The sequence below is a fragment of the Echiichthys vipera genome (assembly GCF_963691815.1).
Source record: "Echiichthys vipera genome assembly, chromosome: X".
NCBI lineage: Eukaryota > Metazoa > Chordata > Actinopteri > Perciformes > Trachinidae > Echiichthys > Echiichthys vipera.
In genome coordinates, this window is record NC_139825.1 from 42,662,433 (window position 1) to 42,774,586 (window position 112,154).

Here is a 112,154-nt window from a genome sequence, read left to right on the forward strand (position 1 = left end):
TCTCCTTTTGAATCGTTGTTTTTGTCTCCCTCTGTCGGTGTTTTTCTGTATGTGCTTTCTTTCTGTTTCTGGTGTTGAGTTTGTTTTCCTGGCAGGTGATCCTAGTTAGCATTGATCACCTGCCACTCTGTATATCAACCCGGTCCTGAGCCTCACTCAGTGCCGGATCATACCCTCTACATACCCTGATGTCTCCCTGTGTACCTGTTCCTCTTGTGTCCATTCATCGTGTGAGTTTGTATCTAGTTCTTCGTGTTTTTCCTTTGTGTTTTTCCACCTTTTTGTAAATAAGTTTTATTAAATGTATTAATACCGTCTCCTGAGTTCCGTGTCTGCATTTGGGTCCCCTCCTCCGTGTATTCTCCGTCGTCAATCATGACAAAAGTTTCTTCTTTATACATTCATTAAGTAAAGAAATCATTAACATGCATCCCACACTAGAGGAGATTTAGAAAATCGACATGAATGTATGTAGAATTTGGTCATGAGTACTATATTGTAAATGTAGTAGAGATATAAAGAAATTCAGTCTTTTTATTTTTCTAAACTGAATATTTTTTGGAGAAAGAAAATCTACATGTATGGATTTTTATATCAGCAAGCAGTGGCGTGCACGGGGAGTGGGGCTTAAGTGCCGTCAAGGGTGACAAAATGTGTGTTAGGGCGCACTCACACTGTCCTTCCGCACCGGGCCAAAACAGGTTTTTCGAGTCAAGCCTAGTGCGTTTGACCAGTGTGAGTGCACCCGCTCCGCGCATAACTGTGGACAGCTGGCCGTCCACGGCCCGTCTGAGAGAGGTGGGCTTTTGTAGAGCGCGTTTGCACGTGTAAGAGCACGACGCCTAAGGCGGTTCTGATGTCATGTGAGTACAAACGGGCCAGGGGCGCGGGGGGAGAGGGAGGGGGGGACAAGTACCCTAAAGCCCGGGGCGCGGTGCGGAAGGACAGTGTGAGTGCGCCCTTAAAGTGCCCTCTTCAGTGGCAATGACCCGCTGTACTGTATGTGCCTTATTATTCCTTTTTGCCCCTGCCCTTCAAAAATGCTGTGCACGCCTCTGTCATGTAGGTATTTTCACAGGATTTAGACTGTGTCACAGGTATAAGTGGTTTCTACGGAACCCCTAAAAGGTCATATATTACATACATGTCATTTCCTCTGTTTTCCTGTGATAACGAGATAATTAATTTGAGATCTGCAGATTCAGTGTAGCAGTGTTAGAGGATCAGGAGACTATCGATCACCATCACATAACACTTCAATCAAGGCCTGACACAGCTTGAAACAGCTTTATGCCTTTTTATTACAGATCATGTTCATTAGTGTGCGAATCAGAGGCGGGAGTGAGCCTGATGTCCTCATTAACTACAGTTTTTTTGTTTTTTTAAACAGACTTTATTGTCAACAATATTATATTACAACATACATAAATACCAGCACAGGATGGAGTTTTACAATGTGCACATACATATACAGATTACAGTTTCAGACACAGACCCAGGGACTGTTTACTGAACTGGACTCTGAGCCACATGCATGTGAATGAATTAGGCCGACCACAAATTTCTCCCTTTTCCCTGATGCTCTGAATAAGTCATTAAATTGGTCGCTAGTCGCCTTTTAGAAATAAAGTTCCTAAGAAGGTCGCAAAAAGTAGCGAGACAGTGCCCGCCGGTGAGGGATTTGGAACGGGGAAGGGGCTCACAGCAGCACCCTCTGCTTGTTGAGGACACTAACTACAGAGTGAATCATGCATCAGAGTCCAAAACATCACAAAAGTCTCCAACAACACCAGAAACAGCCGACAGATTTCTCTCTAGGATGGAGGAGGATTTGGGAAGTCACCAGATTTGGCAAGAAACGCAGCTTTCCCGTCTCTTCTTCTCCGTGTTGGTGTATTTCTGTGGCAGTTACGACGCCACATCCAGGCCTGGCATGTGTACCTCAGCATTTTTAGCCAGTTACTGTTACAGTTACTGGTTTCATTTGGACGCAGATATTTCTTGAGCCGAGCACGTGTGGACGGAAAATGTTTTCAGAACGATGGAGAAGAAAATGTTGTTTTCGATCGTGTGGACTCGACCTTAAGCAAGTGTTTTGGCTCCCAGGGGACACTTTAGCACACGTTTTTTAACATTTGGGCCACAAGGTCATTATTTGAAGCTTTGGCCACGTAACATTGTATTTTTATATAACAGAAAATAAGGAAAAGCATAATACTGACTCTAGAAATGAATTGTATGTATGGAAAAACATGTTTCCTTTCAGACTAGAAGAAAGAAAACATCCAAAATACACATATATGTGTTTATTTTGCTACATTTTGCAAATTTAAACATACAATTTAAGCAAACTTGTAATATAAAAAAGTGTCTTAATGTAACTCATCAAATTGGTAATGTCGTTAACATTTGTTTTACCTTATTCACCTGTAGTGTCTCGCAAAACGTATGGACTATCACAATATATGACTTTACAGGTGTTTTTTTCAAACTGAGTTTTTTCTCTTGAACATAAATCTGTATTTTAGTAGCACACACCAATCTTTAAACGTTTTCTATACTCATACACTATCCTAAAAACCTTTGACTCATGACTGAGGTCAAGTGAGCCGTCATCTGTTTCTCTGAAGTCAGGCCAGCAGCACGTATATTTGTAGTGCGCCCTTATTGTGATAATTACGGTCGATTCATTGAACCTGCTCAGAGCGACTTCCGGTTTTCAGTTTTCAGAATAAAGTGTGACACAACCAGGTTCATATAGGCCAGGGGTCTGCAACCTTTCCTATCAAAAGAGCCATATTCCCCCTCTTCCAGCAGATAAAATTTGTCTGGAGCCGCAAAGCATTTTTGATGCCACAGCTTATAAAGGTTTGTATAAAGTTACTGTTACCTGTCCTAAAATTGTGGAAGTTCACTAATTATTCACCACATATCAAGCATACAGATAAGCCAGCATCATTCATTCATTCATTCATCTTCAACCTCTTATCCCTGTCGGGGTTGGAGCCGATCCCAGCTGACATCAGGCGTGAAGGAGGGTCCACCCTGGACAGGACGCCAGTCTATCACAGGACACATAGAGACGAACAGAGACAGACAACCATTCACACCTACGGGCAATTTAGAGTCATCAATGAACCGAACACCTGCACGTTTTTTGGACTGTGGGAGGAAACCGGAGAACCCGGAGAAAACCCACGCAGACACGGGGAGAACATGCAAACTCCACCCAGAGGGGCCCAGGCCAGGTTGCAAACCTGGAACCTTCTCGCTGTGAGGCGACAGTGCTACCACCACACCACCGTGTAGCCCTGAGCCATCATCATGTGAAAGCAAATTAAAATGTCCACGAAACACGGGGGGGGGTTATCCAGCAGCAGTGCGGGTCACCAACTCCAGATTAGCACCTGCTGGGAAAGGCGCTGGGCCGTAGACAAAGGATGTGACGCATATTTCAGTTTCACCTAATATTTTTTCAATATCACCTTGAACTCCAAAATAAAATATTTTCCCTTGTCCACTGTGCAAAGAAACACGTTATTTACACATTGTTTATATATATTTTTTGCCAAAGCTACAGGGAGCCACTGATAAGGGGCTGAAGAGCCGCATGCGGCCCTGGAGCCGTGGGTGGCAGACCCCTGATATACGGGATAAACACGGAAATAAGAATAATTGCCTAACTTTTCACTGTACACTATCAGAATCAGTACTCCCTGTGCAGTAAAGTATTACATTATCTTAAAAAACTAATTTCACTTCAGGTATATTCTAGATGACCTCAGGTATCTTTTTACAAACTTCCAGAACTTTCCACTGTGGATTCCTTTCATAAAACGCATTTAAATATGTTCTGTACACTAAAATATTATCTTAAAAAATTATTTAAATTTATTAATGTAATGTTTTACTGCACAGAAACACTGATTCTGATATTCCACAGTGAAAAGTTAGGCAATTAATCTTATTTCCGTGTTGTCTCATCTCATCTCATCTTCAGCCTCTTATCCAGGGTCGGGTCGTGGGGGCAGCAGCTTTAGCAGGGGACCCCAAACTTCCCTTTCCCGGGCCACATTAACCAGCTCTAACTGGGGGATCCTGAGGCGTTCCCAGGCCAGTGTGGAGATATCATCTCTCCACCTGGTCCTGGGTCTTCCCTGAGGCCTCCTCCCAGCTGGACGTGCCTGGTTATGTTACACTTTATTCTGAAAACTGAAAACCGGAAGTCACTCCGAGCAGGATTAATGAATCGACCGTAAACATCACAATACGGGCGCACTGCAAATATTGGTACGCCACACTCGACCGCAGTCACTCAAGTGTGTCAACAACATTAAACAAGATTTTTTTAACCTTTATCCAATGTTCCGATTTATATTCTGTAAAAGTTTGCAAATATATTTATTAGGGCTGGGACTTTAACGCGTTAATTATTAGTAAAATAAGTAAATTACAGAAAAAATGAGGCAACAATAAAAAACGCAATTTATTTTTGCACTGCACGAGTCCCCCCAGACTCGTAATACTGAAGCACGCAGTGTGGGGTCCCCTGTAAGAGCTGGGGTCCCCTGTTAGAGCTGCTGCACCCGTGAACCGATTCAGGTGTTGTGCCGTATTCAGCACCCCTGCCGTGAAATGCACCCCCTCGCATTATAGGTGATATTCTGGATCAGAAGGCTGTTGTTTCCACCTATAGGAGGAGCTTATATACAGGTAACCACATTAAAAGCACTTTTGAACCTATGAATTGCAAGAAAAGCTGGGATTATATTCAGGAAACACTAAGTCAAATACATTCAACTTGCTCAAATTATCCATTTAATTCATTTTGTAGTTATGGCTGCGGTATATTTATTTATAGAACAGACAAAAGGTGTTGTTTTGTGTTCGCTATTATCCAAGGTTGTGATATTTTAAACTCTTTAAAATAGTTTAAAGACTGTAAGTAACCAATGTTCTGACCCTTGTGGGTTACCTGTATATAAACTACTCCGTTAGGTGGAAACAACAGCCTTCTGGACCAGTATATCACCTATAATGCGAGGGGGTGCGTCTCAAGGCAGGGGTGCTGAGTACGACACAACACCTGGATCGGTTCACGGGTGCAGCAGCTCTAACAGGGGACCCCAGCTCTAACAGGGGACCCCACACTGCGTGCTTCAGTATTACGAGTTGGGGGGGGACTCGTGCAGTGAAGGTTCCGCAACAGGTGCAAAAATAAACTGCGTTTTTTTTTGTCGCGTAATTTTTTCTGTAATTAATAAATCATAATTAACGCGTTAAAGTCCCAGCCCTATTAAATATATTTGCATACATTTCCAGAAAGTGTGTGATTGAGATTTCGCCTCTGCAAGGCTTTATACTGCCCCACCCCCTCGAGACTGATTACCTGCACAGCCCCAGGTGGGTAAATCAACAGGACGCTTCCGCAGCTGCAAACCCACTTGGAGCTCAGTCACTCACGGGCTCAAAGAAACAATGCAGAACTCTTCGGACAGCAGAGGTAAGAAATGGTTTTAGTCCCGATATAATTATGTCCATGTGTGCCAGAGCAGGTGATGTGATTCTAAGTGGGACCTAACATTTTGCCTCCTAGATATGAAAAGCTTTGAGTGTCCATCTGCATCGGAGCTTGACAGGAGCTTTTTGGGCGGGCAGAGTTTGCTGTCTGCTTTGTCGCTGGAGCTGCCCTCACCAAGAATCAAGAGTGACACAATGGCTGATGGATCTGACAACATGCTGTCCTTTGCTTCTCTCTGCATGTCATTAGACCTAATGTCTCCCCCTCAGGTGTTTCCAATGAAAACTCGAGAGATCTCAAAGCATCACCTATCTCTACCTTTTCAAGTATTAACCTCCACTCCACTAATGTGTAAAGAACAAACCGAGGCAGCTTGTGGGGACAAGCCATACGGTGATTGCACTACCTCTCCAACTTCATGGGATGTTTCTAGGATTAAATCAGGAAAGAGTCCCCAACCCTGCATTGAATCCAGTGCTCTGGGGACGATGTGGACTCCAAAACAGTCTGCACAAGATTCACTAACTGACTGTTCTCCAGTAGGGATCCCTCGCAGTTAATGTTAAAGTGTTAAAACGATTGATGTGAAGGTAAGCTACTTATTATTTAATCATTTTTAATATTATCTCTGTATGCACTGGCAGAAACTATAAATCCATGTTCTAGCTCTCCATTTTCTTATGTATATATAATTTTTCTTTTACAGGATCCATGTGAAGATTCATGCAGATAGCTCTCTATGACGCATCTCGTGACAATGATTTTGAAATATTTGAATATCTAAATAAAAGTATCAATGAATTAATTTGCTCAAGAGTTTTATTTTTCACCAAAATGAAATACAAAATACATATAAAACACTGCCAAGAATATACAAATGTCATGTGAAAGTATGTTGAAAATGCAGAAATGAAAATCTAACATTTGAATTGAATCCACTCAGAACAGAGCGAATGGTGCCTCTGTGTCGGCATCGTGCTCCTGCAAGGGGGAAAGTTATTAGACTAGGCGTTCAATGCATAATGTTTCTTGCAAAAGTGTTTATGATTCTCACCTGATTTAGTTTCTTGAACTCTACAACCTGAAAGAAAATGTGTTCCAAGATGTGCTTGGCATCCCTCTGATCTTTATCCAACTTTGGAGTAACCCCCAGAATTTCACCACATTTGCGCACATAGAATTCAAGATCATCGTCTGTACCTGGAAACAAATGGATTTAGTTTAAATTAAATACCATTCAACAGCTCTTAACCTAACCAGCTAATCACTGTTGTAAAGTACTGAACTTACATTTATTGGTTAGCTGTGCGAGACGCACTTTCTCTGAGGAGAATGTTTCATCCAGATCGAACAGGTCCAGACTGGGAGGAGGCATCTCACTTAAGGCAGGTGGGAAAACCTAAAAGACACAGACGAGCACTCACAGCTGGGTTTAAACTGGTGGTGCCTAAAGCAAAGGGGACATATGCTCATTTTCAGGTTCATACTTGCATTTTGGGTTTCTAATAGAACATGTTTCATGTTCAAAAAACACTCACGCATGACTGCTGCACCTACAGTCTGCTGATTGGTCAGAATCACCCAATCTTCCACATATGTGCTGACTGTACCATCCATCGCAGCCAGGGAGTGACTGTAATGACCCTACGTACTGTATGTAATCACCAATTAAAGTGTAATTCGGCGAAATCTGGGAGAGTCGCTAACAGCTGGACGTGGCTAACACTGATTAGCTCCGCGTAGTACGATGAAGGCATTCAAACGTCTTTTTTAACCACTAATGCTGCTGAAAATAACAGCAAACCTCTGCAGCAGCATGAGAAGAGTCCCTACACACAAAACAAAGCACCAATGGGCTCCTTCCTCTGGGATTGACTTTGGTAATCCACTTGAATGGACTTAACTATGAGAGGAGCTGGTAAAGGGGCCAGTAGGTAAGTCTTTCAAAACACTCTGGGTTCACTAACTTTGTTGTTGGTGCTCTAGAAATAAATTGTGTGTATGGAAAAACATTGGCTGGGACAGAAATGCAGGACTGACACTTACAGCAGGTTGGAGCTGAGGCAGAGGCGTCTCAAACTGAGGTGTGATCAGCTGAAGTGGCTCGTCTTTGACATTAAGCTGCTTGTAAGCACTGCAGAAAACAGTTGAAAATGTTTCGGCTGTGACGAAATACAGAACAGTGATGCAGGGATAGCCTTCGCAGGTGTATTTTGCATTCTCACCTGATGACTTGGGGTAAAGTGTCAATTGACAAATTAAACAAAGACATGTCAAAGAGAGAGGTGAAGTCCCTGGGGTTTTCATCACCCTCTTGTAAGCACACTCTGAGCTGTTCTGACAAGCACCCTGTGTCTGGCAACATGGTGTAGTCTGTGATCTAGTGGATTAAAGAACAAGATGGATGTTAGCTTATTTAAAAGACAATATAGTTATGGAAGACTCCTGTCAAGTGTCCCTCCTCACCTCTGGGTCGTCTGCATCAATCTGATTCAGCTGAATGTTGTCAGCCATGAGCCACTGGAGCACAACATCCTGGAATCAAAAAGTACGACAGACACATTGTACAAATATTGACGCTTCACAAATTCCACAGTAGAGTTGAATACTCTACTACCCTTCTGATGTGTTATTGACAAAACAATCTTTACGCGTCAACTGGACTCACCAAGATTTTACTGTTCTCCTCTTTATCTATGTATTGGTCACTGAACATGTGGCAGGAACCCAACACTGCCAGTTTTCCAGCCTCCTTCATAAGACACAAGACATCTTCATATCAGATGTCATATACAGTGTAATATGGTCTGGGAACGAGTATGAAAACTACATTGTGCCTCTGACCTTTCCTTGATGGAAGGCCAGGACAGGCCGGTTGAGGGGGAAGCAGACAGAGCCAGTTGAAAGAACAGCCACAGCGGGCTTAATCACGTTCAGTGTGGCACCATATGGGTACACAAATGTGAGAGCCCTACACAAATAAAGACAGAAAAGCGTATGATCTCCAAAACACAGTACACAACAAGCAGTATGTAGAAGATAGATTATTAAAGTCAATCATTTACTGTGCATTGTTTCCAGCATTTTCATCTTCAGTGGCGCTTGTAACCATTTTTCCAGCAGCACGACTAATTTCTCTAAACAAGAAAACGGCAGAAAATTGTGACTCTGATGTGCATCAGGTTACAAACTCATCCATCTAAAAGTAGTCTGTGAGTTATTGTATTATGCAGTATAACGTGTGTGTTTGTGTGATAAAAATGTATGCTGTGACAACACACCTGTTCAATACACCATTGGACACAAGCGCCTCCTTAGGATGGATGTATTTGTAATACACATTCCTCACAACAGCGTCTGCAGCAGTGATGGATAGAAAGACACCAAAAAATTCAATAAACCTGTAACTTTATACCTATAACTGAAAAGATGATGTCAACTATTATGTCAACAAATCTAAATATGTACCACTGTTGACAATTATTCCAAATTCCTCCAGGAGAAAGTTGATATTGGTGTCATATTTTGTTTCCCCTCCTTCACCCAGCATGACCAGGACATTTCCTCCTCCGTCCAGGTAGTGCTTCAGTACCTCCAGCTGAAACCAAACGGGACAAAATTGTGAAAACAAGCGTGTGTGTGTGTGTGTGTGCAGAATTTTAAAGTAACACAGTAACTGGTCATTTTGAAGTGGCTGGTAAGCTTCCCATTTCTACCATATTTCACACCAAGAGCTACTATATGTAAATTAACTAGAGATGCACCGATCTGATACCTGGATCAGATATCGCCTCCGATATTGATTAATTAGCTTGGTCGGATATGAATGAGGCTGAATGAGGCTGATCCAGCATTTCAATCCAGTCATTTATTGTATTAATATCATTTAATACAGTTACATCTTTAGTTTCATATTAATCAATCAATCAATCAATCCTTTATGTGTTAGGGACAGTGCACATTAATGAACAACGATAACATATCACTGTAAAAGTGCCGGATTATAGCAAAGATGCTAATTTGCATCTGTAGTCCCTGCTAAAATAAATAGAACAAATACAAATACTACTAAATAAATAAATAAAATACAAATAGAAGAGACAAGACACACCGCACCATACATGACATACTCAGGAGGACACCAGACCCACACAGGATAAGACAATGAAATAAAACGTCATGTGCAATATGACACAGTCGAGTCAGTGGTCGCACTGTTGATTTGTTTTAAGCCCCTTTTTGAGTTGACCTTTAAAAGAGGAATATGTGGGGCGTTCCCTTATTGTGCAGGGAAGACTATTCCAGGTTTCCCCCCTACAACAGACAACACATTCTTCCCAAATGCAGTGCGCCTGTGGGGGATCTCACAGTCTCCTCTAACACAAGCCCTGGTGCTCATACATTACATTACATACATTACATTTTAAAAATATCCGTTTGCAGTGCACTTTACATGGAAGTGTTATTTATTTTTGCTACTATTGTACACTTCATTTGTGAATAAATAATATTAAGTACATTTAGATCCGTGGTCATCGGAGCGGTAACAGATATCGGCCGATAAGCTCAACCCAGGTATCGGTATCGGATTGGATCGGGGAAAAAATGGATCGGTGCATCTCTAAAATGAACCCAACATATTACTTTTCACTTGAAAATGCTAGTTTTGTTTCCTCTTTTGATACATCACCTCTGATGCTGTGAACTTCTCCCTTGGGCCTGCAGTTATCCACAGCTTGACACATCTCAGCCTATCCAAAGACAGCTCTTCCTTCATACTAGGGGAGAAAGGGTTTATTTTGAAAGGTAAACTGCTATGGGACATGTTGTAGTTAAAACCAGAGCAAGTAGCCATTGACAGCTGATATGATTGGTGTTACACTACAAAGCCCTTACCTTTGGATCTTCCATTGAGCTCTCAGTCTCTTCTGCATGGATTTGTATCCATTATTCGTAGTAAACAACTCTCTTTTCGAAACATTGAACACAACAGTGTTGTGCTGCTCCTTTTCCATTCTTCAGATGAACTCACCTAGAAACAGTAACGCCGTCCTTTCAACATCAGGGTTACCATCTTAGCTATCAAATAAGTGAGCCTGCCTGATTATCCACTGCCTATAAGTAACATGTACGTGACTACTTCGCCAGTATTATCTTGCCAACGTTGTTTTAACTGTTATCTGGTCACTGAAGCAACGTTCGTTGTAGCAAACAAAGCTAACATAGCTAGCTAAGTTAGTTATATGTTACGTTAGCCACGTAGTTAATAGCTGGACGTTATTACCTTACGTTAGCGTTGGGTGTGTGATACTAATGTGTTGTTTTTATATCCATTTGATAAAAGCGAAATGTGTCCCTAGGTTATCTTTAGGCTGGCGTTGCCAAAGTTACCTCTCAAGCGCTCCTAGCTGTGATGCACGATGGGAAGAAGGTGGTAACCAAGGGCGCTTACCCCATGACAACCGAGTAGAGCTCTGACATAACGTGACAGCAGAGGGCGACAGAGAGAGACAGGCGACAGAGAGAGACAGGCGACAGAGAGAGACAGGCGACAGAGAGAGACAGGCGACAGAGAGAGACAGGCGACAGAGAGAGAGACAGGCGACAGAGAGAGAAAGGCGACAGAGAGAGACAGGCGACAGAGAGAGAGACAGGCGACAGATAGAGAGACAGGCGAAAGATAGAGAGACAGGCGACAGAGAGAGAGAGAGACAGGCGACAGATAGAGAGACAGGCGACAGAGAGAGACAGGCGACAGAGAGACAGGCGACAGAGAAAAAAAGGCGACAGAGAGAGAGAGACAGGCGACAGAGAGAGACAGGCGACAGAGAGAGAGACAGGCGCCAGAGAGAGAGAGAGAGACAGAGAGAGAGAGAGAGACAGGCGACAGAGAGAGACAGGCGAAAGAGAGAGAGACAGGCGACAGAGAGAGAGCGAGACAGGCGACAGAGAGAGACAGGCGACAGAGAGAGACAGGCGACTGAGAGAGAGCGAGACAGGCGACAGAGAGAGACAGGCGACAGAGAGAGACAGGCGAAAGAGAGAGAGACAGGCGACAGAGAGAGAGACAGGCGAAAGAGAGAGAGAGACAGGCGACAGAGAAAGAAAGGCGACAGAGAGAGAGAGAGATAGAGAGACAGGCGACAGAGAGAGAGAGACAGGCGACAGAGAGAGACAGGCGATAGAGAGAGACAGGCGACAGAGAGAGAGACAGGCGACAGAGAGAGAGACAGGCGACAGAGAGAGACAGGCGACAGAGAGACAGGCGACAGAGAAAAAAAGGCGACAGAGAGAGAGACAGGCGACAGATAGAGACAGACGAAAGAGAGAGAGACAGGCGACAGAGAGAGACAGGCGAAAGAGAGAGATAGGCGACAGAGAGAGAGAGACAGGCGACAGAGAGAGACAGGCGACAGAGAGAGAGACAGGCGACAGAGAGAGAGACAGGCGACAGAGAGAGACAGGCGACAGAGAGAGAGACAGGCGACAGAGAGAGAGAGAGAGAGACAGGCGACAGAGAGAGACAGGCGACAGAGAGAGAGACAGGCGACAGAGAGAGACAGGCGACAGAGAGAGAGACAGGCGACAGAGAGAGAGAGAGAGAGAGACAGGCGAAAGAGAGAGAGAGACAAGCAAAAGAGAGAGAGAGAGACAGGCGACAGAGAGAGAGACAGGCGACAGAGAGAGAGAGAGAGAGACAGGCGACAGATAGAGAGAGAGGGACAGGCGAAAGAGAGAGAGAGACAAGCAAAAGAGAGAGAGAGAGAGAGGGCAACAGAGACAAACGGTCGTACTAAACATTTTGTTTTTCAAGTGAAATGGAAATTAAATAAATGTTTGACTGCATAGACACAGGTTCCACTGAGAATTGAACTCAGATCACTGGAGTCAAAGTCCAGGGTGCTAACCATTACACCATGGAACCACAGGTGGGTGTGTGTGTGTGTGTGTGTGTGTGTGTGTGTACTCTGGTCATGGTCCACACCGGGACTTGAACTAGCAACCCTCCGATTCTCAGCCCAGTCACCAATGGACTGAGCTTCACTCAACTTTTTTAATCACCTGTAAACCAGCCCCATAGACACCCTCCACTCAAAGCCCTCCAAACCCAAGAGCCGAGCCCAGAAAAGAGTCCCCTATGTCAGTCAATTCTGAGGCTAACTGCCCCCCCTCAGACAGCCTCACGTCAACACTGCTCAACAAACACGAGTCAGAGTAAAGCAAATTATATCACGATGTAAAGAATCTGGACCATTGGGAAGAAACAACTAAAAGCCAAAGTAGATTAAAAACTAAATCTTGACCTGCAAAGAAATTATGAATGATCAGAAAATCTGTGTCAGAGATAGAAAGCAGAGACAGATCCTGACCAAGTACAAGCTCAGACAGGCAACCAAAAGAAAACAGCACATGTGGGCACTGTTGGACAGGTGTGGTCGAGACAGAGATGCACTTTCTCCTACGATGTACAAAAAATATTATAGGAAATGTTTATTTTAACGAGCTCAGCTTCGTTATCCCAGAGTTCAAAGAGCTGAATGAGCTCTTAAAATTAAAAATATACTCCTCCGTGAAGGAGACGGAGCACGTTTAGCTGCCCAGTGTATATTAACATGCAACCTGAGAGACAGTGAGTGATTCACACACACACACACACACACACACACACACACACACACACAGACAGAGTGATAATGTACATCATGTATATAAGAACAATACAATACATCCTGAGTATTTGGACTTATTGTATTCTGTTTTGATGCTTTGCCATGGCAATATTATTTTTAACACACGCACACACACACACACACACACACACACACACACACACACACACACACACACACACACACACACACACACACACACACACACACACACACACACACACAAACACACACACACACACACTCACTCACTCCTTTTTTTATTCTATTTGATTTCATTTTAATTTTTTCATTATTTAGTTTGCGTTATTTATTAGACCTATGAAATGTATTGCTGTTTTGTTTTATTGAATCTTTATGCTTTGGTAACATGGTGTTTGTGACATTTATGCCAACAAAGTTGAATTGAATTGAAAAAAAGGGAATTGAATTGAGACAAGCGAGGCGACAGAGGCGAGTCGGTCTAGAGCAGGGGTGTCAAACTCCGGCCCGTGGGCCAAATCTGGCCCCCAAGATCATATCAAAGGTCTCTGAGATCTGGCCCGCAAGTCTAAAGCACATACACGTCTACTTTTTTGTTAACAAACATGAGCATCCATGCTACCAGTCTCTGCAGACACACTTAATCCACCCCTCCCCAAAAACGACCAAGAGAAAGATGGAGAACAGCATCTTTCAGCAGCGGTGGGAGGCAGATGATGTGTCTTTTTTTTTCTTTTTTAGTAAAGAAAGATGAAAACACCACAAAAACGAGAAGAAACGACTAAAAACAGACGCAAAACACCACATAAACGTGACAAAAAGACTAAAAATAGATGAAAACTCCCCAAAAACGACCCAAAGAAAGATGGAGGACAGGATCTTTCAGCAGATGATCTGTGTCTGAAGGTAAAGAGCTGTTTGTCACCGTGGCTGTAACCAAAGAATCAAACAGAAGAAACACCACGACAAGAACAAGGAGCTGCACTGGAAAGGTTCAACGTTACACATCTGGAGAGAAGGAACACTTGCACATGTGCAGTCTTTTTTTTTTTTTTTTTAGTAAATATTGAGTTTGGCTGCAACTTTGTCCAAGTTTTTAAATTTGGCCCACTGTGATTAGGAGTTTGACACCGCTGCCAAAGTCACAGGGTGTCCCTCAAACCAGCCTTCATCACCATGAGCAAATAGGCTTGTTTAAAGGTTGAATATGTAGTATGTTTATTAAAAGCTATATTTAAAAAATTAATGATAATTCACCCACGGGGCGTTTTGAGATGTACAGAATAAAAGCTTTTCCAGAAAAAAATATAGTGTAATTGAATTGAAATTGAATTAATTTTTTTTTTATTTTTGACGTATTTGACCATGACTTTTTGTCATGTTCTGTTTACACTGTGCCGGCAAATAAGGGCCGGCGTTGTGGGATGCCAGGGTTGCTGCTGCTATCACATCAAACGCGATAGACACGAATTGAGCGACAAATCTACATTGAAAATCAATGTAAATGGCGCAATGACAAGCCATTCAGGTAGAGGTGGTGCGAATGTAGCGTCTGGAGCCTCTGGGGCCTCTTGGGCGTCTGAAGCGATGCGAATAAAGTTGACATTTTTGAACTTTTCAAACAGCATCATGCCGCAACATCCAATCAGTGCTGAGATTGCAGTAAGCTTCATAGAAGTTCTCTGTGAGACATCCAGAGGCTCACCAAAGCCGCCATTGTTGCGGTCCTTGGGGGAAACCAGACTGTTCCTGTGAATATAATATAATGGATATAACAATGAACTGTGGGTGGCAGCGACGTGCCTTTAGGCATCTAGTCTGCTGGAAATCCAGAAGAAGAAGAAGAAAGCCGTCAGTGAAGAGTGAAGTGTATCCCGGTCTGATCTACAGGAGACCTGGCAGCACCTGTGCATCTACGGAGGTTAAATCACTGACGACCTGATCTCACTACAACCCAACGGCTCTTTTAACAGCCACACACTTCCTCTGAGAGCTCAGTTCTGTTCTTTTAAAAGCATTCAGACCCCTGAATGCCCCATTTAGCACAACAGCAGAGTCGGCTGAGCCAGGGGTTAGCTACAGTTAGCTAGCCGCCTCGGCTGCTACCTGCAATTGAAGCAATGATCCAAAATGTGACAAATGTGAGCAAGGGACGCCATACAAGCGACTGAAGTGATTGTTTTCACGTTTATCGCATTTGGTGCGAACGCAGCTTTAAGCTACAGAAACAAGGAAACATTTTGAGTTGAGAGCTAGCTAATCTGTTACACTCCACCCAAAGAAAGACTTCCAGGTGAAGACTGGTTAACGTTAAATACTGTGGTAAAATTAGTTGTCTAATAGAAATTAGTCGTTACCCTGTATGATTCATCACTTGACATGGCGCAGGACCTGGCAACCTGACTGCTGGAATAATTTTTTGTTGTTGCGACTACGATCTTTAAACACTAGATGGCGGTGTTCTGCTCATTCTCCATATTCAACCTTTAACTCATGGACATTGGGAGAATCCATGGAGGGAAATTAGACAACAGAATGTAAAGGACTGTAATTTAACTCTTTCATACCCATCTTTTATCTTATATATACGCTTATATGTACTAGCATTCACTTATACCCCCAGTGGTGGTCTTACGTTTTGAGACCAGGTGCTGTTGTAACACTTTTAGCAATTTTCCCAATAAATCGGAAACCGTTTACACTGGAACAGCCTGTTTGCTATATTAAAAACTTTAATGTGTCAACTACAGAAACAATGTATGAAAATGCTTTTAAGAAATATATTCAGGTTGCAAAATGCATCTAAAGTTCAGACTTGGCAAGTTCGACGCGAGAGTCCACACTTCGGAGAATGGGTGGACGCAGTACATGGAGCTGATCCCAGCTGACATCGGGCATGAGGCGGGTGACACCCTGGACAGGACGCCAGTCTATCTCAGGGCACATAGAAATGAAATGGAAATGGAAGTTTAGGCAAATGAAATAAACTGTTTGAAATGTGCTGAAATAAATGATTGACTGCATAGACACAGGTTCCACTGAGAATTGAACTCAGATCACTGGAGTCAAAGTCCAGGGTGCTAACCATTACACCATGGAACCACAGGTGTGTGTGTGTGTGTCTGTGTGTTTGTCTGTGTGTGTGTGTGTGTGTGTGTGTGTGTGTGTGTGTGTGTGTGTGTGTGTTTACACATGAAGAATCAAATTAGTCAGAGTTGTTTCATCTTCTTTAAGATCACCCAAGAGTTTTTCTAATTTCTGCATCTATGTGTTGTTTCCCATATGATGCTGGTTTTGGCCTCTGTCCACATTCAGCAGTAGCTTCTGTTAACACTCAATATCAGTGATGATTCACTGCAGCCAAATCTAAAGAAACGTGTGATTCAGACATTAAAAAAGGACGTGGAAACCGTCTTTTGTTCAAGTTATCTAACATCATAGCGCCCTAAAGTGCTCAATATTAAACCAATCAGTTTGAATAAGTTATATGGCTACATTTTGTAAAATTACATATAATGTTTTGTTTGATTATTACTCATCTCATTGTAAAATATTATTTCTTATTTCATTCATTCATCTTCAGCCTCTTGTCCCTGTCGGGGTCGCGGGGGGGCTGGAGCCGATCCCAGCTGACATCTGGCGCGAGGCGGGGTCCACCCTGGACAGGACGCCAGTCTATCACAGGACACATAGAGACAAACAGAGACAGACAACCATTCACACCTACGGGTGATTTAGAGTCATCAATGAACCGAACGCCTGCACGTCTTTGGACCGTGGGAGGAAACCGGAGAACCCGGAGAAAACCCACGCACACATGGGGACAACATGCAAACTCCACACAGAAGGGCCCCAGCCGAGGTGCGAACCTAGAACCTTCTAGCTGTGAGGGGACAGTGCTACACCACCGTGTCCCACCAACGCTATTTAGCCCAATTCAAAGCTACCATGTCTAATAGCTACCAAGTATAATAGGGTGTTCCACTGCTGGTTCTAACAAGCTAACGTTAAAATAAAGTGAATGAAGCTGATTCGGATCCTGCTGTTATTTGATACAGAAGTTTTGGCAACAGGTGAGTTTTCTGCGGGTTCTCCGGTTTCCTCCCACAGTCCAAAGACGTGCAGGTGTTCGGTTAATTGATGACTCTAAAATTGCACGTAGGTGTGAATGGTTGTCTGTCTCTGTTCGTCTCTATGTGTCCTACGATAGACTGGCGTCCTGTCCAGGGTGTACCCCGCCTCACGCCCGATGTCAGGGACAAGCGGTTGAAGATGAAGATGAATGAACATTTTAAAAGCTGGATTTTGTTGTGGGGATCCCCTACCCTTGTGGCCTAAATGTTGAAAAATGCCCCCTGGCAGCAAAAACGTGTGCTTAAGTGCCCCCTTCAGTGGCTAGGATATGTGCCCTTTTTTTCTTTTTGCCCCTGCCGTTCAAAAAGTCTGTGCACGCCACTGGTTCTGACCTGACATTATCTTACACACACGTGCAAGTGTTAAAACATGAGGTTCTCCCAAGAGTCCAATAAGCATATTGAGCACAAGCACTTCACTTTAAGTGACTAGCTACCGGTAATAATTAAGGTTTCGTTTCACCAGCTGTACCACATTAAGACTCCAGTGGGAAATTGTCATTAAGAAAGTCCCCATACCAATCCCAACATGAATCCAACGCTGCCTTTGAGGGCTGCAGGAAATATCACGTTTTAAATGTTGGCTCAGTGTTTCCTGCCAGAAACGACCACGACACTCCTTTAGCCCAAGCATTGTGCATGGCCTCTAGATTACTAGGCTATTGAGGATGGGAGCCGTTGGGTCTTTCTGTGGACAGAGCACTTTTAATTTAACTTTTCAAATTTCTCCTCACAAATCAATACAGTAAATTGACTTATATTATAGCCTATAGATGTTTGTCAGCATGTCAGCATCACTGTGATTGCAAGTGAGCTAATAAGTCAGAGGGATGTTTTAATAACAACATGTGGAAAGTAGGTTGCTTTTCTGCTTTCTGCTGCCTTTCAGTAAATTTGTATTGAATTAATGATTAAAGGTTGGATATGTAGAATCTTTATTCAAAGCTATATATATATATATATATATATATATATATATATATATATATATATATATATATAGGGGCGTTTAAGGGATACAGAATGAAAGTATTGCTTTTTCATGAAATAATATATTTAGTCAAAATTAATATATATATATATTTTTTTGACAGGTTTAACAAAGACTTTCTGTCATGTTCTGTTTACAGTTTCCATGGTAGCAGCCAATAGCGTTGGGCGTTGCAGGTTGCCAGGGTTGTCTGTTGTTTGGTGCAGCTACTGTAGGCTGGCACTGGTGAAATGGAGTTTACCAATCCTGCAGCTGCTTATTTTTCCCAGCAGCTGAGTCAGCGGAGACGGGCAAAAACCAGAGTCAGTATAGGCCGAACATTCACTCCATGGACTGAGATAAAGGAGTTCAACAGCATTAAAACGCACGCCCAAATGTCTACGTTTCTCCTTGATCGCTAAGCTAACTTTCATGTTGACTTAGCTGTAACGGCTAACGCTAACTGTCAGTCAAACTCCTCTAATACTTGTTTTTATGGTGCGATTTGCCGGAGGGCACGGGTACAAACAGGCTCAAACAGACTCTGGTGTCCTGTAGCTACTGGACCGGGTCTGACCAACCTGGCAACCTGAGTGCTGGAGTTATTTTTTGTTGTTGCGACTACAATCTTGAGACATTAGATGGCGTTGTTCTGCTCATTCTTTATATTCAACCTTTAAATATTTATATTTATTATTGCTTATAGTGCACTGTACCTGCTTGAAAATTGAACTAAATTATTTTTTCATAAACTGCTTCTCATGCCTTTGATATTCTTGTTTTTTATAGTTTAATTATTTAATTTGCTTGTTTTCATTTCTTCAGTATTTTATTTGAATGCCGTTTTATATATTTAATGTCATGTTTATATGTGTTTCTTTCTAACGTTTTAAATGTTTTATGCAAAGCTCTTTGAATTACATTGTTGTTAAAATGTGCTATACAAATAAATAATACGCTTTGACTCTTTAAATCAAAACAAACCTACAGTCGAGTTTAGATAATTAATTTAGGGGTTTACGAGCAGCACTTGAAGGAGACATGATGCTGCGCGTGTAATGGATTTCCCCAGCACTGCTGCTTATCGGGGACCAGGAGCTGCAGCTGCAGTAGTCCACCCACATTAAATCTGCTCCACCACTTGATGCCGGTGACCTTGGCTAACGGTGATAACGCATCCCAGTCTCATATTTTGCTTTTCCGTTCACCATGGCATCATCGGACGGGCTGGATGAGGATTGCGTGTTGCAGCGGGGAAGATCTCAGAGTGACCCGAGCAGCATCACCGAGGTTCGCTTGGGTGAAGCGCACAGAGCAGGTAGGAAGACAGGGGGCGGGGGTGCTCGTTAGTTTGTGCCTGTTTGCATGTGCTTTGGTAGGAAACACATTACGATGTCGGGGCTCGCCTGAAGCCGATCACATCCGCGGTGATCCCTCTGAATTTGTATGCAACAAACGTAGGTTGTGTTGTAAACGTGCGTCATTTAGCCCACTATCCCCCACACACATACTCACTGCTGTGCTTTGCTGTCCTGTGCTGTACTGCAGGCCTTGTAAATATGTGAAATTGCTCTGATAATGATGTCAATGAATCAGGGAAATTTGTGTCATGCAACATATGAGATGTTGTCCAACTGGTGGCATACCAGGTAAGTCCCTAACATGCATTGATATTCAGATTTGGTCTTTTTCAGATCCATATGTTCACTGGCAGAGGTCACCCATTGCCCAGTTTATTCTTTTCCATATGAACTGCAACCTGACACAAACATAATTGTTGTACATTACCTGGATTACATTTTATGCTCCGGTGGTTGTATTTATTAAATGTTTTTTTTGCAGCATCTAAAGATAGGATGTGCAACTTGCGATCACACATGGACTGCAGTATGCTGAGTTGAAGCTGATGAGAGTGCTGGTTGTGTATTTGGTTGTTTCCATGGTGATCCAAATGGCAGAAGGCAGCACTTGGCTCTCCGACTGTGAGCCAACATGGTGTTTGGCTGTTCCACTTACTGATCTTTTTTCCCCCCTCAATACACTTGGTGATGTACAGCAACCAGCCATTCAAAGGGAAAGGCCACTTTGTCTTTGAATCGTGTTTATTTGTGAGATGGGATTCACATTTCAAACGGGAATCACTGGGCGGGCATTCGCTGTTGCTCAACATCCACCAGGCAGCGGTCACAAGATATACTCTTTTGAAAGGTATTGAACAGTGGATCAATATGAAAGCGTGATGAATCACTCATTTTAACTTGCAGGCCCTTGATGTCGCTCTGCCAGCAGTCGTCACCCATGTACTGTGCATTCAACTGGTTAGTTGAGCGTCAGCAGAGGAAAGTGATGAGTTGAACAGAGAAGTTGATACCGTCGATGTTGTATCTGTTAAATAAGAGGCTCAGTTACAAAACCACAGTCTAATGTGTGTGTGTGTGTGTGTGTGTGTGTGTGTGTGTGGGGGGGGGGGGTTGCAGTATAACATGAGACATGACAACTGGCTTCATACTGTAGCACACATATAGAGCTACACTTTAATTTTCACTAGTGTTACTGTAAGAACATCAGAGCACTTCACGGGGCCAGCTATCTTTAGATATGAGTGCCACAGCAATACTGCAGGAAGGATCCTCAAGTTCTCCTGCCAACGGCGGATATTGTTGTGTTCATGCCCTCAGTTTTGAAGCCAGTGCTTGTCACGTTGTCGTGGTTGTTATGGTTACATAACAGCGTTGGTGTATGTGCAACTCCAAGGGGCAGGATTGTCCTGTGATATAAAGTTCCTTGCCTTTTTAAACTTAACGTAAAATTCACCAGATCCCCCTAAAGCACCACAGACGATTTCATCATAAAGCTGATGTTTCCTTTGCAGCGTCAGGCACACAGAGATCCGGCAATGCAGCAGTGAAAACCCGCCTGCCCTCCCCCACCCCTCCATCCCCTCTGCTTGGTGCTAACCCTTTCGTAGCCCTGGCACCCCTACTGCGGCTTTGATCCTGGCACTTGAGGAACCATCTCCAGTTCATGGGAGAAAAGGGGGAGTGACAGGTCTCTGATGGTGGTATTATCATAGCACCCAGCTGGGCAATGTCACAGTGAATCAGCTGCTCAATAGACTGGACTTAAGATACAAACGACGTCTTCTTCCATTTTGATGGCGATGATAATGATGTAGGAAGAAAATTAAGCATTTTGTCTGCAGCACAACAGAAACAGAACAATCAATTAAATTAAATTAAATTTTATTCAAAGAGCCAAATCATAACAAAAGTTATCTCAAGGCACTTTACATTTATAGTAGGTCACACTCTAGGACGCTGTCATAATTAACAGCAACAAGTCACATTATCTTTAATAATACTACTAATAATATTTATATACAGTATTTATTCAGGCAATCTTGTGCACACAGTGGCAATGAAAAGCTTCCTTTTATGAGGCAGGAACGCCGAACAGACCCAGCTCTACGGAGAAAGAAAGACAGACATACACAAAGACAGACAGACAGAAAGAAAGAAAGTCCCCAGGATGCAAGAAACCACAAAATGAATGTTAACTATAATAACTCTATGGTAATGTGAATATGACGAACAAGTTATGGCTTTTAATATACCAGAGTGATATGAATTGTCAAAACAACTGCAGTTAAGGAGATATAATATACATAATGAAAGTTATGATGATAAATAAGATCACATGATATGAGTTGTAAAATTAACAGCTGCGACAGAATAGCAATATGACTGATAATGTTTTATAGCTATTAATTATATAGGCTAGAAGCTGGGAGTATGACAGGAACACAGAGTATCCCTCGGCAGACTAGGCCTATGGCAGCATAACTAAAGGCTTGTAAGCCCTAACTTTAAGTTTTATTAAAGAGGAAAGTTTTAAGTTTACTCTTAAATATGGGGACAGTGTCTGCCTCCTGAATAACACTTGGGAGTTGGTTCCAGAGGAGAGGAGCTTGGTAGCTGAAGGATCTGCCTCCACTTCTACTTTTGGAGACTCTAGGAACGACGAGTAGCCCTGCATTCTCAGAGCGCAGCGATCTAGTTGGGTTATACGGTACTATGAGCTCTTTAAGATACGATGGAGCCTGACCACTAAGAGCTTTGTAGGTAAGGAGAAGTATTTTACAGGTAGCCAGTGCAAAGAGGCTAATACAGGAGAAATATGTTCTCTTCTATTTGTTTTAGTTCGTACATGAGCTGCAGCATTTTGGACCAACTGGAGACTCTTAACAGACTTATTGGAGCAGCCTGATAATAAGGAGTTGCAGTAGTCCAGCCTAGAAGTAACAAATGCATGGACTAGTTTTTCTGCATCTTTCTGAGACACAATGTTCCTAATTTTCAAACTATTACGCAGGTGAAAATATGCAGTCCTTGTTGTTAGTTTTATGTGGTAGTCGAAGACATCCTGATCAAAAATAACACCCAGATTCCTTACTGTGGTGCTGGAGGACAACACAACATCATCCAGAGTAACAATATCTTTAGATCACTCGTCGTGTGCTGTCACTTACTTAATGCTGTCAAATCAGACTCTCATGCTACTCATTTCGATGCCATATGAAGCACATTGAGGACTAACCTGAATGCATCTCTTGCAGAACTCACCGCCTGGTTGACAATGCCTTGCTTTACCAGAGACAGCAGACTGAGAAGAAAGCACTGTGCTGTGAATTTAAACCTCTTTATACGGACTTCTGTAGTTTCATTTGGAGCCTGCGATAAGCACGGCAGCCCCCTTGTTCGGCACATACAGGTTACATTACTAGCTCTATGTTAGAGATGATGCAGGACAGCAAGTGCACAAAACATTTTAGCCCAAAGCTGGAACTCAGGCTGCATTCAAATCTTGGCATATACAGTACCTGGCAAACCGGATATTCATTACTTTCAGCAGGAGAGAGACAGCATGGGTGCAATGTGACACTTGATGCGTCTTGAAACAGAACTTGGCAGGATGACTCAACAGTCTACAGTCTGCTGGCAATGAAGACAAGTGTGATTTTGAAAATGAAGCCAAATTGGTGTATTCACATTACCTTATCCGCCTGCTCAAATGTTTTATCAAGCAGCAACTACCTAATTTTACCAATTCATGGGTTTGGCTTTTGGTAAACCTGCAGTTGTAATCAATATCTAATAATATCTAATATTATCTTGCAATGAGATCACACCAGCGATGCCAAATCGGGGCATGAAGTTGGATTACCAGATCTGTGTGTCTGCAGCCAGATTTTGTCACAACCGTGCACGATGCACGTCATAAAACATTACAGGTGCGTAGTTAAGATCAAAATGAAAACAGGGTATGAAGATGGATGTGATGCAAACAAAGGCGCCAGAAGTTGGGAGGTAGGAATATTAATTGATAAGATTTTATTGATACCAGGAACATTCAGATGTGCTCATTATATACAACATGTTTATGATAACTACCCTCAGTAACAGACAAGCTGCTCAGTTGTGAAGCAGTGGCGCTCGTGTGCAGTGTCACATACATGACAGTCCTGAAATGCACATGTTGCGCAGAAAGCTGTTTCAGCATATTGCTGGGATTCCACCCTTACTTTAAATGATAGTTTTACGGACATTTCAAGCTGCAGCACTGTTGTCATCTTTATTCTTGTAATGAAGCCACGCTTTGGACCCTTTCTTCCCCTCTGCCATGAATTCTTGTTATTGCAAGTTTCCGGTAGTGTCGACGCGACACGAGTTTGATGTCATTGTTTTGCAATGTGCAAGGTGTCAAAAAAACATGGCGGCATTAAAAGGAATTTGATAAACTCAGAGGCATTCCCATTTCTATTCCAATTTGTTGTCGTCTTCTCGATTCCCATCCCTAGGTAGGAAGTGGGGGGGGGCTATTGGCGGCCCAGTTTGGTGTCGCAGCTGTGTGTTCCCTTTGCGATATGGTCTCTATTTAGGTTTGTTTCCAACCACAGTGAAAACACTCTGAAAACCCCACTATGCCCAGCACCAAACAGCAGACTAGCAACTTGCAGGCGAACTGTTTAGTAACAGGTTAGCTGTCGTAAATTTATGTCAGTGTTGTGTTTGCAACTTATTGCATTTCTACCAAGTGTCCAAACAAAATCAATTAATACAGTCTTAACAGCAAATTACGGTTATGATGATGATGATTTTAGCAATTACAGAAGTCCAATGCTGCAAGATTAGCAGTTAGACAATTAGACAGGTTGTAAGCAAACCCCTGAGTAAGTCAAGCTTATTTGGAGAAAACAAAGACAAAACAAAGGGGAATGGTAAAATCATTACCCAAACTTCCTGTTTTAACTTTCACCTACCATGCCTACAGTGGTTGTAGTTACAATGGCTATTCCACAATCTGTATAATCATCGACTGCTCTTTTTTTGTCCTGTCATCAGTGGCGTGCACAGACTTTTTGAAGGGTAGGGCCAAAAAGGAAAAAAAAGGACACATATAGCGTGTTGTTGCCATTGAAGACGGCACTTAAACGTGCATTTTGGCTTCCAAGAGGGCATTTTAGACATGTTTTAGTTCCTAGAGGGCACTTAAGCACGCATTTTGGCCTTCAAGAGGCACTTTAGGTCCCCCAGTTAACTTGGTGGGTAAGATGTTATTGTAATCAATAGAAATAATGGCCAAAACAACAAATAAAAAGTAAAACTCATTCGATGTAATTAACCAGGGGTTTCCTTTAAATTAAATAAAACATGCAAAATAACTAGTACATGTATTTTTTTTATTGCTCTATTTATATATTTAATCCCTGTGGATAGAAATGATCGATATGCCTGCAGGAGTCTCTTCTCTTGCTCCACTCGTGTCACTGTTGCTGCTGGTGCTGTGCTACTACTCTGACATGCTGATCTAACATGAAAGGCTTTCTCCCTGAACTCCTCCGTCCCCCAACCACTGCACAACCCCCTCCGCACCTCTCAGCTACTGATATGCCTCAGTTTAGTCCTCTCATTCAGGTCGAGGGGGCCTGATGAGGAGATTACCATCCCCTTTATTTGAATCAGGGTGCCTCATGTTTTATTAATCAGGAAGCCTATACATAAGCCAGTTTGTCTCATTCCATATTCAGAGCTGTGATTGAACAGAGAGAATAGCAAACCTGGCACCTGGCAGCTCACTCCTACATGCATGCTCAGCTCAGCATGGAACATGTGCTAAAAATCTCTTCACAGCCTCATGAGTCATATCACAGCAACTGCAGCTGGAGATAAGATGGGATGAAAGGTGTGCATAGCTGGTAATAGAAACAGAATAAAGCAATGACACTTACATTGTATACCAGGGGTGTCAAACAAACCGGCCAGCCAAAAGGTCCAATCCGACCCGCAGGCTGACTTTGTAAAGTGTAAAAAATCAAGTCAAGCAAGCAAACTAATCATGCTGTAGCTGCTGGTGTTCTTTTGCTGTCAGGGTGACTCTTATTCATGAGGATGGATGTCATCAACCAAGCATTTGTATCTAATCCTAACCTAAGGATTTTCATGCTAAGTCCTAATCGTCACCTTTGGGGGGTAAAATTGGTCATGTAACGCAGTTTTTGGTGCGGACTAGAAGGGATCCGGCGGCTTTTAGCGGTCGACTCACCAACTTGTGTCTGACTATCGTTCACCGCTTTACAAATTTCTGTGCATAGAAATAGAAAACGTGCATACGTTGTCTTGAGAGTTGCAGTCGCAGTGTCTTTCAAAGTCTTTCACAAACACTGTTATAAATATGCCATGAATGTATGACAGTAAGCATTTAATTGAAGTATTAATTAAGATGTTTTATTTGAGATTAAAAACGAGGACAATATGCTAGCCTTGAAACCAGTGCCGTGTCTGTTTGGATCAGGCCAATTGCTTGGCTCCTGGTACTAACAGTGTTGTCGGGGGGCATGCCCAGTCTGAGCATGTGACTGTTCAGAATAAGTACCTGCTCTGTGCGGCTTGCTCGGCCCACGAATACGCAGCTTGCAGTGTTCTCAAGAACCGCTAGTACAATCGACTTCACACTCAACACTGCACTCTCTTGGATTCTCAGCAATAGCCAAGTAGTAGCAAATAAACAGATTTGGACAGAATTCAAAATGGCAGAAATAGGATCTTGGAGGAAATTGGCCTGGTTTATATTGATACATTCATCTGAACCCATATAATCCAGGTTTCTGGGCAAACGTTACCGGCCAAATCGTAAAGTTCATTGTTAGAGCGCCGCCATCTGGCCAAATTGCACCAAATTCAACACAAAGGACATGATTGGGTCCTAAGCAACGCACCTGCCAATCGTGAAGTAGAAGGGATGAACGGTTATCAAGATATGTGAATTACACACACACACACACACACACACACACACACACACACACACACACACACACACACACACTCATACGGACAAACAGAAAACAGAAACAAAGACGCATGCACAGAGATTCCTCGCTTTATAGTTAGATAGATGCTAAGTTTAGCTCAGAATTACAGTGCTTACATGCTGATGCTAAGGAGATATACTGTTTACTGTGTTCATCTTGTCAGTGTGTTGGCACGCTAACATTTGCTTCAGCACATAAAAGTACACCTGAGGCTGGGTAACAGGTTATAACAGCTAATGGAAGTGACGTACTGTATGCCCTTCGGTTGGGCTCTCTTGATAATAGCAGGCCATGATGAGGCATTTTAAACACCTGCCTTGTGGGATAGGTCTAAAAATGCTGCTTAGTTGGATCAAGTGCAGTTGAAAGTGAATCAGTAGGTGAAACTGCCACAAGAGGGCTCTACTTGGCAGATAGATAGATGTTGCATAAATGAGGTAAGCTCTCACTGTCACAACGAGTCCAGCACTGCAGTCACCAGACCTCGCACACAGAATATGATCAAACGTTCTGTCCAAGGTTGTGGGAATGGACAGACACTTACTCAGTATTACTCAGCACTATTTTTTAATCTTTGAGATGAGTTGGAACTAGACTCAAGTGAGATGTACTTTTAATAAATAGTAATAGTAATTATGTCAGATCAACCCTGTTGACTGTGAGACAGGGATGGACACTGAGGGCGCACTCACACTGTCGTTCTGTCCCGGGCCAAAACCGGTTTTTCAGCTAAAGCCTAGTACCTTAAAGCAGTGTGAGTGTACCCGTTCCGCGCATAACAGCCGACAGCGGGCCGCCCACAGCCCGCTTGAAAGAGGTGGGCTTTAGCGGAGCCGTTTGCACATGTACGAGCGCAAGCGTGCGCACGTGTACGAGCATGAGCCCTATGGCAGTAGCGTTATGTCCGCCTGTTCGGACATGTAAATAGAAGGACAGACCATGCACGGACATTTAACAACAACAACAATGGCGGTGAAAGGTTCACGTTGGTGTGATGGGGAGGTGGAGTGTTTACTGCAGATTTGGTCGATGAAAAGATTCAAAAACAGTCGACTAGACGCACAAAAACTCCGAGGTCTGTGGACAGATTTGCCACACACACGCGATCAATGCGTGTGACGTGTTACGGCGTGATGGCGTATGGATAGCAAGAAGCATTGGCCGGCCCTGGCAGTGTGAGTACAAACGGGGCTGGGGCGCGGGGGGAGAGGGAGGGGGGACAAGTACCCTAAAGCACGGGGCGCGGTGCGGAAGGACAGTGTGAGTGCGCCCTAAGACTTTCAAATAATTTGAAATTTCAATCAGAGGAGGTGGAAATAGAAAACTCTGCATAGAAAACCAAACTTTGCCTAACTTCATGCCCCTCTGTCTGTGGGTATTTTTAGAGCTCATACAACTCCTCAGTTTTATTGGATCTCATGACATCTAATTTCAAAAGTGGATTATCTTAAAGCACTCATGAAAGACGTAGCATGTTATAGCAGCATGATAATGATTCATGTGTGGAGAAGTGATGTGACTGTAGGACCAGAACTACAGATGAAACTGTGTCTTTGTTGGGACGGTAATAGATGAGTTTTACCCTTGAGTCTTTGGTGCAGCATTGATTCTTTTTGTATTAGCTGGCCAAGACTCAGTGGTACCATGGCTTAATCAAAAGCAACTCGTTTTTTTGTGCCAACTCATCTCTAATGCCGTTATGCACTATACTGAAATGTCCCTGGGGCCCACTGACATGGACATTAACACCACTATCTACAGGCTCTTGGGGCGCACTCACACTGTCCATCCGTACTGTGCCCAAGCACGTTTCATGGGTAAAGTCTAGTTCGTTTGACCAGTGTGAGTGTGAGTTTGACCGTCCACGGCCCGTGACCGTTTGGGAGAGGTGGGCTTTTGTAAAGCACGTTTGCATGTACGAGCACGAGCGTGCGCACGTGTACGAGCACGAGCAGGAGGCCTACGGCGGTTCTGACGTCATTTCATGTGCCCCTGTTCGGACATAGAAAAAAGAAGGACGGACCATGAGCGTGCATTTAAAACAATGGCGGCGAAGGGTTCACGTTGGTGTGATGCGGAGGTGGAGTGTTTACTGCAGATTTGGTCGATGAAAAGATTCAAAAACAGTCGACAAGACGCACAAAAACTCTGAGGTCTACGGAAAGATTTGTAAACAAAGTGACGCATCGCGATGACGTCGATCAATACGTGTGACGTGTTACTTCGTGATGACGTACAGGCAGCAAGAAGCATTCACAGAGGCCCAGGTAGTGTGAGTACAAACGGGCCGGGCCCGCGGGGGAGAGGGTGGGGGGCAAGTACCCTAAAGCCCGGGGCACGGTACGGATGGACAGTGTGAGTGCGCCCTTATACTGTAAGATATATAAAGCTCCTAAGCACCGCCATCTTTGATTGGGTCATTGCCTCTTTCCAAAGCCTTGGCTGTGTGGCGTCTTCTTGTGAACGCGGGAGGACTAACTGGACTCGCGTTCCTGAGTTGATGCCTGAGCGCCAAGCATGAAAAACACAAATAACAATAGAAAAAACATCGAACACAACGCACAAAAAGTGTGAGAAGAAGGGTTGTGTTTCTGCCGGAGCCTTGAACTGGGCCATTACCGAGACGGGAACTAAGCTGCTGAATGTGTTTCACTACGGCTCTTTTAAGCCACGCACCCTCCTGCTCCTGCCCATAACTCGATTTTGGTAGAGTGCAAAATTATGAACACCTACATTTTTTTAGTAGAGGGTCTGAAGATAATTATGAGCCTTTCGATTGGTATCTAAAAAAAATTTGGTAGAGATCTTCTCAGGACAGGACCGCCACTTAAACAGACTGCATTGGCCACTACGCCCATGGGAGCATTCAACGAGAGCGCCTGTCCTGGGGACCTGCTCAAACGCCCAGTAAATATTCCCTCATGGGCCGCATCCGCACGCTTTGTGTGGTTACGTCAGAGCTGCTTTGCTGGTTACAGGGTAGGGTCAAAATCCATACCGTAGTGCAAATTCCTACCGGTGTACTCTCTTGACCATGTATACTGTACACCACTAGTCTCAAGGTGTTATTTTAAGACAGTAGATTAATATATATTGATTGAACACCAGAACATACAGAAAGGGTGAATTGTACTACCCCCTCCCCCACTACACCCATGAACACACACACACACACACATACACACACACACACACACACACACACAAACCCACCGCCTCCCCTCCCCCAATAACCAAACAATCTGAGATCCCTAAACAAACATGTCACACATACAGTACGACTTATAAATGGTGCTCTGCTGTGTTCAAGTTCTCCACAATATCAGGCCAAAGTAGTGGGGCTGCAGCTATCAAATCTTTTGGTAATCTAGGATTCTACCGATTATTCCATTGATTAACTGAGTTTATTATAATTTGCATCATTTTGCAAAAAAATATATTATGTCTGGGGAAGGCAGAGGTGGATTAATGCACAGGCTGGCCTGGGCTGCAGCCTAGGGGCCCCAGGTGTGCAGGGGCCCTGGATTGGCCAGACAATTTTTTTTATTTACTACACTAGCGGGAAAAAATGACTACTATTAGGACCCTTAGGGCGCACTCACACTGTCCTAGTGCGTTTGACCAGTGTGAGTGCAACCACTCCGCACCTAGCCGCTGCCAGCTGGCCATCCACAGCCTGTTTGAGAGAGGTTTGTAGAGCGCGTTTGCACATGTACGAGCACGAGCGTGCGCGCGTGTACGAGCACGACTTCTACGGCGGCTCTCATGTAATTTATGTGAACCTGTTCGGACATATAAAAAAAAAAAAAAAAAGACGGACCTTTCCGGTGAAACAGTCGACAAGACGCACAAAAACTCTGAGGTCTATGGAAAGATTTGTAAACAAAGCGACGCATCGCGATGACGTCATCAATGTGTGTGGCGTGTTACGGCGTGATGACGTACGGACAGGCAAGAAGCATTTGCACGAGGCCCAGGTAGTGTGAGTACAAACAGGCTGGCCAGCAGGGGGATTGGGAGGGGGGCAAGTACCCTAAAGCCCGGGGCGCGGTGCGGAAGGACAGTGTGAGTGCGCCCTTAGAAACTTAAGTCTCTGATTGGATAGATATGGGACACGTTTACCCAATCATGTGGCCGGGTTCATAAGGACAGTTCTGTCAAATGATTCCTCACTCACTGTTACTAAACAGTATAGCGGCAAAATGTCAGAAAAAGGAAATGTGATAGAGCACGAAAAAGAAAAGCACAACGACTGAAAGTACAGCGAAAATTCCTAAATTGACAGGTTTTTTCAAGGTTAAGGGGGGGTTAACATTAACAGTGTGGGGGGCCCAAACAAACAGTAGCCTAGGGGCCCCTGACCACCTTAATCCGCCACTGGGATAGGCCTATTTGGTGTGGTAACCTAACTAGTGTGGGTGTGTGTGTGTGTTTGTTTGTTTGAGTGTGCGCGTATATTTACCATGAATAAGTTTACGATTTAAACGAAGGTTTATCATTTATAAAATTATCATTATCAAAGTGGTGCATACGATTACGTACATACTTTGTGACGTACTTGTTTACTCGACCAGGTTTTAATGACAAAGATTTATTTGGAAAATGAATTAGAGATGGAAATTATCCGGAAGAGTGACTCACTCTAAACGTTATGTTTGACATTTTAATGAAAACTAATCATAGAGGCTTTCAAGAGGACAACTAACGTTACCTACTCCCTTCCTGTTTCTCCGTAACTACGGCAACGGAACAGCTGCGCTCGGTGGAGTGACGTTAACAACGGGCTGCTTTTGGCTCAGAGGCTGAATCATCGATGTTGTGTTGTTGTGGTATAACAGTTCTAGTTTAAAGTGGACTCATTTATTTTTTAAGTGGAATGATCCTCCACCTTTTTCCGGATGTAGCGGTGTGCGTCCGCAAAAAACGGTCCTTGTGGAACAAAGATCATACGCGCAAGATAGGAATTAAACGAATCATCGAGGCAGAGATTTTGCCTCTGTAACTCGATTAATTGTTTCAGCCCTGGTGGTGAAGCCAAAGAGATGAATGACTTGTGTTTACTACTCTGCTACTGATGCACAGCCAACTTACGGTTTTCTCTCCCAACAGACCTTTACTTGTATGCTCCATTGTGCTTTCTATGTTCACGATTTGTACTTGAGCAACACTGCCTTTATGAATTTAAATGGATGATGATCTGCATGTCACATGTTTGTAGTAACTCCTGAGGGTGGATATGCACATGCCATATGTTTTATTTTCAGAAAGACAGATTACTATGTGTGTAGCAGACTGGGCTAACCACGTTGGGTAGAGCTACTTGACTTAAGCTGAGAGCCATTTACACATAACGTGTCTTTTATGAATGTTTCATGTGCTGACCTAATTCCTTTCAGAGCTGAGTAAAAGCAATATGCTGCACACGAGAACACAGCAGAGCATCCAGCTGATCCTTTAGACCTCCTCATCCCTCAAATAAGGGGTCATGAAGGGCCGGATGAATGGAAACAGAGCTGTGATATGACCACTTGGATGCCCTGGAAAAGCAAAAGAAAGGCAAGAATAAAGGCTAGACCACCAAGGCCGAGTTATTTTCAGCCATTTGTTTTGACAAAATTTCCACTGCCTCCCACAGAGAGAGGGAAGAGAAACGGCCTAGTGAGAGCTTTATCGCAAAAGGAGATATTTTGCTCTCTGTGGCAGATGTAATTAAAGCAAATGCTTAAGCCCAGAGTAGGAAGGGAGAGCCTGATCACTGACAGTCTTGAATCTCTCAGCAGTCTAACAGAAGGATGAGGAGGAGGGGTCGGGGCAGCAGCTGCAAAAACCTGCTGAATCTGGTTGCTAAATTTAAAGCCCTAAAAAGTAAAAATGAACGCTACTAATCAGCACCGAACTGCTGTTCTGATGTGCTAACCCCATGCAATGCATGCAATTTAAGAGTGTGACTGTTTAGAAGGAGCCAAAACACAGACATGGGACAAAATCTATTCTAAAAATAGTTTGCTTATGCTCCAGTTTTCTTACAACCACCCTCACTTGCAAAGATTGGAGCTACCCATTGCTTTGTTTCATCAGCCAAGCATGCTTTTGCATGATTTGTCGACAAATCAATCATAGAAAATTAGATTGTCCTCACCTGATAGCATTATGTTGTTTGTTCAAATATAATGGGAATTAATGGGCATGGAATCGAACCCTGGAGCGTTTCCCCCCTTGGTGCGGTTCATTTGGGCAGGTGTGAACACAGCAATCTGGTTATGTTTTCGGCAGAAAGAAGAATTTATTTGAGGTGTACTTTGACCTCTTCAGTTGGTCCCACGTCATATCCACTAGCATGACCCCTTCATGCTTATGACCCATAGGAGCCAGCCACCAGATACTTTGGCTTCACTTTTGGGGAGCTGTCAAGCTGGCCGTCTGTACGTATAGTCAATGCCTAAAATTCACTTTTCCCAAACATAAGTCATTTATGCATAAACCTTACCAAACCCTTACCACAGCAGTGGCAGATCAAAATGTTTATGTGTAACGGTCGTAATCATATGATCGCTTGAGGGTCTTATAACGTGTTTGGTGGTGCTGAAAAACGACAGGCTCTCATGTATCATTTTAATATGCAGTGAGAAACAACAGATTTTGTTGTATTGTTTGGTGGCTAACATCTCATCATCTCATCTCATTTTCAGCCTCTTATCCGGGGTCGGGTCGCGGGGGCAGCAGCTTTAGCAGGGGACCCCAAACTTCCCTTTATCGGGCCACATTATTGGTGGCTAACATTTATGATAATCAGGCAAGAAACATCTTTGCTGGATTGGTTTGAACTCTTGGTTCTGACAAAATAAGCAATCTGAAGACGTAACCTTGGGTTCTCGAAAATTGTGTTTGGCATGGTTCAGGATTTTCTCACTTTCTATGAGCTAGATAAACTGATTAATCAGATTGTCAAACTACCCTTCTGTAATGTTGAGTCATCACCAAGCACCTGGCCTCTTCCCAACCTTGAGACATCCCCTCCGGAGGAATCCCTGACTATTTTGTTTGCAGCTCACACACTACGCAGTCGAGGCAGTGTCTTCCCCACTGCTTCAGTCCCCTATCTGTCAATGTGACGGCGCCTTGGCTCGTAGGATGCACAGTAGCTGTGCTGACGAATGATACGGCTGATTTAAAGGGGACAGTACTGGAGTGGAGCAGCAGCAGAGTTTTATGAACATACTTTATGTATTACTGGCAGCATTTTTGCAATGTGAGTGGCTCAAAGCCTTAAATGACATCCTGGTATATAGTGTTTGGATTGCAGCTTTAAAGGAGCTGTACACAACATTCAGAGCATTAATATAGCAGCAAACAAATATTTTCTATGTAAAGATATAGCAGAGTAATGGCGTCCTGAACAGAGAATGAGGTCACTCTCCTCCTTTGTGTGTTGGAATCTGAGTTTTCTCTGTTCTTTGCTTTGTTAGCCCACATGCACGTACTGGGGAAATGTCTCTAAGAGCCGTGTGGAGACAATCCCAGCCGCCCTTTTGTCAGTACTTCCAATACAGCGAATACATTTTAACGTAACAAGTTACCCATTTGACTGTTGTTTCTCATCTTGTCAATAATAAATGTCTTTTTGGCTGCTTTCAACCTATTCATATAAAGTGTGTTTAAACAATATCACATGAGAGAGAGAGCTGTAAGAGAGCTATGTAGGTCTACAGCCAATTACTTTGTATCCTGTACATTCATCTGCTTGTTTCCATTTGCTGTGCAACCAATGAAATAAGAGTATGTTAACAGTCGCATCGATGGCGCATGTGAGTCGGATGAGTTAACAGCTTGATCAGATAGTATGTTGCAGGCTGACAGACAGGTCCTCCAAGTCCTGGATATTTGCACTAGAGTATCCAGACCATCCAGCATTAAAAGTCGCAGTCGGCAACATTTTTTTGATCATATATGCTGAAGCCGACACTTTGCTCTGATAAAACAACATAAATCATCCAGTTTTAGAAAAAGACGGCGCCACTATCTGCACCTAGAGGCTATTGTTTGTTTTGCAAAAATCCACCGCGCCCGTATCATCCTGTCCACTCAGCACAGTTCACAGTTGCACGCTAAATGATGTTAGCAGTTGCTATCTATGACTACCTCTGTGTAGCCAGTACTCCATGCTGTTTATAGATGAGAGAAGACACAGACACGTGCACAGGAATATGGTGCACATGCATAGACGAGCACTCGATGGGAGGGAGCGGAGGAGCTCAGTGATAGAGGGGGAGGAGCGTGAGAGTTGTAAACTTGACTGAGTCAACTCGATCTGCAGCGTTAACTGAAAAGTTATTTCCAGCAGCAGCAGTGATACTGGTACTGTTTTCCAGCTGAGGGGCTGTGTGTGTGTCATAAAATACTGTATTTACAATTTACCATCTGTGTGGAGTTTGCATGTTCTCCTCGTGTCTGCGTGCGTTTTCTCCGGGTTCTCCGGTTTCCTCCCACAGTCCAAAGACGTGCAGGTGTTCGGTTCATTGATGACTCTAAAATTGCCCGTAGGTGTGAATGGTTGTCTGTCTCTGTTCGTCTCTATGTGTCCTGTGATAGACTGGCGTCCTGTCCAGGGTGGACCCCGCCTCACGCCCGATGTCAGCTGGGATCGGCTCCAGCCCCCCGCGACCTCAAGGGATAAGCGGTTGAAGATGAATGAATGAATGATTAGATGACTTATCGCTCTAAATGACGACCATAGTCAAACAAGAAAATCCTTGATGGGGGGACAGCCCTAGTGTGATCAGAGCAAGGCGTCCAGTGCTGGAAGTATTCTGATTTTCATACAGATGACTCAAAGGGTAGGACAGATCTTATGAGGGAGCTTCTGTGTTATGCAACGTTGTATGTTCTATAAACCATAAATACTTCTTGCTGATCTGAGGGAAAAGGTTGAGAGACTGTTGGTTTATTCTATTCTTGTTTTTCACATTTACTGTATGTATAAATATATACATGCACTCCATCCTGTCTGGGTTGAGTGGCTGTAATGCTTGTTTGCAATTATGCAGTGTTGACGCCTCCTGTAAGGTTATTATTATTGTTCCAGTAAAGAGGACTTTCTTTTACATGGAGCTGTGTTGTAGGTATAATAAAGAGGTAATATAATGGTATAAAAAGTAATTTATTACCTTGCCCAACACTGGGGGTCTTTCTTTCCAGACTAAATGTTTGATTATCAATAATTGTTTTTGTCAACTCTGAACATAATGCCAGGCTATCAATAAGTGCCCTCTGCTTCACTTACTCTGTGGCTAGTATAAGAAACAAAGACTCTCTCAGCCATCACTGAAAATGTGACTACTTTGCAGTTGAGGTTTGCAATCAATTGTAAAGTGCTTTGGTGCAAATACTCCCACAAATGGACACTCCATAACTGCAGGTTTGAGCTGTTATACTGCTGATGTAGAGCACGTCTCCATTTCCCCTTGCCTCCCTTGTGACTGCTAAACACTTAAATACCCCCCCATGACCATGTGTACACTGAAGCTTGATTGTTCACTGTTATTGTTCCTTCTGTCCATACTAGCCCTGATGAGATCCCTTCCTGTAAAACTAATGTTAGTGCGGACAAACTCATAACTCACCTATGTGTTAAAACACAGTCTAAAGTTCAGTTGAAGGTAATATAAAGCTAGGCTGAACCTCTCCGCATTAAAATGTCTAAGAACAACAAGATCTATGTTATATATTTTATTGAATTGTCTAATTATTTTATCCCAAATGTTTTCAACTATATTCAAACTAGAGAAATCTTTTATTCAAGGTAACATTTGGCCGCCTTTCAGTGGCACCATATCCCCTTTTTGTATGTGTCAGTGTTGAGTTTATCTGCCAGAAGATTGAGTTTTTTATGATAACATTTTTAGATCTTGGTCGTTCTTAAGTCTATATTTTAACTGGATGAAGGATTAAGTCATGAGATGTTGGGATCTTAAGTTATCTGACAAATAAATAAATGGATGGAGAACTCCAGTTATGTTCAGTAACTGTTCAGTGACTACATTCGACCATGGCAGTCCTCTGTCACTCATTGTCTTAAATACCCCCTACAAGACATATGATGCTTGTGATTGGCTCGTCCGGGCTGCAGTGAAACATCAGCAGCTTAGTTCCCGTCTCCGTAAAGGTCCAGTGCAAGGCCTCAGCAGCGACACAACTCTTCTGCTCAGAGTTTTTGTGCATTGTGTCTGATGTTTTTACTGTTGTGTGAAGTTGTTTTCATGTTGTTTTGTGCTTAGCGGTTGGGCATGGACTCGGGAACGCAAAGATTTCTACAGCCGATAAGTCCTCCCGCGTTCACAAGAACCAAAAATGGTGGGAGCCTGTAACAATAAGCAGCTTTCCATAGAAATTAATGGCCGCCATTTTCCCCATCCCTCGTCCATCCTTTTTCTATGTCCATGGGCCGGACGCACTGTATGTGCCAGAGTAAATTAACCATGAGCACGGCAGATTTGTCTGGTTTCCAGGCTAATATAAAGCTTCTCACAGTTCATGAAAAGGGTTGTATATTTTCCAAAGTTAGAGTCTTCTTAGTACACAATTCTGTCTTAGTTTTACGATCTCTTTCAAATGATTCAACACAAACTGTAACTAGCTGCTCTGCTAAATGACACTGTCCAAAATCACTCCCTGTGCTGCTTGTACACTTGCCCTCAAATATATATACAACTGATCATCCATGGCCTGTACAGTCATTCAGTACTACTGTAAAATCCCACAATGCAATGCATTCATGCAATATTGGCAGAATGGAAAGAACAGAAAAGCCTCCCATCTTTCTAATTTGGGAGCTTTAAAATACTTACTCCAAGATGCTTATAATTACTCACAGGTTGCATTATGGTCACACAATTGAATGTGTTTATACTGTTTTACTGTTTTACTGCAGTCGCTTCAGATTTCTTCATCTTCAAGGTAGCAAGTTTGACGCCTCGTGTCAGCTTTTTTTTAAATTAAGTGATCACAATTTGTGCGCACACCCTTTGAGCATGACCTCATCATCGGCCATATTAGAGGAAGTCTTGTAAATATTGAATGAGATTTATGCTCAGTGAGTAACCGGCACTATTGTTTACATTCTTTGCTGACTGTGTGTGTCCCTGAGGAGAAATACAGCCACTGACTTTTATCATCACTGAAGTAGCTCAGTCCTTCCTGCTGTGTGTATGAGTGGCCCTGTAGAAAATCAATCTGAAAGACTTTGTTTACACACCAGGCGATGTTGACTGAATAATTGATAATGAGTCTCCTGGCCGATGGAGTGAGTGCAGTAAAGGGGAAAAATATTTAAAAGGAGATTAAAGAAACAGACAAAGGTGTATCTAATAAAATACTGAAGTAGGCATTCCTGTGTTATTATGAGGGTACCCCTGCTATACTGTATGTGCCTGACTGACTCTTTCCATTCTTGTTATAGTTTCTGTAAATAAAAACATTATAATGGCTCTGAATTGAGAGGCAAGCCACAGGGATTTTGCGCCTTGACTGATACTGGATTTAATACTTATATCACTATTTGAGAGCTTCTTTCTTTTTTCTTTTTTTTTTTACATGAACCCAAAAGATTAAAAAAAAAAACCTTCCTGATGAGAATACTTTATAAAATCACTTATTAAAGGGGCTCAAAGGGAAATACTTGGATTGCCGGCTCTCACCCTAATATGTTACCCTGTTTTTACCTGGCACTAACATCTCATCTCATCTCATCTTCAGCCTCTTATCCGGGGTCGGGTCGCGGGGGCAGCAGCTTTAGCAGGGGACCCCAAACTTCCCTTTCCCGGGCCACATTAACCAGCTGTAACTGGGGGATCCTGAGGCGTTCCCAGGCCAGTGTGGAGATCTAATCTCTCCACCTGGTCCTGGGTCTTCCCCGAGGCCTCCTCCCAGCTGGACGTGCCTGGAACACCTCCCTAGGGAGGCGCCCAGGGTTCATCCTTACTAGATGATCCTGAACCACCTCAACTGGCTCCTTTCAACGCAAAGGAGCAGCAGCTCTACTCCAAGTTCCTCACGGATGCTGAACTTCTCCCCCTCTCTCTAAGGGAGACTCCAGCCACCCTCCTGAGAAAACACATTTCGGCCGCTTGTACCCGCGACCTTATGCGTTCTGATATCCGAACACAAGTGGACAGCAACTACAGGTGAAAACACTCTCAGGACGCATTGAGATAGAATCTCAAAAACCACATTAGGAGGTTAATTTTAAGCCGCATGTCTCCACATTTAGATAGTAGTGAGTAGTGAAGTATGTGAATCTGTCCACATTAGGGACCGCCTACTCAACCAACGCCCTCTGCGTGAGCGGAAGTATGTCCTCGGCCTCATCTCCACAACGTCTGAGCCTGTAGCTCTGTGTATTTTGTCGATTTTTGTATTTTCAAACATCATTATTATTTTGAAAGCATGTCACAGAAACCGCTGAGAGTGACTCTTGTGTTCTGGAAGTTATTATCAGTCTGTCCGTTTGTTCCCCTGAACTTATTCATCTCTTTGGAGCTCTTTAAAGGCAGCCCCAGGGCCCGCTGGTGGATAATAACCTTCATTTAAGATTAATAAATTGTACCCAAATCCTATAAATTCTTCACAATAAAAGTCCCCCTGTTGTTTTGTTATTGAAATGCTTTCATTGTGAAGCATCAAAATTAGGATATGGGCTTCATCTGCAGTAACTTAGCATAACGGTAAACTGCCGCAAGCTGAACACGGAGACTTTTAAAAGTATCTTTCTTTTGGCTCTCCTGCACAAATCATGGCAGGTTAACATAATTATTTAAAATGAAACAAAGCACCAAGGGGCACCTTCCTTTTGGATTGACTTTGGTAATCCACTTGAATGGACTTTACTATGAGAGGAGCTGGTACAGGGGCCAGTTGGTAAGTCTTTAAAACACTCTTTTAATATCCTTAAAGCAATTTCAGTCAAAAGCAACTGGACTTGGTTGTTTGTCTAGGAAGATGTTTCACCCTCTCATTCAAGAGGCTTCATCAGTTCATGTACGCATCTGACCAGGCTGGGACTGGACCAGGACCAGGACCAGGACCAGGCTGGGACTGGACCAGGACCAGGACCAGGACCAGGACCAGACTGGGACTGGTCAGATGCTGCTTTTGACTGAAATTGCTTTGAGGATAACGATGACCTGGACAAATGAGAACATTCACAGGCTCTTTTAATAAACTCTGGGTTCACTAAGTACGTTGTTGGTGCTTTGTTTTCTGTGTAGGGACTCTTCTCATGCTGCTGCAGAGGTTTGCTGTTATTTTGAGCAGCATTAGTGGTTAAAAAAGACGTTTTAATGCCTTCACCCTACTGCCCCGAGCTAATTAGTGTTAGCCACGTCCGGCTGTCTCACAGATTTCTCCGTTGTTTGTTCTGTTGATTTTCTCAGTTGTTACACACAAAAAACCTGTCTCTATGACTTATTTGATGTATATAAGTGCCGTACACGATGTGATGATTTTCCGTTAATTACAATTTAAAATAAACAATTGATTCAGTGCATCTAAGGCTGCGAACAGGCTCAGCATTCCTTAAATATAAAAAGTGGGACAACCAACCCCGCTCTCCCCTAATAGTATTGGACAGCGTAGGGGGTGAGTGCCCGTGTGTTTGCCCTCCTCCTCCTCCAGAGGGGCGGGATCCACATGGAGCACCAGCACAGCCGCTATCTACAGATGTAACCCGGCTGCTCACACTATGTCTCTGTTCACTCGGACCGCTCCGGTCGCCGTTTAACTCACAGTTTACAGCTTTTTAACGCGGAGCCGTCACATAAAGTATTTTCATCCGTCTGTTTGTTTGTGAAACCATCAGTCTCCGGTCAGTCAGAGCCAGCCCGTCGGCTCTTTGGGAACAAGTGATGTGAGGAGCGGAGAGGAGGACTGGAGCTGTGTGTCGTATGTATGTTTGCCTCAATATTACACTGTTTTATTGTCAATTTGCGTCAAAGCATCCCATTTACCATCAACATAATAACGTTCATTTAATGTGCATGTTGGGACTTGTAGTGTTTGACTTTATGGCCAAATAGTAAGTGGTGTTATTTCCTCCTATGGTATTTTCTATTATCACATTCTCACAGTCACACAGGCGTATTTCCTAGGGATCAATTTAATTCCCAAAACTTAACAAGTTGTGATAAATGTATTTATTTATTTTTGGAAAGACCTGCAATGTTATTAAAGATGTAGTTTGGGATGAAAAAAACAGATAGAGTCAGGGTTTCGGAGACACTTTCTCCCCCAGTTAACCTTAAAGGTCAATATCTTAAAAGTATTGACAGTGTGGATAAAATCTAGGACTTAAAGACCTCCTTCTGCCTTCCTGTCGGAGAGTACACATTTTTTCACAAGTTGTGATAATTGTTTGTGATGCGGAGGATGTTGTGACATGTGCAGGTGCGCTGTGTTTGGCTCTCTCTACACACTGACTTTAACAATTCATTTTTTTCCTGTTTAGAAAGAGGGGTCTTTTCTGACATGTGAGTGTTAGCTCAAACCCTAATGCCTGGATAAATATTTCAGCATAACTTGCAAATTAAAAATACAGTAGCTCCCTTACATTACATTATGCATCGTTACACGCTGGGCCGTGATTGGCTGCAGCTCTCCAGCTCTCTGTGTGGCAACAGCCTTCCCATCCACCCAGCAACTCCCCATTCCTCATGCTGTGGTGATTCTCTGCCTCCAAGGGCCTTTTCTGCAGCATCCAGCGTGGTAACCATGGCAACGGCAGCCTGACCCTTCGGCAAGCTGCTACATTCACCACCAGCTTGACCTGAATTCGTCATTCTAGGCAGACACACATGACTTGAGCAACTGACCTGCTTCTCACTGTTGACGGTGGAGCAGCTTTGAGTGTCAAGGCGTCCGTACGCTGCTGTTCATGGATCACTGATGATTGCTCTTGTGTTGTCAGTGTTGAGTCTGTACGTTTGTGATGTTACCTTTTGTGCATCAGTCACAGGACTGTTCAAATGCATTCGTAAATTCAGTGTAGAGACGCACCGATCCGATATCGGCTCCGATATTGACTAATTAGATCAGATATCGGATGAATGAGGCCGATCCAGTATTACGATAAGCGCTGCAGCTATTAAATCTTGATGTAATCAAGTAATCTACCGATTATTCCACCGATTAATCGAGTAATCGGACTTATGTTTTGTTTTATTTATGGTATATGCACTACCTCGAGCGATATTGCTATTTTTACTATTGTTATATTGTTTGAAGATTGAACAGTAATCACTGTTGTAGGTCTGTTTGTGTGAATAAAGTTATGATACGAAAAAAAAATGTTCGATGGTAATTATCAACCATAAGTTTTGTCTTTGTTTTTTTTTGCAATAGTGCTATTTTCTGATTGGCCGTTGTGTAGCCCCGTCTTTTTTGTGATTGGCTGGAAAGTGGCAGCTCCACTGAGCTCCAGATAAGACGAGCTTGGCGCTTGACTCCTGTTGGTTCTGTAGTGAGAGCATCGCTACTGCGCTGCAGCTTATTATTAAACGTTATTCTGCGTGAGGAATACAGTGTGTGGCGGGAGTGCGTGATAAAAGGCGCTCAATGCGTGACACTTGAGAGCCCTGCATGTTGAGTTTATAGATTTTGCTGATGTTTCAGCTATGCCCCCTATTACCCATGTACTGGTTCACCTGGTGTACCACCCAACACTACTGTTGTGTATGTTTTTCTATATTGTTTTTATTGCAATGCAAGAAAACCAACAGCCGAACTGCGTTACAGTAACATTGATTTAGACGACACTTTACGTTCTGATCCTCGCACGTTATCTTCATTTTGCACTAAAGTTCTTTAATTAAGGGGAAAATACACACTACTTTTTAATTCATCATACTATAAAGTTTAAACAAAAAATAGGCTTTACTTTGTGGTTATTTCATATATTTATTTATTGGATTGCCTGAAAACGTGTCTTGGCATGATATACTGTATATTGTTATTAGAAGAACTCCTTTATTAGTCCTGCGAATGGGGAAATTCAATTTTCACTCTATTATTTTTCATGTTACACACACACACAGGCCCGAAATACACACACATGCACAGACAGGACCTATATACATGCAACCAATGGAGAGACGTTAGAGCGAGGGGGCTGCCAGTGACCAGCGCCCCGAGCAGTTGGGGGTTCGGTACCTTGCTCAACAGCACCTCGGCAGTGCCCAGGAGATGAACTGGCACCTCTCCAGCCACCAGTCCACGCTCCAAATATGGTCCACACAGGGACTCGAACCAGCAACCCTCCGGTTCCCAGCCCAGTCACCTATGGACTGAGCTACTACATGAAATAACCTTTATTGGGGCAGAAGATTTTGGTCATTAATCCAGCCCTACTTTAAACAACAGTTTAAAACAACTAATAATTACAGCCATCTCATCTCATCTTCAGCCTCTTATCCGGGGTCGGGTCGCGGGGGCAGCAGCTTTAGCAGTGGACCCCAAACTTCCCTTTCCCGGGCCACATTAACCAGCTCTAACTGGGGGATCCTGAGGCCCCCTTGTGAACTTTTTGATTTGCTGGAAGTCTATATGAAACTAGCATCTTCTTGAAAGTTTATATATCTGGCTCCTCTCTGCATCATTCTGTAGAAGTGTAGGATCTTTTTTTCTGATATCAGTGAGGTGATGATCTTGTTTTTGTGTGTGAATGTGTTACACTTGTGCTTGGTGTGCTGCTGTTAAGTCGGCCAGCATCCACATGCTGACACAGTCACCATCAGACCCCTGCCAAATCCATCGTCACCTGTGGAAGTCTCAACACACTTTCATTTGTCCTTTCATCATGTGACTGGAGCCACCAGTAACAAGTGTGTGTAATCCATTCCTTAAGGGATATAAACGAGCAGATGTTGTAGATTTAAACGCGGAACATGAAATTGTTCACGGACTGCTCAGCTGTAGGCTCCCTGAGGTGTCAGCTTGTTGTCGAAGCCAGACTGTGTAGGAGTGCCTATTTCTGTCCTTTCTCCAAGGAACCTTTTCTCTTTCTCTCACTAATTCTTTCTCTCTCTCCGTCACTCAATGCAGAAGTCAGCTCAGTCTGCTTCTCCTCCTGTCTGTCTGTCCATCATTGTGATCCCTCCTCTACAGCTTATAGCCTGCGGAGAAGTCAGAGTACCAGCTGAGAGGAATAGCCATTGATTGACTGTCTTTGTCTGTGGTGAGACATCTGAGCTTCTGCACACGATTAGTGGAGTCATCGATTAGTCTTGATTAGTATCGTTTGGTTGATCAGCGTAAATCGTTTGAGTCATTTTTAAAACAAACATAAACATCAAACATGATCTTGCTTTTCAAATCTAAAGACTTTTTTGTTTCTTTGTCTTGTATAATAGTTAACTGAACATCTTTGAGTTTGCTTTGCATAAAATGGATTAGAAGGCAGATTTCTGTGGTTTGAACAGTGTTGAAAACATTTGGGATAATGTAGGTACACAACTCAACAAAACATATAACATGTCTAGTCGTTTTTACACATCTAACACAAATGTTACATTTTATATATTTAATTGATTTAACAAGAAAATAGGCTACATGGTGATGTGGTGGTTAGCACTGTCGCCTCACAGCGAGAAGGTTCCAGGTTCAAATCCCGGCCTGGGCCTTTCTGTGTGGAGTTTGCATGTTCTCCCCGTGTCTGCGTGGGTTTTCTACGGGTTCTCCGGTTTCCTCCCACAGTCCAAAGACGTGCAGGTGTTCGATTCATTGATGACTCTAAAATTGCCCGTAGGTGTGAATGGTTGTCTGTCTCTGTTCGTCTCTATGTGTCCTGTGATAGACTGGCGTCCTGTCCAGGGTGTACCCCGCCTCACGCCTGATGGCAGCTGGGATCAGCTCCAGCACACCCCGCGACCCCGACCCCGGGATAAGCGGTTGAAGATGATGTTTTTTGTGTAAATGATTAAAAAAACCATACAATACTATGCACTTCTGAAAAGTGCTTAAACATTAACTACAAGACACCTTCTCCCCAAGAATAGGCCTTCAAAAACCCTAGAATAATTCTTATCAGTACCCAAAATAATGACAAATACACGTGAACAAAGGACAGAACAAATAAATACCAGGGCCATGGAGACGCAGCGGGATGCTCTGAGAAATACCAGTCCGTCAGCAGCAGCATGTCACTACTGTATTATGTCATGAAGTGTACTGCAGATTCCTGTGTACTCCACCAGGACAAGGACGCAGCCTGAAATAGTGTGAAATCACTTGGGACAGCGAACTGCAGATGTCTGCATTGACCTTAGAAAAGGCAGTCGTGCTAAAGCTGATTAGATTTATTCTCTGTGTGTCTTTAACAGCATTGTATTGTGTGTGTGTGTGTGTGTGTGTGTGTGAGTGTGATTGTGAGTGTGTGTGTGTGTGTGTGTGTGTGTGTGTGTGTGTGTGTGTGTATGTGTGTGTGTGTGTGTGTGTGTGTGTGTGTGTTTGGGGCCAGGAAGGTCTGGCTGCCCTGAAACCATGTGAGTCACTCACAAACAATGCAATTCTCTGTCTGCTCCCCAGAAGTGAGACTGGAATCAATAAGGCATTTACAGCCACAGTGACCTACATTTGTTACTCTCACATGATGATGGGGGGTGTCGGCTGTATCCATCCAATTATGTTAGATGTGATTTAAGAGATTCCTTCAGTCCTCTCCACGTTGGAGAACCTATTGATGTCAAACGGCTGTGTTCAGTATGGATTTTTTTGCCTGCTGCTTGTTTTAAAGCGGTTTGTTTTGTGTTGTAGATGTGATGGACCAGCAGAGGGCGCTACATTCGGGTTGCCTGGTGTCAGGGGTTCGTACGCCTCCCGTCCGCCGGAACAGCAAGCTGGCCAGCCTGGGGCGCATCTTCAAGCCCTGGAAATGGAGGAAAAAGAAAAACGAGAAGTTGAAGCCCTCTGCAAGTGAGTGTGACTCAAGACTCATGCTTCCATCAGTGGCGGTAAACGCTGGTTTGGGAATCATAGAGGCTTTATTTGCAAATAGACCCAGGCTGCTTCATGTGTTTTCACTGTCTGTTCAATCAGTGCACCGGCTTCATAAATGTCTGTGTTGTTTAGCGGTGGAGAAGAAGGCAGCCGTGCGACAGAAGAGAGATGACCTCGTCAGGAGGAACCCTGGGGAGAGGGAGACAGGTGCACAATGAGAGAGAACACACACACACACACACACACACACACACACACACACACACACACACACACACACACACACACACACACACACACACACACACACACACACACACACACACACGTATATGACTCCATGATCACAGTTCACTTGTTCAGCCACATGATGCCTCACTACGCAAACTCATTCCTATCCTCGTCCTATGTGCCCTGTATGCAGAGTCGGATCTCGCTTGTGGGGGTAACAGTGAAGATCCAGACACCCCGACTCACTCTGATGCTGAGGACAGAGACGAGGAGCCCGTGGCACCTCTAGCCAGCACCAGTGAAGACCTGGGCAGCGACTTAGAGGCCTCAACAGGTAGAGTACGGCACTGTGGTCAGAGTGAACACATTCAGGAAATATAGTAGGCAAAGCACAGCACTCCTTGATGATTTGTGTGTTTGAGGGTTAAAGCTGTGTTAGGTAAAGACACATCGCGACAGTATAAAGAACCAGGAAACTAATCTGATCCAATCAAACAATGAATCAAATGACTGTGTAATGTGAAAGGTAGGCAGCAACCAATATGGCTTTTTTAGGGCCGATGCCGATACCGTTTTTTTTTTCCATCAGCCGATGACTGATACGGACTGACGATTTTCTGGAGGCGATGCTACTTTTGCGTCCTCAATTTACATCATAAAAATTACACAGTGATAAAAACAAATGTTACAAGTGTCAATTTAAAAAAAAAAAGGAACATTTATTGAACTTAAAAATGGCATCTGCAGCAACACGGAGCTGCCTGTGGACGCCTGCCTGTGGATCGGCGAACGCAGCAGCCCACATCAGCCGATACCGATGTAAAAAGCGCTGCTGATCGAAAGGTGACGCTCAGTGTAACAAACCTCAAGAGAATTATCACCCGACTGCAGTTCCCCTCAGCTCTACAGAGCATTTTTACATCTTCAGCTAGTATTAGTAGTATTATTTTAGTTTTTCTCACAGCCCTCACCAACCCTGTGCTTTAACCCTTTAAAAACAGACCGCCTGAAAGTATAAAACGGCCTAAAGTAAAGTCTCTCCCGTCATCACGTATACACTCCTCATGACGTCATAATGTTACGTCCGGTGCAAAACCTCTGTTTCAGTTGCAGATGAAACTAACAAAACACCTCTACACTCTGCTCATAAAAATGAGCATATCTCAAAAACTATAAAACATGTTTACAGTTCAAGAAATATTGATTTAATGTCATTAGATTTAAAAATATGTTTTGTGTTTATTTAGTAAAATTTTATTTGATTTTATATTACTTTTTAGTCAAGACACAATTTCAATTGAAAAAAGCATCGTCTATGGTTTCTATGTAGGTCACATTTCTATCTTTTCCTTGGTCGACTCGGGAGCAGAGGCCTCTTGCTGGTATCGGTCTTTTCCATTTCCATGGTAACAGACGCTCCGGTAGCTGAGCTGCTAAGCTAATCACTAGCTGCTCAGAGTTTACAGAGAGGGAGGGGGAGTGGGAGGGGACGAGGCAGGATGAGGACGAGCAGGGGAGACGAGGGGATTGGATGGAGGGTATGAGCCAAAACCAAACCCTTCCATGACGGAGGGCTCCCATTGGTTGGCTTCTATGCAGGGCTACGGCTGATAGACTGAATGGGTTTGTTTGGGTTCTTTTTACTATTATTTACATATTGTGTAGCTCGGACTACAGGACCATGATCGGTTTAACACAGTGTTAATAATAATTACCAATATTCTAAATCATAGACCATAGCTTCAAGTTATGCTCAAAGTTAGCAGCAGCTCGGCCCGCAACTTCTCAACAGAGAATCAGAAATGATTTTTAACATGATGCTACTTTATTCAGTGCTTTTACATGTTTAAACCCCCCGGGGCCTCATTTAAAACCAGTGTGTATGCACAAAAAGAGCATGAAATGGTTGTATGCGACTTTCTAAGCAAACATCATGTGAGGGAACCCAGGCAGATGTTTGGAAAACATAAAACTCCACAATTAAACATCTGCTCCAGGAGACTCAAACCCAGGACCTTTTTGCTCTGAGGCAACAATGTGCTTCTGAATGTCTAGTGAGAATAAGAGCACCCTTCATAGTGGACTTGAATTACCCTGTGGTGCATAGTAAAACGAAGTGTGACGGACAAAAGGTCAATCTAATCAAAATAATTTAGCCATTTCACACACTATATAGTCCTCTCCTTTTAATGTGAAGTGAAAAGAAGATGAACAGATCATTTGGGACACAGCCTTGTCATGACTGTCTGATGGTGGCAGAGGTAATGAAGAGGGTCAGACATGTTTAATTCCAGATTTCTCATTGTGTGTTGATTTCCTGTCAGTGACCTTAAATAATGCTTGTTTTGTAATTTTTATTTTTATAGTTTTTCTGTGTTTTCTACATGAACAACGGACGCCAAACACAAAGGATGTCTGTTGTTAATAAACGGTGACATTAATAAAATGCAAATGTAATGTAAATGGAGATAGGATACTCTTCTTTATTGCGATCCCTGACTTAAGCTGATAAATTGATTGATCATTGGAAATAAGACGGGTGATTCTGGATGATTAAAATGGTTAAACCTGTACAGGAAAATCCCTCTTGGAGCAGCCATATTTATGGCAGTTCGAGTTTGAAACCCCATGTGTCTGATTGTCCACTAGATGGAGACATAGACTTCCTAAACGAAGCAAACCTTTGCATCACTGCTGATGTTTCATTTCAGTACAAGATGTGACTGAAGATTCAAAGACAATAGGAGATCCCAGTCAGAGTGAAGATGGAGAAGATGAGAGCACCTCACTGAGCGACCCCAGTGACGAGCAGCCCACGGGGAAGGTAGAGGCTGTTGAAGGGAAACAGGAGGTGACAACGGCCCAGGCCAGAAAAGCCAGCACCTCTCCCCCACCAAAAATGCCTGTCAAACTGCTCACCAGACTGGGCAGCCTAGACTGTAAGTTCACCAGGAGCACCCTAAAGTAAGGCCCGCTGGTTTGCTGCAGTAGCTCACGTTGATGATTTTCCTTCCCAGGTGCTCCTTCAGTGGCAGTTAAGAAGTCCCCAGCCACCTTACCCAGGAACTTCACTCTTCCCAAAGACCCTCATGGCTCCCTGTTGAGAGGCAGGATCTCCACACCTACTGGGTCCCCCCACCTTGGGGCGCTACACTCCCAGCTGCCCCCTAGCTGCATCATTGAGGAACTGCACCGCGCCCTGGCCTCCAAACACAGACAGGACAGGTGAGACTGAGCAGTAGTTATACGTCGCCTTTTTTGAATACTTTCTATTTTGTTTATCACATGAGATCTACAAAATATGCTACTTTTTTATGATGATATGATTTGATATATATTTTTAAAAAGCAGCATGGTATACATGCATGATTTAATACTATACAGGACCTTACATGGACATTTCTTACGAGTTTTCACAGCTTAAATATTCACATGTATCCGGAAAACATTTAAGATTATGAAACATAATCAATGGCTACTCAGGAGAGAATACAAAGGATTCACAGAGGAGAAGGACGGACACCAGTCAAAGTCACAACGCCCACTGCGTACTTAGTCCGCAGCGAGATCGTGAAGGTAATTTAGGAAGGGCGCCCACATCGTGTCCAAACTCCCCTCATTACCCTTCAAAACTGAGCTTAAGCGCTCCATCTGCAAAACTTTAAAGGTACTTTTATTTAAATATGAAATGAAGAAGAAATCATAGATGAATTTTATGGTATTAGCCCTTTTACAGAATATAATAATCCAACCTCAACACCCACATTTGTGCATATTGCACACACATAATACGGACCAAAAATAACATACAGCTGACAATAAGAGTGCTAAAATTAATAACAGCCTTATTTTTTAGAATAAATAAATAAATGTGGGAGAAATGAGATGGATGATGGTTACAATTTATATGGAAAGCAACCCAAACTGTGTGTGAGTGTACTGACAGACATGGTTCCTTAGAGAAAACATAAAAAAGTATTACCCCATTGAGAGTTCAGACAGCGAAAATGCTTGCAAAGTGATTACAGACTAAATCAATACCGGCTCTGCTCATGTTGTTTGCACCCGCTGATAAATGAGAAGAACAGGCATTGTAACATCCTATCACCCACATCATGCTAAAATCTATTTTGACCTATCGTGATCTATCATGACTAATGATATTTAGTCGAGTCACAAAACCATTCTCAGGAGGACTCTTCTAACTTAGAGTGTAGTCTTTTTCTGCACTTGCATACATCAAATAAGCCATCGAGACAGTTTTTTCGTGTAACATCTATTAACGAAGAACAGTCCCTAACAGCCAGACGTGGCTAAAACTGATTAGCTCGGCGCAGTACGGTGAAGGCATTCAAACGTCTTTTTTAACCACTAATACTGCTCAAAATAACACCAAACCTCTGCAGCAGCATGAGAAGAGTCCCTACACACAAAACAAAGCACCAACGGGCTCCTTCCTTTGGGATTGACTTTGGTAATCCACTTGAATGGACTTTACTATGAGAGGAGCTGGTACAGGGGCCAGTAGGTAAGTCTTTAAAACACTCTTTTAATAAACTCTGGGTTCACTAACTACGCTGTTGGTGCTTTGTTTTCTGTGTAGGGACTCTTCTCATGCTGCTGCAGAGGTTTGGTGTTATTTTGAGCAGTATTAGTGGTTAAAAAAGACGTTTTAATGCCTTCACCGTACTGCCCCGAGCTTATCAGTGTTAGCCACATCCAGCTGTTAGCGAGCACAATAAGACTGACGGTCTGTGAAAAAAAGTTTTACAGTTAATTTCCAACTATAGCTTTAAGCCTTTAGATTATGTATATAAATCCACCTGCACAGCCGTCATGAATAATGAAATCAATTCTAGAAACCAAGACAGTTTTTCGTACCAGGCTATAAACATGTTTATTTCTGCTGTAAAGTTGGGAATTTCTTTTTCATTTTCATTTCTCAGACCCGGAGGTTGCTGCAAAATGCCCCATGTAATCAAATATCATTATTTAATTTACACGTAATCTCATTAACTCATCAACCAAACATGGTTCCTGAGTATTACAGTTTCTTTTTTGCTCTGTTTGGCAACTTCAAACCAAACCGGAAGCTTATTTCAAGGCTCTGAGTTTAAAAATCCTCAAAATTGAAATTGAAATTGAAATTCGGAGAGAAACAGAAACTTGCTCATTTATGCTAAACACTATCCGTCCTTCCTCCTCCAAACATTAGGTGATTTGGGCGTCCACACAAGTGTCAAACACATTTGAAATTAAATGTGTGTTGGATGAGAATTGAGAACTGAGAATATATTTGTTTTATTTTTCAGTTGTTGATCCTTTGACCAAGCTTTTTTAGCTGCAGTTTAACACCGGTATATCATCAGTGTTGCTGTCCAGTTCCTTAAAGTTATTCCACATCTTTCAGCCAATAAGAATTGAGAACGGTCAGCTGCCGTGGTGTGGTGAAGTTGTAAGTGACAGGCCTGTTTTGTGATGTGTGAGCTCAGTTTCCAGACAAAGGACGCACGCTCCTCTCTGAAACGTCGCCTGGATGGGCGTCTGTCCCGCACGTCCAGCACAGAGAGGGAGCCTGCTGGAGAGTCAGAGAGCAAGAAGGAGTCTGATGAGAACAAAGAGAACTGGCGCCTGGACGAATACTTGAATGACCAGGACAGCTGGAACGACTCGGTCATCTCTGGTAGGTCTACTTACAGGAGACTTGCGGTACAATATTTTCTCTACCATTTTCTGCAGCTTAGCGTACAAAGCCAACAAATGTGGGCACCCTGTCAGTGGATAATGAAGCAGTATAATCTCTGCTGATGTTTGTTTACAGTCAGGCCATGACAGGGAGATTTACAGCTACCCCAAACTTACTGGTGTTAAGTTTCAGCAGCGAGTTAGCATCTGCTCTGATGGCCTAATTCCTGGTCATTCATGTGGGTCATTGGTGCACAGCCGTCTGCGGTTAACACGTCTGTGACCCTGGGAGGGATATGGAAATGGTAGACTGGATAGTGTTGTCACGATACCAAAATTATGACTCCAGTACGATAACAAACTAAAATATCTTGATACAGATACTGAAATATATTATATTATAATATAATATAATATTATTATATTATATTAACGACATCTGGAACTCCACCAAATCACAGGTGTTATATTAACACCCCCCCTTGTCACTGGACACTTTAACTTGCACACTACCACCTGCACTGGTCACGCAAACACACTCACTTATATTTCATGTATGTAATTCAATGCCATATGTTGAGTTTGCTTGTGTTCATGTTTATATTTATGTAGGCGCTGTCAAATCAAGTCAAATTCCTTGTAATGAAAATTGCCTGGCAATAAACCTGATTCTGATACCGATACTGAAATGATACCATGGCGTAAAACTGAAATATCATCAAAAGTAATGAAATAAAATATAAGATGACAGAACGTGGAATGGAAATAATTATTTATTTTTATTAATTAAAACACTTAAACCTAAAAAGTAAAAACAAAAACATATATATTTGTTAAAGCTGCTGAGCTTTATAGCGGCTTAACGTGTTATAACAACAATTAAATGATTATGCAGCTGTTTAAAAAATAAAAAATAAAACATGGACATATTTAAATAAGAACTTGTTTGTTGTTATCTGGACAATTCTTTGGCCAATTTAAGGTTCCTAGTGTTGTTGTGTTGTTGTGTTGTTGATCAGCAGACTTGTAAACTCCAGCTCATGTTCTGGTAAAGTTCATGTCTCCAGCTCATGTTCTGGTAAAGTTCATGTCTCCAGCTCATGTTCTGGTAAAGTTAAAGTCTCCAGAGCATGTTCTGGTAAAGTTCATGTCTCCAGCTCATGTTCTGGTAAAGTTCATGTCTCCAGCTCATGTTCTGGTAAAGTTAAAGTCTCCAGAGCATGTTCTGGTAAAGTTCATGTCTCCAGCTCATGTTCTGGTAAAGTTCATGTCTCCAGCTCATGTTCTGGTAAAGTTCATGTCTCCAGCTCATGTTCTGGTAAAGTTCATGTCTCCAGAGCATGTTGTGGTAAAGTTAATGTCTCCAGCTCATGTTCTGGTAAAGTTAATGTCTCCAGTTCATGTTCTGGTAAAGTTCATGTCTCCAGCTCATGTTGTGGTAAAGTTAATGTCTCCAGCTCATGTTCTGGTAAAGTTAATGTCTGAACTGTTTCCTTACAGAGGTTTGTGAACCACATCGGACAGTTAACCAGTTAGCTTTACCCCCGACTGCCTCGTGCAACTCTGATGTTGAAAAAAGTTTGCTTAGTAAACACCCGCGAGAGTTAACGTTACATCCGGGATATTTATGTTATTTATCCCTAAACAAACATCTCCAGACTCTGCAGACTGTGGAGAGGAGAAGAGTGAGCGTGGGGTTACTCTTTAAATTGCCGTGTCTAAACCTATCCGCATAGACTGGCTGTGACTGCTGTCAAAGGGGCCTCCGCTAAATACTGACTTAAGTTATAAGTATTCAGTTTTCTCTTCATTTATATACATTTTTACAGTCGTGTCCATTGTTAAGAAGCAATTTTAAATTCATTCATGATTCAAAGTTTTACAAAAAACATGAAAAGTGTGTGGAAATGTTTATACCAATACATAAATAACATGAACACCTTGAACTAAGTATGTAGACATGTATTTGATTAATAAGGTGTTAGGTCAGGTACTCAAGTACACTGTGTGGCAATTAGCATCAGTTCAGCAGGTTTATCTGTTGTTATTGACCTTAATCTGTGCTCAACAACATCAGGGACCCTGCCGCGCAGGATGAGGAAAGAGCTGCTGGCCGTGAAGCTTCGGAACCGACCTAGCAAGCAGGAGCTGGAGGACCGCAACATCTTCCCCGTCCGCAGCGACCAGGAGCGGCAGGAAATCCGCCAGCAGATAGAGCTGAAACTGGCCAAGTGAGTCACTCTGTGTGAACCCAGCCTCCTGCATATAGTTATAATAAAGTAGTAAGCAGTAATAAAGTAGTGCAGTACAGCTGTCAACTCCAGCTGACTGGATCCAGCGTGATCCATGTCCACAGCACTGTGATTAAAGGTCTGTGGATATTTGACTGTGTGTGTGTGTGTGTGTGTGTGTGTGTGTGTGTGCATGTGTGTGCGAGTGCGGGTGCATGCGTGCATTTGCCTTTTATTACTCCTATTTATTCCTCCTTCCACCGCACTAAGACTAGTTCAATGTTATTTTTACTCATTGTAAAGCACTTTACTATCAAATTGACTTTACATGTAATAGCTCTTTTCCCCTGAAGTAAGGCTAACTGTATTGCCATGCTAACTCATCATCGAACACACTTCAACACAATGATCCAACAATCACCAACATTGGTCAAAATAAATCCTTTATGCACCAAGTGAGATGTGAAAATATGCCAACTCTAACACACAGTCCTCACGCTGTCCGATAAGCAGCTGCTCTCACTCGTTCTTCCTATTTAAAATAAATTTCCCATTAAAATTAAACCATTAAAACCAATAAATTTGCAAAATTAAGTGTCAATAATCGCCCAACCTTACAATGTATGTTTCAAACTTAAAAGAAAAAAAATCAGCTTTGTAGATTGATGAGGAAAATACACATCAAGGACACACACAATATGTCTTAGGGAGAAAGAGTGAACGTAACCATAACTTTAGTTTGTTGATGAGAAACTCCACAGGGCCCCTTTGATCTTGATTCAGTCCTCAGTCTGGGTTGTTGAAATGTGTTGCATTGATTTATTATGGGAGGCTGTGGCTCAGTGGGAGAGTGGGTCGTCCTCCATTCGAGAGACTGTCGGTTCCATCCCCAGCTCCCCCGGTCTGCATGTCGAAGTATCCTTGGGCACGACACTGAACCCTGAATTGGTGCGCATGGGTGTGTGAATGTGGTGTGAATGATAAGTTTAGATGGTATGTAGATGTCCACTGCCGTCAGTGTGAATGTCTGTGTGAACGGGTGAATGTGACAAACACTGTGAAAGCGCCTTGAGTAGTCAGAAGACTAGAAAGGCGCTAAGTACAAGTCCATTTACCATATTACTCCTGGATCAATCTTAGCACACCTAATCACAGTATTGGACAGTACTTTGCAGTAAGCAGTCACAATAAAGGTAAGTTACTGGATGTGAGGATAAGAAAAAGGGAACAAAGCATCTGTTGGTCGTGACTTCTGCTTTCCCATCAAAGCATTATCTCAGCCTCTGTGTCCCACGGTTCAGCTTGTCATCTTTGAACTGTCCATGTTGCTTTCTCTCTTTCTAACATTTTGATCATTGCCTCTAAAATACAATCGCGCGTTAACAACAGCCTCGAGCAATAACTGGTAAATTACAGAAAATGTTATCATGAATCAGTTGAAATTGTCACAACAAAGGCTTTTTATTTTATATTTTTGTACCTCTCCTTTCTTTGGTTATAGCTTTTCTGGGTCAAGTAGTCAGATTTTCGGAGTGTGGGACAGGATTTTGTGAAAGGCAGCAGAGGAATGCAACAGAGAACATAATCGTATTTGTCGTGTTATGTAAAAGGCCACAGGCTGTTATTATGGTGGCTTTAATAGGATTAACAGTCAAATCAGGTTTGTTTTTGGAGAATAATACAGTGACAGGGTGTGCTGGTTGGCTTATGCAATGCTCAAGACGGGAGGGGGAGGCTTGGCATTGTTTGGACATATTGCGACTTTATGGTAAAATATGTCTGCTTTCTGACACATGTCAAGTGTGGGTGCTAGACAGTATAACTGCAGCTGTCTTGACAGTAGATTCACTTTTTGGACTCAGAGTTGAATCTCCTTTCGTAGCATTACATTAGGTTTACATAGCATTTAGTTGTTTTTCTAAAACAGGCAGCTGTGATAGTAGCCTGTTAGCCAAATGTTCACACTTGACTGTGTGCCGAATGCTGATGAGAGCTTTAATCTGAGGTTGACCTGCTTTCAGATGCCAGTTTTGGTTGAAAATGGGAGCTTTACTCCACAGAAAGTGACAAACAAACCACATCCTTCTAATTAGCATTTTGCATCATTGCATTAAATGACTCTGGGAGGCCCTTTGACTGAACTCAGCGTGTTAGGAAAGTCATTGGACAGAAGTCTTCGCATTTGCATCTGGTAGCATCTGTTTATGCGAATTCACATCATAAGTACATTAGAATTGCATCATGAAACATCATATTACTTTCTCCTTGCAAACTAATGACTAGTCGGTTTGTGTACAACAACCATAGCAACGCACAGAGCTGACCGTAAGCTATGAATACGCAAGAGGCTGTGAACTGTTGCGAACTGTGCCAAAGTCCCTAATTGATGCATATTCTGAATGTGTCTATACATGTCCAACGAATGCCCTCTATATCCCACATTGTATTAATACATTTAGAACAAGCCCTTTTTGTAATATCCAAATGGAGTATAATGTTCACATGATCTCAGGGTACAAAATTTACTTTTTTCCAACGGCCAAATGACTCGTGAAAGTAGATTGCCATTGTTTTTTGTGGCTGTCGAGTGAAGCAACACCTGCATATTTTACCTGGATTTAACTAGTAAATGGTCCTAATTTTGTGCCCTACATGACCTGTATTAAGAGAATATTGTCATACTCAGACTAATAGTGGAATATTATTGTTCATTTAAACATCCGCAGTTCCCCATTCCCGTTTTTAGCGTATTGCAGCTCATTGTTTTGGTTTTACAGCCTGTGACTTTACCGTTTGCTCCAGCTATTTCACTCAAGATTAAAATGGTGACTAAAACAGAGCTTGGAGAGTAAATATTGGACTTATATTCACCAGATGGCCAGACACTCAAGTCCCAATGAATGCTAATTTTGCTCCGTCTGTTGGTTCTGTAGCTATTATGGAATAATAAAGCCTGTTGCACTTCTCCCAAGTGCCCCCCCCCCCCCCCCCCCCCCCCACCCAACCCCATCAAAACAATTACTGCAGTTTTAAGCTGGCTGTATGTTGAAAACATAAGCAGCAGCATTACTTGTGTACAGTATATAAGCATTAGCTAACGTGACTGAGCAAAGAAAAGTCCAACATGGCACGTTAGTGGCCTGTCGGGAGACTCTAGCTTGTGTTGCTAATCTAATTTGCTAATCTAAGGAACATCGGGTACATTCATATTTGCTTCAGGATGTTGTGTTGCCTTCAGTTGGAGAAGTCAGATAAGACTTGGAAAAATTCAATTCAATTCAATTTTATTTATAGTGCCAAATCATGACAAAAGTTATCTCAGGACACTTTACAGAGTAGGTAAAGACCAAACTCTATGACTTATTTATGATTTACATAGACCAAACAATTCCCCTGTAGAGTACGGTGGCAACGAAAACCTTCCCTATAACAGACAGGAACGTCGGACAGACCCAGCTCTGTGGAGGACGCACATCTGTCTGCACCGGTTTGGGGGGAAGAAAAGGAGAGAGAGAGAAGAGACAGACACAAAGACAGGCAGTCCCAGAGATGCAAGCAACCACAAAAGTAACTGTAACTATAATAATATCTATAATAATGTGAATAAGACTTATACGACAATGAATAATTATGGTGGTAAATATGATTAATGATTACTAGTGATAATAACAGCTGTGATACAGTGAGATATATTATTGGTGATGGTACACATTTTATGATTTATTGGAGTAATGATAGTATATATAAGTTATAGTGTTAATAGCAGCAGGAAGTGACATGCAGGACCACGGCAGCAGGCACCACCACGATCAGCAGAGACCTGCGAGACGACAAAGCACAAACAAACAACTCCGGGGAAGAAGTTGAATGAGTAACATGCATTGATGAGACATGAATGATAAAGACAGAGAGGAGAGAAGCTCAGAGTATCAGGAAAAGTATTATCCCCCGGCAGACTAGGCCTATAGCAGCGTCATTAAGCAGAACAAAATCAGCTTAAATGGCGGTACAAACCTTCTGGTAAGGATATAAAATGCTTATTGTCTGGTCATTTACAGTCATTCATTTGCTGCGTGGTGGACAGGTTGTACTTGAGATATAAAGGTAGCATTATTTTTAATATATGTAAGGCACAAACAATGAGACATCAGTCTAAATAGTATCATATATAGAAACTATGCAGTGCTTACAGACAAAGTTGTTTATTTATTTCTAGGTAATAATGTTTTACAGACATTATTGAATCTCCACTGCCCAGTTTTAAAACCACTTGATGTTCACTTTGTCAGGAGCAGATGGGTTCACTACAAATGTCACCAAGGGAACACAATGTGCTGATGTTTACAGTAGAGTCTGCCTGTGACTGAAACTTTGTAGTAGAGACGCATGTGACTTTTCCTCGGAGGATGCCACAGCGGGTGCTGAATAAGTGTCAGAGTTGTCACTGAGATATTAAAGTCATTGAATTCTAAAACAAGCTTTCGTCTTACATAACGCATGGAGCAGCTCCAGACAGTGACATAACATCACAGATGGTTTCCTTCATTGGGTTCCTCATGCTCACATTTATTTTACTGTCAAGCTAAATTAAGATTGTCTGTAGAGTTGTAGTGGAGCAACAGGTACAGTATTTACCAATTAAATGTAGTGGAGTAGAAATATAAAGTAGCAGAAAATGGAAATATTCATTCAAAGTACAAGTTAGGGATGAGACAATGTATGATTGTGTCACATAATGTGATAAAAAGACACAATAAGTTCATTCATTCATCTTCAGCTGCTTTTCCCGGGGTCGGGGTCGCAGGGGGTGCTGGAGCTGATCCCAGCTGACGTCGGGCGTGAGGCGGGGTCCACCCTGGAAAGGACGCCGGTCTGTCGCAGGGCACATAGAGACGAACAGAGACAGACATTCACACCTACGGGTGATTTAGAGTCATCAATTAACCGAACACCTGCACTTTGGACTGTGGGAGGAAACCGGAGAAAACACACGCAGACACGGGTGATTGTGGTAAATTTCCATCATCAAGATAATGGCGAATATCCACATGAGGGACCTGAAAAAAGCTGTGTAGGTCACTGTGCACTGTACAGTCCTATATTGATTTCCTGATTTATTTTAAATTATCTTATCCTTATCTTGTCACCAAGGCTGAAGACTCATCTTATCTCATCTCAGCTTCAGCCTCTTATCCGGGGTCGGGTCGCGGGGGCAGCAGCTTTAGCAGGGGACCCCAAACTTCCCTTTCCCGGGCCACATTAACCAGCTCTAACTGGGGGATCCTGAGGCGTTCCCAGGCCAGTGTGGAGATCTAATCTCTCCACCTGGTCCTGGGTCTTCCCCGAGGCCTCCTCCCAGCTGGACGTGCCTCGAACACCTCCTGTCCCCCACAAAATAAAGTTCAATCAGATGTTTGGAAATTGAGTTCAAACTAGAGGACGACAGGAAAAAGAGTTCACCTGCAGAACTGCAATAAAATATATGTTTCTCTCTAAAATATAAGCTAAAGTGTGTTTTAGTACCTTTTTAATAGTTTAAGCATATTCTGATGATAATTTGGATAATATTGTAAATCTCAACTATTTTATTTTGTAGTATTTCTTATAAAATAAAAGCCTAGATTCTCTGTTTTCAGCTTCTTAAATGTGAATATTTTCTGGTTTCTAAACTCCTCTATGACAGTAAACTGAATATTTTTGAGTTCTGGATAAAACAGGACATTTGAGGACATCATCTTCATCTTTGGGCAACGCAGATGTTAAACGATAAGTCACGATTATTCTCGACAGGTTATTCGACAATGAAAATAAGAGCATATCATTGAAATGTAAATGTTATTTATTCATTAATTTATTGTAACTAAACTATAAAACTGTGACGACAAGAATCAGCTTTAGGGAAACTAAACATGGATGGAGTTCAGGGCGCACTCACACTGTCCTTACGCACCGCGCCCCGGGCTTTAGGGTACTTGCCCCCCCCTCCCTCTCCCCCCGCGCCCCAGCCCCGTTTGTACTCACACTGCCAGGGCCTCGCGCAAATGCTTCTTGCTGTCCATACGCCATCACGCCGTAACACGTCACACGCATTGATCGCGTGTGTGTGGCTTTGTTTCCAGATCTTTCCGTAGACCTCAGGCGCACATACCGCTACCAGCGTAGGGCTCGTTCTCGTGCTCGTAGATGTGCAAACGGCTCTGCTAAAGCCCACCTCTTTCAAGCGGGCCGTGGAGTTATGCACGGAGCGGGTGCACTCACACTGCTTAAATGTACTAGGCTTTAGCTGAAAAATCGGTTTTGGCCCTGTACAGAAGGACAGTGTGAGTGCACCCTTAGTTTTTTAACTACAATCTGGTAAAAAGAAATGTACTTGCTAGCAAAAGTAACAGCTGTTTCATTGATAACTTAAATAATACTTATGTGGCAAAAGTTATTACATAATTTAAGTAGCATTAAGGCCAACATTGGAGTCAATGAACTCCAGGGAGATCGATCTCTTGTGTGTCTGGCTGTGCTTTCATTACATACCCAGTGCCATGACAGGTCAAAGCAGCTAATTAAAGAGATGAAGACTTTGAGCTGAGAGAGGAAGGGAGCTGGTTTCCGTTCCTGTCCGACCACACTGAGAGGGAAACAGGGCAGCGAGTGTTTGATGAGGCCTAATTAATTTACAGCTAAGCCTTTTACTCCCTGCTTTGTACCTTAACTGTGAGAGATGAGTAAGACAGAGTGACATTCAGAGAGACTAAATAATACTTCCTATGAGCTTTTCTGAGCCTGGCATCACGCTTCTACATGTGCCTTTTTCCTACACCCTCACCCAAGGCATTTCACAGCTGCGTGTCAATCTGGATAGTCAATGCGTGCGTCTGATGTATGTGACGCTATCATAAACCAAAGCTGTTCCAAACACGCCTCGGTCCATGTGAGCTCCTCCATGTGCACATGGACAAATTCCAGCAACTACTTGCGGAATAGCAAAAGGCATTATGCAGCATGAACTTAATTACTTAACTTCTGTACATACCAAGAGAGGACACTTTGGCCTTTAGTCCGCAGGGGGCATTATAGAGGAACGAAGCTACATCCCAAACACTACAGAGTGGTTATGTAACCAGAGCTCCTGGTTACCCTTGCAAAATCAAAACAGGGAGTGATCGATTATGTGGCATAATAAAGGGGGGAAGTGTGACAGAGGGATGCTGGGTTATGGACCATAAGGACAGAGGTCAGAGCAGCGGGCCGGTTGTGTGAGCCAAGTTCCCTGCTGGTCATACAGTTCACTCAATGTGTTATATTAATCCTCTGACTGGAGCTTATTTGTGCCAAACTACTCTTCAGTAATGTTGGTGTCAGTTTGAAATGTACCACATCATATATTGAGATAGACATGCACATCGTCAAATCCACTCAGTGTGTGTAATAAGTGTTTTCTAAGTAATTAGTGTCATATGATAAATTAAAAATTGGCTGAATACATACACAAAAAAAGTTTCTCTGAGGGCCCGCTCACCTCTTACAACAGCCGCAATCGTACCACGTCTAGGCACTCACACTGGTCAAACGAACTAGACTTTAGCCATGAAATGTGCTTGGGCACGGTACGGATGGACAGTGTGAGTGCGCCCTTAGCTTCCTCCATCATCACCTCTTTGATCTCTTCACCTCTGCCATAAGGACTATAGATGTTTCTGAAACCTGTTCCATTACCTGCTCGTCTGGCTCTGGTTCTGGTGTTAGACCAGAGCCATCACTGAATTAGCACTGACATGTCAAAATATCTCCCTTGCCTTACTTCCTTTTGCTTCATTTAAATTGAATGACAGAGAAGTACACATACTAGTTTACAACGGTAGCAACATTCTCCATATTCAACCTTTAATAACTGTGTAAACTGTATCATATTGGGACGTCCCTCAACCCAATAATCCAGTTTCATGTATTCAGTTTCAGTCGTCTCATATACCTTTTTTTCACAGAGGAATGCACTGAAGTTTTCAGATGGTCAAATGAAGTGTCCCGTGCTAACAGAAAAAAGCTTGGGCAGAGTTTCATGTGAATGTCATCATGGGGCCAGGTCCTGTGCTAGACGCTGTGTTTTTAGCCTGGCTCCGCTCTTCTCAGGTGCTGCAGTGCTCAGCTCTGTCTGTGACTGACGGCAGGACTGGCTGGTCAACGAGAGTCGTCGGGTTGAACTGACTCAGAGCTAGGGACAGCTGAGGCATGTCATTGTTTGGGGTGACGGCACCATGTGCTCGTCTGCCAGTGTCTCTGTCTTGCTGACCACATGGTCTGACAGAGGACATGGCGAGCCCCTCCCGGCAGCTCGCACTGCAACAACAAAGGCTCCCATGCCTGCTCTCTAAACATCCATCCTGTTCCAGTCATTGTGTGCACGCTGAATGAATCATACTGAATCTGTCGCATTGAATAGGTCGTGCTGAATAAAACAGAACAGTACTTGTGGTGGTGGCTAGCACGCTGTGTCCTGTCTGAAGTATTCATTGCAGTGTTTGAGTCTTGAGAAGGGCCTTGGGCAGTGCAGCTGTTTGTACAACATCAGGAACACATGTACAAGGTTTTACAGGACCCACTGGACAGAGGTACTAAAAAGGTGTGACTCTACATACATTACAGCGTTCTAACAGGTGCTATAATCCTTTTTTGAGACCGTACGGCAAAAATAGTGAAAAGAATGACAATAGCAGTGTTTAGTTTCACGTACTTTAATGCACATTTAGAAGTATCTCATTAAAAAACCTCATTTGAAATTCGATAAAACTTTCTTAATCATACAAAAATGTTTTCACACTCATTTTAGGTGGTTATTGCTTTTGTCAAAAAAGCTGTTTCCCTTAAATTATATATTGAGACGCCTTTTCCAAATAAGCTCTGACTTATTTAAATAACAGGACTGGTCAGCTGTTTCTGCTGTAGGTGCCTTCCTGGGTATTTCTGTTACGTGTCTTTATCTCTGGGCAGCATGAAACATGGTACAACAGTACTAGCTGACATGAAGGAACAATTAAAACTTCCCCAGTTGAACCAAATTCCTGAAGACCTTTTCCATTTTTCTCTCAGAGGGCAAAGCGACTTGTTTTGAATCCACTCATCCAACTTTTTCAGTCCCAATCCTGACACCTGAGTACTGATCTGATACGACTGTTTATTAATAAGCTGTATGCCGCACTGTGTGGAAGTGACTGTTTGTGACGTGAAAGATTGATTGGCCCCATTTTTAACCAATACTATTTAAGTCAATTTTAGCCCGTTATCTGGTATCAGTATTGGATCGCACCAACTTCTGACCAAACTACACTGTTACATAACGGAAACACTTATTTTGCAACACAAAAACAGCTTAAAAATAGCTTGAAAAAAGAACGGAAACAGCTTTTGCAACATTTTCTGCGTACAGGAATGCGATGCAAACTGACCTAGCATGAGCCCCACTGTGTCACCTTTTTTTATTTTTTACAAAAAATAAAGTTAATGATTACTGCATTGCTATTAGAGAACCATTATGTTAATATGCATCAGATCTTTTACAGAGCCTCATATCTGCAATACAAATGTGTGTTCCTGAAGTACACTGGACACTAAGGTACACAAATCCATATGGACTTTAACCTTGTTAAATAATTAATTTAATCATCAAGTTATACATTCAGAAAATTCTGTATTTTTCCTATTTTATTAATCACTTTGTCTAAAATGTACTTGGATAGATTCAAATGTTTTACACAGTTGTGTCGGAGAGTCTCAAAAGACACCAAACCCAAAAAACTGAACCAGAGTTGGTGTATTTTTACAGTCTCTACATGTAAACATAATTGTGCAGTGCTCTGTACATTCGAGCTGTGATGCAACACAGATATTGAGAGCACATGGCATGTTGCATTGATTTACATTACTTAAGAGCGGCTCTCTGCAGCAGAATGCAGAGCAGTGGGTTGGCCCAGGATAGCAGAAGGGAACCCTCTGCTTCTAAATATAGCTCTCATTGGCGAAACTCTGCAGCAGCAGCCATAATCAATGTCCTACGTACGTCACAGCCCAGCTTGCCTCCCCTCCGCCCCGGTCCCCGCTGCTGAAGAGATTATATTTTCTCTCCCCCGCTCCCCTCTGATTGAACCCTCCCCACTGCCCTGCGGGGCTCTTCTGGAGAGCTGGACACCATTTACTGCAATGATCTACATCTCCATCTCTGTCCTCTGTTCCAGGCTTTTTCGCCGCCATCCTCAGCTCGTGCCCTCAGCTGAGGACGTTGTTATATAAAAATGACAATGTGAAGACCTTTCTTTCCAACACTGCTGAGATTTTGCTGCAGCCCGCCTGATCCTCTGTGAAGTTGTGAGAGGGTAGTGATAACACGTCTGATGACTTCTTAGATATCCCTTAATCACCAATGAACCTGTGAAGCTCCAATTTTTAGATGGGCACATGTTACAACTAATTGTTTGCTACCTTCTAGCTGCTGTGATGTGACAGTAATATGAAATGAGGATGAGCAGATATGTTTAATGTATTCTTTAATAGCATTTCTGTGCAGATTAGTAGTTTAGTCATAGTGGCTTGAAGCAAAAAAACAGTCTCTCTAGAGTAAAGTTAAAAGAGCAAAGCCAACAACTACAGATTGTAGACTAAACCTTGATTGACAGAGGTAGGGTGGTAACACAAACAAGCAACAAATATGAAGTGTACAGCACAGAAAGCCCCTTTTAACTAAGAGTTACATGAACATACGGATTAGACCTGGTAAGATCTCCTTACATTCAGATCACATCAATTAATAACCAATGTATTCAACTACAGATGAACCAATATTGGATGAATGAGGCCGATCCAGCATTCTGATCCAGTCATTTCTTTTTTATTAATATCAAACGCAGCAAGTTAATTAAGCCATTGTTTGTTGGGTTTCAGGCAGCTGCAATATTTTATGTTACATTATAAAATATCTGTTTGCAGTGCACTTTATTTCTTTTTGCCGCTATTAAGTACATTTATAACTGTGTTAAGAAGAAGAAGAAGAGGAAGAATTACTTTATTGATCCCGCAACGGGAAATTCGATTATTATTCATGTTACACACACAGGCCCGAAATATTCACACATGCACAGACAGGACCTATATACATGCAATTAATGGAGGGATGTTAGAGTGAGGGGGCTGCCAGTGATAGGCGCCCCGAGCAGTTGGGAGTCCGGTGTCTTGCTCAACAGCACCTCAGCAGTGCCCCGGAAATGAACTGGCACCTCTCCAGCCACCAGTCCATGCTCCATTCATGGTCCACACATGGACTCGAACCGGCAATCCGGTTCCCAGCCAAGTCACCTATGGACTGAGTTACTGCCGCCCCCTAATTTGTTACCTTTAACAAGGCTAAATGTTTTTTATCAAGCCTGATGCCTTCACTCACACAGACAGGTTTACGCTTCATTCATTCAACAGTAGGATCGGAGCGGTAACAGGTATCGGCCGATACGCTCAGCCCAGGTATCTAATCAGATTGGATTTTTACATCTCTATATTCAACCACAATAATAATTAGACTTGCACTCTCAACTTGCCCGCTGCATAAATGTCCAGCAAAACACTACATACAATATGAGAGCAAACAGGAATCAAGAGTTACTACTCCTTGTCATTCTTGCTTTCAAACACATTGGACTGAACTGTAAACCCATCTGCGACGATATTAGATATAAGAACAAGTGCTCAAATTAGGACCCCAGACACGCACATCAGGGATTCCTCCTGGTGAAAGGTCTTTGCAGTCGGTGACTCAGAACAAGTAGTGTGAAAATCTCAGCAAGGTATGTAGTTTGAACAGTGCAGTACACTGACTGATGCTTCTTCCACCTCGTTTCTTAAATGTGTCTTTGCTACAGTTTCACTTTCTATAAATTTTGAATACAACTTGTTGCAGTTGCAACTCAATAAGATGATCTCTTCCACCAGATCTGCCTCAGTTAAATACCTGTAGAGCTCCAGTCAGCACATAGTGACGAGAGCAATGGTAAAGGAGGAGAACAGAGAGGGAGGAAGACACGCAGCAGTGATGGTGCTGATGTCAGGAACCACACTCAGTATTTGCTAGACACAAATGAGCAGTGGAGGAACCAATAATTGGATATTTGTGGCACATAGACCAATTTGTGCTGACACCACGACTCACTGTGTGAAACAGGACCGAACAACTAACCACAGCTGCTGTCCAGCATCGCTATAAATAATCAGCCACGCAGCAGCTGACTGCACGACAACAATATTAGCGTTTAGAAATCCCACTGCTTGGGCTTTACGTCCAGCTTATTGCCAATGTTTCTTATTTCTGGAGTCACTCTTAACTCATTAGATTCAGTGAATAACTCAGCCAATGAGTATCTACAAAGGCCACAAAGAAAACCTGTCCGCGCTAAGGGAAATTGAGGCTGTACTGATCATACCATCAAAGAACTGTCTCCCTATGTGTCGTTGAGGCATGATCTTTAATCCCTTTTCAATTCACTTCACTTTAAAATGATGTTTCTGTGAATGATATTCAACACAATAGCAGTTTCCAGGCAACCAAGGCTGTTAGATGGCGGCTGGGTGCCTTTCCTTGTGGAGCTGCAGAGAACATTTTCAGTTTCATAATCCCTGCAATGAAATATTAATGCACTCTCTGCTCGGGTTTCCCGCCATGTTTTTTTCCCTCCCGCGGGCAAAAAAACTCAGCTAGGCCAGTGATCACTTTGATAAAATCCCAAAATGTCTGAGTGCCCAGCTTTCACAACAGTAAGAGCACAGACATGTCTGATACAACAAAGGCTTGACCTACTTGGAGCATAAAATTGAATTAATTAAAGTGTGATTGATGCAGGAACCCGGCCCAGTAGTGCCAGCAGTTTGAGACCAGCAGTCCGAACTGTGCCACCAATGGGCAAGAAAAGTACCTCCAGCATCTAAGGGAAAGTCCAAACTGCTGCCATTTCGACCCCAGCTTTTTTCTTTTATATAAGGCTGTTTATGTGTGTACGTGTGCAACCTGAAAACGGGGAGAGTTTTGTTAACTGGAGCATATTTTCTGCTGAAGAGTGCATCGAGTGTCCTCTTTCCCCCCGTTAGACTACGGAAACTGACACTGGGACTAAATAAATTAATACAATCTTGGTTTATTATTATAATATAAAACAGTTCTCCTTAAAACACTAAAATGTTCCTGTTATAACAAGGTATTTTTGAGTTTATAATTAAATAGTTTTATTATAAATATTATGTACAAAATGATTGAATTTTAACAAGAAACTTGTCATAACAACAAATGACTTCATCTCTTGTATCACAATGCTTGATTTTTATTAAACAGAATCAAAGTAACTTTAGTTTACTTAAGTTAAAACAAGAAACGTTTCTTATTATATCATCAAACCTTTTAACCTCTTTGAAACGTGAATCATTTCTAGTTACACCAAGATAAACTGGTATGTTATAGCAAGAAACTTCCCTATAGTCTAATAAAAAGTGTTTTTGTCGTAACAGAATAACGTTGCCAAAGCTGAATAGTGTAACAGCAGCAAAAGCCCTAAATGTATTGAACTGAACACTTTTTTATTTATCAGAAGAAGAAGAAGTATTAAAACAAAAACACAAAACTTACTTTAAGCTTTGGTAAAATATGTTTGCAAAGGAAAATGATGATGATGAACTCATCTCATCTCATCTCATCTTCAGCCTCTTATCCGGGGTCGGGTCGCGGGGGCAGCAGCTTTAGCAGGGGACCCCAAACTTCCCTTTTCTGGGCCACATTAACCAGCTCTAACTGGGGGATCCTGAGGCGTTCCCAGGCCAGTGTGGAGATATAATCTCTCCACCCGGTCCTGGGTCTTCCCCGAGGCCTCCTTCCAGCTGGACGTGCCTGGAACACCTCCCTAGGGAGGCGCCCAGGGTTCATCCTTACCAGATGATCCTGAACCACCTCAACTGGCTCCTTTCAACGCTAAGGAGCAGCGGCTCTACTCCGAGTTCCTCACGGATGCTGAACTCCCCCCCCTCTCTCTAAGGGAGACTCCAGCCCCCCTCCTGAGAAAACACATTTTGGCCGCTTGTACCCGCGACCTCGTTCTTTCAGTCATGACCCAGCTTTCATGACCACAGGTGAGGGTAGGAACGAAGATTGACCGGTAGATCGAGAGCTTTGCCTTCCTCAGCTCTCTTTTCGTCACAACGGTGCGGTAGAGCGACTGCAACACCGCCCCCGCTGCTCCGATTCTCCGGCCAAACTCACGCTCCATCGTCCCCTCACTCGTGAACATGATCCCGAGGTACTTAAACTCCTTCACTTGGGGTGAACTGATTCATACAATTAAAAGAAATTAAATATTTGAATACGCTGTGATACATTAAATAAATGAACTAACTAAACTAACTAAATGAATTGAATCAACCAACATTTGCCATTAGAAAAATGTTCAAATGGATTTTTAATTTAACTTTAATGTGATTTTAAGAAAGTAAACAGAGCAAAACTACCGAGGACAGTTGTATGTGATGTTTGGGGTCAAGGGCATCAAAGCACGTGATTAAGCTGCTTCATTTGTTCTGTAATTAATTAAATAATCGTAATGAAAATGTTATTTTCATTTTCAAAAGCAAACATTTAAAGTTAACAGCCTTCAAAATATTTATATTTGATTATGCAATCGAAGTTAAAGTTGTCATATTGATTATTATTATTATTATTATTATTATTTTTAGCTAGAAGGGTTTAATTTTACTTTAAACGCACACAAAACAGCATTAGAATGTTTTTTTTAGCATTCATTGCCTGAAAGTGTTGCAACAGTTAAAAACCTGTAGGTGGCTACGTCAATATGTCCACATCTGCAAGTCTGAGCTGCTAAATGGTACCTTACAGGTTTGATAGAATTGGATCTGACAATGACCGGACAGTTCCCCCTCTCAGAGGCTCTGCAGCCTATGAATCAGTGTGTTTGTGAGTGAGTCACAAGCTATTTATTTCACCATGTAGATGTTTTATGGCGCGTTTTCAAAGGGTATTTTGCGGCAACATCAATGATTGTCACAGAGGTATGTGTGAGAACATGTCTGTAGTCGGCTGAGGGTTAAAATAATGAACACAGTTTGTAGTTTTCTCTCTGGTTTCTGTTTTTTGCTTTTATAGCGAACGCCAAGCCGGGCATCAACCCAATTACAGGACTCAAGTTGGCAGATATTGTAAAGCAGTTGGAGAGACGTAAACACCGGATGGCACAGCCTACACATACTGTATATGGCATGAAGTGAAATCCTCAAATTACATGTTGTCACCACTATAGACCAACCCTTTCCCCCATGTAGTAATTAACGTTATACAATGGCTTTTTTTCTTGGCATCTCGCTGCGAGCACCCTCTAATTGAAATGTCAAAAGTCTCAAAGCTTCAGCACCCACTTACTGAACAGTGGTTGTTTTTCTCTCCTTTCTAAACCTCATGCTACGTTAGCGTTAGATCATTAGTGATCAGGAGACGTGACATATGTGACTAGATTTGTGTCAGGCTATAAATAAACAGATACAGTAGGATGTGCATTTGTGTTCTCCCAATCTCGCCTGTGTCCATTTCCAGCACTGAGTCTGGCCTCACATTTGACTTAGTGTTCATTATGCAAACAGAATTGATTTATACATCTGCCATGTGGGCTAATGGATGTCCATTGTTTAAGGAAATCAATTGTTAGTTTGTCATTTCAGGACAGTTCCCACTAAACATTGGACGTTGGATAGACGAGCAGATCAAGTCTATTTAAGGGTCTTTCCATGACCACTTCTGGACATCTATTCGACATCCACTAGGTCCACTATTTGGACGTCCAACCGTGACCCAACTTGGACGTCATATTGACGTTTGTTATTTGACCTTTAACCTGGGTAAATTTTTTGGTCTATGACAGGTGCAGGAAATGTTATTACAGTTTACATATGTGTTATTTTTTACATTTTCCTGTTTTTCTTTAACTGGTTTATTTATTTTGAATAATTAAGTAATTTCTTATGCATATATGTGGTGTAGTGGTTAGCACTGTCGCCTCATAGCGAGAAGGTTCCAGGTTCGCATCCCGGCTTACGCCTTTCTGTGTGGAGTTTGCATGTTCTCCCCGTGTCTGCGTGGGTTTTCTCCGGGTTCTCCGGTTTCCTCCCACAGTCCAAAGACGTGCAGGTGTTCGGTTCATTGATGACTCTAAATCACCCGTAGGTGTGAATGGTTGTCTGTCTCTGTTCGTCTCTATGTGTCCTGTGATAGACTGGCGTCCTGTCCAGGGTGTACCCCGCCTCACGCCCGATGTCAGCTGGGATCGGCTCCAGCCCCCCGCGACCCAGACTCCGGGATAAGTGGTTGAAGATGAATGAATGATCAGGTTTTTTGATTTGTAAAATGCAATTTGTGGAAAATAGTTTCATGGTAGCCGATCCACCTTATTATGACAGAACTCTCCGACAGTCAAATACTACCGAGCCAGAAAATACTTGTTAGGAGCAACAAGCTAATGGAAGTGCTTCTCCTTGCAGCAAACAACCTGTTGCTTTAGCTGCTGCAGCAGAGGTAGCATCAACTACCAGCTGGTAGCAGGTGACGCACAGACTGAGCTGATCAGTCGATATAGATATGTTTAATATGTTCAAAACACATATCGGCCTAGGGTGGAAGAAAACGCAGATATGGGTTGATAATAACATGTAAATCTATGTGTTCTGTGAGGTTGAGTGAGTGATGGCCGTCACAACACTTCTGAACATGTGTGTAGAGCAGACAGTCAGGCGGGGGCGGGGCTGTTTTGGACGGTGAGGCCCCCCTGCCTTGCATTGGCCCGGGGGGGGGGGGGGTGCACTTTACCTGCGTGAATACCGTAGACTACACCCCAGCTGACACAGGCACTATGCAAAGACACTTGCCGCACCAGCAAAGCTCTCTGCTGAAATCAAAATTAAGAAAATATTGAAAGTTAAAAATAGTGTTAAAATCTCATCTCTTTCTCGTGAACTCAATATCGTGTATCGTCTCATCTCGTGAGCTGACGGTCTCGTCACACTCCTACTGCCTAACTAACTGTAAATCCATCAGCCTCAGCCGTACTTTGTGTTTTGTGCTATTTAGAAAATGTTAGCGTGCTAAAATGCTAAACTAAAATGGTGAACATGGTAAACATTATACTTACTTAACATCTGCAGGTCAGCATTGCCATTGTAAGCAAGATTGCATGGCGACGTTAACATTCACCTTGCCGTAGAACAGCCTCAAAGAGCCGTTAGCATGGCTCTAGACTCTTAGGGCGCACTCACACTGTCCTTCCGTACCGTGCCCCGGGCTTTAGGGTACTTGTCCCCCCCTCCCTCTCCCCCCGCGCCCCAGGCCCGTTTGTACTCACACTGCCTGGGCCTCGGTGAATGCTTCTTGCTGTCCATACGTCATCCCGCCCTAACACGTCACACGCATTGATTGACGTCATCGCGATGCGTCTCTTTGTTTTTCAAATCTTTCCACAGACCTCAGAGTTTTTGTGCGTCTTGTCGACTGTTTTTGAATATTTTCATCGACCATATCTGCAGTAAACACTCCACCTCCGCATCACACCAACGTGAATCTTTCGCCGCCATTGTTGTTGTTGTTGTTAAATGTCCGCACATGGTCCCTCCTTCTATTTTCTATGTCCAAACAGGCGCACATAAAATTACGTCAGAACCGTCGCAGGCCTCGTGCTCGTACACATGCGCGCGCTCGTGCTCGTACATGTGCAAACGTGCTATAAAAAGCCCACCTCTCTCAGGCGAACAGTGGATGGCCCACCTGACCGCAGTTATGCGCGGAGTGGTTGCACTCACACTGCTCAAACGCACTAGGCTTTAGCTGAAAAAAACGGTTTTGGCCCGGTGTGGAAGGACAGTGTGAGTGCGCCCTTAGTCTGTTTTATTATTGGTAGTCAGCACACTTACTGCGAAAAGCTCACAGCTTGTGTGCAGTAACCTACAGAGTTTTCTTCAGTGTTAAAGTTTATGGCTTATGTAAAGTAACCTACTGTATAGCGTCCGAAGCAGGATCATGCTATTTGAAGTTACCTCTTCCAGACCGTGCACGCAGCGGGACGCCAGAGCCAGACATGGTTCCATACCTGATCTGTGGACCTGCGCTACAGGGCGAAGCCTCAGAGACAAACAACTGGCCAGATAAAGAATTGATTCTTGGTTTCATGTCTGAGTCTTTGAATGTGTCCCATTCATCTATCATCAATAGCACAGCAAGCCTTTAAACAGAGGGAGTTTTAAAGGGCACTTGGAAGGCTCTTGTGATTTACTGAGCTTTTTCAAAACTAGAAATGTAATGATGGGTGCAGTAGAGTGTAAGCCAATGTCGGAAATATATATCCAAGGAGCATTTTCTTCACGTCTTTCATATTCATGTGACCTGGTAACAGTGGGAGACATTCAGGTCAACACTTTAACACAACTGTGTCTTGAACCAAGTTACATAAATGTTGAGCTTCTGGTAGGCTACGAGTATTCCTGGCAACTAACCCCCGACTGCTCTCCTGCACCCCCCATCCGTCGGGCATCCTGGAGTCACTCAGACTCTACAGCCGACCGTGGCACTCCTGTCCTCAGGCTCTGTCACTGAGGAAAAGAAGCACGGGATTAGGACACACCTCAGTGGGCAGTAGCAGGCCGCCGCCTGGCCTGTAGCGCCTTACTCATCCCATTCTCCTCCACTTTTCATGGGCTGACATTCCCATCAGCACCTGCTCTTACAGGCAGCTCATTGCTTTGACATGCTGGTAAGTTCTCCAACAAACGAGAAACTTTTACCTCCGACCAATAAGAGTGGGTGAGTACTTGTGAAGCGCTGCAGGAGGCTATGACTAAAGGCCCGTTAGGATGGTTCAGAAAAATAGAAACAGACTGACTCACTCTAGATTTTAAGGTATTTGGATTTATGTTTTGTTCTTAATCCACAGCAACTTAACTGTCTAATGTACACCACATCTGATGCATCTTTGTTGGCTATAAAAATAAAAACATTCTCATCTTTCAGCTAAGCGGTACACTAAAATATGTTTCTGAAATAGGCAATACAATAACAGAACAGATTCATATTTGATCAGCGCTGTCTAATTTCACAGTTTGGAGAGGAGAAGGTGGAGGTAAACATCTAACTACAACTGCATTACCTTTTTCACAGATCGTCTGTGTCATTGTGCTGATATTGTGACGGTTTCAGCAAATACAGGGAAAAACTGACATCAGCTTAAATAGTATGGCTGATTTGATTCACTCTGTTAACTGAAGCAAATGCTATTGACCTGAAATGTTTTCCTCTGCAGACCACACATCCTACTATAGTTCTGCTCCATTTAGCACTTGGACTCCCCTCAGCGTCCAACATTGCCATGTCTGTGGTCCTTTGTAAGCCCTCAGTGGTCCCAGTTACATCTGAAGCTGTCACAGGACAGGAGGCTTAATTTAGATGCGTGCACTCTAGGTGTCATCCCCCCTGTCATTATTGTCAGGGCTGTGGACAAAAGGTTGCAGCCTATTAAAGGTTTTCCATTATGAGCTTATTCATATCTTATCTTTGAGCAAGTATAGACACACAAACCTGGCAACAGACTAGTTTAAATTTGGCTCACACAATTAACATGAATTAGTGACGGCTGATATGACAAGTCAAGAACGTAAAGAAGCTGTTTCCTGGATATTCTGTATCCGTAGCCACTCTTATTTTTAAACCTTAACCTTGAAGTGTTGTAGTTGCCTATCCTTAAAGTCGCAGTCTAGAACATTTGTTTGATCATATTCACTGAAGAGGACACTTTGCTCCGATAGAACAAGAAACGTGCCACTTCATGCACCTAGAGCTATTTTGTTTTTTGCAAAAATCCACTGCGCCCGTATAATCCTGTCCACTCAGCACAGTTAGCGGTTTGTGCACACGACACCGATCCCCCCTCCCCCTCACGCAAGTTACGATATCACATGCACACGCCTTGAGCTATGCATACGCTAAATGACGTTAGCAGTTGCTATCTATGAGTAAGTTAGCCAGCCTACCTCCGCGTAGCCTGTACTCCATGCTGTTTATCGATGAGAGACGAGACGGGTGCATTCAAAGGAATCTGATGCACGCGCACTGACAAGAACTCAATTGGAGAGCGCGGAGGAGCTCGGTGTTAGAGGGCAAAGGGCGTGAGAGAGGGAGTCAACTCGATCTGCAGATTTAACGATATCTTAATTTTTGCAGTGGATATAAATAAAAAGTTACTGGACATTATCTGTAGTTTTGCTGAATCGTCCAATATTCAATAGTTCTAATAATATGTAGAAACTAGTCAGAAGAAAGTGGTTTAAATTTAATTTTGTGGTTTAAAAGATTGCACTTTATTATTACTCAGCTTAGGGAAAGTCATTCTGAGTCATCGATGACAAAATCCCTGTGACATTTATTCTAACTAGACACGAGAAGAACAATTGCAGGGGGACAATAAGTACTTCAGGGATCATTTTGACAATTTAAAGATGATGCCAGCATTCCCTGCTGTGAACCCAGACATAAAAACTGTCCGTCCACCTCAATAATTTGGAGGGTCGGGGGTTGTCCTGCTCTGAAAAATACTCTGTGTTCCCAGTAAATGTAATATCCCTTTCTCGGTCAGCACTTATAGCCTGTGAGCTGGTCAGAACAACATCTGATCTTATTTTCTGCCCATTCTGTCTGCTGTACGTCGTGACAGCTGCTGGTATGAATCAGTTTCATCTCCCGACAATTAGAGTGTGAATACACTGTGGTCTGACCATTTCCAGGTTTATTAGGAAGTGGATTTGCACCGTATACTCAATTGAGTCACGACTGGTGTCTTTATTTAACCCCTGTTTACACTGGTTACTTCTCAGCGCTTTCCAGTATCACTGCTTTTTTTATTTCTTTGGACTACTGAACAGTTTGTGATTAATTCTGCCCAACGAAGGCAAACTGTATAAGTTTGAGAAGAACTTTCAGGCTGTCTGGTAAACGGAGAAACCGAACGGTTGTAATGCCAGATGTACTGATTCACGCATTTGCTCAGCATTTCCATCTGGGAACTCTTGTTTGGAGATCTTTTGGGAAGGGGTGAAAGTCCTGGTTGCTTATTCGAAAATCCATCTATCACCAACAGACAGGCCAAATCAACCAATCAGATCAAGAAAGCGTATGATGTTCTAACAGCGTCGAGGCAAAGCTCAGAAAGTAAACAAGGTGTGGGTAAAGGATATTTGCCGTTTGTGTAACGTGAATTTTTGGATAAAAGGCACAATTTCAGGTGCCTGGTCCGTATCCAACAGAAGGATCCAAGAGAAAAGACGTTAGCGAGCGGCTTGCTCCATAGCTGCGCTCATCTCGTCTGTGGAAGCCGCCATGTTGTTTACACTGAACAGTCGCTTCTCTTTGCGTCACACTTCGAGCTGCCTCAAAACCAACGCTGATTGGTTCGGTCACTAGTCAAACTTCTCCAAATTTTCTCCGCTGCACGTTACCAGACTGACCTACGAGTAAAATACAACGGAGCTCAGAGATCAGGAAGGTCTCATCACTTTTATGCCTTTTTAAAAAATGATTATGTTACTTTAAACATCATCAGAAAAACTGCAGTGCCTATCGCCAAATGTATTCTCAGGTATAGTTTGATTATCGTTAATAGTCCAGAGCTGAGTCAAATGCGGAGTGTGTCTCTTTTTAACTAATTACATTAAAGTCAAACTCTGATGGCAGCCCTGACGTCTGCTAAGGTAGTTAGCTACAAGCGTAATATAACTGTTTTTTTCATTGTATTTTTAAATTTTAAATAGCAAGTTATGTAGAATAACTAACTGCATCACCAAAGTGTCAGTTCATCAAAATGATATCTGTTGTTTACAGATAATGACTAAGGAAAGTTATCTCACCAGCTAGGGCCTGTGAATGTTCTCATTTGTCCAGGTCATCGTTATCCCCAAAGAAATGTGACATCATCGGCCTTGTGCACAACCCTCACTAGAGGTTAAATACCTGGATCTCCACACCAGATAGTTGGACCAGTCCCAGCCTGGTTCTGGTCCTGGTCCAGTCCCGGCCTGGTCTGATGTGTACATGAACTGATGAAGCCTCTTGAATGAGAGGTGAAACGTCTTCCTAGACAAATAACCAAGTCCAGTGGCTTTTAACTCACCAGCTAGCTTTGACCACCAATACACCGAACAGCTAACAGCATGAAAATGAGATTGTTGAGCGTTCGTGACCATTAGCTGACGTTAGCTTAGCTGTGTTGCCAGATCTGGTGAGACTTTTTGCTCACAGAAACAAAAAATTTCTCCAGATCTCAGTTGAGATATGTGGCTTGTAAAAAATGTGTCCAATATTTCCTTTAGTGATTACAGGGCTAAGGAAAAGGTCAAAATCTGCGTTGACGTTCACTTCTCTCATTAGCATCAATACATTCAGGACCTGCCGCCAGTCTCCTAAAGAGGCGGGTCCATGACGATACACACAGGGCGCAGAAACAGGAAACGACTGTGAGTTGCATGACCTTCTAAACTGTCCCTGCTTACATTTGATATAGCTCTATTGGTTTCTTACAGTAGTTTTAGTTATTCATTACAAATAAATTGCTACAAAAAGTCTGATTCAGGTCATGACAAAGGTTTTGAACACTTGCTTTTCTAATGCAGAATTCTCAAGTGTTGTAAAGTTGTACTCTGTAAGATTTCCATCTATTTAATTGTCTTTTCAGTTCCTATCTATCAAAGAGTGAGTTAAAACAATGGTGATTGGTCACATGACCCACTAATGACAGCACTTCTACTTGCCTTCATTCCAGTCTGTGTGTTTGTGACGACATTTCCTCCCTAGATGTAAATAGATCGCCATGTTAGTGATGTCACTGACAGCGGTTGATCTGCCAGCCAAATTTACGAACAGTTATGCTGCGTTCACTTGTAATCCAAAATCAGAATCTTCCAACTTTTCTGTCAGGCTTGTAAAAAAAGGGCAGAAGTGTAATTGGAGCATGTTTGTGTGTGTGTGGATTTAAGAGGGTAACATAGAGGGGAAGGATTAAAGTCAACACACATAGTGACCATGAACGTGACAAGATGGAGGCTCGCCTGTAGTAACATCTTACTGCCAAAGAAGCTGCTAGAAACAACGTATCTCAATTCTTATGGCGTACAACTGTAACTCAGGGGTTTAGCATTACTTTGCCTGCTCATATTTTCCTAGGGGCTGTCCACATGAACGCACCGTGTGTTTCTCTGCACGGTCTGGCCTCTCATCCACACGAAACCGCAGTTGTGGGCCCCTGAAACCGGTGTTTTTTGTAACCGGAGTCCAGGATGAACTTTTTCAAAGTCTGGTTTCAGCAGTCATGTGTGGACAGGAAAACCGAGGAAAAACACAATTTCTTGTCGACGTTGTTTGACGTCACAATGTCGGACAGTAAACAGTAAGTTTTATCCATGGAAACGTGTGAAGCACTCTAGACGTGACGACCTGACGGAGTTGCTTTTATGGAAGGCCGAGCCGAAATACCGGTGCTATTTAGCAACTCATCAGCACTTTGTGTGTCTCATACAACTTCTCAACCACGCACAGCAACAGAGGCGTCAGTGTGATATATTAAGGAGGAATCTGCCTGGCCTCAGTTCGCGTGGTTGTTTTTGCGGTATGAATTTTTCCAGCCTTGCGATTGGCTAAAATGTCTTCCTGTTAGGAGCACTACCCCACCTACTGCTTTGGCACGTGCATGACATTGTTTGAGGAGGATTTTGCAGTTTCATGTGGACCGAGATATTTTTTATCACACAAAAATGTTTGCGTGGACTTGCCCGTGGACAAGGGCATAGTTCAACTAACCTTCAAGGTACATTTGCCATTAGTCATCACTATCAGTTTGTCCGTATTACCCAGATATGGACATTAAAGTAAGGGATTTTTTTGTTTCTGTAAAAAAATTGGAGCCAAGCTTGGATACAATCCAACCATTAAGCTCAACATACATTTCCTGTGAGGCAATACAAGAGTTTCCTACTAGGATCCAGCGCTGTCTTGACAGCTGTGTGGCACATTTAGTGTCAGTGAGTGTGCTGGGGGTGGGGTGAAGCTTTATCTTGGAGGGTCATGTGAGGAATCCTGAAATTCAGGTGGAATGCTGCACAGAGTAAATAAAATGCAGCTATCAGCAGCCGTGTCTGTTTGTTTACATGTCATCTGTTTCCACATGACTGTGTTTATACCACTGTGTTACATTTAACAGGTCATAGTCTCTGTTGATGCTGAAATGATTAGTTTATCCATCAATAAGTCATGGTAATTGAGTAATCATTTTAGTCATCACCAACATTTTTCAGCCTGGTATCACCAAAAGGCGTGTGAATGACACGCTATTTCTCAAGCCATCTCGCGTACAATTACAACGCATTTCATGATTTTTGCGTGTCATTTCACGCCATGTAGTCTCAATTGACTTGTATTGTGCAGAGATGGCGTTGTCATTTGACGCACAAATGTCATTGAGGGAAAACCTACGTGTTTGTATTTCTCCGCCACCTTGCGGAGAAATACGCAGTGGTGGAGCTTTCTGTCAGAGCGTTTTTTAAAATCAATATTTCATGTGAAGGATGGCTGAAATGACAGGTGTTAAATGACACGCGAAAAGCTTAATATGCGTAGACATGCACGCGAAAAGTCATTAAAAGTTGCGTGCTATTTATACGCCCTCCCATGAGACCACATAGCATTTGCTGGTTCAACATTCTAAAAAGTGCGTTTCTCTGCATTATACCTTTAAATATTAATAGGACTGTCCTCAAAGTCATTCTTTCTCAACTAACATTTAAAGCGTAAATGTGGCGCAAAATCATCCCACGGTCTTTTTCAGAATTAATTTAAATAAGCCATCGAGACATTTCTGTAAAAACTATTAACGGAGAAAATCCGGGAGAGTCGCTAACAGCTGGACGTTGCTAACATTGATGAGCTCGGTGCAGCACGGTGAAGGCATTCAAACGTCTTTTTTAACCACTAATGCTGCTCAAAATAACACCAAACCTCTGCAGCAGCATGAGAAGAGTCCCTACACATAAAATAAAGCACCAACAACGTAGTTAGTGAACCCAGAGTTTATTAAGAGAGTATTTTAAAGACTTACCTACTGGCCCCTGTACCAGCTCCTCTCATAGTAAAGTCCATTCAAGTGGATTACCAAAGTCAATCCCAAAGGAAGGAGCCCATTGGTGCTTTGTTTTGTGTGTAGGGACTCTTCTCATGCTGCTGCAGAGGTTTGCTGTTATTTTGAGCAGCATTAGTGGTTAAAAAAAGACCTTTTAATGCCTTCACCGTACTGCCCCGAGCTAATCAGTGTTAGCCACGTCTGGCTGTTAGCGACTCTCATGAATTTCTCTGTTAACAGTTGTTACACTAAAAAAACTGTCTGGATGGGTTATTTGATGTATCTAAGTGCCAAAAAAGAATTACACTTGAATACCTTGATATGATTAGGTCGACTAATCAATTAATTGATTAAATCAACAGAGCAGTAACGACATTAGTCGTCTGATCGACTAAGAGGGGGCGGCCCTGAATATTCAAAATATTTGGACTGTTGGACAACCGACAAAGGAAGCAATTTGAAGACTTCAATTAGTTTTCAGGGAAACTGTGAACGGCATTTTTCACCTAATTTTTCACTCAAAAAAAAAAATGACCAATTGCAGCCATTAGATATTTAGGCTACCCACTGACGCACCGCTCAGTATTATTTGTCTGCTACTTTATATCGTTTCAATAACATATTTGCAACAACATACTGCTCTATAACATACGACACTGCATGTTCATTATAAAGCAAGGCTTAAAGCAAGTTTAGATGAGTCTACTTTGACTTCGTAGTGTTTTGACTTGGTTTTTCTGATAAAGCCGTCACTGAATTGAAGCAGAACCTTTGCTGCAGCCGGTTTGTTTGTGAGTGAATGAATGAATTAATTTTTATTGTCGTGTCTGGTTAGTTGCTTACTCCAGGTAGGGAATGAGTCCTTACCCCAAGTGAAGGAGTTCAAATACCTCAGGATCATGTTCACAAGTGAGGGGACGATGGAGCGTGAGTTTGGCCGGAGAATCAGAGCAGTGGGGGCGGTGTTGCAGTCGCTCTACCGCACCGTTGTGACGAAAAGAGAGCTGAGGAAGGCAAAGCTCTCAATCTACCGGTCAATCTTGGTTCTTACCCTCACCTATGGTCATGAAAGCTGGGTCATGACCCAAAGAACGAGGTCGCGGGTACAAGCGGCTGAAATGGGTTTTCTCAGGAGGGGGCTGGAGTCTCCCTTAGAGAGAGGGGGAGAAGTTCAGCATCAGTGAGGAACTCGGAGTAGAGCCGCTGCTCCTTTGCGTTGAAAGGAGCCAGTTGAGGTGGTTCAGGATCATCTGGTAAGGATGAACCCTGGGCGCCTCCCTAGGGAGGTGTTCCAGGCACGTCCAGCTGGGAGGAGGCCTTGGGGAAGACCCAGGACCAGGTAGAGAGATTAGATCTCCACACTGGCCTGGGAACGCCTCGGGATCCCCCAGTTAGAGCTGGTTAATGTGGCCCGGGAAAGGGAAGTTTGGGGTCCCCTGCTAAAGCTGCTGCCCCCGCGACGCGACCCTTGATTAGCGGTTGAAGATGAGAGTGTCTGGTCATGTTTCCAAGACCCATTCCATACAGGATTATACAGACACCTAAATATATACAACAAAGGAGGTTTTTTCATGTTTTTCTCTCATACGTCTGTTTCCTCCTGTCCCCGGCTTTAGACACATGTTCAGAAAATGCATCAACTTTATCAAAAAGAGGTTCAATCAAAGCTCAATCCTCCAAACCTATTAAATCCACATCAGGAGCATCAACTTTTCTAAACAACTTTTGGCATAAACCGTGATACAAAGGGCATGAATTCCATCCTCCACAACGTTCATACCACAGTATTCACAGTCTTTCTTCCTCCGATACTCCTCTGTAGATGTATTGTGTGTGTGTGTGAGAGAGAGAGAGAGAGAGAGAGAGAGAGAGAGAAAGAGAGAGAGAGGGAGATCTCCATCAGTCCCTCCCCTTCAGATGATGACTATAGTACATGTGGTAAAAGGGAGCAGGCTGTGCTGCACTCACTTCACTCAGAGCGCAGCTCAGCCGCATCCACACCTCCGCCGGGATTCCCACCGACGCTCCTCCATTCAAACTTCCCATCTCATCACAACCAGTCTTTGAGGGAAAGTCTCCCTTTTCTTCACGAAGCTGGATCTGACGCGCGATATTAAACGCGCAGCCTGACTTTTGTTCCCCGATGTGGAGCCTTAAATGTTATAATTGCAAAATAAGGCGCTTTTTGGACTCGAGGTGGGACGCGGTGTTTGCCTTTTGGATGTGTGGATCTTGGCGCTCTGCGCACCGGCTCAAGCATCCAAAGTGCTAACGTTTGTAGCAGTTGAAGAGACTGAAAAGACTTTGTGCCAAAGGGGGTTTGAGGAGAGAAACCCCGGCAGCAGCGTGAGGGGGTAAAGATGGTCCAGAACGTAATTCTGGTGTTCTTCCGCAGGAGACTGAGCCAGAGGCCGGCGGTGGAGGAGCTGGAGAGTCGGAACATCCTAAAGCGTAAGTAGTTCATCGGGAGATGTTGGTTATGAGTGTGTTTATCCATAATGACAAACCGGCAACATGTTCAGGTTGTAGATTAATCATCTCGCTGTAGGAAGTCTGTGTTTTTTTATTGTCCACCATCCATACTTTTATTTTGAAAAACGTGTCAGGCATGATTTGAGTTTCTTTTTGTTTATGTTTATTCCTTAAGTTGGTCTTTAAATTCTCTATAGGGACTTTTGTGATGTGGACTAAATTGGCTTTTCAAAATAAGACGTTCACACCATTTTTATTACATTGTTATTATTATTATTATTATTATGGTTATTGTGTTGTTTTTTTAGAAAAATACTTTTTACATAATTTGTTTACTAATTAATTGGTGGATGACAGAAAATTATCAGTTAATAGTTTGGATCATTTTTAAGCAGAAACTCCAAATATTCTGTTTCCAACCTCTCCAATGTGATGATTTCCTGCGTTGTTCTGTTTAAATGTAAAATCTTTGGGTTAAAGACAGTTATTTGGACAAAACAAGTCAACCTGAGAAATTACCTTTGGCGTTGGGAATCTCTGAGGGAGTCTTTGATTTATTTAGTTGTATTTCTGACATTATTAATTAATGAGGTAAAATAATGGCTGATTAATCATCAATAAAAATCTAATTGTATATGTTTGCAAGACGAATATTCAAACATTTTTTGTGCAAATGTCCAAGCAAATTACATTTTTTAACCACAAATCAATGTGATATTCTTCTATTCTTAACGTAGAGACTAGGTGTAACAAAATATGCTAACATTAACCTATGAAACAGACATTTCTATGTCAATATGGTGCGGCGTTGTATGTGTATGTGTATATATATGGACAAATAGTGTTAAGTGAAGTTTGACCAGAGGAATGTCTGGTATGTTTGAGGAGGAGCGAGGAATAAATAAATAAATGTTCATAATAAATGTTGAAAAGTAAGTTCAATAACTACATGAATAAATAATATTAATAGATAAATTGGGCCCCCCCCCCGTATATTTCTTCCCCTAAGAAGATTGGGACTCGTGTTTGAAACATTAAAATGACTTTAGCTCCTTGTTGAAGCAATGACAGAGTTTTATTCAGAGGAATAGCTTTACTTGTGCAGGGAGAAGGTGTCAGATTGCAGCACTTCAAAACTGTGAAACTGGTCGTGCTGTCCTGACGAAACAGAACAATTATGAAACAACCAAGCGAGGAATCAAGTCCCACATTTGCAGTGAACTGTGTTTCCCAGTTGAGATCCGGGCCACCTGTGAGCTCTGAGCAGCTGTCTGTTTCATCACTGACCCCGTCTCGCTCTGCACAGGAACATGTGTTCAGGCTAAACACAACCCATAGCAACTCTGGGACCCTGAACCACAGCCCCCCATTAACCCAACCTCCTAACCTCAAACTAAACACCTTCAGTAGATGTGCAAATAACTGTTATATTAAAACAGTGAGATCTACTCAGATGGTGACAGGTGCAAAACTAGTTCAACAGCTCAACATGATTTTGGAATGAAAAAACAAAAAAACAAGAGATTGAAAATGAATCAAGTAATATCTAGTGATCTGTCTGCTAGATCTAATAAAGATAAATCCTATTAGTGCTCTAATCCTCCAGTGCCTGGCTCTTCAACTCACATTCAGCACTGATCCGCACTTGAGTCGGTTCATGACTGACTAAAGAGGTCACACACAGTAGCTCTGTTAATCGCAGACTTCATCAACTGTCCAGTCCCATGAAATAATCCGTCACTGTTTATTTACTTGTTCAATGACTAAGCGCCTCCAAAAAGCCTAAATAGTTGGAATTTAATAGTCTGTGACACTTGATGACCGACTCTCCCTTACCGCCAACATTGCTGCAACAACCCGCAGATACATGTTGCACAACATCAGTAGTATACGGCCTCTTCTGACCCAGAAAGCAGCACAGGTTCTCATCCAGGCTCTTGTCATCTCACTCCTTGACTACTGTAACTCTCTCCATGGCTGGTCTGCCGGCCTGTGCCATCCAACCCCTGCAGCTCTACTGGTCTTCAACCTATCTAAGTTCTCTCACACGACACAACTCCATTCACTGACTTCCTGTAGCTGCTCGCAAGCAAGCTTTCAAGCAGTTTCAAGACACTAGCACTTGCTTATCATACTATATGCTCGCCCACCCCACTATGCATCAGCAAATCAGCTTGCTGCTCCCTCACAGAGAGGAACACAGAGTCACTCGACTAAAAGTCACGACTGTTTGCCATCCTGGCAATGGTGGAACGAGCTCCCGGTCAACATTCGGACCGCAGAAGGTCTACAGATATTCCGCCGCAGGCTAAAAACGCATCTCTTTCGACTGCACCTTAGCTAAGGATATGATTTATTTACTTTACTTTTTAGATCGGCTTATTTGAAGCGACTGCACTTACTTAATAACTTGCTCCTCTGGTTTGTACTCTAGTCGTTGAATGCACTTATCGGAAGTCGCTTTGGACAAAAGGGTCACCTAAATGTATTGTAATGTTATTACAGTCAATGTGACTTGATTTTTGGTTATAATATTCTGCTTTTTTGTGTCCACAGAGAGAAATGACCAGACAGAACAGGAGGAGAGGAGGGAAATCAAACAGCGGCTGAACAGAAAGGTAAGCGGCTGCAGTGATCTGAACAGGTTCCTAATGTTACTTCGATTTAATCCATATTTTGGGCGGCACTCCAGCCCTCGCAGGGACTGTCAGCCAGTCAGAACAGGACCTTAATACCCAGCCTGCTGTGGTTTTTAATATTATAATAATAATAATAATATTTCAGTGCCTTGATAAGCTGAAGAGAGCTGACATTTATCTTTTTTTTCCAGCTGAACCAGCGGCCGACAGTGGACGAGCTGCGGGACAGAAAGATCCTCATTCGTTTCAGTGACTACGTGGAAGTGGCCAAAGCTCAGGACTACGACAGAAGAGCTGACAAGCCGTGGACCAGACTGTCAGCTGCTGACAAGGTAGCTAAAAACACTCGCTGGCGTTTTAGTACAGAAACACTGGCCTTTTAAATATTAAAAGTAGTGAAAATGCTTTATTGAGTGATATTTTTCAAAAAGACCTGTGTCAGCTTCTTTAAAGGGTTTCTGCAGGTCTTGAATTACCTCAAAAAGTCATTAGAAAGTATTAAAGAGCCAGAAATGTTTCTGTATCTGATTACAGGCTGTCAGGCTCCAGGTTGCATTAATTAAGTGCTGCAGGAATGAGTCCTAAAAACCTGTAGATGAGTTAACATATTTGGCACTTCCCGTTCCCTCGTCTTAAAGTCAGGGGGGGTTTGAATGTGTTCTTGGTTAGAGGCCTTAAATAAGGTCTGTGGTTAACACAGGCTGAAGAGATAAAATGTGTCAGTCAGTACCCCATTTATGAATTTTGAAGCTTTTACATCTCTAAAAAAGGCGATTACTAAATGAGACTAAAGAGCAAGGGTGTCAAACTGATCCAGTAAAGAGTCGCTGGGGCTGCAGGTTTTCATTCCAACCAATCAAAAACACACCTGGTCCAACAAATCAACTGTGTGAAGACAGTTCAGGTGATTGAATAAGTCGAGTCAGGTGTGTTTTTGCTTGGTTGAAATGAAAACCTGCAGCCACACGGCCCTTTACTGGATCAGAGTGACACCCCTGCTATAGAGGGTGTCAGGGACATTATACTTCAGCGTCAGCTTAGAGGTGCTGTCATGTAGGTGGTGTAGTTCATTTATTAGTGAAGATTATCTTGCTGAACAAAAATCATCATAAACTATCATAAACTTTTGTTTGTCACAGCTTTTTTTTTCTGCAATAATCCAAAATCCATTCCCACTGGCTTTTTGTGGAGGGAACCATGGTGATGCTTAACTTATGGGTCAACATACAAAGTTTGTCATCCCTGCAGCACCTAACCTATCTTTATGAATTATTATTACATCCTGCTGAGAATTAGTATAAATATTATATAATAATAAATACTTCTAGGCTGTATTGTCGCTTGCCGGTAAATTGCGTTCTCTGTGGTATTAAAAAAGGTCTAAAACCCTGCTGAAACCCCCGTCTCTCTCGTTAAATATTGTCCATATTAATATAAATATATGTCACATACTTTAATATTTGCAGTGTTTTTTATTGTCATCATTATCACCTTTTCTTTGACATAAAACCCAGTTAAGGGTACGTAATGTGCACATAAACAACAGATGTTTCTCCATTTTCACAACATCCTCATTCGACCATACCCACCTGAGTGCCTGCATCGATGTATGAAGGGACACATCTGGGCTTACACTTGTGTTGTTTTTGTCCCACAGGCGGCGATACGGAAGGAGCTGAATGAGTTCAAAAGTAACGAGATGGAAGTTCATACTTCAAGCAAGCATCTGACAAGGTCAGTTTGAGAGTGTATTAATGTCTTATTATTAGTGGATGATGTGTAAGAGGGTCACTGTAATATTGTGTAAAGAAGAAGGTGCATCGTCCAAACCTTTCACATCAATGAGTGCGTACCCTGCAGAGTAGGGCTTAAATTTAGCTGCAAGGCCCCTTGAGATAAAAGATTTTCCCCCTTTTTTCTCCACCTCTCCACTATAATGAATGACCGTATATATTTAGCTGACCTTTCGCTTATGTCAAGGCTGTCTGTAGCTAAAAAAAAGAAAAAATCCTGAATTAGCTGGGGTTCATTTGTGAGGAGAGACCATTGGCTGCCTTTAAGAGCACTGTCACTTTGGCTAATAATAGGACCTTTGATCGATGAAACCCAATGTGAATATTTTCACTCACGCTCACACTTTCCCCTCTTTTATCCCTTTCAGGTTCCACCGGCCGTAGCAAGGTTTCTTCTGTGAAGAGTTGCTGATATCTGGTTCTGTCAGTGGAGACCTTGCAAAGAGTCTTCCAGCTCCCTGGCCCACAGTTAGTGGGCGTCCTGGTATTTGGGTCCTGCGAACCTTGGAGGCTATGTCTCTTGAAATGGAGCTACCGGTAAACAGGGACGCATGCAGAAAGCTCCACCTCTGCTCAGAGAAACTCCTTAACCCTCACTTCACCTTGTCAGAGGAGCGAGAAGAATCAAGGTCATGTATTCGCCATAGACAAGCAGAGACTTTTTTTGTAAACAGACTCTTTTGAAAGACGTCCTTTTTGATGCTACAGGGGGGAAATGTGCATGTGACCGAGTCGACCAGTCCCACTCCAGTATCAGTAGTCACATCCCCGAATGTCTGAGTCTCACTGATTCAGGCAATGATGCGTTTCATATCAACAGTGTAAACAGAAACCCTGTCTGTGTAAAATACAAAATTCCCTTTGTAAGCACTATTTATTGTCTGCACAATAAAGGTTTTCAATTTGTAACAAACTTCGTCTTGTTTACAGTGATTTTCCTAACAGATTTTAATGCCCTGCCATAACAGAAATGTGCGATATCTAAAATGTTCTCACAAAGGTGGGAATTAGGTTTGTGTTCTCTCGAGATAGCTGTACGCCAACAGCTTTTTACCTTAGCTGTACCTAGACAGCACAGCTGTACCCAGACAGCACAGCTGTACGCCGACAGCTCTTTTCCTTAAAAAAAGGAATAGAAATAAAACAAATTTATAAATTGTTGCCTCCCTGGTTCCCGTGATCTATGGATCTCGTCACCCCGGCTCCTTCAGCAGGCTCTTGCCTTTCAACAACAAACTACCCATTGTAAAACTGAGTAGGGTGGAGGTCTTTATCAGGAGTCCCGGACTCCCCAATGCATGGTATCATGTCCATAACCTGGAAGAAGTCTGAGATCTTGAGATCCGGCTCGAAGGACCAATTTTTTAGAAAAACTTGTGAGAGAAGGACAAGTTCGGAACCAGAATCAAGTTATAATAAAAACTAAATTTATTATTGTACAAGAAGAGAGCATAAGTGGTGTTAAGTACACTATGCTTTGAGGGCAGTCCTCAGAGCCAAAGCATTTGAACATGCAGTTGAACAGTAACGGTTTTCATTGTGATATATTTAGAAAACAAAGTAAGATATCTCAGCTCTTCCCATAACAATCGCCAACTCTCCTGCTGACTCTGCAACACACTCTGTGAGAAAGGTAAACACAAAACAATGAGTACAGCCAGAGTTCTCACATATTATATAAACATATAAACATAACACACATATATATATTATATATATATATATATATATTGCACATCATAAATGGGTTATAAGCCTGTCAGATTTATCTGTTTTTGCCCTTTAGTAAGCAGATAATAACATTGTAGTCAGGTTCACCTTGTTGCACCAGATCAAGCAGCAATTAGTTTACAAGTGCAGGCAGTGACCTGTTTGTTCTCATCATGCTGTGTATTTTTCTCTGACACGAGAACAGGCATCGTTTGTAGGGCGATAAGCAGTTTGTTGGGTTAAATCTCCTGTCCACCTGGCTGCATTTGTTACATTTGGAGCGAGTTGCTGATCTAAAAACTGTTCGTGCTGCTGCTTCACACAGGCAGAAGAACAAAAATGAGAGAAACAAGCTAATATTCTGACCATAGACTGTATATATAAAATATAATGGACGGAGCTACTATCTTGGTATTTTGAAGTGAGCATATTTGGATGAAAGGGCAAAGCTGGGGAGGAGCCCCGAGTACTTTTAATGATGCAACACTAAACTTAGGGAAAGGTAAACTTACACTAATTTATAACAAGCTGATTCGATTGAGCGGGGAGCTCGGTCACTTGTGTCGTTCAGCAGTGACACATAGCCAGTTGAAAATCAATGAACAAGACATTTGAATGTGATCCATAATGAACTTTGATGCAGTGAAAACACACTGAGAGGGTTGTAAAACAAAAACATCAAAAAATCAAGTTTATGGCAATTTTTAATGTACACAGTGCCGTATGTACGCATTGCTAAACCTCAAACTTGATTGACAGGTTGCTCTGTTGCCCTACCCTCAAGCATGAGACCATCTCATCTCATCTTCATCCGCTTATCCGGGGTCGGGTCGCGGGGGCAGCAGCTTTAGCAGGGGACCCCAAACTTCCCTTTCCCGGGCCACATTAACCAGCTCTAACTGGGGGATCCCGAGGCGTTCCCAGGCCAGTGTGGAGATCTAATCTCTCCACCTGGTCCTGGGTCTTCCCCGAGGCCTCCTCCCAGCTGGACGTGCCTGGAACACCTCCCTAGGGAGGCGCCCAGGGTTCATCCTTACCAGATGATCCTGAACCACCTCAACTGGCTCCTTTCAACACCATAATTAACTAAATCATTACATATTGAAGAAGACTTAAACTACTGATTGAGATCATGAACTCATTTGGAAAACGTTTACTGAGGAAATAAATTAAGTGAGAAGTAGGCTCATTTCTCATTGACTTCTATACAATCAGACTCCTTTTTGCAACCAGTGGAGTCGCCCCCTGCTGGTCCTGAAGGCTACGCCTTTATTATACAGTCTAGGGTTCACTGCGATGTGGCGTCACACTTATCCCTGAGCTGGTTTTAAAATAAAAGGTACTGTAGCTGCAGGTGAGGCCATTGAAAAGCCTCTTTCAGAGACCTCTTACTTGATATTAAATGTGGACAATGATACAAGGAACCCTGGCACTCTAACATCTCTGTCAGACACGTTCTGATTGGCAGTACCATTTATAGTATCCTTCTGACATCACCATGCACGTTATGTGAGTCACAGTCTCTGCCCTGGCACCAATGGAGGATCAGATGGCAGCTCTGGTTAAAATTACACTCTACTCCAGGACCACTCACTGTCTGGAGTAAGGAAACAAGCCAGTAGTCGTCAGGAGAGGCTGATAGTGGCCAATCGGGTCCAGAACAGCCCGGTCACCTGTGGAGCTGCGTGGGAGGAACAAGAGACGCTCTTGTGGGCGTGAGGGGGATATCCTGACTTCCGGTGTCCCTCAGATAGGTGAAGGCCAAGCGTAAACACACTGAACATATGTTCCACAGTTGTTAGCCAACTGTAAGCGTGATGACTCTCTGGGTCAAAACCTGGCCTTGGATTATATATCACGTCATATGTTGGCCCATTTCCTATTTTCCATATATTCCTGGCAAATATTGTGTCAGTAATTTAGCTACAATGCATAAGAACACTGAGCACCCAGAACTGTTGTGTTGAACCGCACATTAACTTTATATTAACATATATTAACCAATATGTTGCTGCTACAAATGAATATTCAAATGAGGAAATCAGCCAAGCTCTTGAGAATAACTGAACAAATGTTACATCATGACACAGTTCCTTTATTACAAAACAAACAGACCATAATGATGTTTTAAAAATATAACTCATAATATCTGGGGCCATTATAATGCATCAATTTCCAGCCAGTCCCCGGAGCAAACGTCACTATTGAGCATCAATAACTCCTAAAATGGTGGCCTCTTATATAACTACCGGCAACAAGCAGAAGATGACAGCCCCGGAAAAAAGGCACAGCGCTGCAAGGCAGCATGGATGTGCGCCCCAACAGCACACTGGCATGACAGCTAAGACTGTTAGTGAAGAGCACCCATACAAACGAGCGCCATGCAAGACCGATGACACCCAGGCAGCCCAGAACAACTGAGGGGGTGTCTGTTCTTGTTTCTGTTTCAACTGTCAAAGAGTTAGGGGGAACTACGTGCTCAGGTACAGAAAACATGTAAATGTATTTTTATTAATTTATACCTTTATTTATGATTTGTTTTAGGAGGTTCAGTCGATATTTATCCACAAGTCGTCATCTGTGCATGAAGTGATTACAAGCAACCTACAGAGGTTAATGAATGACCTCTGAGGGCCCTGAATACATAACACATTTCAAATCAAATCAACCTTTATTTATTTTGCGCTTTTCATACTGAAAAGAATCGCAAAGTGCCAAGTTACAGAGATGTACAGAAGAAGAGAAACATCAAATAAAATCAGGAGAAGAAAGTGAAAAGAACCCTCCCACCCCCACAGTCATGCACAGAGACACATACAAATGTATATACGTTCATTCACACATTCACATAAACACACACAGCCATGCAGACACACAGACACACAGACCCACACCTACACCAACACTAGCTGTCACTACAGAGACATGGCCGGGCAGCGAGACCTGAGGTACAGAGGAGGCTAGAGGACATTTCTTAATGCAACCGTAGAATGTTGTTTATTTCTTTTCTAAATAGACTGATTACAAATGTTACTAAAGGCATGTATAACTGTATAACTCTCTCAGGAAACAGTGATCGAATAATGAGAGTAAACCAGCCCATCACTCAATACACAAACAATACACAGTAAGGCCAGTTTGTTTTTTATCATAAGTCACTTTAAGGGTTCAATTAGGGTGAGATACATACACTGACTTTGACATTTGTGAATTAAGAAAGGCTTGACAAAATTAATGAGGAAACATTCTGAAAACAAAACACATTTAAGCTGCATGGATCTGAAACAGTGGGAGGTTAAGAGACGAGCACAGTACTGTGTAGCAGGGGTGAAAAGGAAGAAAAGGGCACATAGAGTGCATCCTTGCCACTGAAGAGAGCACTTTAGCACACATTTTGACTTCTAGAGAGCAATTTAGCACACATTTTGGCTCTCAGGGAACACTTTAGCATGCATTTTAGCTCCTAGAGGGCAATTTAGCATCTGTTTTGGCTTCCTAGAGGGCCCTTTAGCACACCTTTTGGCTCGTCGAGGGCACTTTAGCATGCGTTTTGGATCCTAGAGGGCACTTTAGCACACATTTTGGCTCGTCAAGGGCAATTTAGCACACGTTTTGGCTCCTAGAGGGCACTATAGCATGAATTTTGGCTCCTAGAGGGCACTTTAACACATGTTTTGGCTCCATGAGGGCACATTAGCCAAGTATTGGCTCCTAGAGGGCACTTTAACACGCGTTTTGGCTTTCAAGAGGGCACTTTAGCATACATCTTGGCTCCTAGAGGACACTTTAGCATGCATTTTGGCTCCTTAAAGGCAATTTAGCTCACGTTTTGGCTTCCAAGAAGACACTTAAGCACACATTTTGGCTCCTAGAGAACAATTTAGCACATGTTTTGGCTCCCATGGGGCACTTTGACATGCACTTGAGCTATTGCCCCCTATCCCCCTATGCACGTCACTGCAGTGTAGTACTGTACTTTACACATTTGAGGTGTACTTGACTTGAGTGTTACTGGCAGCTTTTTCTTAACTACATCTCATAATTGAGTATATTTGACATCGTTGCATGGCCACTGTCTTAATCTTCCTTCTACCACTGGAAACACAAATCAAATGCATTTTGACCCTCAATGTATTTCAACTGGAACATGAAGGGTCTTACATTTGAGCAATGGTGCCATCTAGTGTCCCATACCTGCAACATGTGACTCATCAGTGTTCCTGAGTGGGTGGTCGATGAGTGTATGGTATTGCTGCAGAGTCCAAAGTGTTTTTAACAAATTATGGAAAACCCCAAACTGTGTTTTTTACCCCTATATTGTACTTAGGGAGTTTGACCTAAAAATGTTTTTATAATATTCCATTTGTTTTTGTTTCTCAACAGATCATAATTGGAAATATTGGGCATATATATATGTGTTAATATAAATACTGTAGTAGTAATATTATTGCTGCTTTAAACTCATTTTAATGAGTTTTAACAACTTAGGTTTAGTTTAATAATAATAAGCTAGGTCGCGGGGTACAAGTGGCTGAAATGTGTTTCCTCAGGAGGGGGGCTGGAGTCTCCCTTGAGGTGGTTCAGGATCATCTAGTAAGGATGAACCCTGGGCGCCTCCCCAGGGAGGTGTTCCAGGCACGTCCAGCTGGGAGGAGGCCTCGGGGAAGACCCAGGACCAGGTGGAGAGATTAGATCTCCACACTGGCCTGGGAACGCCTCAGGATCCCCCAGTTAGAGCTGGTTAATGTGGCCCTGGAAAGGGAAGTTTGGGGTCCCCTGCTAAAGCTGCTGCCCCCGCGACCTGACCCCGGATAAGTGGATGAGATGAGATGAGATGAGATGAGATTGATTTACAAACAGTACCTTTTATAACACAAAACGCAGCTCAGAGAGCTTTAAACGAAAACAGAACCCAGTGATACAATAGTAAAATCCTGAAAGAAATAATAAAAGAGATAAAAGTTGGGTAATACTAGTAATAACATTTTGTTGATAATGATAATAACATTTTAAAATACAAAAAGCCATCCGACAATTATGACAAATATAAAACAAATATCAAAAGACAGTGGAGTTAGAAATTGGCAAGATTGGTTTAAAGCAATATCATAAATAGAAGTTTTAAACTGTTTATTAAAACTACCCACAGAAGTGTCGTGTCTAATTTGCTTTTCTTGTTATATTTAAAGACCTGTCAATCAGTTAAAGAGTCATGTCAGGTTATTTCTTGTGTTTTTATCATTTGACCACAGCCAATGACGAATCCCTTTATATATATATATTTTTCTGACGATGGGTTATTTTTAAAAGGCTCGACATGCTCGCTAATGTTGTGTGTGTTCAGATAGCGTGGATCACAGCTGCGGTGACAAATGCAGACAGAAAAATGTATGCATCTGAGCCAAACGTCACAGCCTGCCAGAAAGTTCTCTGGAATCTGGCCTCTCATATCAGTGGAAACTTTTTGGTGAAAGGTCAGCGCTGTCAGAGATCTAAAGAAGCAGGTCACAGTGCAGCAGAGGAGCTAACACTGCTTCCTGTAATCCTCCAAAAACAAAACAAGCTCCAGAAGAATGGGGTCAAGCCCCGTTGATCACACGGTTACAACAAACAAGCTGTTCAGGTCGCCAACAGGTCATGAAGCCCTCTCCATTTCTATGAAATCAGCAAAGAATATGGATCTTTCATCTTTTGCCTTTTCCTCTTTAAAGTTTAATTCATGCACAAAATCATCCCATGGTCTTTAATGGCACTTACATACATCAAATAAGCCATCAAGACAGTTTTTGTCGTGTATGAACTATTAACGGAGAAGTCAGGGAGAGTCCCTAACAGCCGGACATGGCTAACAGTGATTAGCTTGGGGCAGTACGGTGAAGGCATTCAAACATCTTTTTTAACCACTAATGCTGCTGAAAATAACACCAAACCTCTGCAGCAGCATGAGAAGAGTCCCTACACACAAAACACAGCACCAACAACGTAGTTAGTGAACCCAGAGTTTATCAAAAGAGTGTTTTTAAAGACTTACCTACTGGCCCCTGTACCAGCTCCTCTCATAGTAAAGTCCATTCAAGTGGATTACCGAAGTCAATCCCAAAGGAAGGAGCCCATTGGTGCTTTGTTTTCTGTGTAAGGACTCTTTTCATGCTGCTGCAGAGGTTTGCTGTTATTTTGAGCAGAATTAGTGGTTAAAAAAGACGTTTGAAGGCCTTCACCGTACTGCCCCGAGCTAATCAGTGTTAGCCACGTCCGGCTGTTAGCGACTCTCACGGATTTCTCCGTTAATAGTTGTTAAACGGAAAAAGCTGTTGCGATTATTTGATGTATGAAAATGCCTTTCTTCCATCTTTTGCAATTTCCTTGTTATGCAGTGTTTGTGTAACTCACAATGCCAATCATAAACATTGGGTCACAGTTGTTGTGGTAGGTGGAGCAGGTTAAATCTAAATAAAAGTATCTTTCCATGACTTGAACCAGCTGGAACTTTTTTAAAGGGGTTATGTCGGCTCTGGCTTGAGACTTAAAAGTGTAATCAGAAAGCCAGTGTTATAAACTAGAGGTGTGGGTGGTGATGTGCCTTCGAGCTGCACTGTATGCAATGTAATACCCAGTGTTTTTTTATTCTTTTCTATTGTTAGTCCCCCACCTCTGTGAAAGATTTCGTTATGCAACAGGTCAGTGTATTATCAATATATTAGCAATATTATTTTTTATAGTTTTAGTTGGTTGATTGAGGGGGAGTTCATTAAAACGACTTTATACATATATTTTACATGTAAAAAGTGTATCTGAAAGGTGACTACAGCTGTCAGATAAAGTAGTGGAGGCACAATATTTGCCTCTGAAATGTAGTGGAGTAAAATATAGTACAGCATATGAAGTGGAAAAGTAGCCCAAAATTGTGCTAAGTAGAGTACTTGAGTAAATGCATTAAGTTACATTACACCTCTGCTTGTAAATAAAGTCAAAGGGAAATATAGGTAGTTTTGTATTTCTGACTCATATCTGTGAGCAGGTGTTACAACTTCCCCATGTGGACACTCAGGTAAAATGCAGCATGCTGTCCTCACACTCCCTCGGCACAGTCACCTTGTAACTGTGGCATGAAAGTTTGTAATTATGTCCATTGTTGTTGTCCCAATACTTAGATCCTTTTACACGGTAGCAGATGGCAAATTCTAAAATGGCCCCTGGCTGTAAAATGAACGGTGGGACAGGCAGACGAAATCTGAAGATATCCGTTTCTGGAGCATCACAGTCCCCATGGTACCCTCTTGACACCCAGGATGCTGTTGTTTCCGTGTGTGTTCTCCAGTTGGTGAAAGAGTAGTGCACTGTGACTTCTTTCTCATAAGCTAGATTAAGTACTTGTATAGTGCCTGATATCCCCTGCTCTGAACACAGGACCTGCTCCAGACACACACTCCGAGTGCTGAGACACTTCAAGAAGTCTGGTTGAGCCCTCATATTTTCAGGGAAACAAGGTTTGAAGTAAGGCAGGGACAGCTCCAGTGACTTCCTGAAAGCCAGTTCAGAGCTCATCAGTAGCCTGAACATGACATGTTGGGGTATCATGGGGTGCTCTTGAACTTTGAAAACCTTAACATCCTCTAAGTCAAGGCCCAGGGAGTCCACAAAGCGAACCTGCAGGCTCCGAAGTTCCTTTTTTCTCTCTGCAGATGAAGGAAGCGACTGAGTGCGTCTCCTCATGATTGTTTTGGTTGGAGGATCACTGGGCAAGCTTTGCTTTAAATTGAGCTCATTTACAGAAGGAGTTCTTGGACCTGGAGGGCGAATCCGGACTGGGGCTTTGGGAGAAGGCTTGGGATTATAAATGTCACAAAGACGGAAGGTGTTTCTAGTGGTGCCTGCGTTACTGGAGCCAATGATGATATGAGGCTGGGTCCCACTCTTTTCACCAGAACTGGCCATGTTCATCTCTTCAAACTCACCTTGAGACACAAACCAGTCAACGCACAAATGATTTTCAAGCTGCAATTTCAAATATCCTGTTACAATCACCAGTTTTCTACAGTTGTAGACAAAATAGCAATTATTTGATCAAGACGAAACCATGCAAATGTTGCTGCATGCTAAATGTGTGCAAAAGGGACCAAACCTTTACAGCAGAGACTTCTTGTGTTCTGTTGTTGAGCCTTCCTCTTTTACTGATCTTGTCAACCGTCTGGAAGCAAAGTTACAGACCCAACTGACACCAGATGACTGCCAGCCTGCCTCTGCCAGCAAATGCCAGTAAGACTCCACAGGACACAGAATACGGCATCTTGAAGAAAATAATACAGAGGCTGTTGCAAGCCACAGACAGACTTAATAAACAACCCACTCTGCCTGTCACAAAGCCAGTAGGGGTTGCAACGTAAACCTGATCCGAAGACCAAACTGTAATCTATGGCTTGCCCCCTTTTGAGCTCAGCCCCTGACATATAACATGAAACCTTTACTGGGTATGGGAGGTGTAGAGTGAATATTAATAGCAGGTAGTGGGTTGTGTCTCTGTTCTCTGAGGATGCCTTTCTTGCTTCTTTATGACACCCTAAACCAACTATCTGACAACGTTTGATTTAGACTACAGAGTGGCAGTGGCGTGTACAGATTTTTTGAAGGGCAGGGGTGAAAAGGGAAAAAAAGGGGCACATATAGCGCATCCTCGCGACTGAAGAGGGCACTTTAGCACACGTTTTGGCTCCTAGAGGGCACTTAAGCACGCTTTTGGCCCCCAAAAAGGGCACGTTAGCACACGTTCTGGCTCCTTCAGGGCATTTTACCACAAGTTTTCAACAATTGTGTGTGTGTGTGTGTGTGTGTGGGTGGGGGTGTACACCACTGCAGAGTGCCAAGAAAAGGTTTTTGAAATTTTGTCACTGTATGGTATAATGTTTGACTGTTTTGCATTAAATTGTTGGATTGGTGGGTCAAACAAACACAGGACTTTACAGGAAACCTGTGTTTCTTCTTATTGACACCCTAAACCAACTGTCTGACAACATTTGATTTAGTCTACAGTGTGCCAGTGGTGTGCACAGACTTTTTGAAGAGCAGGTGCGAAAAGGAAAAACTAAGGGCACATATACAGTAGCGCATCCTTGCCACTGAAGAGGGCACTTTAGCACACATTTTGGCTCCTAGAGGGCACTATAGAACATTTTTTGGCTTCTAGAGGCCACTTTAGCACATGTTTTGGCTCCAAAGATAGCACTCTAGCACATGTTTTGGCTCTAAAGGGCACTTTAGCACATGTATTGGCTCCTAGAGGGCACTTTAGCACACGTTTTGGCACCCAAGAGAGCACTTTAGCACATGTTTTGGCTCCTAGAGGGCACTTTAGCACACGTTTTGGCTCGTCAAGGGCAATTTAGCACACGTTTTGGCTCCTAGAGGGCACTTTAGCACACATTTTGGCACCCAAGAGAGCACTTAAGCACGCATTTTGGCTCCTAGAGGGCACTTTAGCACATGTTTTGGCTAAAGTTATATATGTGATTCATTATAAGCCATCCATAATCTTTTTCTAACCTTAAACAAGTGTTTTTGGTGCCTGAACTTCCATTTCACTTGAAAAACAAAATGTTTAGTACGACCGTTTCCCGACTTTACCTTGAACACTCATTTGTTTAAAACTGTCTTTTCACAATGTCAAATAGAACAGTCAGTTGAGCAAGCTGTTTTGAAAGTCATTGGCAATCGCGCTGTTCTGTTGTTACGGTATGAGGATGTGTTGGAGATAATTGTATTGTGAGATGTACCATTTTGTTTCCTTGAGGGCAAGACTTGACACAGCTTATAGAAATTATGGGATCGACACCACAGTAATATTCTAGAAAATGCATTATTTACTATAAAACCATGTCAGTAAATTGTTTAATTTATACTTGAACGGCTAATGAATATCTTGCGGCCTTCAGATCATGTGTTTGCTAATATGAACACACTTGGCTATCCTGAGTCATGGAAATAACATGCAGCCTTCTAGACTGCCTCACAACAAGGTGGGAGGGGGTATGTTTTTTTACATCAGCCAGATAGACGTGCAAAAAAGGTAGAAGAAATAGAGCAGATGGAGCCCAGAACGAGAGATGGTCGGACCCTATGAGAGAGGAAAGAGAGCACAAAATGAGTGACAGTGTCAAAGGGGTGGAGGTGATAAGGTCCCTGCTGCTCTCCCAGCCGGACAACACAGTATGTTTTCTGTTTTATATAACAACCTACATACAAATACTTAACTCTTGTCTGTGATATAAAATATTTGAGCTGTAGCAATCTTTTAATAACTGCCTAATTCTTTGCTGAACAAAATGTCATTACCCCTTACATACTGTTTGGGTCAAATATGACCCGTTTTGACAATTGACAGCAGTAAAAACACAGTTGCTCAGCATGAATAGAGCGGAAAGGGACCTCATGGAGTCATTCTGAATTGAAGAAGTTTAGGCAAGGCAAGGCAACTTTATTTGTAACGCACCTTTCATACAGACGGCCGACTCAAAGTGCTTCACAGCAACAACACGTCATGAATTAAAATGCATTACAGGAAGACAAAGAGAATAAAAACATAGACAATAATAAAAACAATGCGGACGTTAAAAGTGCAAAGGTTTAGCGGAAAGCTAAGGTGAACATAAAAGTTTTCAGTCTAGTTTTAAAAGTGGTCAGAGTGGGTGAAAGTCTCACATCTTCAGGAAGTTTATTCCAGCTGTTTGTTGCATAATGACTGAAAGATGCTTTCCCTTGATTTTCCCTTTATCATCTTTAATGAAAGATGTTAAATAGTTAGTTTAATAGTTAGCAATCTTTTAATAACTGCCTAATTCTTTGCTGAACAAAATGTCTTTACCCCTTACATACTGTTTGGGTCAAATATGACCTGTTTTGACAATTGACAGCAGTAAAAACAGAGTATTTCTATTGCTCAGCATGAATAGAGGGGAAAGGGACCTCATGGAGTCATTCTGAATTAAATAAGTCTAATAAAAGATGATGAAGAAAACTTGTACTGTTGATGATTCTCCCAGATGATGCATGAAGAAATAACTTGAGGCCTCAGTTGATCTTACTTGAATATATAGTTTGATTACAACAAGTTTGATCAGAGAAGCTTGTGGCACATGCATGCAAGTACACAGACACTTTAAAGCATGGGTGTCAAAGTCAAGGCCCGCGGGCCAGATCCGGCCCGCAATTGAATGATCTTGGCCCCCGGGATGATATTTGATTAGTATTAGAACCGGCCCGCACGCCACAGCCGCCTGCTGGTGTTTTTCATGCACCAAAACTACATTACCCACAATGCAACGGTAGCCCGCAAACTCACTGCAGCGCCACAATTGGGCCGCCTCGGCTTCATTATTCATCAGCATTCAGGGCAGATGTCAACTTTCAGCCCAAATTCCTGACAGAGCCGTACAAAAATATTGTATTATTCATTTAATTATTAAATAAAATACGGTGCACAGTGTTAGCTCTTGGTTCAACAGGTTATATGCATCATTTTAATATGTTTTAATAAACATTGAACCAGTCCGGCCCTCGGCTTGTAGCAAATATGTTTTTTTGGCCCTCTGATGTATTTGACTTTGACATCCCTGCCTTAAAGCATAGAATCACACATCACTTAATATAGAGCAACCATCTCAAGGACCAAGGTCCTGTTATCAGTCACGGCGCCAGAATAATGAAACAAACCTTAGCTCATCATGTCGGAGCAGACACGTAACCTTCTCGTCTTACATATGAAGATTCCTAACGTCTGAGCAAAACATTTTTCTCCAACAGAAGAGATTAATGTTAATTTATTTTTTATTATGTTAGTTAGTTTTTGGTGTTTGTGCTGATTTTGGAACAGTGGTAACAGAGGCAGCTCATTCTATCACATCTAGTTCAATTCACTTTAATTTTATTTATAATCAAAACAAGTATAGCAGAGTATGTCTATACCACACTCTGACTTATTTATGATTTACAGAGACCCAACAATCCCCCATGAGCACCTGCAAGTTGCAAAATCTGCATTATTATCCATCAATCTTGATCACAGTGGCAACGTAAACCTGCCTTTTAACAGAAAGGAACATTGAACAGACGCAGCCAGAGGACGGACATCTGTCTTGACCAATTGGGGGGACACATACAAAGACAGACAGACAGACACATTAACATTAACTGTATTAATATTTATAGTAATAATAGGGATATAACTAACAAGTTATGGCAGTTAGAAAGATATGAATAGTAGCAATAATAGCTGTTATACTAAAGATACGACTACTAGTATTATTAATCAAAAATGATTAATGTATATCAGAGATGATAGCATTTGTCTTTGACTGATCAAACGTGAGTGGGGAGGTAGATATCAGGACAGGGCAGGTTGACAAAGTGAAAGACAAACAGAGCTGGACTCTTCCAGTTGGCAGCACTTCGGTTTGAATGGGCACAGGAAGTTGGCAGCGTTGCGGAGCAGACATGAATCTCAGCAGCATTGGTTGTCCTGACAGGATGGAGGAGGAGAAGCTCCATATTTCCTCCAGAGAGTCGTCCAGGGTGATCTGCCTCCAGGTGCTGCCTCCATACCTGCTGGCCGGGCTGGGCATGGTGACAGCGGGCATGCTGCTGGACCAGGTGCAGGTCAGTGACACATAGCGTTGAATAACAGCTCTGTGACATCATATGTTATCTGGGCTACAGCAGGGCAGGTCCAATGTTGCCTACACCGAAAATTACATTCAAGGAGGAAAAGGGACATCTTACATCAACCTAATCATTTACCGGTAAATTATGTAGCGAGGAAGAGTTGTTATTTCCAAATAGTCTTGCTAGCAAAGAGCTTGTAATTACAGGAATATGGTTTAAGACCGACAAAGAAACATATGTGCCCATCAACGTCTTCCTCTCTCTGACGCTCTCCCTGCCTCTCTGAGGTGAATGGACTGAGCGGTGAGCTGGCGGTGGAGGTCACAGTGCCCTCATGGCATCTAAAAAGTGACCTTGCCCCATGGGAAAAAAATAACAGGTCCTGGCAACAAGGTTCAACTACACATACAAACAAGACCATATGTCAACATAGATATATAGTAATATATATAATATATGAAGACACACTCACTTTACTAAATATAAGCCGATGCATCTTGTTCACTGTTTCATATTTATGTTCAGACTTTGTGTCCGATATTAAATAAATACAGATTTTTTTTGTGAAATAATTACGTTTAATATAAATCAGTGAAATAATAATAAATCAAACTGAATAAAATATCAAAGGAAACATGAAAAACACACTCTTCAGTGCTTTTGCACATACACTATTGGGTATTTTGCCTACCAACCACAGGAATACTACTATTACTGATGGTGATTATACGCCCAGATCAGAAAACACCAGATTCAACACGCCATTCAGATGTGGCTCCCCTACCTATGTCACAAGTAGACTCGTGCTGCGTTCGAATAGTGGTTCAACAAGCCGTCGTCCACTTGCCCTCTGGGGAATCCCCACCGCCATCTTAAGTGTTCAATTCAATTCAATTCAATTTTATTTGTAGTGCCGAATCATAACTAAAGTTGTCTCAGGACACTTTACAGAGTAGGTAAAGACCACACTCTATGACTTATTTATGATTTACATAGACCCAACAATTCCCCCGTAGAGTACGGTGGCATTGAAAACCTTCACTATAACAGACAGGAACGTCAGACAGACCCAGCTCTGTGGAGGACGGACATCTGTCTGCACCGGAGAGAGGAAGTAAAGGAGAGAGAGAGAGAAAAGACGGACAGATGGACAGAGAGACAAAGACAGAGACAAAGACAGACACAAAGACAGAGACAGACACACTTCCAGTAACTATAATAATATCTATAGTAATGTGAATATGACTTATTAATACAGCAGAATAGTAGAAACAAGCACAGCTAAGGTGATAGATTATAACAGCAGCAGGAAGCGTCATGCAGGACCACGGCAGCAGGCACCACCACCATCAGCAGAGACCTGAGAGACGACAAAGCACAAACAAACAACTCCGGGGAAGAAGTGAATTAGTGTTGTTCCATTGGTCTTAAACCTGACGTGAACTCGGTGAGATCGACCCTCGGAGGACTGAGTGATCAAGTGAACAACGATGGTCACTCCAAAAGGGGAAAACACCCACAATGCACTGCATTATGTATTTCATTTATACAGTCTATGGGTGGAAGAGAACACATCCACGGGTAGGCGGCAGTGATGGACGTAAAACTCTGAGATTGTTCACCTCTAAAGAACAATCTGCATAAATAAAGCAACTTTTTATTATCATCATTAAAATACTTCATTATCTGAAATGTTCTTCAGTTTCAGTTTTCTATAAATAATATCTTATAAGTCTGTTTTCTTACATGTGTGGGCTGTTCGCCTGTTTGAAAGATCGTTCCTGAAGAAATGATCATTGATAGCTTCATATTTTACTGAAAAACGACTAAAGCAGTAAATATTTAGTCTTCTTATTTTATATATCTTTACTTGACTTGTGTGGTTTCTTCTCAACCTTTTCTGTAAACGCATGGAATGAATGTTACTTTAAATGTATCATAGCAATAATAATGATGATAATCATGATGCAGATCACACACAGAAGTTTCTGAATCAAAGATGATGCAGCTGGCGTATTACAGTAATCCGTAGAAAACACCTTTGTCTTATTAAAATGAGTCTAAAGCTATTTCTGATTAATAGTAAGAAGCAGTGCAGCGCTGAACCTACAACTGGTGGTGGATCCGTGTTAGTTTGGTCTGAAGTGAACAACGGCAGGTGTGTTTCATTTCATCCCCGCTCCTCTCCGAGCACAATTTTTCTCTGCTGTTACGTAACGCCAAGGGCTGAGGGGGAGTGAAGGTTGAACAACTAATGAAATGCAGCTTCATTATTCAGTCTATGAGTAGAATATACGGCTCCATCTGAGCATCTCCGCCCATGCTTTGAGAACTGGCAGAGACGTTTCAGAAGCAAGATGTTGCAACTCAGTAATTTCCTGAATCTGCGTCATGTGTGTTTGTCCAATGGAAGAAGTGAACCTGACCAATTGATTTGCTCCATAGTCACTGAAAGTAATTACTGAACCCATTTTTCGGAAAGGGCATTTTTCAGAAGGACAAATCAGGACAAAATGAACTTTGTTTGAGACCCTCAACAATATTTTCATCCATCCACTGCACTTTGAAATGAGATTGAGCCCATTATGAGTCTGGAACTGTTTATTTCAGTTAGTTCATTCATTCATCTTCAACCGCTTATCCCGGGGTCGGGGGCGCGGGGGGGCTGGAGCCGATCCCAGCTGACATCGGGCGTGAGGCGGGGTCCACCCTGGACAGGACGCCAGTCTATCGCAGGGCACATAGAGACGCACAGAGACAGACAACCATTCACACCTACGAGCAATTTTAGAGTCATCAATGAACCGAACACCTGCATGTTTTTGGATTGTGGGAGGAAACCGGAGAACCCGGAGAAAACCCACACAGACACGGGGAGAACATGCAAACTCCACACAGAAGGGCCACAGCAGGGATGCGAACCTGGAACCTTCTTGCTGTGATGCGTCAGTGCTAACCACCGTGCAGCTTGAAAATAAATCTTCAGTAGATAAAATCTTTGGTTGGACCAAGGTAACTCTGAATTAACCAGCTAATGTTAGCTGTTGACATTAATCCTCTTTTTACTGTGATGATGAGTAATAAACCAGAATCACAACTCGCTCTAGCTCATGGTCTAACTAGTTGGCCAGCTAGGTAGTTAGCATGCAGGCTTGTCCAGCTAACTAAATCAAATAAGATGTTAGTTTGTGTACTGTATTTATTTACAGCAGCATATGATTCAGAATAACTTTAACATGACGCTCTACCTAACATGTGCTAACTGGCTTAATCCGGCAGGGGGTCGTCGCTATGTTACCCTGTCACCTGCCTTCGCTGATTTAATTCAGCATTCAGTTAGAGTTAGAGGTTACGTTAGGGTCAGGGTTAGGGGGTAGTGTTAAGGTCTACATAAGCCTATTTGCCGTGGATTTTGGCACCAATTGTGGAAAAAAAACAGATCAGGGAACATAGGACCTTTTTCTGTGTCACATACAAAGCGGGGAACATAGGACCAGGGCAACATAGGTACGCTCCCTCTGGCCGCAGTTATTGAACTTGCTAGCTTAAGAGGTCAAGAAAAGTGACATTATGAAAAAAAAAGTTCGAACCCCCTGATCCCCCTGTCGCCTCACAGCGAGAGGGTTCCTGGTTCAAATCCTGGCTGGGGCCTTTCTGTGTGGAGTTTGCATGTTCTCCCTGTGTCTGCTTGGGTTTTCTCCGGGTTCTCCGGTTTCCTCCCACAGTCCAAAGACGTGCAGGTGTTAGGTTCATTGATGACTCTAAAATCACCCGTAGGTGTGAATGGTTGTCTGTCTCTGTTTGTCTCTATGTGTCCTGTGATAGACTGGCGTCCTGTCCAGGGTGTACCCCGCCTCGCGCCAGATGTCAGCTGGGATCGGCTCCAGCCCCCCCATGACCCCGACAGGGACAAGAGGCTGAAGATGAATGAATGAAATAAGAAATAATATTTTACAATGAGACGATTAATAATCAAACAAAACATTATATATAATTTTACCCAACGTAGCCATATAATTTATTCAAACTGATTGGTTTAATGTTGAGCACTTTAGGGCGCTATTATGTTAGATAACTTGAACAAAAGACGGTTTCCACGTCCTTTTTTTAATGTCTGAATCACACGTTTCTTTAGATTTGGCTGCAGTGAATCATCACTGATATTGAGTGTTAACAGAAGCTACTGCTGAATGTGGACAGAGGCCAAAACCAGCATCATATGGGAAACAACGCATAGATGCAGAAATTAGAAAAACTCTTGGGTGATCTTAAAGAAGATGAGACACAACTCTGACTAATTTGATTACTTCGTGTACACACACACACACACACACACACAGACACACACACACACACACACACACACACACACACACTCACACACACAGAGCTGTGGTCCCATGGTGTAATGGTTAGCACCCTGGACTTTGACTCCAGTGATCTGAGTTCAAATCTCAGTGGAACCTATGTCTATGCAGTCAAACATTTATTTCAGCACATTTCAAACAGTTTATTTCATTTGCCTAAACTTCCATTTCACTTGAAAAACAAAATGTTTAGTACGACCCGTTTCCCACCTTGGGGCGGCAGTAGCTCAGTCCATAGGTGACTTGGCTGTGAACCGTAGGGTCGCTATTTCAAGTCCGTGTGTGGACCATGAATGGAGCATGGACTGGTGGCTGGAGAGGTGCCAGTTCATCTCCTGGGCACAGCAGAGGTGCTGTTGAGCAAGGCACCGAACCCTCAACAGCTTGGGGCGCAGTCACTGGCAGCCCCCTCGCTCTAACATCTCTCCATAAATTGCATGTATATATAGGTTCTACGTGTGTGTGTATGTCGGGCCTGTGTGTGTGTGTGTGTGTGAAAACGTAAAATGAAAATTGAATTTCCCCATTGCGGGACCAATAAAGGAATTCTTCTTCTTCTAATGTTAGCTGTTGACATTAATCCTCTTTTTACTGTGATGATGAGTAATAGACCAGAATCACAACTCGCTCTAGCTCATGGTCTAACTAGTTGGCCAGCTAGGTAGTTAGCATGCAGGCTTGTCAAGCTAACTAAATCAAATGAGATGTTAGTTTGTGTACTATATTTGTTTACAGCAGCATATGATTCAGAATAACTTTAACATGACGCTCTACCTAACATGTGCTAACTGGCTTAATCCGGCAGGGGGACGTCGCTATGTTACCCGGTCACATGAGCCTCTGCCTTCGCTGATTTAATTCAGCATTTTGTTAGAGTTAGAGGTCACGTTAGGGTCAGGGTTAGGGGGTAGTGTTATGGTCTACATAAGCCTATTTGCCGTGGATTTTGGCACTGATTGTGGAAAAAAAACAGATCAGGGAACATAGGACCTTTTTCTGTGTCACATACAAAGCGGGGAACATAGGACCGGGGCAACATAGGTACGCTCCCTCTGGCCGCAGCTATTGAGCTTGCTAGCTTAAGAGGTCAAGAAAAGCGACATTATGAAAAAAGAAGTTCGAACCCCCTGATCCCCCTGTCGCCTCACAGCGAGAGGGTTCCTGGTTCAAATCCTGGCTGGGGCCTTTCTGTGTGGAGTTTGCATGTTCTCCCCGTGTCTGCGTGGGTTTTCTCCGGGTTCTCCGGTTTCCTCCCACAGTCCAAAGACGTGCAGGTGTTCGGTTCATTGATGACTCTAAATCACCCGTAGGTGTGAATGGTTGTCCGTATCTGTTTGTCTCTATGTGTCCTGTGATAGACCCGCCCCACGCCCGATGGGATCGGCTCCAGCCCCCCCACGTCCCGGACAGTGACAAGAGGTTGAAGATGAATGAATGAAATAAGAAACAATATTTTACAATGAGATGAGTAATAATCAAACAAAACATTATATGTAATTTTACACAACGTAGCCATATAATTTATTCAAACTGATTGGTTTAATATTGAGCACTTTAGGGCGCTATTATGTCAGATAACTTGAACAAAAGACGGTTTCCACGTCCTTTTTTTAATGTCTGAATCACACGTTTCTTTAGGTCGGGCTGCAGTGAATCATCACTGATATTGAGTGTGAACAGAAGCTACTGCTGCATGTGGACAGAGGCCAAAACCAGCATCATATGGGAAACAACGCATAGATGCAGTAATTAGAAAAACTCTTGGGTGATCTTAAAGAAGATGAAACACAACTCTGACTAATTTGATTCTTCCTGTGTATACAAACACACACACACACACACACACACACACACACACACACACACACACACACACACATACTGCTGTGGTTCCATGGTGTAATGGTTAGCACCCTGGACTTTGACTCCAGTGATCTGAGTTCAATTCTCAGTGGAACCTGTGTCTATGGAGTCAAACATTTATTTCAGCACATTTCAAACAGTTTATTTCATTTGCCTAAACTTCCATTTCACTTGAAAAACAAAATGTTTAGTACGACTCGTTTCCCACCTTGGGGCGGCAGTAGCTGAGTCCATAGGTGACTTAGCTGTGAACCGTAGGGTCGCTATTTCAAGTCCCTGTGTGGACCATGAATGGAGCGTGGACTGGTGGCTGTAAAGGTGTCAGCTTATCTCCTGGGCACTGCCGAGGTGCTGTTGAACAATGCACCGAACCCCCAACTGCTTGGGGCGCAGTCACTGGCAGCCCCCTCGCTCTAACATCTCTCCATAAATTGCATGTATATATAGGTTCTACGTGTGTGTGTGTTGGGCCTGTGTGTGTGTGTGTGTGTGTGTGTGTGTGTGTAAAAACGTAAAATCAAAATAGAGTGAAAATTGAATTTCCCCATTGCGGGACAAATAAAGGAATTCTTCTTCTTCTAATATTAGCTGTTGACATTAATCCTCTTTTTACTGTGATGATGAGTAATAGACCAGAATCACAACTCGCTCTAGCTCATGGTCTAACTAGTTGGCCAGCTAGGTAGTTAGCATGCAGGCTTGTCCAGCTAACTAAATCAAATGAGATGTTAGTTTGTGTACTGTATTTATTTACAGCAGCATATGATTCAGAATAACTTTAACATGACGCTCTACCTAACATGTGCTAACTGTCTAATTCGGCAGGGGGTCGTCGCTATGTTACCCCGTCACCTGCCTTTGCTGATTTAATTCAGCATTCAGTTAGAGTTAGAGGTTACTTTAGGGTCGAGGGGGTTCCTGGTTCAAATCCCGAGTGGGGCCCCTCTGTGTGGAGTTTGCATCTTCTCCCTGTGTCTGCGTGGGTTTTCTCCGGGTTCTCCGGTTTCCTCCCACAGTCCAAAAACGTGCAGGTGTTCGGTTCAATGATGACTCTAAAATTGCCCGTAGGTGTGAATGGTTGTCTGTCTCTGTTTGTCTCTATGTGCCCTGCGATAGACTGGCGTCCTGTCCAGGGTGGACCCCACCTCACGCCTGATGTCAGCTGGTATCGGCTCCAGCCCCCCCACGGCCCCGACAGGGACAAGCGGTTGAAGATAAATGAATGAAATAAGAAATAACATTTTACAATGAGATGATTAATAATCACTTCTGAAATGTTTGCAAAACAAAACATTATTTATAATTTTACCCAACGTAGCCATATAATTTATTCAAACTGATTGGTTTAATATTGAGCACTTTAGGGCGCTATTATGTCAGATAACTTGAACAAAAGACGGTTTCCACGTCCTTTTTTTTAATGTCTGAATCACACGTCTCTTTAGATTTGGCTGCAGTGAATCATCACTGATATTGAGTGTTAACAGAAGCTACTGCTGAATGTGGACAGAGGCCAAAACCAGCATCATATGGAAAACAACACATAGATGCAGAAAGTAGAAAAACTCTACTTTGCATGTATAAATTGCATGTATATATAGGTTCTACGTGTGTGTGTGTGTATTTCGGGCCTGTGTGTGTGTGTGTGTAAAAATGTAAAATCAAAATAGAGTGAAAATTGAATTTCCCCATTGCGGGACAAATAAAGGAATTCTTCTTCTTCTAATGTTAGCTGTTGACATTAATCCTCTTTTTACTGTGATGATGAGTAATAGAGCAGAATCACAACTCGCTCTAGCTCATGGTCTAACTAGTTGGCCAGCTAGGTAGTTAGCATGCAGGCTTGTCAAGCTAACTCAATCAAATGAGATGTTAGTTTGTGTACTGTATTTATTTACAGCAGCATATGATTCAGAATAACTTTAACATGACGCTCTACCTAACATGTGCTAACTGGCTTAATCCAGCAGGGGGTCGTCGCTATGTTACCCTGTCACCTGCCTTCGCTGATTTAATTCAGCATTTTGTTAGAGTTAGAGGTTACGTTAGGGTCAGGGTTAGGGGGTAGTGTTAGGGTCTACATAAGCCTATTTGCAGTGGAATTTGGCACTGATTGTGGAAAAAAAACAGATCAGGTAACATAGGACCTTTTTCTGTGTCACATACAAAGCGGGGAACATAGGACCGGGGCAACATAGGTACGCTCCCTCTGGCCGCAGTTATTGAACTTGCTAGCTTAAGAGGTCATGAAAAGCGACATTATGAAAAAAAAGGTTTGAACCCCTGATCCCCCTGTCGCCTCACAGCGAGAGGGTTCCTGGTTCAAATCCTGGCTGGGGCCTTTCTGTGTGGAGTTTGCATGTTGTCCCCTTGTCTGCGTGGGTTTTCTCCGGGTTCTCCGGTTTCCTCCCACAGTCCAAAGACATGCGGGTGTTAGGTTTATTGATGACTCTAAATCACCCGTAGGTGTGAATGGTTGTCTGTCTCTGTTCGTCTCTATGTGCCCTGTGATAGACCCGCCTCACGCCCGATGTCTGCTGGTATCGGCTCCAGCCCCCCCCCCCCCCCCACGGCCCCGACAGAGACAAGCGGTTGAAGATAAATGGATGAAATAAGAAATAACATTTTACAATGTGATGATTAATTATCATTTCTGAAATGATTGCAAAACAAAACATTATATGTAATTTTACACAAAGTAGCCATATAATTTATTCAAACTGATTGGTTTAATATTGAGCACTTTAGGGCGCTATTATGTCAGATAACTTGAACAAAAGACGGTTTCCACGTCCTTTTTTTAATGTCTGAATCACACGTTTCTTTAGGTTGGGCTGCAGTGAATCATCACTGATATTGAGTGTTAACAGAAGCTACTGCTGTATGTGGACAGAGGTCAAAACCAGCATCATATGGGAAACAACACATAGATGCAGAAATGAGAAAAACTCTTGGGTGATCTTAAAGAAGATGAAACACAACTCTGACTAATTTGATTTCTTCGTGTGTACACACACACACACACACACATACACACACACACACACACACACTCACACACACACCTGTGGTTCCATGGTGTAATGGTTAGCACCCTGGACTTTGACTCCAGTGATCTGAGTTCAAATCTCAGTGGAACCTTTGTCTATGCAGTCAAACATTTGTTTCAGCACATTTCAAACAGTTTATTTAATTTGCCTAAACTTCCGTTTCACTTGAAAAACAAAATGTTTAGTAAAACCGTTTCCCACCTTGGGGCGGCAGTAGCTCAGTCCATAGGTGACTTGGCTGTGAACCGTAGGGTTGCTATTTCAAGTCCCTGTGTGGACCACGTATGGAGCGTGGACAGGTGGCTGTAGAGGTTTCAGCTTATCTCCTGGGCACTGCCGAGGTGCTGTTGAACAAGGCACCGAACCCCCAACTGCTTGGGGCGCAGTCACTGGCAGCCCCCTCAGTCTTACATCTCTCGCACTTTAGGGCGCTATTATGTCAGATAACTTGAACAAAAGACGGTTTCCACGTCCTTTTTTTAATGTCTGAATCACACGTTTCTTTAGATTTGGCTGCAGTGAATCATCACTGATATTGAGTGTTAACAGAAGCTACTGCTGAATGTGGACAGAGGCCAAAACCAGCATCATATGGAAAACAACACATAGATGCAGAAAGTAGAAAAACTCTTGGGTGATCTTAAAGAAGATGAAACACAACTCTGACTAATATGATTATGCCTGTGTACACACACACACACACACACACACACACACACACACACACACACACACACACACACACACACACACACACACACACACACACCTGTGGTCCCATGGTGTAATGGTTAGCACCCTGGACTTTGACTCCAGTGATCTGAGTTCAATTCTCAGTGGAACCTATGTCTATGCAGTCAAACATTTATTTCAGCACATTTGAAACAGTTTATTTCATTTGCCTAAACTTCCATTTCACTTGAAAAACAAAATGTTTAGTACGATCCGTTACCCACCTTGGGGCGGCAGTAGCCGGCAGTGTTCAGTAGTAGGTGACTTGGCTGGGAACTGTAGGGTCGCTGTTTCAAGTCCCTATGTGGACCACATATGGAGTGTGGACTGGTGGCTGGAGAGGTGCCAGTTCATCTCCTGTTGAGCAAGGCACCGAACTCCCAACTACTCAGGGTGCCGTTCACCGGCAGCCCCCTCGCTCTGACAGCTCTCTAGTAATTGCATGTATAGGTCCTGTCTGTGCATGTGTCTATTTCGAGCCTGTGTGTGTAACATGATTAATAATTAGAGTGAAAAAATTCAATTTGCGGGATAAATAGAGTAATTCTTCTCCTTCTAAACCTCCAGTTACTTCTCCATCTTTAGTAGCTGTTCAAATTACAGCTAGAAGTCAGAGGGGGGAGCTGCAGAGAGTAGAGCACCCATTCAGAGTCATGTCTCAAGGACACTTTTCAGCTGAGTCACTGTACTGTGTGTGTGTGTGTGTGTGTGTGTGTGTGTGTGTGTGTGTGTTTGAGGACATGGTCGTACTCAGTATTCTGCACAGGCTTATGTTACATTATAGTGTGAAGAAATGAGTAAATGAGAGGGCAAAAACTAGAAAAGTGTCAGAACATTAGATTTCTGTCTTTCTTTTACACATAAATAGCACTTAAATATACATAGAGACTTGATTTCTATCCATCGGCCAGACCTTGACAAATGTTTATGTATTATGGAAAAGCAAATGACGTAAAAAAAAAGACAAAACCAGACAACTGAGTGACATAATGAACTCTGACGCAATAAAGAAGTTCAGCGGATGACAGTAAGTGGCTGCATGTGTGTTACCTCCAATCAAGGAGGATAAACGGTGTCCTTTCCAGGCAGCAGCAGCACCACGTGTCGGTGACAGGTACAGCACCTGCTGCTGCTCAGAGTGCGTCACCCACTTATAGTGAGGACATCGAGAGCAGGGAGAGGAGGAGGTATCAAAGAGGGGGAGAGCACAACTGCAGTATCCTCTGAACCGATCCAAAAAGAAACCAGGAGAAGGAGTACAACTGAAGAAAGAAGAGTCCTGATACAGTTTGATTGCCTTGCTTATACACAGACGTCGCCAGCATCACACACACACATTGCCCTCCGTCCTGTCCCTCCCTCTACAACAGAGCAGCGTCACGACTCATCCATCCGTCTGGAATCAGAGGGATGCCCTGGCAACCTCACATCAGTTGACGTCCTCTTCAGACAAGCCTTAGACGTCCCGCTGTCCATCAGCATCCTTTCACGCACCTCACAGCCTGGACGGGCATCCCGCCGTTCCCCTGATCAAAATGAGGAAGGTTCTCCATAGTGGTCAAGCTCACACAGGGCATCAGCACAGCGGCGAGGAGAAGGAGGTGTGGAGCGAGGAGGAGGAGAAGGAGCAGCAGCACAGGAGGGCTGAGAAGAAGCTAATGGCCTTCTGGATGTCCTTGTCCCACAGGACCTGGACACTCTTCAGGTCCCGTGAGAGACTGGGCTTCCAGCGCTCAACCTCAGCCGCCCGTCTTCTGAAGAGTGAGGCATGAGGAAAGAAAGTGTGTGTGTGTGTTTGTGTCTGTGTGTGTGGCTGTAGTGAGTGAGTGTGTGTGTGGGGGTCTGTCAGGAGCAGAGTGTCAGAAGAGGCCTCACAGACCTGCTGTCA

General features: G+C 42.8%; 3 protein-coding genes across 3 annotated transcripts; 1 reads left to right on the forward strand and 2 right to left on the reverse strand.

Moving 5' to 3' along the window:
• Nucleotides 1–6,460: 6,460 nt before the first annotated feature.
• On the reverse strand, nt 6,461–10,933 carry LOC310965886 (intraflagellar transport protein 52 homolog; the record flags this gene model as incomplete). The annotated part of the gene is made up of 14 exons (XM_083939636.1): nt 10,913–10,933; nt 10,418–10,553; nt 10,212–10,299; nt 8,990–9,119; nt 8,803–8,878; nt 8,587–8,658; nt 8,366–8,492; nt 8,190–8,273; nt 7,988–8,056; nt 7,747–7,901; nt 7,568–7,655; nt 6,812–6,920; nt 6,576–6,721; nt 6,461–6,502 (listed from the first exon to the last, which is right to left on the reverse strand). Exons 2-14 carry the CDS (start codon nt 10,534–10,536, stop codon nt 6,461–6,463), a joined length of 1,305 nt encoding a protein of 434 aa, XP_083795762.1. The 5' UTR covers nt 10,537–10,553; nt 10,913–10,933.
• Nucleotides 10,934–19,485: 8,552 nt separating this feature from the next.
• Nucleotides 19,486–86,392, forward strand: phactr3b (phosphatase and actin regulator 3b; the record flags this gene model as incomplete). Its single annotated transcript, XM_083938944.1, has 13 exons — nt 19,486–19,594; nt 45,446–45,604; nt 45,761–45,835; nt 46,053–46,193; nt 48,571–48,798; nt 48,877–49,084; nt 51,352–51,542; nt 53,622–53,775; nt 81,385–81,440; nt 84,018–84,079; nt 84,292–84,432; nt 85,758–85,834; nt 86,262–86,392. The coding sequence occupies 13 exons, from the start codon at nt 19,486–19,488 to the stop codon at nt 86,275–86,277; spliced, it is 1,617 nt and encodes a 538-aa protein (XP_083795070.1). The 3' UTR covers nt 86,278–86,392.
• Nucleotides 86,393–93,456: 7,064 nt separating this feature from the next.
• Nucleotides 93,457–95,811, reverse strand: ppp1r3db (protein phosphatase 1, regulatory subunit 3Db). Its single transcript, XM_083938761.1, has 2 exons — nt 95,726–95,811; nt 93,457–95,558 (listed from the first exon to the last, which is right to left on the reverse strand). The coding sequence occupies exon 2, from the start codon at nt 95,542–95,544 to the stop codon at nt 94,648–94,650; it is 897 nt and encodes a 298-aa protein (XP_083794887.1). The 5' UTR covers nt 95,545–95,558; nt 95,726–95,811; the 3' UTR covers nt 93,457–94,647.
• Between the last annotated feature and the right edge of the window lie 16,343 nt (nt 95,812–112,154).

Bases quoted from the DNA above. Each gene is read 5' to 3' on its own strand.
- ppp1r3db (XM_083938761.1), bottom strand. From the start codon at position 95,544: ATGAACATGGCCAGTTCTGGTGAAAAGAGTGGGACCCAGCCTCATATC.